A 121,562-nucleotide genomic window follows, 5' to 3' on the forward strand; every position below is an offset into this window, starting at 1 on the left:
CCACGATGCCGTAGAGGGAGACATTGGGCTAATGAATGCCGTTCTCAAACTACCATAGAGGGTACTCCCTTACCAAAAAACGGAAAAGGACCAGGTATTTACCCACGATACCGTGGAGAAAGGCATCAGGCTCCGTTGCCAAAAAACGGACAGCCGGGCCCAATGCTCCGGGGCCCACAACCACAAATATACGGGGCAGTGGAGGAACCCAGCAACACCATCAGAGTAGTGCCCAGGACACATTGTCCATTAAATCCCTCATCAGACAAACCCGAGGGAGCGCAGGGTTGGACATCTGCGCCTCTGCCAGAGCAGTACTAACTCCAGAGATGGGAGTTCAAATCATTCCCACAGGAATAAAAGGACCTCTTCCCCAAGGGACAGTAGGCTTATTATTGGGACGTAGTTCATCTACATTAAAAGGACTTATGATAAGTCCTGGGGTAATTGATCCCGATTATGTAGGTGAAATAAAAATTATAGCTAGTTCTCCAAGAGGTATATCAGTAATTTCACCTGGAGACAAAATAGCACAGTTGTTAATAATACCCAGCCTACATAATAAATTTCCTAGTCATAGTGTAGAAAGAGGTTCCAGGGGATTAGGCTCCACAGGTGTAGATTGGGCTATGTTGTCTTTAAATTTAGATTCTCGCCCAATGTTAAAACTAAATATTCAAGGACACGACTTTAATGGGCTACTGGACACAGGTGCAGACCTTAGCATCATATCTAGTAAGGAATGGCCAAAACATTGGCCATTACAACAAGCCACTCAAACGCTTCGAGGCCTAGGAGTGGCTACTAATCCCCATAGAAGTGCAATGATATTAGATTGGAAGGATCCTGAAGGTTGTGAGGGAACTATACAGCCCTATGTATTGGATCATCTTCCTATAAATTTATGGGGACGAGATGTCCTAGATCAATTAGGTTTGACGTTAACAAATAACATCAATCCTAATGCCCCCACTACTAGGGCTAAACAAGGTTTTAGGAAAAAAAAAAGATTAGGAAAACAAGGACAAGGTATAGCAGCACCAATTCAAATAGATCAAGGAACAGACAGACATGGGTTGGATTTTCAGAAAGGGCCACTGAGACAATCAAAATTACTTGGAAATCAGAAAGACCAGTGTGGGTTCCTCAGTGGCCCCTGACTAAAGAAAAGATACAAGTAGCCCATGATCTGGTCAAACAACAATTAGCGGAAGGACATATACAACCTTCCATATCTCCCCATAATACTCCCATTTTTGTCATTAAAAAGAAATCTGGTAAATGGAGATTATTGCAAGATTTAAGAGCCATTAATAATGAAATGGTTATTATGGGACCTGCTCAATCAGGGATTCCTCAATTGTCTGCTTTGCCAAAAACCTGGCATGTTTTAGCCATAGATATTAAAGATTGTTTTTTTTCAATTCCAATTCATCCCGAGGATAGTCCACGTTTTGCATTTACTATCCCTGCATTAAATCATGAAGGTCCTGATCAGAGATATGAATGGAAAGTACTCCCTCAAGGGATGGCTAACAGTCCAACTATGTGTCAAATATATGTTAATAAAGCAATCCAGCCACTTAGAAATCAAAATCCTGAACTACAAATATTTCACTATATGGATGATGTATTATTGGCACATAAAGATAAAAACATATTGCTGGAATGTTATGCCACACTTACAAACTTATTAAAAAATTATAATCTAGAGATAGCAATAGATAAAGTACAATTAAATTTTCCAATTAATTATTTAGGAGTTCTATTATCCTCAACCATGGTCCGTCCACCAAAAATTCAAATACGAGTAGATCAACTCAAGTCACTTAACGACTTTCAAAAGTTATTGGGAGACATAAATTGGTTAAGGCCTTATCTAGGCATACCAACAGGAGAGTTGGGACCTTTATTTGATATTCTAAAAGGTCCATCAGATCCAAACTCACCTCGCATGTTAACTCCTGAAGCAAGAAAGGCATTGAAAATTATTGAAACATATATGGAAAATATACATTTGGATAGAATTGATACAAGTTTGCCTTTATTATTTATTGTACTACCAACAAAAAATATTCCTACAGGAGTATTTTGGCAAGAAGGTCCATTATTGTGGATACATTTATCTTATTCTCCTAACACTATTCTTACTAGGTATCCTGAGACTGTAGGACAATTAATACTCAAAGGAATAAAAGCAACGAAGGGAGTGTTTGGAATTTCTCCCAATAAAATTATTACTCCATATACTATGGATCAAATTGATGAGTTAGCTAATGAGTTAAATACTTGGGCAATAATCATGTGTAAATCTAATGTTTCATTTGATAATCACTTACCATCTAATCCTTTGTTGTCTTTTTGGTCTAAGCATCCTGTAGTTTTTCCAAAAATGACAAGAAAAACCCCTATCATGAATGCTCCAAATATATTCACTGATGGGTCAAATAATGGTACAGCAGCAGTAGTTACCCCTGATCAAACTTTTACATTTTTAGTACCCAAACAATCAGCTCAAAAGGTAGAGCTTAATGCAGTATTACAAGCCTTTTTAATGTTTAAAGATTCTGTATTTAATTTATTTTCTGATAGTCAGTATGTAGTTAATGCTATAGTATCTCTTGAAGATGCTGGTAAGATTTCCCCTTCTTCTACTGTTTTCTCTTTGTTTTCCACTATACAAAGTCTAATCTGGAACAAAAAAGATCCATTCTTTATAGGACATATTAGAGCACATACAGGATTGCCTGGAGCCCTTAGTTTGGGCAATGATTTAGCAGATAAAACTACACATGACATACATATTTTCTCTACACTAGAAAAAACTACGAATTTTCATAAAAAATTCCATGTTAATGCTAATACTTTACAAAAGCGTTTTAAAATAACTAAGAAACAAGCCAGACATATAATAAAACAATGTCAAAATTGTGTGACCTTTTTACCACAAGTTAATCTTGGAGTCAATCCTAGAGGACTGATACCTAACCATATTTGGCAGATGGACGTCACACACTTGCCAGAATTTGGAAAATTAAAATATTTACATGTTACAATTGATACTTCTTCCGGATTTTTGATGGGCTCCCTTCATGCCGGAAAAAAAACTAAAGATGTTATAGCTCATTGCTTACAAAATTTTGCCACTGTGGGCGTTCCTAAACAGTTAAAAACTGATAACGGTCCTGGCTATACCTCTACCTCTTTTAAACAATTTTGCTCATCATTTGGTATTACTCATATAACAGAAATTCCATACAATCCACAGGGACAAGACATAGTTGAAAGAGCTCATCAAACTATTAAAACGTACTTACTAAAACAAAAAGAGGGAATTGGAAAGGGGTATATATCCCCCAAAGATAAACTTAAAATAACCCTTTTTACTCTAAACTTTTTAAATTTGGATTCATCAGGACTTAGTGCTGCGAAAAGGCATATGTATCCAAAAAATGTGCATAAGCCTAAAGTTCTTTGGAAAGATATTCTAACAGGACAATGGAAAGGTCCAGACCCAGTGATTGTCTGGAGTCGGGGCTCTGTTTGTGTGTTTCCACAGGGAGAACAGCAGCCGATTTGGATTCCAGAAAGACTAACCAAAACGATTTCTACAGATCAAAAAGAAGATAATTTGACTCAAATCCATAACAGCTGATATCCAGAAGGTTAAGCCACATTAACCTCACTCCCCCACTGGCACCAAGGCCAAATTTGGGGGCCAACAGAGGTGAGGCAAAGAACCTCACCCCCCCACTGGTGCATAGACCTATCCACAAGTATGGCTGTATGCTGGACCGGTAGTCAGTGACGGGTATGATCCAGTTGCAATGGTATCAACCTAAGACAGGAGGCTGACGCCTAAAGGTCAGTTACCTAAAGGTCAGTTTTCCAATGACGGGTAAGAGCCATATGTTGAACTGGACAACCTACCAGGCACGGTCCTTAAGCCACATTACTTGTTGTTTAATTAATCAGAAGGGGGGAGATGCTGGGAGCCATCAGCCAAGTAGGTATGACAAATTCCTTGCCAGCTTACTCCCATGCTGTCTAGTGGAAGGACTTCTGAAAGGTGACCTTGCTCAAGGACCAGGGCAGGATCCGTGTTTAGGGTGTTCCCCCTTTAGAATAGGGCAGTTTAGCATAATAGGAGAGTAGGGTGTTTCCCCTTTAGAATAGGGCAGTTTAGCATAATAGGAGAGTAGGGTGTTTCCCCTTTAGAATAGGGCAGTTTAGTATAATAGGAGATTAGGGTGTTCCTCTTTTGGAATAGGGCGTATCCTGCTGCTGAGTTCCTCTTGAGTGCTTAGGGTCAAACAGTATATTTTGGGAGACAGAAGCCCATGCGGAGTGGATTTGGGAGAGAGTGGATTAGGGCAGAGTGGAGATTTGGGAAGAGACCGTGGATTCCCCCAGAGCGTGTTTGTAGACGGCCGGTGTGAGTTCGGGAATAAAGAATTGCTGTTTGAATCTACAAGCTGTGTGGAGACTCGTGATTTGTGCCCAGCCAGAGACTGCGGCACAAGTCCTCTCACCTGAATGGCCATGGGTAAGAGTTGCCCCTCAGGCTGCAGTTTCAGCATGACCAGAGGGGCAGCCAGGTGCTGTTGGTGATTACAGATGACATTGGCCTTGATCCCATCCAGTAGGTAAAAATCAGCTTCAAACAAGGTGCCTCCCTGGGTGGGGGAGAGGGCAAGGGCTTCTCTCAGCATAAGGTGTCTTCTTCCCACCCTGATTCCCCAAATGGAGAAGAAAGAGAAGGAAACTGACTTGTCTTCATCACCTACTTTGTACCAGTAGTGGATTATGTGCATATTATCTCATGAAATTCGTATACATTCTACTTGAATCATTCCCAGTTTTACAGAAAATGAAATAGATAATCAGAGAAGTTGGGTATTTTGTCTGAGTTCACACAGCTTACAAATAGAAGAGCCAGGATTCAAATCTAAGTCTGCCTGACCCTGTAATCCTCTGAATTTTCTCTATCAATTGTCCCATATTGTCCCAGATTAACAATCCTCTGGCCCTGATTGTTCTGCACACTCCCTGAATCCATAGCACCAAGGCTCAGTCCCATTTCCTCATTTTGACTCAGTCCATCAACCATCCCACCTCATACACCCCACCCTTCACAATTGCACCACTCTCATGTGGGAAGAAAAGCCATGGAGCTGTACTTCTCAGGATTGCTCAGGATTTCTGTAGGAGTCCTTCTTGCCAATCAGCCATAAGCCAGGCCCATGGTGAACCCTACTGCAGCACAGTTGATGCTAACACCACTCCCATTTCACTGTTCGATCTCCTTAGGGTTCATACCTTGAGCTCCTTCTGCAACTGAGCCTGCAGTTCCTCCATCCCTGGAGGAAACACTAGGCGTTCAGGAAGCTGAATGGAGCGCCTCAGCAGCATGGGGTTGGCGCCATTGAGAAACTGATACCCAAAGAAGGCATCCTCCTTCCAGGACTGCCGCACTCGCTCTGGGGAATGGCAGTAGAGCATGCTATGAGACCTGAGATCCTGGTCCTCCTGACCCCCACCAAACCATCCTCATTTGACCCCAGCTTATCAGGGGATCTAAACCTCTGGTCTCCCAACCCTGGTTCTTTCATTAACCCAGACTGGGTGGGATCTAGGTGATAAAAGGTCCAGGGAGAAGTACTGGGGTAGGTGGGACTAACCAGCCAGCTTGCTGTAGCCACACCAAAAAATCCGGTTATAGTCATCCACAACATTCCAGTTACTCAGAATATTCACAGATCTTTTGATAGACAGGTCAGCCAGCCTTCAGGGAAGAATAGGGCAAACAGACATTTATTCGTAGACGCAAACACTACAGCCACGGGCACCTATCTTGGACTGGTCAGTCCAGTGCAGTACGTAGGCCTATTGGCCTCCACTAGATCAAGATTCTCACCAGGGCCCCCTTGGTCTCACCCTACAGCCAGTGAAGCTTCAAAGTCAACTCTCTTGTTTTCCAGAAATCGCTCATCTTCAGGGAGGTCAGATAAACTAGTCCCAGCCACATTCAGGACTAAACCAGCCTTCCAGTTACCCCACCTGCGGGGGCAGAAATAAAATCAGGCATTGGTATTCCAGAGAATTAACCACTCATCATGAGTCAGGGGATGGACGACTGTTGGGGTTTTTAGCCCTCATTCCCTCCCAACCTACGACCTGCGGAAGAGATGGGGAGAGCTCGCCCCGACTGGACGAGCCAAGAAAGGAGAGGGTCCCTCGGCGGAGGACAATCAGATGCATCAGGGAGACCAGTCAAAGCAGGAGCTGGTTTATTGAGAAAACACACACAGCTAATATAATGTACAGGAGCCAATCAGGATAAAGGTCAGCAGGGTGGGGAGAGTTCATGTGTATACCCATCTTACAGGGTATATGACAATGGGTGACACAAGCTGTCCACCAGGGCAGAAGGGTTCTGAGCCTATCCTAGAGGTGGTCCGATTTTTTGTCACAACCCACAGTAATGCCTTCTGGCTGATTGCCAGGCACCATCATAGCCATGTACGGCCCCAGGACCAGGAAGCGGGTAGCAGCCAGCAAGTTAGGTTTCCTCTTTTCTGATGCAACATGCCCCACATGTTACATCATGCCCTACAGGGGACTAACTTGTACAACTTTCTTCTCTCTTCCAGTTCCTCTTCCCTGTGCTTCTTGAACAGGCCTTGAGAGTCTTCAACCACTGTGCAGCCTGAAAGTAAAGAGGGCATGGTATGACTTCACTGAGGGCCTGACCCTATCCCTATCTTCTTGGTCCTTCTAGCTGGCCCCTACAGCTTCATGTCCCTCTCCTCTTTCCTTGACACCTGTGCCAGTAACCTTCTGTTTTGACAATTCCCAAACAACTCCTGCCCTCCAGGTTCTAGCTTCCACATCTGCGCACGCACACACACACACACACACACACACACACACACAGACCTTCAGCCTCTCTTGTGCCTTCTCACACACTTGTCCCTGGTGCTTACCAGTGCCCTCAGCAAGGCTCAAGATGTGGTTGCCCTGCACCCAACGGTAACAAGGGAACCTGTACTCAGGCCCTCCACCTCCAGGGCCCTGCACAGAGATCCAGTTGCAGAACCAGTTGTCATCCTTAATGAGGTGCCTTTTGCGCACTTTCACAAACAGCAGGGACCCCAAGTACTCTGAGACTTCCACCTTGAACTCCTGTTCCTGTAGGCGACAATTCAGCATGCATGCTGAGAGGTTCAGAATCAGTGGGACCCACAGGATTGTGTACTTGGGCTGGGTCTTGCTTCCCCTGGACTGCTTTCCCCGGACTTCAGGGAAAGAAGAGCGAGATAAAGGGAGTCCACATTGAGCAGAGGCTCCCAAGACCCTATTCTGAGATGCCAAATAACTCAACCCACAGTGAGAAGGTAAAGGACAAGAGATGGAAAGGTGCTCTCTTTCCTTACTAGTTTCCTCCCTATTTCATTGATTGAATCAAGCGCTGGCAAGGATCAAGGCACTGGGAACCCTGCGCAGCAGGCTGGAGAGCACACTGTTAACGCTGGCAGAGGAGCTGGATCCCGCAGTTACAGTGGTGAGACCCCAGCCAAGGCTGAGGGCGGCCAGGCACCCCGCCCCTCCTGGAGGCAGGTTTCCCAGAAGACTTTATATCCAAGCGGAAGCCTGGAGGTGGAGAGGGCTTAGGCAGCTAGGAGTGAGAGCGAGACAAAAGCAAGGAAAAGGCGTTCCAGCTAGAGTCCACGGAGACAGCAGGCGGAGAAAGGCACCAGCTCCGTGGAACTGGAGCACAGAGCGCCAGACGCGCAAGATCCGATGGTGAGTCTTAAAAGTTAAGCCAATGTTTTGGATTTGGTCCTGAAAACAAGCGGGAGCCATTCAAATGTTTTCAGCAGGGGAATTTTGTTTTAAGGTCGGGAATATACTGGTGGAGAAATTGACTGACTTCAGAAGGGTTAGAAACAGAGGCGGGGAAGCCAGCTAAGAAGGTGAAGGTAACACAAGGTCAAGGGGACACTGGTGATCAGGGTGAGGCAGTTATCAGAACAGTGATGGGGGAGATGCCCAAGAGAGAAAAGACAGGGGAGGGTTAATAGTGGGAAAGAGGGGCATCTCCTTTCTACACATTCCTCTGAAACATCCTTGGGGCCAGCATCCGGATCTGGAAGGCTGGGAGACAGCTGGACGGATGATGGGAATTTGGGAGTCATCAGGTGAAAAAAAGTAACAGAAACGGCAAGAACACTGAGTAAATGTCGGGAAATTGAGAGTTCACAGGTCTTGCCTCCTTTTCCCCACCCTTCCCCCATCCCAAGTCCCCAGGATCAGAGATCTAGCACCAGTAGAGAAAATTTGAGAGAGCAGCTTTTAAAAATAGGAAAACCGGAAAGACTGCTGCTCCGGTGACCGCAGTGTTTGGTGACAATAGAACTCTGTGCAATGAGGGGTGCGGGGGAGCCAAGTCAATTCCAAGGAAGCCAGGAGCAAGGACAGTTATTGAAGCCCTCTAAGAAACCCTCTGGGGCGCTGCACGTGGCAGACCCCCTGGAGCCGTAGGCTCGCACGCTCAGTTGGGATAAAGAGGAGGTGGGCTGGGACGCGCCTGGTCACCGAGACTTCACGCATCTCAGGCCGAGGGCGCAGCCCACCCACCCGACTCCCTGCAGCGTACCTGGTCTCTGGCTGGCCTTAGCAGCATGCCGCCTCCCCGTGCTGGCCGACCAACCACAGTTGCACCTGGTTAGCGGAGCCCGCGTAGAGAGAGGTACCAGTGGATATGCGGACGTGATAGACACCCATCTTGCTCAAAGCCGCTTAATGGGTTCTGAGAACGAAGAAGGGTGGAAGCATTAAATAACAGAGCCTGAGACCCCGCCCTCTCGGAAGTCGGGTCATCAATGGCACGTCTCCAGCCGACCTCGCCAGATTATGATCAGAGGCCCCCAGTTCTATCAGTCTAGAGCTCAGCCCCAGTCCCCAAAAGGCGGGGCCCTATTGGGGGCAGGGCGTACAAACCATTATCTCGATGGGAGGAGGAAGCAGAAGAGGATTTGAGCAGAAAGTCTACAAGAAGGAATCAACAACACCTAATCCGGGAAAACCCAGTGAGAAGAGTGAGCCTAGGGCGGACTTTGGGGCAAATCCGGACGACTGGGAAGTCCTCCTCCACCTAAACAAACATGAACTCCTTGCAAATTGCTTCTCCCAGGCCATAGGACACGCTTAAGGTTGCAGTGGAGAGGTAGTGGGCGAGGAGACATGGTCTTCCGCAGCGTTTGAAGGATTTAATCAATTTTTGTACACTTTGCTTTCTTTGTGCTCATTACTTTGGAGCTTAAAAACGACTGCCTTCCTTGTTATCTGCAGATATAAACCTTCTTGATATTCAACACCTATGTTATCCCCATCTGCCCTCATCCCACAGCATTCCTTCCTCATTGCCTGGTCCTCCACATTGGACTGAAGCCATGTGTTCCCCAGAATGCCCCATGCTCTTCTCTCCAAGGACCTACTCCTAGAACATTCTGTGTATCCCTCCAAACTCTGATTAAACTCCAGTTTTTCAGCAAAGTCTTCCCTGGCAATTCTACCCCTCTCACTGAGTCAGAGCAAATCAACTTTCCCCTCTATGACTTTCCCTCTTGTACATATTCCTATTATTGCACACTTCATAATGCATAGTGGTAATTTATATGTCTATAACTCCCACTAATGTGAGCTCCTCTTAGGCAGGAACCACATTCTCCACACAATTCAATTTTGTCTCCCCTGGCATTAGCACACTGTCTGGGCTTGAGGATGTCAATAAGCATTTTCTGAAACACACTGAGCTGAAAAATCAACTATAAATAAATTCTTCCTTTTGGGGAGATAAGGTAAACAAATAACTATTAGGCAATGTAAATAACACAAATATTAAAATAAACTGGTGCCACCATGCCATGGAATACTGCACACCTAATACTAACATTAAAGAAGTTGATGGAAATATGTTGGTAACGCATATTTTCTGATCCATTTACTTTTTGGCAAAAGTACATTCGCATGATTCAAAATTCAGAATGTACAAAGTGATATTCACTAGGTTCTTCCTCTCTCCTAGTTCCAATCCACCCTGTTCACACTGTTGCTAGTGTCTTCTGTGCACATTCCCAAGCAAATGTATACCTATAATTTTTGTTCTTTTTCTGCACATGGTAGCACATTTTATACACTGTTCTGCACCTTGTTTTTTCCATAGTGCAACATAAATCAGGAAATCATTTCATATTAGCATTAAAACATTAAAAACTTCCTTGTTATTTGTGAAGGTAGCTACAGTTTTGCTGTATTATCATATATTCTACCAGTCCCTTATTGGTAGACTTTAAGTTATCAACAATCTTTTGTAACTTTTGTTGTTGTTGAAAGGAATAAACCTGGTGCATACATCATTTCTTTTGTGTAACCATATCTGTAATACAAAATCCTAGAAATAGAATTTATAAGCCAAAAGCAAGTGTAATTTTGGCAGAAATTGATAAATTTCCTACCATAGAAAGTTGTCCAAATTACCCTTCCACCAGTAGCCAAGATATGACAATGCCTATGTCATTGGCGTGGTAATAACCACTTCTATTGATAGGTAAAAATTGCACCCCCATTTTAATTTAATTTGCATTTTTATGATGGCTACAGTTGAGCATCTTTTCATATTATAGGAGCTATTTATGTTTCCTTTTTTGTGAACTGGCTATTTCATTTTTCTATTGGTTTTTGGTCTTTTTCTTATTTACTTGTAGCAACTATTTATATAAGGAAAATTAACCTTTCCAACTCTATCACTACTAACAGGGTCCAAAAAAACATGATGGTCCTTTTTTTACCTACATCAGCTTCTCTTTTTTTTTAATATCTTTAGACATTGATGAACCTTTATTTTATTCATTTATTTATGTATGGTGCTGAGAATCGAACACAGTGCCTCACACATGTTAGGCAAATGCTCTACCACTGAGCCACCACCCCAGCCCACCTACATCAGCTTCTTAAAGCCCTGATTTTGTTCTACAATATTATTCTCCACTAAAGAAACTTGGACCCTTGGAGGATAGCTGATTCCATGTCTTTTGGCAGGTATAAACAACATAGAATAAGCCCAGAACATACTGCTGTGGTTAAAAGGTAAGGGTTCTCTCAAAAAAGTCACAGACGGTATTAAGAGGTCTTCATGTTCAATTATAAGGGCTCTCACTAGGCACATTGTTATATTTTGAGTAGCAAAAACAAAACAATAAATAGAGTTCATTAAAATAGATATGTGGGGCTGGGGTTGTGGCTCAGCGATACAGCACTAGCCTAGCGTGTGTGAGGCCCTGGGTTCAAGCCTCAGCACCACATAAAAATAAATTTAAAAAAAAGGTACGGGGCTGGGGGTGTAGCTCTGTGGGAGAGCACTGGCCTAGCATGTTCAAGGCCCTGGGTTCGATCCTCAGCCCCACATAAAAATAAATTTAAAAAGGTATTGTGTCCAACTACAACTAAAAAATAAATATTAAAAAATAAAAAAAAAAGATACAATACCTTTGTGTCCCACTACAACTAAAAAAATAAATATTTTTAAAAAATAGATACGTGTGTCAGAATACTTATGATTACAACTAACATAAAAATTCAAAATGATTCAAACAATTGGGAAAAATTAGGAAATAAGAAGTTCATAAGGTAAGTTGGCTGTAGGGTTGTTTGGGTCACTGGTTCAACAATATCACCAAGCAACCCAAGGTATTTTAGGGGGCTTTCTTTTGGGTTTACCCTGATCTTTCCATTCTGTCACTCTATATCAGTTAGTTCCTCTATAGTTTACCTCTTCAATTACATTATGGTGGCACCATGTGACAACTGCTATCGTTCCAATAATCCCATATAGACACAATACCTAGTGAGAAAAGAAGGACCATTTTGTGCTTTCTTTTTAAGAGCCGAAAAAGTTTTCTCAGAAACCATCCAGCTGTTTTCCATCAATCCAAAATGAGCCACAACAAACAAACAAACAAACAAAAAACAGCTCTCTAAAACACAGTGTTGATTTAGGAACAGCAAGGGACTGTTCCTGAATCCTGGATATGCAAGTCATAGCAACTCATAGACATAGCCAGGTGGGCATAGAAAGACAAAGACTGTAATCCCAGAGACTCGGGAGGCTAAGGGAGGAGGACCACAATTTGGAGGCCAGACTGGGCAATTTAGCAAGACCCTGTCTCAAAAAATAAATAAAAAGTGCTGAGGCTATAGCTCAGCGGCAGAGTGCCCCTATGTTCAGTTACCACAAAGAAAGAAAGAAAAGGAGGGTGGGAGATAAATGTTTTTAAAGGCAAATGAGGATGATTACATAAAGCTTTTTGGAACAATAATCCTTGGCTACAAAAAATAATTTTAAAAAAAGTAGTATCAGGGCTGGGGATGTGGCTCAAGCAGTAGCGCACTCACCTGGCATGCGTGCGGCCCGGGTTCAATCCTCAGCACCACATACAAACAAAGATGTTGTGTCCGCTGAAAATTAAAAAAAAAAAAAAAAAAAGTAGTATCAGTCCAAGACTGAATAGGCTACTACTGGACAAACATTTTTTTTTTTTAATGGCCTCAGCAAGAAAGTTGCAGTTCCAGAGTCTCTTGGGATATTCCCTGTTATCAGGCAAATGTGCTCATGGCTTCCTGACTCTCTTTGGTTAGGGTTTGACATAAATGACTCCATTTTGAATCTGACAACATCATATTCCCCTTATCTCTTTTCCCAAAACTGAGTGTCAGGCCTGAAACCATTAAATGGGCAAAGGAGATGAAACCACTGTGATTCTCTTGACATAGTTAGAACTTAGCCCTGACTTAACTGAGCAATTATGAACACCCAAACATATTTGGGGTTCCTCCAATAAGCGAGAAGTTTGGATTAATGATTGGGAGGTAGGTGCCAAAGAGTGTCTGCTACAGTTTATAAAAGGCCTGAATTCATAATTTTCAAAAGAAAAAAGTTGTTATAAACTGTTACCAAAAAATAACATAATGCAAAAGAGTGAATAATTAGGACTTTTGACATTTTATAGGTTTTAATGAAAAAAAAAAAAAGAATGGTGTGTTTCTTCAAAGTTCATCCATTGTAATTAAGAGATGTATGTTTATTTCTATTAGTAAATAGAAAAATATAAAAACAGATAATTGTATGTGAGCCAAATAGATCTGGGAAAAATTGGAACTGTTCCCAAAAGAGGAAAGACTGATCAGCACATGTGGTTACACATGATAACCAGATGGGAAGGAGGTCAAACAGTTAACGAGTGCTGGTGCCTATACTTCATGACCAAGGAGAAGGGGGTCCTGAGTTGACAGGTAGTCAAATTTCCTAAAGAGAAACTTATGGGTAAATGCAATCTGTCTCTCCCAGGAGAAGAATCTATTAGATAGATGCCCCATTAGTCATGAGAATACATTAGCAATGCATGCATATGTTTTATTGTTGTTGTTGTTGTTTCTGGTACTGGGGATTGAACTCAAGGGTGCTCTACCGCTGAGCCACATCCTCAGCCCTTTTTATTTTTTATTTTGAGACAGGGTCTCACTAAGTTGCTTAGAGCCTCACTAAGTTGCTGAGGCTGGTCTTGAACTTGCGATCCTCCTGCCTCAACCTGGATCACTGGGATAACAGATGTGTGCCACTGTACCTGGCTACATATGCTTTTAATACTAATAACAAAACAGGACAATGTGGGCTGGGGTTGTGGCTCAGGGGTAGAGCACTCGAGATCCTGGGTTCAATCCTTAGCACTACATAAAAATAAATAAAATAAAGGTATTGTGTCCAACTACAACTAAAAAATAAATACTTAAAAAAGAGCACATAGATATTAAAAAAAAAAACAGGACAATGAGAATAAGGGGTTCCACAACTCTGGCCAAGTGAATAAAGGAGTGCATCATTTCAAGGGAAAAGACAGATTGCAGAAACAAAGACTTCTGTGAAAGATACAAACACTGAAAGGTTTATTGAGGTAGCTGGAAAAGACAGTTCCTTGGGAGAAACAAGCTTCAGTACCCCAACCATGAATTAATCTGTTAGGAAGTGTGATTTTACAGCTTTAGCAGATCTGAGGATTGAGGATATTAGAGGTCTAACAAGAAACAAGATTTAAGTATCAAGAAGAAAACAATAAAAGAAATATTTTAGCAACCTTAAGGAAGTATCTAAGCCATGTGTAAAGGCATACCCCTGGAGTCTCCAGCTACTCAGGAGGCTGAGGCAAGAGGATCATTTGAGCCTAGGAGTTCAGGGCCAACCTGGGAAACATACCAAGAAACCATCAGGAAAGGAAAGGGAAGGGAAGAAGGAAACTTTATTCCTAGGGAAAAACAAAAACAAGTAAAAACCAATGAAGTCATGAGTTAAATCCATAGGTTGATGTTTTAAAATAGATTTAAGAACAGTTGTAGTAAGTCTTATAATCATTGTATTGGTGTTTATTTTGTGTACCGTTTAAAGTGTACTCAAAAGAATCATCAAATTAAATTTGCAATTGCAGTTTAAACTGTTTAACACAATGCAATGAAGTTTGCAATGTTTAAATATTTTTTTGAAGTTTAGGTTTCCAACTTCTATTTAGAGATGTTTAATAAACTGAGCATTAAATAAGATGAATATTATAGGATGAACAAAATATTCTCAAACTTTAAAAACTTTATCAATGTTGAACATAAACTGTCATCAATAAGCACAAATAAATACCTGAAAGGGTGTTCATCAAAAACTAGCAGTGGTTAGCTTTAGAGAATGGGGATAAGGTGGGGAAAGGACTCTCGTTTCTTATATAATTTGGAATGAATTTGTAAAGTTTTAAAGAAGCATGAAAGGTCTTTCCCAAAAATTTAATCTTGGGCAAAATGTAAGACTATAAAAACTATCATAGAGGCATTAACTATAATCAAACATGGCTGTCAGGAAAGCCCCAAAAGCAAAGTTCAAATTTTCTCTTTCAAATTAAATTCAGAAAAATCAAAATGTCACAAAATTTATCATCTATAGTTATGACACAAACCCAGTAATTTTCTTACAGATTAAAAGTGTAATTGAAGAGTTGGGAAAACATCCAAAAGCCACTCAGTGACTTGTGGGTAACCTCAGTGAGTTTATTTATTTTTTTTTTTTATATTTTTAATATTTATTTTTTAGTTTTCGGCGGACACAACATCTTTGTTTGTATGTGGTGCTGAGGATCGAACCCGGGCCGCACGCATGCCAGGCGAGCGCGCTACCACTTGAGCCACATCCCTAGCCCCACCTCAGTGAGTTTAGATAATGATGCAGTTGTGACCGAGAGAGGTAAAACCTGAGCCAATTCTCCCTTTTTGGCCAGGAATATCTATCAAAGTCATCCTATGTCTGTTCCACCATTGCATGTTAGGGAGAGGAGGGCAGATGACTCCCCTTTAATTTACAGGTCTTTAGGAGGAGAGGAATTATACTTGAGATGCTGCACTTAATGAAACACACTGGGAAATCTTAGCCATACCTGAAGCTGACTTGAATGGTGAAATGCTGGGCTTCTGTAATGATTCTATAATGGGATCAGACTTTGGTGCATCTTGAAAGGGATTGAGTCTGTTTTGCACAAGGGAGGAACATAAGTTGAGAGTCAGAGGGCATTCAGTCTTCAAAATGGCCCCCAGGGATCTCTACCACATAACATCCATAGTATTAGAGATATTATTTTTCTTGTTTTATAGATAGTCTCCTCTAAAATTCTATCAGGGTTGGTCTGAATATGGCAAAAATGATGGAAGTCACTTCCAAGGCTAGGTCTTTAAAACATTGTTTTCCTTCTCCCTACCTCCCCTCTCTTTCTGTCTCTCTCATGAGGAAGAACTCAGCTGCCATGTCATGAGGACACTCCGGAAATTCTGTGGAGCCAGGCACAGTGGCACACACATGAAATCTCAACAACTTGGGAGGCTGAGGCAGGAGGATTGCAAGTTCAAGTCCAGCCTCAGCAATTTAGTGAGGCCCTCTCAAAAAAATAAAAAGAGCTGGGGATGTAGCTGAGTGGCAGAATGCCCTTGGGTTAAATCCCCAGTACCCAAAGAAGGAAAGGAAGGAAAAAAGGAAAGAAGGAAGAAAATAAGGAATAGGAAGAGAGGCAGAGAAAGAAAGAAAGGAAAAGAAACTCTGTGGAGACGTCTACATGGCAAGGAAATGAACATTTCTGCCACGAGACAGCCAAGAACTGAGGCCTCCACCAACAACCGTGTGAGCATGTTATCTTGGAAGCAGATCCTCCAGCCTTTTTCAGACCTCCAGATAACTGCAGTTCCAGCCAGCATCTTAACTGAAGCCTCACCAGAGACCCGATCTACAACCACTTGACTCTTCAAACTGTGGGAGGTGATGTTTGTTGTCTAATGCCTCTGAGTTTTTAGGTAATGGTAATTCAGCAACAGATAATTAATAGGGACCATGTACTTATTTTCTGAATTCTCAAACTCACAAGCTTCTGTAAAGCCAAAAATATTCACAATGAACTGACCACTTTCAAAATTAATCCTCATACAGATATTCCTCCCCAATTAATAGCAGCTACCAGCTACATGACCATTTACTTGACTGTAAAGTAAAATTTCAAGTTTTGAAAAAGATGCTTTCTTGGAGCTGGAAATGTGGCTTCGTGGTAAATCGCTTGCCTAGCATGCACAAAGCCCTGGGTTTAATCCCCAGTTAGTGCTAACTAACTTCTTAAGTATCTCACTTCTTATGAGACTAGAATCTTCCAGGAAACATATAGGATGTGGTTAAAATTAATCAGTCTTTAATCTTTCTTCTACTGAGACAGGATTCCCAGGAGGCTGACTCCAGTACATGAGGTAAACATCGGAACCTCTGGTTAAATATACTTGCAATATCCAGGCACGGTGGTGCACACCTATAATCCCAGTGGCTCGGGAGACTGAGAAGGAGGATCACAAGTTCAAAGCCAGCCCCAGCAATGGGGAAACACTAAGAAACTCAGTGAGACTCTGTCTCTAAATAAAATACAAAATAGGGCTGACGTGGCTCAATGGTCATGTGCCCCTGAGTTCAATCTCCAGGACCCCCACACACCAAAAAAAAAGAACACTTGCAACCAAAAACTCAATATGTTTTCAAGGAGTACAGAACTGAGATGAATAAGAGGGTTTGGGATTGTGGCCAGAGTATGCCACAGAAATGTAGGCCTGAGGGAAAGAAGAAAAAGACTAATAAAAAGTTACAAGAGCCAGTGTCAGAAATTGTAAATGACCTTGGAGTTGTGAATGCCTCCGACTCTGTAATTGCCCAAAAGTTCTTAGAGGGTATTCAGTGATGACTTTTCAGAAATTGGACATCAGATTTCAAATAAACACATTCTCACATGTCAGAATAAAGACCACTCTGCTCATATGCACTAAGGCTGGAGGAGCTTCAGAATGAACAAAACACCCGCATGCTATGGAATACCGTTTGGAAAAATAGGATTTGTTAGAGTGAGCAACTTACAGAGAAAGCTCAAATTGGAAAACTCAGGCTTCAAAATGACCTTAAGGCCTTCCTGAATTCACATAAGAGAAGGAGAGGACATTCATTCTCTCAGAAAATAGGACAAAACACTAGGGTTGGCCTTAAAGGAACCTCATCAAATTCAGGAAATGAAATTGATATGTATCTGATTCCACTCCTAAAGACAAATTCTCAACAATTGAGATCTCAGGGAGGGGAATAGAGATGAGTGGGTTTCCCACTTCTTGTAGAAGTTTCCTGAAAACAAGCTGATTGGGGTCTGCAGTGTGGGGAAGCTATGTGATTGATTTGGGGAGAATATTTGGCTTTCTGTGGTTGGTCTTAAGTGGAAGCAGGGACAAAAATTATAGTGTTATTGACCTAGTCTTAACCATTTTGAGCCAATTGCTGCAGAAGTTGTGGTTTGGTTTCTGCCACAGTGTTATTTGACTTCCCTGGATGGTTGCTAGAAAGGTTGTAGGACAGAGTTCTATATTTATATATAATCTGGCCATTGTTCTTTTATGTTTAGTCTCTCATTGGAAATGTATGAGAGTGCCAGTTACTCTGCACTCCTGTCGGTACTTGGTATCATCATCTTGTAAGTGAAAGGTGGTTTCTGGGCAGGGGTTGGAGATGTGCAGTTCACCATGCAAATAGATGTGTAATGATATGCCATTGTCATTTTAACTTACATTTTGCTAATGACTAATTATACTGAGAGTCTGTGTTAGTCAGACTTCCATTCCTGTGACAAAATACTTGAGAAAAACAACTAAGAGGAGAAAATATTTATTTTGACTCATAGTTTCAGAGATTTCAGTCCATAATCACTTGGCTCCATTGATTGGTCTGTGGTGAGGCAGAACATTATGGCAGGGAGGATGTGGTGGAGCAAAGTGGTTCACCTCACTGACATCAGGAATCAGAGAGACAGAGAGAAAGGGGCCAGAGAAATGATATACCCTTAAGAACACACCTAATTCCTCCAATGAGGCCTCACCTTCAAAAGTTTCCATCATCTAATAATACCATCAAATTATGAATCCATCAATGGATTGATCCACTGGTGCATTAAAACCTTCATGATCCCATCATTTCCCCAAAGTCCCACCTCTGTACATTGCTGCATTGGAGGCCAATCCTTCAACACATGAAACTTTGGGGGACATTCTCAAAAAATAAAAAGGACTGGTGATATAGCTCAGTGGTGAAGTACCCCTGGGTTAAATCCCCAGTATTAAAAGTAAATTATTAACAAAAATTTCTGTTTGGCCTTAGCAACTTAGAGAGACCCTAAGAAACTCATAGAGACCTTGTCTCTAAACAAAATACAAAAAAATGCCTGGGGATGTTGCTCAGTGGTTAAGCACCCCTGGGTTCAATCCCTGGTCCCCTCCCCCACAGAAAATCTGCTGGGTTCTTTTTTATTGTGATTACATTGAATATATTGATATATTTGTAAAGAACTGACTTCTACCAAAATTGAGTTTTCCAATCTATGAATAAGATTTATCTCTCCATTTATTTAGTCTTTGATTTCTTTCATTGGTATTTTAGTTTCCAGCATACAGATCATGCACATATTTTATCTGATTTGTACCAAGTTTTTCTTTCTTTAGTGAAGTTGTAAATAGTACTCTTTTATTCCACATCCCAGTTATTCATTGCTACTGTATAGAATTGCATTTGATTTTTGTATATTGATCAAGTATTCTGTAATCTCAAAAAATCTCACTTATTAGTTCTAGGAGCTTTTTTTTTCTTTGAGTTTTCTATGTAAATAATTATATTACTCCATTTTCTGCTACTACAATAAAATATTTGAGGCTGGGAACTTTTTTTTAAAGAGAGAGAGAGAGAGAATTTTTTTAATATTTATTTTTTTAGTTTTTGGTGGACACAACATCTTTATTTTATTTTTATGTGGTGCTGAGGATCGATCCCAGTGCCTTGCACATGCCAGGCGAGCGCGCTACCACTTGAGCCACATCCCCAGCCTGAGACTGGGAACTTTATATAGAAAAGAGATTTATTTAGCTCACAGATTTTTGAGGTTCAAGAGCATGGCACCACCATCTGCTCAACACTGGAGAAGCCCCACAAGGCTGCATCACCTGGTAGATGGCATCATGATGGGAGTGCATGTAAGAGGGAGAGATCATTTGTAAGGCAGAAAGCCTGAGAGCAGGGAAGGGCCAGTCTTGCTCTTTCACAACAAGGCTGTGATAAGACAATCTCATAGAACTACCTTAATTTAGGGCTGCATCCTCATTGACCCAAAGACCTCCCAACTAGGCCTCACCTCTTAAAAGATCCACCACCTCCCAATGTCACCACACAGAGAACCAAGCCCCCAACATGTAAACACTTAAGGGGGTGGAAATACATCCAAACCCTACCAACAATCATAGCAAATATAATGGGAAAAATTTTATTTCTTCCTTTCCAATTTGAATAGCTTTTATTCCTTTTCCTTACAACGATGCACTGGCTAGGACTTCCCATATGGTGTCACATAGGAATGGTGAGAATGAACAGCTTTTTCCTGTTTCCATTGTTAGGAACAAAGTATCCAATATTTCACAATTAAGTATAATTTTAGCTATAGCTTTTCAACATCAGGTTGAGGAAGTTCCCTTTCCTCTTTACTCTGTTAAGATAGTGAATTATATTGATTGATTTTCAAATGTAGAATCATCCTTGTATTCCCAAGATGCATTCCACTGTCTTAAGCAATAAATAAATCATTGCTTTGAACCATGTAACTCTGGACAGTGGCCACTTCTGGGAATCCTTCAGTGAATGCCATGGAAGAGCCTATTTGCATGCAATTTGTGACTCCTGTTGATAGGGAGAATTCTGTATTTTTTCCATGGAATTTACTAGTTCAAAAACCTTGGATTCAAATCTCAGCTGCCCAGAAGTAGAAGAAATGGGTGTAAACTGATAAGCCCCAGCCAAGCTGTTTTGCTCAACTTCATCCTGTTTACCTCAAGAAGCCTTTCTACACCGAAACCCTTTGGTGTTCATATCTACGTAAATAAACCTGCAGACCCTCCTTCTTTGTTAAGCCAGACTCCCTCAGAGCTGCTTGCCCACTATGTTCCGCTTCCATTCATAATTGAGTCTTTATTTCCATAATTTCTAATTTTCTCAACCTGACTCACGGCCTGAGTTTGGTGAACTGTTCATTCACTGTGTAGGACGCACTCCACTTAGATATGATTTTTATACACTTTATATACTGGTGATTTCAATTTAATAACATAGCATTAGAGATATTCCCCTCTATGTTCATGAAAGATCTTAGTTTGAAGTTTTTGTTTCTTATCATTTTATTTTTTATACCAGGGTGTTGCAGAAAGTTCAGTCCCTGTCCTTGATGAAAATCTAATAATGAGGAGACGGTTTTGAGAAAAAGGAAAAAGACACTTTATTGTTTTCCTAGCAAAGGAGAAACATGGGGGCTTCTGTCCCAAAGGCTGTGATTCTGACATTAGCAAGAACAGGGCGGGTTTAAAGAGGTGATTCAGAGAAAATGAGATTAGCGAGGAGAGATCAGGAAGGAGATCAGAGAGGAGAAGATCAGGGAAAAGTTTAGGGAAAAGAAGATCAGAAGGGGCTAGGGATATAGCTCAGTTGGTAGAGTGCTTACCTTGCATGTACAAGGCCCTAGGCTCAATCCCCAGAACCATCAAAAAAGATCAGGAAGGAAGATAGGGAAAAGAAGATCAAGGAGAATAAGTTTGGGGGGAAAAAAACAAAACACATAAGTCAAGTGAGCCACATCCCCAGCCCTATTTTATATTTTATTTAGAGACCAGCACCTTGCTTTTACTGAGGCTGGCTTTGAACTTGAGTCCTCCTGCCTCAGCCTCTTTAGCCATTGGGATTACAGACGAGTGTCACCGCATCCAGCTCTTTCTTATAATATCTTTCCCTGCTTTGGTAATAGGATAAGACTAAACTTTAAAAACAAAATCGTAAAAAGAAGGGGAAGTGTTATTTCCTGTTTTCCAAAGGAGGTTGTATGGGATCCGTATTATTTCTTCCCTGAATGTTTAATAGTGAAAGCATCTAGACCTGAAGTTTCCATGATTAGAAGTTTTCTACGTATAATTCAATTTCTTTGCTAGATATAGAAGTTATAATGTCTAGGGCCAGGCATTGTGGCTCACATCTCTAATCCTAGAATTCAGAGGCTGAGGCAGGAGAATCATGAGTTCAAACACAGTCTCAATTTAGTGAGGCCCTGAGTAACTCAGCAAGACCCTATCTCTATAAAATATTTTTTAAAAGGGCTGGGATGTGGCTCAGTGGTTAAGCATCCCTGGGTTCAATCCCTGGTACCAAAAATAAATAAATAAATCAAAAGTTACCTATGTCTTCTTGAGTTTGGCAGGTTAAGTCTTTCAAGTAGCTCATTTCATCTAAGTTCTCAAATACATAGATATTAAATTAATCATAATAATCCCTTATTATCATTTTAATATGATTGGAATCCATAGGGATATCTACATTTATATTCCTGATATTGGCAATTTGTCACTTGTCTCTTTTTTTTTTTCTTGGTCATGACTAGAGATCTATCAATTTTATGATCTTTTTAAAGAACCAATTCTTAGTTTTTCTGCTTTTTCCTATTATTTTTCTGTTCTCGGTTGCACTAATTTCTGCTCCTTAAAATCTCTCTTTTTTTTTTTTTTTGCTTGATTTTGATTTCCTTTGTGTTTTCCCCCCTAAAGATGCAAGCTTAGACTATGATTTGAGGGTTTTCATCTCTTCTAATACATTTAATGCTACAATTTTCCAAAAAGTAGTGGTATAGGCTGGCCTATACCAACTCATAAGAGTCAGATCCATGCATATCTTCCCAACTTCGTGTTCGGTCATGTCACGTCGGTGCCTTGAATCTGTATGCAATGAGGGTATTTACATCCCAGAAGGTGGAAGATACTGCCAATCAAGTCTATTTTCCGAAGAAAACCTCTTATTAAATATTTGCCAGCAACTAATAAGTACTTTCTTAGCTGTATGCCACAAATTGATTTTTTTCATTTTTATTCAATTTATGTTTTCTTATTTCATTGTGATTTCTTTCTTGTTCCTTGAATTACTTAGAAGCCTATTGTTTGATTTCCATATATTTTAGAGATTTTTTAGAAATATTTCTGTTGCTGATTTCTAGTTTAATCCCATTATGGTCAGACACATACTTTGTATGACTTCAACTATTTTAAAATTTGATGAGTTTTGTTTCGTGGCCCAGAATATGATTTGTATTGGTGAATTTTTCTGTGCACTTGAAAAGTGTTTATTTGGATACTGTTTGAGTGGAGTGTATTCTGAGTATTAATTAAATCAAGTTGCTTAAAAATGTTGTTCAAGTCTTCTGTATCCTTGCTGATTTTCTGTTTGTTCTACTGATGATAGGGAGAGTAGATTGAAGTTTCAAAATATAATTATAGGGCTGGAGTTGTAGCTCGGTGATGGAGCACTTACCTAACACAAGTAAGGCACTAGGTTTGAACCTCAGCACCACATAAAAATAAATAAAATAAAGGTATTGTGTCCATCAATATCTAAAAAACTTTTTAAAAATATATATATAATTGTAGATTTGTCTACTTATTCCTTAGTTATGTTAGCTTTTCTTAGTTTATTTTTAATCTTTATTTTAGGCACCTATACTTTAAACACTTGTTATGGCTTTTTGTTGAAGTGACCTGTTTTTTATTCTGTCACATCTCTTATTTTACTGATAACACTTCTTGATGTAAAGTCTAGTTTGTCTAATAATAATATGGTTACTGTAGTTTTTTTCTACTAGTATTTTTATTATCTTTTTCAACTCTTTTATTTATAATCTATTTATAGCATAATATTTGAAGTGGATTTATTATATACAGCATATAGTTGGCTCTTGGTTTTTTAATCCAATCCAATAGTTCCCATGTGTTTAACCCATTTACATTTAATATGACTATTAATATGCTTGGATTCATGTTTACTATTTTATTATGTTCTCTGAATTTTACATTCCTGGCCTTCTTTTAGATTATTTAGATATATTTTAGTATTTCTTTCTTTCTTTTTCTTTTTTTTTTTCCAGTACCAGGAATTGCCAGGACCTTATACATGCTAGGCAATCATTTTGAAAAACCACTGAAAATTTTCAAAAGTTAGGGCTTAAGAGAAATTTCAGTGCTGATATTTACCACCTTAAAAAAAATGGATGATACTGGGTATGGAGGAACCCACATGTAATTCCAGCAACTCAGGACTAAAGCAGGAGCTTCATAAGGTACAAGTCAGCTCAGCAACTTAGAGAGACCCTATCTCAAAATAAAAAATAAAAAAGGGCTAGGGATGTGACTCAGTGGTTAAGCACCCCTGGATTCAATCCCCAGTACCAAATAAGAAAAAAATAAATTAATTATTTAATAAAATTAAAAATTGATGCTATGCCAGGTATAGTAACACATGCCTATGTGTGTATATATACAGTTTTTTGTCATCCTTAATCACTTTAGATTACTAATTATGCCAAAATTAAGAGATGGTTTCTGGGAAGGGACAAATCCAAGGTGTTTTCAGGAAACATGCTTTAAAGATTAAGCCAAATGTATAACTGTAAAATAGTTTTATTAAAACCTGAGAAAGATTTACATTAGTACTTTAAACAAACAAACCTTCTAAGAATCTTAAGGGCATGCTTGGCAAAACATCTCTGTTAAACAATAGGATTTTAAGGATATTAAGGGCAAGGAGTCCAATATTCTATGATTTTGTCTGATAGATTGGATTAAAATTGAAACATCAAACATACACACAAGGTTTTTTTTAATTAATGAGCTTGATCTGAAAGAAACAGAAAAATCATACTTCACCACATAATTGTCATCACTGTAAAATTGTCACAACCTATTTTTTCAGTCCAAAAATTGGACCTTTCATCTTGTAATTGGTATAATTCTATTGTCATGCCACTTAAAAGGTAAATAGAGCAGCAATGTATTCACGAGTGGCACATAGATGTGCATTAGTCCTCTTGTGCACTTTGAGCCAAGAGCTAGAATTCTCAGCACCCACATTGTCAGTATATTCCAGAAAACCAACTTGGCATGGTTTGTTTTAGAGTGCTCCAGTACTGATGGTAAACATATCGCAGGTGAGTGGCACTAAGGTCTAAGTGTCAGATGAGGAAACCAATGATAACAGTACAGAATCTTTGGACACAGAAGATTAAATTTTTAAATCCATGTTTCACAACACTGTAGTAAATTTTCTCAAGTGTAATATTTTTAGCATAATACATAAATCAGTAACAACTAATGTGTTACCTGTATTTTTCAGATGACAAAATGTTAGCTAAACTGTCATCAAGAAATGATGTACATTGATTTTGACTACTCAAAACATATTTAACATATATTCACAAGTATTCCATATATGCTAATCTTGCACCAAAGACAGTTTAATAATAAATTATTTTTTTAGGAATACAACACACACACACACACACACACATACACACATACACAAAGCTTCACATAATGGTCACACCATACTTTTTTGGAAAAAAAATTGGCATAAAAATCTGCAACAAATATGTGGTGAAATACAGAACTACAAACAAAAATTTTTTTTTGGACCTGAAAACTTCTATAGGCAAGAATCAAGCTAAGAAATCTATTTGCCTACAAACATAGGCTACTATTTATGGAAAAGGGAGGATGACTTAGAAGAGGAAACAAGATCCTAGAGGATGAAGCCAGGAGCTACAGAGACCTCACAAGCAACAGATAAGCCCCAATCAAAGACCTGTCCCTGAGAAACACACCTAGGAGGCCTCATCTAACCTGGATGGGACCCTGAACTTTAAGCTGATGCTATTATGGAACATGACCTGAGGGAAGGATTGAGTGGACTTAACTGTGAAATGAATGTGATTCATTGTGGTTGGAGGGTGGACTGTGACAGATCGTGCTCCCTTAATTTAGCCACAATAATATACAATACCCTGCATTCTCTTCTATGACACTGATGTCAGGTGCCACCTCCTCTAGGATAAGAAAGGTGCAGCTTTTCGAGTGGGTGTCATAAGATAGAGTTGAATTACACCCACCTGTTGTTGTAATCCTATCCCTTTGCCCTTTTGAGATAGAATGTTCCTTGGATTAGCTCTCTTCATTAATAAACCCAGGTTCAAGGTGTGCTCCTCCTTTCTTGCCTGCCTTGCCTCACTTGTGGGAGCTGTGGCTAGGAGCAGTCACTGAATCCAAAGAAAAAGGTACTTTCTGTGTCTGTGTGTTTATTTAGTCAGCCCAAATTCACTTGGAGTGACCCTGATTTAGTTGCGTGTCTCCGCACACTGATGTTCCTCTCATGGAGGAGCAGGTTCTATTTGCTCTTCTTCATGCACCTAAGTGGACCTTTGTGATGCCTCAACCAGGGGGTTACGAGGAAGCACTGCTATGTGATTTCCGAGACCAGGTTATGTGAGTCTTTGTTGCCTTGTGATGCTTTCTCTGGAACCTAGTGGCCATACTGTGAGAAAACCTGGATCTCATGGAGAAACCATACATAGATGTTCAGCTGACAGCCCTAACTCAAGATCCCAATAGAAAATATCATCCAGCTGATAGTGAGTTAGGAGGCTTTTGAAATGACTCTGGCCTAAGCCACTGAATACAACCACGTGAGATTCCTCAAGTGAGACTAATTTAACTGAGCCCCCATCCACCACCAGCACTGTACAAAATAATAATAATATGATTGATAATATCTTATGTCACAAACTTGGGAATGGTTCATTACACAGCCAGTAGATAACTGGAACAGATATGCAGAAGCCAAAACAGAAAGTAGAAGACCTGCAGAAAGAAACCAACCCACAGCTTGTCACAAAAAGTGTTGACAGAAACCACAGATCCCTTGCTTCACCAGAGATAGCAAGGCATATGGTTGCACACAGGGCATAGGCCTACCTGGTGCTCTTCCATTTTGTGACGTCAAGAGATCTATAGAGCCCTGAGGTGAATCAAGTGTGGCAAAAAACAGGACAGGAGATACTACTAGTTCCCCAGTCACCCTTATTTTTCCAGCCCCCAACCAACAAACATCAACTGGAGATGTATATTGGAGCAGAGAAGACAAAAAGATAAGAAAATTGTAAAAAGAAAATTACCTGACCCTGTATTTTATAATAGTGAACAATCTAGTTTAAAAATCAGCACACATTTCAAAGAAAACATTCAGGTGTCAGGCCAAAAAAGACATAGATATTTTTAAAAATCAGTGGGTAAGCTAGACTTAGTGGCAGGTGCCTGTGATTCCAACTCCTGGGGAGGATGAGGCAGGAGGATCATTTAAGACTACAAGTGAAGGTCAGACTGGGTAACATAGCAAGATCCCATCTTAAAAAAAAAAAAATCAATGGGCAAAAATCTACTCACTGACATGAAGACTTCTTTTAGGGCTATGTGATTATTGCTTAGCCACCCTCAAAGAGAGAGAGAGAGAGAGAGAGAGAGAGAGAGAAGATAGCGAGCACTGGGTGTGGTAGCACACACTTGGGAGGTTGAGGCAGGATGGATCACAAGTTCAAGTCTAGCGTCAATAATTTAGGGAAGTCCTAAGCAACTTAGTGAGATACTATATCAAAAGAAAAAAGAAAAAAGGGTTGGGGATTCAATTCCCAGTTCAAAATTTAAAAATAAATAAAAATTTTAAAAATGAAAAGGGCTGGGGATGCAGCTCAGTAGTAAAGCACCCTTGGGTAAAATCCCCAGTGCCAAATAAATAAATAAAAATAAAAATTCCTCATTCAGAATCCAAAAAAGGTAAGAAAGATCAAAATGCCACAGAAGTCTATCCTTCATAGTCTGACTTGGGCAGAAATGTGTCCAGTGGATGCAGAGAGTACTTTTTGGAAGGAAAGAAGTGACAATTTGTCATTTGATTATTCTTCAGAATCCTGCAGCTCTTCAATAAGCTTGAAGGTTTAGCTAATTATGAAAAACTTCTGATGCTCACTACTAACCCTGGTTTCTCAAAGCCCTACATTCTTTTTCAATCAATAATCACATTAGATTTTGCAAGGAACTATATTGTAAAAGCAAAGACATCATTGGTTGCAAAGATGATGGCTTCAGTATTGGGATAAATATTCTGTCCATCATCTGGGCGGGACTGAGGAAAATGAATTTCAGAATTCTCATTAAGTCCCAAATCTTTCTATGAGAAATGTCTAGGAAATGATTATAAAAGAAAATACTTCAAATAAAATCCATGAATAATTTTAAAGCCAAAGAAGCAATGAATAGATTAGATAAACCAATCCATTAGGTTTACAGAGATTAATGAAAATACCACAAAATAAAGAATGCAGCAAATGGGGCAAATTTATTTTATTCTATCTTCATCTTCTGGATTTTGCCTTGAAACAGAATGGTTCAACATAGTTCAATTTATTAGATTTCTGTCTGATTTTATCTAATGCTTTATGAAATTCATATGTATAGATAGATATATGTGTGTGTTCACTCCTAGTCAGAATGTAATCCAAGTCATTGAAAATAAGACTTACTGAATTATTGATAATATTGGCTCAAACTACAAATGTGATGTTATTAAGACTTGGTCATTTAGATGTAATAATATAATCTTAAACTTGGCTGTAATATCATTGGAAAATAAAGTTGCTAAGAGAATTGGATCAGTGACTTGGAAGGAGATACTGTTGTTGTTGTTTTTTTTTTAATTTCAGAATCTGAAAAAGAGAAAATTTTCTAGTGAAATTCCAAATAACGTGAGGTCATTTGAAAAATGATACTTAATCATGAAAACAACTTACAAGGAATTAGATGTTTTTCAGTTCAGCTCAGATTTAATTTCGAGTGTGGATTTAAAAGTGAAAGATGAAGTAAGAAAGTTGAACCATTCAAATCCATTTATTAAATCATGAATGTGTGATCCTGGAATTTTGGAAATACCTCAGTTTCAATATAAGGTAACCTGGGCCATAGATTCCAAAAGGCAAAATTAAAGAGAAGCAGAACTTGTAAATATTCTAACTGAAGTGTGTTTGCCAGGCATGGTGGCCCATGCTAATAATCCCAGAGACTTGTGAGGACAGAAAGATCCCAAATTCAAGGCCAGTCTCAGTAACTTAACCAGGTCCTAAGTAACTTAACGAGACTCTCAGATAAAAAGTAAAAAGGACTAGGATGTAGCTCAGTTGCAAATCACCCCAGGTTCATTCCCAGTACCAAAAATCGAAAAGAAAGAGAGTATGTTAGCAGAAAGAGGAACCTGAAGAATAAGTGTGAGTCAGGTCAAAATTCATCAGAATTTCTAACAGTGCCATTACCTGAAACACCTATGCAAACAGAGATGGTGTGAGATCCTTTGTAACTCTCTGTGGCAAAGAGCTGGGCTCCAGGATGGAGCAAGGGACAGGATTGTGTAGGAGTCCCTATATCCTGCCTCAAACATAGAGCACAAAGACACAAAAGTTTAGCAGCTGCCATTTTTTATTCCCAAGAAAATAAATACATCCATCCACTCCACATTACACCTAAGAAAGCTGGCACTACTTCTCAGTCCAAAGAATTAGTGCAGACATTTCTGATAAAAAAAAATGGATGATTTAATGCATTTTTGCACTCCACCCTAAAGTCCCAATATTGTTACAAAAAAGGAATTGAGGCAGGTGAGTTCTAAGGGATCGAACCAAAGGATTTGAACATGCTAGGTAAGTGCTTTAATACTGAGCTGCATCCCAGGATGGCCTCAAACTTGGGATCCTCTTGCCTCAGCCTTCAAGTAGCTAGGATTACAACTGTGTACCTGGCCTATAAGGAACTTTTTTAAACATATAAACCCACAAGAACAAAGGTAGTAGGAGAGGTAACATATATAGATGAGAGCTTCAACAAATTTATCACCTAGAAGCAGTGAGGTGATAACTACTTTAACATCCTGGAAAAAGATGAACATTAGAACCATGGAGGGGGTAGACTTAGGGTCATAAATCCTCTTTAAAAAGCACATCAGCTGGGTGTAATGGCTCATACCTGTAATCTCAGTGCCACAGGATGCTGAGGCAAGAGGATCACAAATTTGAAGCCACTCTAGGTGATTTGGGGAGACCCTCAGCAATTAGCAAGACCCTATCTCAAGATAAAAATAAAATAAAAAGGTCTGGGGATATAACTCAGTGGTAAAGAACCCCTGGGTTCAATCCTCAAATCAAAAAATTAATTTGAAAATGTAAGCCAATTCCTGACAAAACGTCCTGAAAGGCTTAGAAATGAAACATACCCAGTTCCTTGAAGCACAGGTGCAGAGTAAGACTATATACTGGGAAATTAGCTAAAAATCCTTAAAATAGCAATTATGTCTCCAGAAATCTTTCCTTAATCTGCACAGTTGGCAACAATCTACACCCAAGACTGGGGAAAATTTTAAAGTTTTACTTTCTGGGGACACCAGGCTCCCTGGATGTCTCATCCTGGTTCTCAGGATGTGATTCTATGCTCAAAACATACTGAACAAGGAAATTTCCAGCACCCAGCCCAACCAAGCTTCCTGTGCCAGCAGCCAGGCTTATTCCCTGTGAAAGTTAAGAGTACTCCTGTTTGGGAAAATGAGCATAACCAAGAAAAATTACCTGTAAATACTGGCTTCTGGGATCCTCCCGCAAAATGACCAGGCCCCCATCACCGGCAACAAGGCCCTCTAGTAGAAAAGTCCCATTAACATACCACAGTTTCCAATGGGCATCTCATAGAGCCTGACTTAAAATCTAAAAGACAAATATCACCAGATATTTGAGAAAAGTGTAGAAATATAGGAACCAACAGAAAGGAAACTTAGAGAAAAGAGAGAGAAGAAGCCAAACAAATTTTTCTGAAAAGTTATCATTAACACAAAAAGAAAGGTAAGAGAGGGGGATATTGCAGTCATGAAATAAGAATAGGAACCTATTTATTGGAAAAAAGAGAGAAAAAGCCAGAGAAGAAGGAAGAGTTTTGGGAAATAAAAAATTGGTAGTAGAATCTAAAATTTCAAAAGAAGCCTGGTAGGAAAAGTATATGAAATCTCACAGAAAAAGATAAAGAAATAGAAAACATCAGTAAGGGCAATTAGGGAATACATCTAAAATTCAACATCTAAATAATAGCACTTCCTGAATGACAGAAGAGGAAAAACAAAAAAATGTGAGGAAAACACATGAACAAGAAATTTTTCTAGAACTTAGGGAAGGAATATTAGTGCCAGATTGATTCAGCCCACAAGCTGTCAATAAAACGAACACAATCAGACCTGGAACGAAGCATTCTGTAGTGAAATTTCAGAATGTTGGGGACCAAGAAATAAAACCTAAAAATGCAGGGAGGGGCAAGAAAGAAAGAAGGGGAGGAGGAAATAGGCCATAGACAAAATAAGTCAAAATTGCATCAAACTTCTCAATGATAACACTGAAAACTGTAAGAAATGGAAAAATGTCTACAGGTATTTTGAGGAGAAATAATTCCTGACCACTATACCTGGCTAAATTGTTAACAAATTGTGAAGATAAAGTCATTTTACCTGCTACACACCCTTTCTCAAGAAGCTACTGAAGGATGTGCTCCATGGAAATAAATAAGAGAAAGGCTTGGGATCCAAAAAACAGTAAAGGCAAACGGACATCCCCAAATAACACTTTTATCACAGGTCTAGAGAGCAATGGATCCAGAGTGGGGCTAGAGGTATGTCTCTTAAGAATGAATGAATGAAATCTTACTTTGATTAAATATAAATTACTAAAATGTGTGTAAAAAATTACTGTAGAAATATCACAGCAAAAGATAAGCCATAATATATAGTTTCCCCTTAAATTCTCTGCTGTATAATAGTTTAAGTATTTTCTCCTATGCTCATCTGCAATGTTAATTGATGATGTCACGGCTACAACTTTCCTGCTGCCTGCTGTCAATCCCTAGCTTCTCTACCCATTTCTTTATGTTTGTTTCATTCATTCCACAAAAATGACTGGCTTTCATGTTGTTACAATAGCAATCTTTATGACTTATTCAGCCTGACCCATAAATTCTAAAGTCTTATTGACTGCCAGCCCTTGGTGTTCTGCAGAAACTGAAGGAACGTTAGCAGCTAAATTGGAATTGCACCGCCATCATTGTTGTTGCATTCCAGCAAAGGCTCCAACCTTGATGACTATGTGGCCAGATGACAAGAAAGAGATGCTTGGACAGAGCTAACAAGTCTAGCAGTCCTGCCACAACCTAGGTCTTATCTTGGCTGGACATATATGGCATTCTCATTTAATGGAAATCTTTTTTAAAAGTTACAGATATGTTAGTTGGGGTTATATTTACTTTTAACTGGAGAGAAAAGAAAGTAAACACTAACTTGGGAATCTAATGCTAAGCAGGACTTAGCAGAGATGGCTCATGCTGTAAAGATTCAAATGGGGGTCAGGGAAGTCTTGTCAGATGGGGCAAGGGTACCTATGACTTAGTGACATTAAAAAGCCAAAATTAACAACCAGCCATAAAGGATATTAATAGGACAATTGGGGAAATTCAAATGTGGACAGCATGTTAAGTAATAATATTCTCTCAATTGTTAAAATTCTTGACTTGTACCTGGCAAAGTGACACACATCTGGAACTCTGGAGGCTGAGGCAGCAGGAATCCAAGTTCCAGGCCAGCCTGGGAAACTTAGCAAGACCCTATCTCAGTTAAAAAGAACTGGGAATGCAGCTCAGTGATAAGTACTCCTGGGTTCAATCCCCATACCACAAAAAGGAAAGAAAAATCTTGATTTTTATGGTGATTGTATTAGATGATATCCATAATTTTTGGAAATACTGTAGAAGTATAGTGTATTAGAGTGTAAAAGTATTTGAGGGTAAAGAATCATAATAATGCAACTTACGCTCAAATGGTTCAAAGGAGAAAATACAGATATAAAGAAAAAAGTATGGTGGAATGAATATTTAACTGACCTAAGTTAATGGTATATGGATATCTGTTGTACTGTTATTCTGTTAGCTTTCTAGGATTTGAAGTTAGGGGAAAAGGGAAGTTTTTAAATTTTTTTGAACATTTTTTAGTTGTTGATGGACCTTTATTTATTTTATTTATATGTGGTGCTGAGAATTGAACCTAGTGCCTCACACATGCTAGGCAAGCATTCTACCACTGAGCCACAACCCCAGCCCTAAAATTTCTTAAAAGCTAAATACTTTGTTATATAATGTGAATGTCCTCTCTTTTTTTTGGCTCCAGCCATTTAGGATTGATGGAGCTCCCTAACCTTCTTCTGACTAGAGTGCCTGACCCCAGTATGCTCAGATGACTGTCACTGCTCTCCAATAACCTTCTAACACCCTTAGGTCTTCCTACTGTCCCAGCCAGCAGCTCTCTGTTGGGGCTCCCATTGTACACTAAAATAATTTCTCAAGGACTTCATTTCATTGTATTTATCCATTTGCCTTCCTCCTACACAGGGGACTATGAGATCCTTGGAGATGGTGACTGTTTCCATTTGTTATCTCTAGCATATAGCATGATGTATGGCCTACAGCACTATATGTATTAGGAAATGAATTTGTAAATCAGTGAATGGCTCCCTGGATGTCTCATCAGGGATGAGAGCTGAAGTACAACAAATGAAAGCAAGTTGATGGGCTGAAACAATGAAAGAGCGAGTTCAGATTCTTAGTGTTAGAGACCTAAAAGTGTTGCTTACACACTACTCTACAACATGAGAGCTAGAGAAACACAAGATAGGTTAGGCCTGAAGGACTTGTGGTCAGAAAGGTGGTGGAATCTGGAGTCAAATGGAGTTAAAGTGTCTGGAAACAAAACCAGCCTGAGAAGAGGAAGGCCAAGCACAATCACCAAGGACTGGAAAGGGCATTTCCTCCTCAAATCTGGATCACACAAAGGGACATTCATTTACCTTCCAGCCACCAACACCCTCTTGATACCAAGCATTTTGTTAGGTAAAGAATACCCAATAACAATAAGAGAGGTAAATAGGGAGCCTACATCATGGGAACAAATTTTTACTCCTCACACTTCAGACAGAGCCCTAATATCCAGAATATACAAAGAACTCAAAAAATTAGACAATAAGATAACAAATAACCCAATCAACAAATGGGCCAAGGACCTGAACAGACACTTCTCAGAGGAGGACATACAATCAATCAACAAGTACATGAAAAAATGCTCACCATCTTTAGCAGTCAGAGAAATGCAAATCAAAACCACCCTAAGATACCATCTCACTCCAGTAAGATTGGCAGCCATTATGAAGTCAAACAACAAGTGCTGGCGAGGATGTGGGGAAAAGGGTACTCTGGTACATTGTTGGTGGGACTGCAAACTGGTGCAGCCAATTTGGAAAGCAGTATGGAGATTCCTGGGAAAGCTGGGAATGGAACCACCATTTGACCCAGCCATTGCCCTTCTCGGTCTATTCCCTGAAGACCTTAAAAGAGCATACTACAGAGATACTGCCACATCGATGTTCATAGCAGCACAATTCACAATTGCTAGACTGTGGAACCAACCCAGATGCCCTTCAATAGATGAGTGGATTTAAAAAATGTGGCATTTATACACCATGGAGTATTACGCAGCACTAAAAATGACAAAATCATGGAATTTGCAGGGAAATGGATGGCATTAGAGCAGATTATGCTTAGTGAAGCTAGACAATCCCTAAAAAACAAATACCAAATGTCTTCTTTGATATAATGAGAGCAACTAAGAACAGAGCAGGGAGGAAGAGCAGGAAGAAAAGATCAACATCAATCAGAGACATGAGGTGGGATGGAAAGGGAGAGAAAAGGGAAACTGCATGGAAATGGAGGGAGACCCTCAATGTTATACAAAATTACACATAAGAAGTTGTGAGGGGAAGGGGAAAATAAACAAGGAGGGAAATGAATTACAGTAGATGGGGTAGAGAGAGAAGATGGGAGGGGAGGGGGAATAGTAGAGGATAGGAAAGGTAGCAGAATACAACAGTTACTAATAGGGCATTATGTAAAAATGTGGATGTGTAACCGATGTGATTCTGCAATCTGTATTTGGGGTAAAAATGGGAGTTCATAATCCACTTGAATCTAATATATGTAATATGAGATGGCAAGAGCTTTGTAATACTTTGAACAACCAATAAAAAAAAAAGAGAGAGAGAGAAAAAAAAAGAATACCCAATACTAGGGCTGGGGATGTGGCTCAAGCGGTAGCGTGCTCGCCTGGCATGCGTGCGGCCCGGGTTCGACCCTCAGCATCACAAACAAAGATATTGTGTCTGTCAAAAAAATATTAAAAATTCTCTCTCTCTTAAAAAAAAAATACCCAACACTCAACATCTAGCATCCACAGGATGCTAGATGAGTTACTCTTTCGGGAAATCCACTGGACAGGTGGTAGGGAGGCCACGCCTTCAGGGTTTTAAGACTGATTTCCACAAGGCAGAAACTGAGAAAGAACACCAGGCACAAGGGCTGAAAATTAATGTAACCACATAGTCACAGGCCAGAGAAATGGCACCTTGTGGGCTCTACAGGCTCTGTGCTCTGAAAGATAGCTCAAAGTCTTCTTGGCTTGCAAGGAATGAGGGAGGAGGGTGTGTAGTCCCGTTGGTGCCCTACAGCCCCAGCGGGTTCTCTGTGATGTTTGGGCTGTGAGATGATGCCACCGAATGTTGGACATTCCTCAACAGCAGATATTGACTTGAAGCTCTTATTTTCTGGGACACTGCCCTCTCCAAGTTCCCTTTCCTCTCCTCAAAGGGGCCCTTTTAACCCTAAATGTGCTGTTATCTAGGTTCCACAGACAACATCACTTTACACTCCAATCAACTCCCTGGGTGGCTTTTCGCCTCCCAAATCTCCAGCCCTAGGCCCTCTCTTGAACTTTCAACCTCACATACAGCTGCTTATCACCCCAGAAATACTGTTCCCTCAAAATGTTATTGCCCAGACTGCATTTCTTTGGAGAGACATATAATATACTGCTTCTTCGATGCCTCATACCTGCTTGTGTACCATAAGGACATAAATGCTTGTTTAAATTGTTCTCCCATTTATTCCCCAAACTAATCTTGGCTACAGTCCCTTCCATTTGGGGGATTACCTATGGTTTTCATCTACCTACTCCCCCAAAGTCCCATCTCTATCAGAGTGTAAGTAATAAGGACACTGACTCATCATACTGAGAGTGTCAAGAAAACACAAAGCCTGGCTAAGCAGACAGCTCCTCCAAGGAAGAGAAGGAACAGTGAGACTGCTTGACCCAGCCAGGCTTTGGCAAGGATCCCCCAAACTGATACTCTCATGGCTTATGTGGCAGTCAAACCCAGGATGGCGGGCCAAAGGGCACTCTGACATATCAGGACAGCTCAACTTCACTTTCTCCATCCAGGGCTCCTGCCACAGTCAGCTCCCACCACCCTCCCACTGAGCCCCTGCACACTTAGTCTCTGATCTCTTGGGCTCCAACTCTCTTCACAGGCTGTCAAAGCTGACTGAAAATAGAATAAGACACTTACCTCCTTAAGGGAGGGAATCCCCGCAACTTAGAAGAAAGTTTAAACTCTGAAGCACAGCTTCCGATGCCCTCCACCACCAGATCCTCACAAACCATCCAGCACCTTCTTCACTACACCACCTGCTTCAGCCTTCTTTTGTACTCAGATGGCTATGCATGGAAGTACACTTCTGAATCTCCCTATTTCTTCTGAACCATATCCTCCACCTGCTCACTTAATTGAGGGGCCCAAAGACAAAATAGTCTGATCCTTGTGAAATTTCACCCTGCAGCTTTGTCTTTTCTCCCCCAGTAGCGCTGAGGATTGAATCAAGGGCATCACCCATGCCAGGTAACACCCTGTCACTGAACTTTTTGAAAATCCCTTTCAGATAATTCCAGATATGAGCCTTCCAACTTTGTCTCATAAATATTTAATAAATAGCTTCACAATTGAGCTACTTACAAGGATTTTTGACCAAAGTCTGGAGAACACCCCAAAAAACCCTCTTAATAACCCTGATTTGTTATCCCTAATAATTAGGGTCAACAAATTAGGGTATTAAATATGTGAATAATTTAACTAACCTTTCACTACCCTGGCCACAAGCACATCTGAAAATCTGGTGGAAAGCTTGCTGAAGTCAATATGCTGCCCTTACTTCCTCAACAAATAATCCAGAAATCCAGGACTAGCCGGACAACTCCTGTTCTGAATTATGGACCCATTCCAGTCCTTATCATTTATCTTTTTCCCTAGATCAAGCAAAATACACCTTAAGAACATACTCTTCCTACCAGATATGGGTACACATCATAGATCTCCAATAATTATATGTGCACAGGCAGACCAATGGAATAGAACACACGGGGAAAAAACACCCAAATACATGTAGAAACTATAATAAAGGCATTTCATATCTTGGAAAAGATGACATTTTTACAAAATGAGGTTTGGTTAAAATAGCAATGCTGGATTTGGTTTTGTTGTTATTGTTTGGGGGCTTTTTGGTATCAGGGACTGAATCCAGGGGTGCTCTATCACTGAGCCACATCCCCAGCACCCCCGCTTTTATTTGTGGTACTGGGGATGGAACCCAGGGCCTTGTGCATGTGAGGCAAGCATTCTACCAACTGAGTTATATTCCCCAGGTCCCCCCACTTTTTTTTTTTTTTTTTTTTTTTGAGACAGGGTCTTGCTAAATTGCTTAGGGCCTCACTAAATTACCAAGACTGGCTTTGAACTTGCGATCCTCCTGTCTCAGCCTCCCAAATCACTGGGAGGAGTACAGGTGTGCACCCAGTGCAATGTTGAATCTGTACCTCATGCTTTACACTAGAATAAATTCCAAATGGAAGAAAACTTTAAAATTAAAAACTGAGAGCAGGGTACACTGATGCATACCTATAATCCCAGTGACTCAGGACACTGAGGCAGAAAGATTGCAGTTAAAGGCCAGCCTGGGCAACTTAGCAAGAACCTGCCTTAAAATAGAAAAAAAAGGAAACTAGGTGCCCTTCAATAGATGATGGATAAAAGAAAATGTGGTATATACACACAATGGAATACTACTCAGGCATAAAAATGAAATTATGGCATTTGCCAGTAAATGGATGAAAATAGAGACTATCATGCTAAGTGAAATAAACCAATCTTGAAAAAAACTAAGGGCCAAATGTTCTGATATGTAGATACTAACACACAATAAGGCGGGGAGGAGTGGCAAGAGAAGGGAAGAATAGAAGTTCATTGTACTAAAGAAAAGGGAATGAAGGGAAGGGTGGGGGAATGGGAATAGGAAAGATCACAGAATGAACCAGATTTGACTTTCCTATGTTCATATATGAATACATGATCAGTGTAACTCCATATCATGTACAACCACAAGAATGGGAAGTTATACCCCATGTATGCATAATATGTCAAAATACACTCTATTATTGTGTATTTTTAAAAAGAACAACTAAAAAATGAAAAAAGGGATTGGGCATATAGCTCAGTGGTAAAGAACCCCTGGATTCAATTTTTGTACAAAAACTCCTAAAACTTAAAACCATAAAAATTAGTACTACAAAGGCATGGCATCATAAAAATCTTAAGAGGAAAAAAATGTGAGACTTTCCCAATCTCACTCTAGACTTCTTAAAAATATTACCTGAAGAGATAGGGGTGTTGCTTAGTAGTAGAACATCTAGCTCTACTACTCTCTTAGCATGTTTGAGGTCCTAGATTCAATTCCTGGCACTGCCAGGAAAAAAAAAAAAAATAGGAAAAGAAAATCAAGCCAAACCCAATAGCCCTAAAACACATAAATTCAATAAAATAAAATAAAAATAAGCTGAAAAAATTTCAGCATGGAAAACAGTATAAACCATTAAAAGACAAACTGCAAAAAAAGCAACCTTATTACAAAGAGCTAAATTTCCTAATCCAGAGTTATGATGCAAGAAAAAACAGAAAACTTATTAGGCAAAGGATGTGGACATCTCACAGAAAAGGAAATTTAGAATATCTTAAACATGTTTAAAAAAAAAAAAGTTCAAAACATGTTGATTTGCCATTGAACAGACTGGCAAAGGATCACATGATTCAATACAATTTGGCAAAGATCTGGGGAAACATATTCTTGATGGAAGCAAAAATTGGTACAAATCCAAGGAAGGACTCAGCAATTCTGCTTCTAGGAATTTATCTAACACATATTCAAATGAAAAATGATACGTACACATATCAGGCATATACATGTACATGTCTGTTTTGTGGCAGTAAAAGATAATCAACCTAAATATCCACAGGCCAGGGACTGGTTTCTCAAATTATTATATAATTAAATTCTAAGCATCTGTCAAAAAGAGAAATGGGGAACTCCCTATGAACTGAAATGGAATAAGTTTGTCCATACAACCTTCAAAGACTATCTAGAATCCAACCATTTTTTACCACCTTGGTTGAATGAGCTCCTGACTGGGGTCTCTGCTACCACCCGTACTCCCTTTCATCTGTTCCCCGAGAATGTCCAATGAATCCTGCTAACATACAAATCACATTGTCAATTCTCTGCTTAAAACCCTTCGGCAACCCAGGGTATGGTGCACACCTATAATCTGAGCCAGCCTTGTCAACTTAACACTATCTCAAAATAAATATTTTTAAAAAGGACTGGGAGTTATGGCTCAGTGGTAAAAGCACTATTGGATTCAATCCCCAGAAGCGGGGTAAGACATGTTAGAAAACACACATACCCTCACAAACCTAAGCCCCCTTTCCTTATTTTCCTAAAGTATTTGTCACAATCTAAAAGAGGACACATCCCTAGCCCCTTTTTCAGTATTTTATTTAGAGACAAGGTATTACTGAGTAGCTTGGGGCCTCGATAAATTGCTGAGGTTGATTTTGAAATTGTGATCATCCCTACTTCAGCCTCCTGAGCTGCTAGGATTACAGATGAATGCCACCACACCTGGTCACATTTAGAAAACAAATCCCATAAAGACTTTCCATTTCCAAGCTTCATCATCAGCTTGGAAAATAGCACCTATCAGTGTATCAACATCTAATGGCTGGTTTTAATATTGTACTAAAATCATGTAACCAGGAGGGAGGGAGGGGACTGGGTAAGGGTACCTCAACAGTCCTCCCCTCTGTACCATATTTGCAAACTCTTGTGTATCTTAACATCTCAAATATACTTATATTAATATGTGCCTAGGGCATAATGGTACTAAATAAATATTTCCTGAATAACTCCCCACAACAGTGAAATTAAGTGCTCTACTAAATTGTGGATATTATCATTTGTGTAAAAAAAATAGGATGTATATTTGTGTGTATACACATAAATATATCCACAAATGTATAATATCTCTGGAAGAATATGTGAATACTGATTGTACTGGCTGCTTTAAGGAGAAAATCTGGGTGGCTACGTAACAAGCTTTTGGTAGCTCTTGAATTCGGAACCATGTAAATATATTATCTATTTAGAATACAGTTCAAATTGAGAAATATCTGTGCTAGCCTCTTCCCAGGGTCAATATCAACTTCACCTATCTACAATTTCCAGACATCAGGTTCGGTTCTTTTCTGAAAAATCACTATTGCCAGAGGTCTTATACTTCTGTACCTCTGTCCTTGCAGTGAGCCTTGGACTTTAAACAGCCTTCTCCACATAATGAGAACTCTTGAACTTGACTCAGAAGGAAGGGGGAAAAAAAAAAAAACAGCTGTAAGACATTTTAGGGACAATAAGGAAGATTTATCACAACATATATAATACAGATGTTCCTCCTCTTACGTTGACATTCCAATAACCCATAAGTTTGAAATGTTTTTGAAAATTGCATTTAACACACCCAACCTACTGACCATGTGTAGCCTAGCCTACCTTAAATGTGCTCAGAACACTTCTTTGCCCACTGTTAGGCAAAATCATCTGACAAAATATTTTATAATAAAGTATTAAACATCTCATGTAATTTGTTGAATACTGTAAACTGAGAGTGAAAAAAAGGAATGCAATCCTTATTATCTTAAACAGTCAGTTTAAAACAAATAATAGCCCACATCAATGTAAAGCCCTCCCCCCCCAAAAAAAAAACCTAAAGTCAACTATCGTCGTCACAAGGGATTATCTGTATTACTGAATTAGTTACTTGTGTTAAATTTGATGATTGTATCATGATAGTGTTCTTAATCTTTAGAATGTTGAAGAATTGAGGGGGAAAGGTGCATGATATCTGCAACTAACTTTCACAGTCTCACAGAGAGGAATGTGTACCTCCAGATTTCTGTCTACATGTAGTCGGTTACATGGGCTAAATATTAACAAGTGGTGAGTCCAGGGAATAGCCTATATATTATATTATTACAACTATTCTGGGGATTTGGAATTTTTCAAAACAAGTTTGGGGAAAATTTTTTTAAACCATACTAGTTCAAAAAAATTAGTTTAAATGCTTTCAAGGTATCCACAGAAAGAAGAAATGACTCTCTTTTCTGCATTCCTAAAGTCTTTACTTGTGTTCATACATCAATAGACTGAATGAAGACATCATGGGGCCCCATCTCAAGCCTATAACTCTTGGTACCTCACAAACAGCTTCAGGCTCATGGTTCCTAAACAAGACCTAGAATAAATATTAATTACTTAAATGCACCACACACTAATTGGAGAATACCCAGATATCAAGAGTGGGCAGCTGCTGGGTATGCTTATGAAATTCCTGCCCATGAGGTGTTGGGAGAACAGGGAGATTGTCAAAGGACTGGCCCCAGGACAAAGTTCACTCCCCAGCCCCACTGACAATGCCCCTTTAATATGGGGTACCCAAAGTTCACAGTGCACAGAATTTAATGACAAAACTTTCAATCAACTTCAGTCTGAGCCAGACACAGTGGTGCACACATGTAATCAAGCCTCAGTGGTCTGAGGCAGGAGGATCTAAGTTCAAGGCCAGCCTCAGCAAAACTGAAAAAAAAAAAAAAAGGGCTAGGGATGTGGCTCAGTGGTTAAGCTCCCCTGAGCTCAATCCCCAGTGTCCCGCACTAACACAAAAAATCCGTTTGCTTTCAGAGCAAGAGATTGCATGTGCACAGGCACAGGTTCACTCAGCAGGCTGCTTACTCCCTTAAATTCTTACATTATTTCCTACCTCTACATTACAAACTCAAAGGCAGGGCTCCATCTTTTAATTCCTTGCAGTCTTAGCCATACAAGCATCCTTGCATATACTTAGTATTATATGAGAGCAGAGAGCAAAAATTCTAAAATTCTGACTCTTAAATTTGCTGAGTGATAGGACCTCCATTTCTTCTATAAATCAGTGTTTCCTCCTCTATACAATAAAGACAACATGACAGTTGCAGAACTCTGGGCTCCTGGCCGGGGATATGTTGTGGCAAGAGCCAGAAGCCACATCAATATCTAAGGATATAACTTTATTGGAAACAAAGTGTTGGGATGTGGAAGAGAGCTAGGAGTCAGGTTCCGTGGTAGGTGGTGGCTTCTCATCATCAGGGGGGCAATCGATGAAGTCAGCCAGCATGGCAGCTGTGTCATCCTGCTCCTTTTAGGAACAAAGACATAAGATTTGAAACAGATACATAGGTATACATAGAAAAGTGGCAAACCTCTTCCCTAATAAAAGCAGCTGCACCCCATTTCCCCACCAGCCCCGCCTTTCTAGCCAGAGTGCTTCTCCACCTGGCTCTCACCTTTTCCTGGAGACCTGCAGCCTCTGCCTCTGTCTCCATCTCTTCTTCTGCAGCTGTCTCTGGTGGGGGTGGCACGTTGTCACCCCCACCCTCAGTCCCCTCTTCCAGCAGGGTTGGAGGAGCAGAGGGTTCTTCATCAACAAGCTCCTGAGGAGGTGGCCCTGCCTCTGGGCTTCCCCCTTCCCTCTCTTCCTCGACCTGAGAAGGGAGCACCTCGGGGGCTAGGGTAGGGGCTGTTTCAGTCCCATGCTGCTCCTCTGATCCTGGTTCCTCCACTTCCAGCAGCAGCCCAGGCTCTGGTTCTGGCTCAGGCTGCTCTTTGGGAGACTCTGGAGGAGGGAGAGCTGGGGGCAGGGTTGGGGGTGGAGGTCCACCTTCTTCTACCTCCCCTCCTGCTGAGCCAAACTCCAAATCTTCAACCTCTTCCAACTCTTCTTCCTCCTCCTCTTCCTCTTCCTCCTCTTCTTCCTCTAATTCACCTTCTTCCTCCTCAAATTCTTCTTCAAACTCTTCTTCCTCCTCTTCTTCCTCTTCAAAATACTCTTCTTCCTCCTCTTCTTCTTCCTCAAATTCTTCTTCCTCCTCCTCCTCCTCCTCTTCTTCTTCCTCCTCCTCTTCCTCTTCCTCCTCCTCTTCATCACTGCTATTGATATTAATAACTGTCAAATCTTCTTCCAGAGCTGGGGGTCCTCCCCCTCCAGGAGTCCCCTCAGGGACCAGCTGCGGTGGCGGGAGTGTCACAGGACCAGGTACAGGTGGGGGCGGGGGCGGAGGGAGAGGCCCGGGGGCTGCAGGAAGCTCTTCAGGCTCCTCCTTGGCTGGCACAGGAGGGGATGCTGTTGGGGGCCCAGTAGGGGCAACAGGGGGAGGAGTGGTACCAGAGGGTGGTGGGGGTGGCAGGGGCGGAAGCCCCTCAGGCACAATCACCACGCTGTCATCAGAGTCGCTTTCTAAGGAGATCTCAACATCAGATGCCTCCTCCTTATCATAGTGGACAAAGGCTGGTCTGGGCACTCTCCCCCCAAAAGTTTCATCTGGTGGGATGGTGGGTGGAGGAGTCCCACTAGGAGCAAGGACAGGGTCCTCATTGGAGCCTGCACGATGGTTCTCAGGGCCAGGAAGGAGCCGGGGGGGTACAGATACCAGGCCTGGGACAGAGAGGCCTAAGTGGTTGGCTGTGGCTGGAGGTCCAGGGCGTGCTGAAGGCACAGGGCCTGCAGAGGGTATGGGGCCTGCTGAGGGCATGGGGCCTGCGGAAGGCATTGGGCCTACTGAGGGCATAGAACCTGAAGAGGTCAATGGGCCTGCTGAGGGCATGGGACCTACAGAAGGCATGGGACCTACAGAAGGCATAGGGCCTGGGGGCTGGAAAGGCGGAGCTCTGAATGGAGACGGGGCCTCAGGAGGGGGCACAGGGGCAGGTGTGGGGCAGGTGGGTCCCATGGCCTGTAGAGGAGGAACTCGGGGGTGAGTCAGAGCAGCACAGGTCACCAGTGCTTCCGAACAGAAAGAGGAGACCTAAGGAAGGAAGAAAAGGCCACTGTGACCCTCAGGAATACATGGTCTCATGGGCCAGCATAACAAGAGAATCCAATAATCAAAGAGGGTCTCGGGCCCAGTGAGCAGTTACCTCAAGACTGTCCTCTCGCTGACCAAGGGAGAAAGCTTGCAGGGCACAGGCAAGAGGAGGTGGGCAGCGAGGAGAAGGCGCCAGCAATAGCGCCAGCAGCAGGCGGTAGAGCTCACGGCGGCAACAGGAGCTGGTATATGGGGAGCTGCCCAGGACCTCACCCTGCTGGACACCCATGACCAGAGGCAGAATCAGATCATGCAGTCTCTGAAAAGGACACAGAGCACACCTAGAAACTTGGCCAAGACTGCCCAGACCGTCTCCAGGGCTTCCTCCCAGGATTCAATGGACCCACCTTAGGGGCACCCCCCATACACATCAAAGAGCAACAGCCCCCACCCCCAGGCTCCGTGGAGAACATGTTCCACTAACCCTGTGAGTCTCCTCCTTGATGAGAGGCCCACACATGAGGATGGTCCGGCTGAGGCCTGGTAAAAAGAATAGTATGTGACCTGTAGGCAGGCTACCGACAAGATAAAGACTGAGGGCTTCTGAAGCACACAGCCCAACAATAGCATCCCGCTGCCACTGAGTACCTGGGCAAGGCATTTATTTCCTTCCCTTGGTCTGCTTTCTCGTGTATAAAATGGGGACCATAAAAGCCCCTCTAGGATATAAGGCTATTGATAATACTTAAATGAGATAATGGAGGTACACCATTATAAATGTGCCCTTAGGTACGTGGACAGTTGACTCCCTGCTTCACATGGGGTGGGGGAGAGTGAAATACATGGGAGCCAAAGGAAAGTCACCCATTAACTGCATAGCATCCAATTACTAACTTCTGTGGATAGATTAGTGGCTGCACTGGAGGCAAGGAAGCTCCACCAGGCATCCTGCCTTATAGGGGAATGTGAGTTCCAAAGGCAGGGATTTCCCCCAAGCACTAGAATTGTATCTATTATATGGCTATAAAGTGTCTGTTAAGTAAATGAAAGGAGAGAAATGAGACTCTGGAAGGGCAAGATTAACTATCAGAACCCCAATCTAATAGCAGGACCCAAGATGCCACCTGCAGCCCTCATAGCTGCATGGCTGCTTCTGCTCCTTCTGCAGGCTATGGCTCCAAGCCTTCCCAGAGCCACACAGGTTCAGGCATCACCAACCTCTCAGCGCAGCTGCACAGACATCGCTGTTGGCATTATTCTCTCCTTTCCGGTGGCTGGGTGGGGCCATAGCCTCCCCTACATCCAGCTTTATCTTCTTGGGGGCACTAGGTTTCCCAGTTTGCAAACCCCCATCAGGGCTCCCCCGAGGGCTGCGTAGCTGATTGTAGAGGAAAACACTAATCAGGTTATACAGAGGCAAACAGAAAGGCAGGACAGAGGTAGGAGACAGTGTAGTGAAGAGGCACATTTGGACAAAGGGCACAGGAGATAAGTTCTCACTCACCTTAAGGGCATCAGACGGTGGAGAGATATCACTGAGTAGATGAGTGAGCAGGGCCTCTCCAGAGGCTCCTCCCTGAAGCACCCCTGCTGAGGCCCCACAAACCTGCACCCACAGCTCTAAGATAGCATATACTTTGGTCCGAATAGTGCTATAGTATGAGCAAAGAGGGTAGGTTATAAATGGAAATTGGTTGTGCCAGAGCCCCAGGACCACCTGCATGCTTCTCACCCTCTCCCCTTTATCCCCTCCTGGATGATCACCTGTAAGGCCTCTCCTGGCCAGGAGAGAGAGTATCCCTACCAATGCTCCAGGCGTTGAGGACCTGGGGGAGCAGGCGACTGATCAGAGCCCCAAAGCGTAAGAGCCGGCCTCCACACCTAAGGGCAGAGATGGAATGGTGATGCTCATTTCCAGCAGGCCCAAGATCCTTCTCCACACCCAGCTAAATCCCACTCACGCAAGAATGAGTGCAGAGAGCAGGTCCAAGGCTTCAAGGTGGATAGACGGCAGTAATAGCAACCTCAGGGGACCATCTCCAAGCAAGCTCTAGAGAAAAAAAATCAGCAAACGTAAGGAGTGGGAAAAGAAAGCAAGAGCCAGAGAAAGACAGAGCAGAAGAGTGTGACTTTATACATTATGTACAAATAATTAGGAACCTACTCCTTGGCCACAGCTCACACAAAAACAAACTCCAATGCTCTAATAAGACCCTGAAATGGAGGGTAACGAGAGGATGGCTGAGCTTCTCAGTAACGACTCAGTTGATCCCCAAAGTCACCCTCCAATAAGGAGGCACTGGCTATGTGAGAAAATCTACTTTGACACTGGCACTTGTGTCAGGGAAGCACAGTGAGTTATGGTATTTGGACAGATATAAGGAGCCATCTGGGACAGCTTCAGAGATGAGTCTGTTTGGGAAGCTTCAAGTCACAGTGCTTTCCTAGTTGCCCAAAGTCCTGAACAAGGGCTATGTATAAAGGACAAAGTCCACTCACAATATTCTTGCCACTGACACTGAGAGTCCGGCAGATGAGATCCAGGACTTCCTGCACAGGCACGGAAACAGGAGCCCCAAACTCAGAGCTAAAGAAAATAAGAACAGGGAGACCCTCAGAGCAGGCTCCCCAGCATGGCTCCACACCCACCTCAATCTCCCTTCTTCACGTTGAAGTTAACTCTCCCATTCCAAGACCCTGCTCCTTCCAATACCTACACACCTGAGCATAAGCCCCAGACAGCGGGCCAGTCCTGAAAACCTCTGCCGAAGGCGCAGGAGGACATGGGCATCACCATCTTCTGAAGGGGAAAGCAGCGTCTCCACTCCAGGGCCTTCATTCTGAACAGGAGCTGAGCAGCAAACAATCACCTCATATACTATCTTCTTTCCATTCCTTCCTTTTTCATCGGTGGTACATGACTAGCTATGTTCATCCATTTTGCCTAGCAACCAACTGCCCCACCTCTCTGGACCTCCCTCCTGTTCCCTCCTGTCAAGCTCCCCAGTCCTTATTGACCATCAGCCCTGGTCCCTACCCGTTTCTGCGCCTTCATAGAGGGCCCCCAACAGGCTGTGCAGTGAGGCCAGCAGGCTGTGCAACTCCTGCTCCCAGCTCTCAGTATGCTTCAGGCCCTGGGAAAAGCCAGCCCCTAAGGAAGGCAGCCTGGAATAACACTCACAGGCCAGCTGCAAGAGGAAGGGCAGAAAGCTGGTCAGATGGAACTAGCTCAGCTGTGGAGCCCCCACCCCTCTAAAACCCAAGAGCTGGAAATCAAAGGAAGCTCAAGGGACAGTCAGGCTTTCGGGTCCAGATGGGCATAGGAAAGTAGAAGTCGAGACTAGTGATGTTAACCATGGGGAAGTGGAAACAACCCAAAAGCTATAAAAGAAAAGCTAATAATAAACCATAAGAGGCTCAGATCCCCGAGTTCTGTACCTCTCTCCCCACTTCCTTTACCTGCTGGAGTTGAGGGCTCAAGGCATCCACTCGAGACAGGAAAAACGAGGCCAATTTGCCCTGGAAGGGAAAAGAAGGAAGAGGTTGTGAGGCAGCTCCATGAGCCAGAGATGCACACCCATCCATTCCCAGTGGCAGACTCTCCACCCATTCTTTCCTACAGATGCAGAAAGCACACTGCCTACACAGGGCAGTGAAGCCTGGTATCATACATTCTTTCATAGCAGGAAAACACCCTGCATGTCATATCTGCTCCTTAGCCTCCTGTCTGGGGAGAAAAGAACCTGGGTCCTGCACTACAGACAACTGGACTCCGTCCTGCCAGTTTTTACAAAATTACAATCATCTCCCTCAACCAAGGACACAGTCCTAAGAAACAATCTCTACATTCCAACCTTCTACTAACTCAGACACAGAAACCAGAGTCCAAAGCTAGGAATCAAGGCACTCCCTAGAGGTTATGAGGGACAGGCCAGTGGAGCAGAACAAAGGCAGCAAATTTGAGCAGTAACATGACAGTCAGCAAATATCATCTCTGCTTGCTATGAGAAAACTCTGGCACAGGAGTGTTTAATCTGAGGGCCACAATTTATTTGGAAATAAAATCAGAGGCCTTGAACATAGAAGGTGAAAAAATTACATCATTATTTTCACTAACTATAAGTGAAATGTAGTGTTCCCTTCAATTGGAAATGTAAACAAATGGCAGTGTTAGCAGTACCTTTGACTGTCACCAACAGAACATATTTTTATTTCATATTATAATGGTATCGTATCTTGAAATATCATCCACATGCATGACAAATTTAAAATTACAGTAGTTAGAAGACCTGCTTCTAGATTTATAATGAATTCTTTTAATTTTATGTTGCCTTAGTATCCATTGTGAATACAAACTGAACTTATACCAGAAGCAGGGCCAGTGTCCAATTCTCCACCTTCTCCCAATTGCTCAATGCAAGTGATCCTGGTATGTGTCTTGTTCTCTTGGTAGCCAGCCCCCAGATCTAGCCTACTGGACTCAAGGCCCCGCTGACCTTCACACCATGAATGGGCTGGGAAGATATGCCAGAGTGACTACTTCGCTGTCACCTCCTAGAACCCATGCTTCATTCCTTTAAACACATCAATTAAAACTTCCAAGGGAAATCTGTCTGAATAATGCCCTAGAGTCAGAAGTGAGAGTGCGTGTGTTTTGGTCTGTTTCCTCATGTTCCCTAACCTCTTGTGTAAGTAGCCTCCAGGTATGCCATGTATTCTATAAGGTCCCTGGTAGTACCTATAAGTAATAAAATCTTTCTTCTCTCTAGGTTTCTCCTAATCACTGAAGGAAAACTCTCATCTTAAGACAACTTATATTAAAACAAGACCTTGCTATTTAATGTATTAATAAACTAGAACATACTACTCTATTTTAAAAACTATTTTAAGAGACTAGCTTTCCTTAAAATTCTATGCATTTTATTTTACGAATTCAAAATATTACTCCAATAAAAACATTACACTGCTGGGTGCAGTGTACACATGCTAATAATCTCAGAGACCCTGGAGGCTGAAGTATTAGGATTGTTAAGTTTGAGGCCAGCCTCAGCAACTAAGGCCCTAAGCAACTTAATAAAACCCTGTCTCAAAATAAAAAAGTAAGAAGTTGAGGATGTAGCTCAGTGGTAAAGTGCTTCGTTCAATCCCCAGTACCAAACAATCAAACATTATTCTCAGAAGGGTTCATGGAAAAAAAAAAAAAAAGAATACAACAATTGAAATATAAACAGGAAGAAGATAACATTTCTACTTTCAGAGAGATGTAAGAGTTAATCAGGTAGACACAATAGCCAAAGCTGGACAGGAGGGAATGATGCTGAGGCTAGAGAATAGAACTGAGCTTGGTTTAGAAAAAAAGGCTATAATCCAGATCATGAGGCCAGAGAGAGAAAAATGCCAAGGAAAGCTACAAAATCACAAAATGCCAAGAGAGAAGCAGACTGAAGTCTTGAATTCTGGATTGGGAAGTACTAACTTTATCCTGGACTCTGTGGCACCTTATGTACAAAGGTGCACTTCCAGAAGACAAATAAGCCGTAGCACCAGGCACAAGGCCTAGCACTAGGGAGGATACTAGGAATAGAAGCCTGCCAGTGTGTGGTTCAGAAACCAAGTTCCCAAGGGTTCTCTACATGTGGCAGGAGCCACATATAGTTTCCCATATTACACTTCAAGATTCTCACTAACCATGAGACAAGCACTGTTACAGCTAATCCCAGGTAGGGGAGGATCCAGGACCATTTCCCTTAGGATTCAGAGAGCATTTATATGTCTTATGTGGTACCCAAGGTCTCCTGACTCACTTGCTTCTTCAAGGAAGACAGGTCTTCAAGAAATTAAGAAATACCAAAGCCTAAACTATTAGTAGCACTTGGCCTTTTGGGCCAACTTATTACTCATGCTTTTTTTTTTTGAGACTCTGGCTCAAATGGCTGGACTGAGGCCAACAGAAGTCTTCTTGTGTGTCTGTAACAAAACAAACAACAGTGCAGTGACATGGCGCCAACCACAAGGTCTGCCCTGGCTAATCCATAAAGCAAGCCAACATTGTTCCAAGCTCACCTGAACATTTCACTTAAAACATGCATGAAGCCGGGTGCAGTGGCATATACATCTAATCTCAACAGTTCAAGAGGCTGAGGCAGGAGGATTTCGAGGTTAAAGCCAGCCTCAGCAACTTATTGAGACCTTAAGCAACTCAGTGAGACCCTGTCTCTAAAACATACACAACAGGGCTGGGGTTGTGGCTCAGTAGTCAAATGTCCCTGAGTTCAATCCCTAATACCACACACACACACACAAAAAAAAAAAAAAAAAAGAAAAGAAAAGAAAAAGAAACAATATACATGTAACACACACACACACACACACACACACACACAGTCCTAGGTGTATCACAAGGGTAGGGTTTGTCTCCCCCCTCATTCCAAGTAACTACTAATTAACTTGGCAAGGAGGAAGAAGTGAGGTAAAGCCTCAGCAGAGACTGACTTCAGGAACTCAGAATGTTTGAGATTCTTCATTTGGGAGGTATACCCCTGAAATGGAAGATTGCAACTGCCGTGGGAGCATCTGGGAGACAAGACAAAAAATTGATAAATATTTCAAAATGGCAACTATCAGTTTCCTAAGTACTGGTCTGCAAGATTTTACAAATATAGACTGCCCCTAATGCCTGTGCACAAAACAGATTCTTATCTGAATAGATAAAGCAATAGACGAAGCCAAAATCCTCAACAGAGGAAAGGATGTTTTCCAGATGACACTATTTTTAGAGAAATAAAGGCAGGCCAGGTACAGTGGCACACACCTGTAATCCCAGTAACTCAGGAGGCTATAGCAGGAGGATCGCATATTCAAAGCCAGCTTCAGCAAAAGTGAGTCACTAAGCAATTCAGTGAGACTCTGTCTCTATATAAAATACAAAATAGGGCTGGGGATGTGGCTCAATGGTCGAGAGTCCCTGAGTTCAATCCACAGTAGCAAATAAATAAATAAATACACAAAGGTAGGCATACCCTGCAACCACATATGAATGCTTTGTTGTTTGTTTGGAAAGAGTACACAAAACACAGGCCATAACTCTAAAAACTATACTGTCTAAAAAAGGCTTTGAATTACACATCAACCTCCCAACTACTCACATTGAAAACTTAAGAGGCAACCATAGAGGAACCACTTAGCATTCTAACCTCTGTGACTATTCAAATTTCCACTCTTCAGGTAACACTCAATTTCCATTCTGCTTTTACATGGGGATGCAATTAAATGTAAATACCAAAGAAAGCTGAATCAAAACAGAGATTTGTAGTATAATCTCACAAATTTTGGTTAGGGACAAAATGCTAACCTATATAATCTGAGAACGAACAAAACATCTTGCAAGACAGGCAGTTAGTAAAATGTCAGTAAATAAATCTTTAGTAATTGTTGGTAAAATCCATGAGTTACTCCAAATACTTTGCTTCTTTACCAAAATCCTGTCCTGTCCACTCAAAGTTTCTATTAGCTGTGGTTAAGAGCATTCATATGAAAACAAAGAATCAACAAGGACATGACCCATCCTCATGCTCACTAAGAAACAACACATGTTCTAGGGCTTTTCAGATACTGCAAATAACCAGTTTCAGAGGTCTCCCTCTTAACCATGGGGAGCGCATTTCAAGAATCCCAAACAGATGCCTGAAACCAGATAGCTGAAAACCTATATACTATGTTTTTGTTTTACTATACATACATACCCATTGTAAAGTGTGAGTTATAAATTGGTCACAGTAAAAGAATAACAACTAATAATAAAACAGAACAATTTTAACAACATATTGTAATACAAGTTATGTGAATGTGAATTCTCACATATGCTCATGCTCTTGATACTTTAATAGCCATCTCAGTTATCAGACTATTTCAGCATCATAATGCTTGTGTTCAAATAACCCTTATTTTACTTTATCAAGGCCCCATAGAGAGAGAGGAGTATTACTGGCAATTCAGACATGCCAAAGAGAAGCCATAAAGTTCCTCCTTTAAGTAAAAAGGTACTCCACTTACATACACAAAAAAAAGGACACTGAGGTTGCTAAGACCTAAAGTATGAACAAATCTTCTATCTGTGAAATTGGAAAAAGAGAGAAAGTCATGCTAGTTTGTTCCCAGCATGAGGCCAATTATCATTAAATCTATCAGTTTATATATAATAACAGAAAACATTTGACCTACAAGGCAACACCTACTGGTTTTTAGATATAGCTCACACCCAATTACACAGATGTGCCAATTACAAATGACCCTTAACTGTTGCTGTTTTAATAGAATTTGTAAACTGTTACTGCTTTAACAGAATTTGTAAACTATTCATATCTGTAGCAGCTCCTTGAAAATCAAAACTGGACCCCAGCCCGACGCACGGAGGAGGCAGAGGAGATGGCCCTGGCAACCAATGCATGGAGGAGGACACTGACCACATACATGTGGAGGAGGAGACTGACTGCACTGCAGCCCCCCATCTACCAATGCATGGCCCTCCCAGTTCGCTTCCATCTAGAGACAACAGCCAGGACAAGAAAGACTATAACCAAGGTTCCTGCAGGCCTAGTTAAAACCAGAGGCGAGGTATTGGTAACCTGCAGGGACACTACAAGATTACAGAATAAAAATTATAATACCTCAGATCTGCATTGCCAGAGAGGAAGACACATGAACAACATGAAAAAACAAGGGAAGAAACTGCCCCCAAACAAACCAAGATGCTACAATACTAGAATCCATTGACAACACAGTAAATGAAATGTCAAGAGAAGGAATTCAGAATGTACATAATTAAAATGATCTGCAAAGCACAGAATAAGATGAGAGTGATTATAGGCAACAATTGATCATTCCAACAAAGAGATAAGAGGGCAAATACAGGTAGCAAAAGATTACTTCAAGAAAGAGACAAACTCTTAAAAAAGAAAGAAAGAAAGAAAGAAAAGAAATCCTTAAAATGAAGGAAACAATAAACCAAATAAAAACTTTAATAGAAAACATCATTAACAGACTAGACCACTTGGAAGACAGAACCTCAGGCAATGAAGACAAAATATATAATCTTGAAAATAAAGTTGACCACACAATGAAGATGGTAAGAATCCATGAACAGAATATTCAAGAATTATGGGATAACATGAAAAGAACAAATCTAAGAATTATCAGGATAGAGGAAGGCACACATATACAAACCAAAGGAATGCACAATCTTTTCAATGAAATAATATCAGAAAAATTCCCAAATATGAAGAATGAATTGGATAATCAAATATAAGAGGCTTACAGGACACTAAATGTACAAAACTATTTACAGATCTACACCGTGGCACATTATAATGTAAATGCCAAGCGTACAGAATAAGGATAGGATTTTAAAAGCCACAAGAGAAAAGTTTCAGATTACATACAGGGGGAAACCAATTCAGATCTCAGCAGATTTCTCAACCCAGACCATCAAAGCTAGGAGATCCTGGAACAACATACACCAAGCTCTGAAAACAAAATTAATTCTTCCCCTGGCCTCTTCCCTCATCTGTGCCATGTATAGTCATTTTGTATGGATCATGACAAGTGGTGTGGAGTGGGGTGACAAAGGGAATTTAGGCAGGAATACAAAAAGAAACTTTGGAAGAGTTGTCCTAGGAAAGCAATACATCAAGAAGGCCTCCTACAGGAACAAAGATAGGATGTAGAAAAATGGGCAAGGCGTTCTATAGATTCAGAGAAAGCAAGGCAGAAAGAGAAACAAGGCAAGAACACGATGGCACATGTATCTAATTCCAGCTGCTTGGGAGATGAGGCAGGAGGATTGCATGTTCAAGGGCCTGGGCAATTTAGGGAGACCCTGTCTCAAAATAGAAAATAAAAAGGGCTGAGGATGTACCTCAGTGGTAGAGTGACCATGGGTTCAATCCCTGGTTTGAGAAGGAAGGAAGGAAGAAAGGAAGGAAGGAAGGAAGGCAGGGGGGAAGGAGGGAAGAAGAAAGGAAAGGAGGAGGAAAGAAAGAAAGGAAGGAGGAAAGGGAGTAAATGGGTGGTTGGTGGTTAGTTGTGGGAAGGAGTTCATGGGTACAGCCTAGGTCTTAACATCAGACAAATAAATAAAGGTACTGATCCCTGCTGATCTTAGGCCAGTTGCTTAATTCTAATTTCTTGATCTGTGAAGATTAAACAAGTGCTCCAAGGTAATATCATTATAGTTGTTGAGACAGGTGCTTAGAAATCTCAGAAATGGGATCTGAGGTTAAGAGTGCTATCAAGGCTTATATTGGTGGGGAGAAGAGTTTCCATGAATACTTACTTTGAGAGAACCACAAGCCCGAGGGAAATAGGTCATACAAGCCTTCATTCCTTCTAATGCTGATTGCTCACACTGTAGGAAAAACAGAAAGTCAGGAAGGAGGAAGAGATCAAGAGCCCAATGGCCCCACGCACATCCCCAACCCACTGCACTCTACTACCCTAGAAGGTCCTTTCTCCACACACTCACTTTTTTCTTGCTCCTCCCTCATCCCACTTCTTCATCCTATTCCTTAATTACTTCTCACCATATTCTTTAATCCAAACAGTGTAAATAAGGGCAAAGACTCCTAGGGGTAAAGCAGTGGGGAAATGTCTCACCTCTGGTCTAAGGCCCAGCAGGGAAGTGAGAAGTCCAGGAAGGTGGTTGATGGAGATGTCCCGAAACAGTGTAGGAAGTTGGGCTGCATACCGGAGTAGGTCCCTCAGGACAGCCACAGCCAACTCCATGGTGGGTGGAGGGTCCTGGGACTAAAAACAACAACACCCATGCTGCCAACCTCACCCCCACTGTCACCAAGAGGAGGAACAGGAGGTATAACAACCCAGGGCTTTTGAGAAACATCACAATCAGTGTCAACAGTATCATCAAATCTACTACGGTAGGGAAAAAGGGCCACAGAGAATATACAGATCCAAAAAGAACATATTTGTCTTCAGAAAGAACTTGTGCTTAATATTTTAATATTAAAAGTATCTGGAATCCCAGGAATATCTGTTAGGAAGGGAAAAATGTAAGGAAGCCACTCCTCAAGATCCAATTCACCTGAAGATTTCAAGAGTTGTTTGAGCTGGGCTGATGGCACACACCTGTAATCCCAGCAACTTGCAGGGCTAAGGCAGGAGGATCACAAATTTAAGGCCAGCCTTAGCAACTTAGCAAGACTCTGTCTTATAATTTAAAAAGGGTTGAGGATGTGGCTCAGTAGTAAAGTTCCTTTGGGTTCAGTAACAAAGAGTTGTTTGAATCTCCCATACTACTCTTCAAAAAAAAAAAAAAAAAAAAAAAGACAACCATTGGATTTAGAAAGAAAATTAACACTATTTAAGGACAAAGCATTTAACACAGATTTCCTTCTACACCAGGGGAGACCATGAGCCAACAAAATAAATTTAAAAACTTCTTAAGAAAGTAAGACGAGGTGGGCCTGCCTACCAACCACAGGCTCTCAACGCTGTCCAGCAATCCTACTGCATTGGCTAATTTCCTCAGCTACTCAAACCTTTTCCTTGAACTTCCAAACCCAACTTCTCTCACCACTACCACCTTGAGGTGGCCTTGCCTACATCTTAGAAAACTAAAGCCCATAGATGGGAACCACCTTAGTTTCCTGTTCCCAAATCTGAAACCCTTATCATCCTTCTCCTCTGCTAAAGCCTGCCTGCCTCCTCCTGTCCACTATGTTTTAAAATACTATCCCATCCCTTCTTTCCAAAACTTTACACATCAACCAGCTCTCTCTTCTGTCCCTCGAATGGATTCTACCCACTGACATTTACATATGCTCAAGCACTCCCAACTTCAAAACTCCTCAAGCTGGGTGCAATGACACACACCTCTTAATTCCAGACTCCGGAGGTTAAGACAGAAGGATCACAAGTTCAAGTCCAGCTTCAGAAATTTAGCAAGGCCCTCAGCAACTCAATGAGATCCTGACCCAAAGATGAAAATAGAAAGGACTGGGGATATAGCTCAGCAGTAGAGTGGATCAGGGTTCAATTCGCAGTATAAAAAATGAATCAAAACTACACATACATACACATATTATTCTTCCTTGATCCCATCTAGTGTTCCACTTGTCAAATCCCATTAACTGCCCAATTTCTCTCCCTTATCATTAGAGCTAAAATCTTGAAAGGCTCACCTATTTTCCCTACTTCTACTTCCATTCTCCTTCTCCCACTTATCTTCATCCCAAGCTAGCCTGGTTTCAGTGTCTATAGCTCCATCAAAAACACTTACACTACAATCTTACAACTTTTGGATTTATTAATATGATAAGCAATTTCAGATCTGTGTCTTATTCCATCTCACAGGAGTATTAACAGAAATGACTCTTGCCCCTTCCCTCAAGAGTCCTTCCCTTGGAATCCATCCAACCCACAATCCTGCTTGCTACTCTCTCTTCTGTTGGATTTCATCCAACCTACCACCCTAGTTACCTCCTTTCTACTGTTATCTTGGTCTCCTTTGTGAAGTTGATTCTCCTCTACCTGACCATTACCTGTGGTACGCCTTGAAACTCAGTTGGTACAAAACTCATCTTGATATCTCATTCTCAATGTTAACTGCTATCTAAATGTTGAATGCTCCTTCCCTTATGAAACATACCAACTAGCTGGGTGTGGTGGCGCACACCTATAATCCCAGTGGCTTAGGAGGTTGAGGCAGAAGAATGGAAAGTTCAAAGCCAGCCTCAGCAACTTAGCAAGGCCCTAAGCAACTCAGCAAGACCCTGTCTCAAAATAAAATATAAAAAAGGGCTGGGGATGTGACTCAGGGGTTAAGCACCTCTGGGTTCAATCCCTGGTACCAAAAAAAAAAAAAAAAAAAAACCAACTAAAGCCCCAACCCTCTGAACCCTTCAAGGCTATATGGAGACACTTCCAGTCATGACAGATGAGATGCTTACCAAGAAGGATTCTATATAACACCCAAGGACACATCTATGGTGTTTTCTCCCATTCCTTCTGAACCTGGCTGTCTTCCAATGTTCTCAAGTCCGTGAATCATTCTGGGCATGTCTTCTCCCTAATGCTAATCAATCATCAGGACTCCCTGTTTTGCCTCTGTATCTCTCTATATATCTATTTCTCGTTAATTCTACTGCCACCACCCTCATTCAAGCTACTGCAAATGTTCTAGATTACTTCAGTAGTCTTCCACATGGTATTCCTGTTTTCATTTTCTCCTTTCTAATCCTTTCTCCACACAGCAGCCAGGGTGCTATTTTTAAATAAAAACTTGACCATCACCATTACCACTATTTCCTCACTCCCACTGCTATGGTTTTAATGTTCTCCAAAATTCATGTGCTGTAAACTTTTCAACACAATAACGTAGGAAGGTAAGACCTTTAGGTGGTGATTAAGTTATGAGGGTAAAATGGGTTAATGTCATTATCACAGGATTGGGTTTATTGTAAAAGCAAGTTCTGGGCATGCACACTCATGCCCACAACCCCACACACCTAATACCCAACCTCCCATATGATGCCACCCACCATGTTATGTTGCCCTCACTAAATGCTGCCTCTCAATCCTGCACTTCCCAGCTTCCAGAACTGTGACCCAGATTAATCTCTATCTACAGTACTTTGTTATTTTGTCTGTTAGTATTTGGGATACTAAGATATCAACTTAAAACTCTGGATGAATTCCACTGCTCTCAGAATAAAAATAAAAACCCTTAATATGACTATCAAGGCCATACATATTTTGGTCACAATCTATCTTCCCATTTGTGTCTCATCAACTCCAGCCACACCAGCATGCTTTCAATTCTTCAAATGGCAACTTCTCTTCTGTCAGGGTTTATGCACTCTTACAACATTTTTTCAGCCCAATTAACTACTACTGATCAGTTCAGGAAAGCCCTTCCTAAACCTCTGACCCCAATCCCTACCTCTGTAGTTGGGATCAGATTCTACATCCATAGCACCTACCTCAGTTTATCACGTCACATTCAACTGTATCATTATTCAGTTAAAGTGTTTTCCATTAGAACAGAAAATAGCAAACTAGGGTCTGTGGATGCCTGTTTCTTCATGGCCCACAAGCTAAAAATGGTTTTCACATTTCTAAAGTGATGGAAAACAAACAACAGACGACAGAAACATGTGGTTCACCAGCCTAAAACATTTACTATCTGCAAACACTTACTTCATTGAGAAAATTTCCCAACCTCTGTACTAGACTCTAGGCACCATGAAAGAAGAGTCCAAGTACACCTTACTACTGTCTGCCCAGAGCTTAGCACACAGTTTGCTGTAAAACTAAGTATAGACATCATCAAAGCATGGAAAAGGAGAGAAGAGAAATTAAAACATTAAAAGAGGAACAAAGGAAGCCAGGAGCAGTGGTGCACACCTGTAATCCCAGCGTCTTGGGAGGCTAAGGTAGGAGGATCATGGATTCAAAGCCAGCCTCAGCAACAGCAAGGCACTAAGAAACTCAGTGAGACCCTGTCTCTAAATAAAATATAAAAAAGGGCTGGGGATGTGGCTCAGTGGTTAAACCCCTCTGGATTCAATCTCCAGTACTAAAAAAAAAAAAAAAAAAAAAAAAAGAGGGGTGGGGGACACAAAGGAGTAGACCAAAACAAACCCAGAAAAAGGAATATTAGCGATTTAGCGATGACATTCATTACAAAAGCTAACTAAGGAGTGAAGCTGTCAAAGGTTACAGTGTGTGATAGATCAGATGAATTAAAATAAGCCAGCAGATAAAAATATTAAAAAAAAAGTTTGAAAGGATGTTTCTATTTCAAGTTTAATCTCCCTATTTTCAGGAAATTGCTTCTCTAATCATTCTGTCCTCAGAACTAAATGTCCCAGGCGCGCGCGCACGCGCGCGCGCACACACACACACACACACACAAAATACCAGACCCAGGAGAAGGATCAGGTGGGAAAAGGAGAGGGCAGTAGGCAGCTGAATCCTTACCTGCAACACCTGCTGAATGCTACGAAGCCAGGACACACAGTGCTGCTGGAACATCTCTGTAGGGCTCTCCCCCACCAGCAGGGACAGCAGACACAGGCCCTCGAACCTTACAAGCAAGAAGGGTGTGACACAGTGGGTGGGGGCTATTGACTGCACTTTTATTCTCATGGGCTCTAATAAAAGACTTCAACCCCAGATCCATTGTGCTTTCCACCTCCTGAAATGCTTGGAGGACCTAAGGTAAGGTGGAGCCAGCAAGGAAAGAAAGGAGGCCCAGGTAAAGAATAGAAACTTGGGAACTGGAAAGGGTAGATTCAACTCAAGAGAGCTCACAATCAGAAACAAACTTCCCACCCTTCTGGAAATGGAGAAATCTTTTGAATCCACAGGATGGTGATAATAGATGGACAGGTGTATATACAGTTCACTCCCTAAGGGAACATACCACTGAAGAGGAAGAGGGGGAAGCCAGGTGTGGTGGTCCACACACCTATAATCCCGGCAACTTGGGAGGCTCTCAAAGTCAAGGTCAGCCTCAGCAATTTAGTAAAGCCCTAAGCAATTTAGCAAGAACCTTTCAAAACAAAAAAATCAAAAAGGCCCAAGAGCCAGGCATGGTGGTACATGGCCTATAATTTCAACAGCTCAGGAGGCTGAGGCAGGAAGATTAGTTCAAAGCTAGCCTCTGCAATTTAGTGATACCCTAAGCTGTCTCAAAATAAAAAAGGGCTGAGGATATGGCTCAGTGGTTTAGCACCCCTCGCTTCAATTCTTAATATCAAGGGGGAGAAAAAAGTGTTAAAAGACTTACCGAGTTTTGATGGAACCTAGACGTGCATTACTGAGACTCACCAATGCTCCAAGGGCTGAAAGATTCTAGAAAAAAGAAGTCAGGTAATAGGACATTAAACACAAGCAGAATTCTCCAAGCTTTCCCTGTCCCAGCACCTCCAAAATCCTTTCTGAAGTTATAGTTCCTTGAGGCCAAAAGATCATCCCTCTAGAGGCCTTTCACCTGTGTCCTCTTCTCCTGTGGGTAACACTCATATCAGCCTCTGAGCTCTTCCTCAACTTCTAATTTACCTGATCCATTCCACCATACCACACCCAATAAATCAGAGCTATCCAAGAAGAGTCAAACTCATTCCTCCATTAGTCTTCAACAATGGGTCAGGTTCACCTCGGATCCCTGGAAAGCACTCAGCATAGAGATATCCAGAAACCATAGCTGAAGGGACACTGAACTCATTCCCCATCCTTCTGCCTTCATACCCAAGCAAATCCTCTCCCGTTCCTGATTTCCATACAGCTGTAAAGAGGACATCACAGATCTACTCAGCCAGAGTCTTCCTTCCAAGGCTCCCCTTCCTCTCATACTATGGAAGCCCATGAAAGAGGTTTCCTCATTGGCCCTCCCACAGACAACTTCTCTACTGGCAGAAGGACCAGACCCCCCTCATGGCACCTGTATCTTCCTAATGGTATACAACACTCATTGTTTCTGTTTTTCTTCATACTGGGTATTAAACCCAGAGGTACATTACCACTGAGCTACATCCCCAGCCCTTTTTATTTTTTTTTTTTTTTTGAGACAAGGTCTCCCTAAATTGCTGAGGCTGGCTTTGAATTTACAATCCTCCTGCCTCAGTCTTTCAAGTTGCTGGGATTACAGGAATGTGCCCCCAGGCCCAGCATCACTCATTCTCTGCACACATCATGCATCTTTCTGAACACACATCATGTACTGGGTCAGGTGAAGGAACATATAGCTCAATAAATGTTTATTCAAACTTGACTTTGTCTTATATGCTGGATAGTTTACTTTCTAGTTAGAGACAGAAAATAAAGAACTGATAAAATAAAAACAGGTTGAGCATTCCTAACTCAAATATCTAAAATTCAAAACATTTTGAGTGCTGGCATGACACAAGTGGAAAATTCCACACCTGACCTTATGTGATGGGGCCAGTTTAAACAGGTATACAGTAGCTTATGCAGTGCCCCCAAGGGAAAAAAAGAGGACCCTCTCAGCCCCCTTCAGCTGTGATTCTCTTTCCCACAGTTCAAATTTCCCCCGCATAAGCCTACCCACAAAATGTTGTAAAATGGAGGCATGAAGGCCAGACCAGCCAATGACAGGTTCCTCACAATGCCCCACATGGATTACATGCAATACTCAGTGTTTTATTTTGCTGCTTATTCTCTGCTCTCTAATGTAAAGATATTGTTGAAAATTTTAAAAAAGCAGATACCCCTATAGGTAACCGTAATAAGAAAAAAGCATGTGTATTTACTTACAGCACACATAGGTGTTCATGATAACAGTGATGATGAAGATGATGTTAATATTGGGGAAAATGTACCTACAGATGACATGGTGAAAATGGGTGAAGGATTTACTGAAGGACTAAAGCAATATGCATTTGTGACTGAATAAGAAATCATGTCCATTTGTAAAATCAAAGAGAGACTTCTAAAACAAAAAATGTTAATGGGGCAGATGATTAGAGGAAACATTTCAAAAAGTCACCCAAAAAAATGCATTCTCATTCCTACAGGACCCACTTCCTAGTCTTGCAGCTGTTTCACACGTTTGTTTTCACTTAAAAAAAAAAAAAAAACTAAAACAGTACACAGTAACCTTTCAATGAAAACACATGTAGGTGCCATCATTTGCAGATACTGGTATTCAATAACTGATGCAGGGCTTTTCTTGCTTTCTTTCTTTTTTCCTGTGGGTACCAGGGACTGAACTCCAGGGCACTCAACCACTGAGCCACATTCCCAACCATTTTTTGTATTTTATTTAGAGACAGGGTTTCACTGAGTTGCTCAGTGCCTCGCTGTTGCTGAGGCTGGCTTTGAACTTGTGATACTCCTGCCTCAGCTTCCTGAGCTGCTGGGATTACAGGCACGTGACACCACACCTGACTCGATGCCGGGATTTTGATGATGTTCCTGTGCTGCTTCTTTATCATTTACTGTATTAATGGTGTGTCATATCATATTTTTCACTGCAAAGTACTTAAGTATTAGTAAGTATAAGAAATGATTGCTTAGCATATAAATTCATTGCCACAAATGATGGTGATACCAAACAACCACAGATTGTCCACATAGGTGACTGAGAGCGTCAGCTTCACTTCTTTACAGTTCAATGTACCCAAACTTTGTTTTATGCACAAAATTAACTAAAATATTACATAATCTGGCTGCAGTGGCACACACTTGTAATGCCAGCACAAAGTGGGAGGCTGAGGCAGGAAGAACTAGGTTTAAGACCAGCCTCAGCAATTTAGCAAGACCCTGTCTCAAAAAAAAACTGGGGATGTAGCTTAGTGGTAAAGCACCCCAGGGTTCAATCTCCAGTACCAAAAATAATAACAATAAAATGTTCCAGTACATATATGTCAGATGGTGCTAAATGTTTTAAGAAAGAATAAAGTAGAGTAAAGAAGGAAAGCAGTGCTCTGAGTAGGAAGGGAGATAGTACTTAAGTAGTAAAATGGGCACAAAAGTCCTCTTTTGAAAGTTTGTGTAGGCAGAGATCTAAAGAGAAATGAGAACAAGACACACCCTCATATGCTACTGATAAAAATGCAAGATGGTCATTTTGGAAAAAACAATCTGGCAGTTCCTCAAAACAATATGCATAAGCCAGGTGCTGTGCAATCCTAGATATTTGGGAGGCTGAGATAGGAGGATCAGGAAGCCAAGGTTAGCCTCAACAACTTAATGAGATCTTGTCTCAAAAGAAAAAATAAAAAGGCTGGAAATGTAGCTCAGTGGTACAGTGATACAGTATCTCTGGGTTCAATCCCCAGAACAATAACAACAACAACAAAAATGGGGTTATATGCAGAGTGAATACATGACCCAGAAATTCCACTCCTAGGTTGTTTTATGCACAAAATTAACTAAAATATTATATATAATGAAAACATGTGCTCACAATACCTTGTATATAGTTCAAAACAGTATTATTCTAATAATGAAAAAGTAGAAATAATTCAAATATCCATCAATTTCACAAGGCCCTGTCTAAAAAATAAAAAGGGCTGGGATGTAGCTCAGCAGGAGAGTGTCCCTAGGTTCAATCCCCAGTACCAGTGACCACACACACACACACACACACAAAATTACAGAAGTAGACTAATGGTCACCTATGGCTGGAAGCAGTCAGAGAGGGGTTGATGGGAAATAGGGACTATCAATGGCACAACGTTCCTATATAGAGTGATGAAAACGTTCAAAACACAGTGATGGTTGCACAACCCTGCAAACACAATAAAAAGAAAAAAAAAAAAAAACACTGTTTTGGGGCTGGGGATATAGCTCAGTTGGAATAGGGCCTGCCTGGCATGCACAAGGCCCCGAGTTCAATTCCTAGCACGCACGCACGCACGCACGCACGCACGCACGCACACACACACACACACAAATTACTGTACCCTTTAAATGAGTAAACTATACAGTTTATGAATCATATTTTAATAAAAACTTTTTTTAAAGGAGAGAATTAAGCAGAGAAGTGACATTATCTGACTTTTGATTAAAATAAGTAAATAAACAAAGACAGACATACCAGATTATACTGGTGCATACCTATAACCTATAAGCTACTCCAGAAGTTAAAGCAGGAGGATCACAAATACAAGGCCAACCTGCAAAACTTGGTGAGACACTGTCTCAAAATTAAAAAATTTCAAAAAAATAAAAATGGCCGGGATGTAGCTTAGTGGTAGAGCTCTTGCGTAGCATGTATGAGGCCCTGGTTTGATCCCAGTATTATGTCTTTGTAACCTGGTAAGAGTGTGGATAAAAAGCTGTCAAAATCCAATTAAATTCTGAAGGTAGAGCTAATGGGATTTGATATGAATATGCATACTGGATATGGATGGGAGATACTGAGAGAAGTCAAAGATAACCTCAAAGTTTATCACTTGATAATTAGAGGTGCCATTTACTAAGGGGAATGATTCAGGAGAAGTAGGTCTTGGAGGTAAGAATCATGAATTCAGTTACAGGTATGTTAAATCTGTGGTATTTATTTAGCATCAAAATGGAAACGCCAAACAGGCACTGGGTAGACAAGTCTGGAGTTACAAGAATTCCTGGTTAAGATGTGAATTTGGGAGTTTTTGGTCATGACATTGGATCAGTTCACCAACGGAATAAATATAGCAGAAATAAATAAACGGAATAAATAAAGCAAAGAAGCAGAGTGAGGATTGGGTCCCTGGGAACTTTAACCTTTATAGAGGTCAAAGAAATAAGGAAGAACTAGTCTTTACTGGAAAAGACTGGAAAGGAGTAAACAGTATGGTAGGAGGAGAATTGAGAGAGTGCTATCCCAGAAGCCAAATAAAGAAAGTCTTTTAAGAAGGAAGGATTCAGACACACAGTGGCACACACCTATAATCCCAGCAGCTGGGGAGGATGAGAGAGGTAAGAGGATCCCAAGTTCAAAGCCAGCATCAGCAATTTAGCAAGACCCTGTCTCAAAATAAAAAATAAAAAAGGGCTAGGGATGTGGCTCAGTGGCTAAGTATACCCAGGTTCAATCCCTGTTACCCCCACCAAAACAAAGGAAGGAACAATTGACTATACTGAATGATACAGATGGGTCAAAGGACTCAAATTTGACACATGAACTTACTCTCTTAATGGTCACTAGGATTACCTTCAAGAGTTACCAGATCACCCCAAAAAAGTGTTTTGGCAAAGTGGCTGAACAGATTAGCCCAATGAAATAATCATCATAGTAATAATCTATTCTGGGAAGGAACTTTAAGGGATGGCAAAACAGATGAAAGGTTAAGACACAGGACATTTAAATCATCTTCCAAGATATCTATTAATTACAAATAGAAAAATCATAAGTTTATAGTTGAGAAACCTAGAAAATACATCTTAACCCAAAGATGAAAATTAATATATCAACATGGAAAAAAATAGACAGTATGTGCCTCCTGATGTGGATGCTCCAAGAATGACACATCACAACTTCTGCAGAACTCCTGCTGAAAATGCACAATCTCAATCTAAGGAAAACCCAGAAAAACCAAATGGAAGGGCATCTTACAAAACAACTATCCTGTACTGTTTTGTTTTTCTTTTTAGTACTAGAGACTAAACCCAGGGGCACTTTACCACATTGAAATACATCTCTAATCCTTTTGATTTTAAGATAGGGTCTCACCAAGTTATCCAGTTTGGCCTCAAACTTGCAATCCTCCTACCTCAGACTCCTGAATTCCTGGAATTAAGGACAGAAGCCACCATCATCAAGTTGATTTTGACCTTTTTAAAGAGTATGGGGCCAGGTGTGGTGGTGCACACCTGTAATCCCAGCTACTTAGGAGGCTGAGGCAAGATGATTGCAAATTTGAAGCCAGACTGGGCAACTTAGTAAGACTATAAATTTTTAAAAAATTTAATGAAAGGGCTGAAGTAAAGATTCAGTGGTAAGGGGCTGGGGATGTGGCTCAAGTGGTAGCGTGCTCGCCTGGCATGCATGCGGCCCGGGTTCGATTCTCAGCACCACGTACAAACAAAGATGTTGTGTCCACCGATAACTAAAAAAAAAAAAATATTAAAATTCTCTCTCTCTCTCTCTCTCTCTCTCTCTCTCTCTCTCCTCTCTCACTCTCTCTTTAAAAAAAAAAAAAAAGATTCAGTGGTAAAAGAACCCTGGGTTCAATTACAGTACTGCAAATAAATAAATTAAATGAATTAAATGTTGATTTGTGGGTAAAGGATATATAGGATTTCTTTTAATCTTTCAACTTTTCTGTGAACTTTAATGTTTAAAAAAAAGAAGAATGGAAGCAATCAAGTACAGAGAATTATTTTGAGGAGTTTTGCCATAAAATAAAATATAAAAATGGGACAGTAATTGGAGGGTAATTTTTTTTTAAAGCAGCTTTGAGTTATATACTGATGAAAATAATCCACCAGAGAATAGGGGAAGTTGATGATGGTGGAGTAGAGATCTGTTGAAACAAGGTTCTTGTGTAAGTGGTAAGGGAAAGTGTCTAGTACACATGCAGAGGAACTGGCCTTATGTAAGAGTATGGACAGCTCATCACTAGTAACAGGGGGGAAGGCAAAGCATTTGTCATAGGTAAGCTGGTAAATATGGTGGTGGGAGTCTATGGAAATTCCCATCCATCCATTTCTCCTTTCTCCATGATGTCATCAAGTAAGAGTGAAAATGTATAAAATTAGTAGGAAAAAAACAAAAAATATTAGGAGAGGTTTGAAGAAGGTACAAAATAGTTGTCTAGGAAAGTGGGACTATAACAGGTTTGCTGGGCAACACTAAAAGTCCACTTCTGAGGACAATGGCCATGAATTTAAAGTGGAATCATAAAGCAAGGACTCATGGTTTTCTCTAGTTATACTGAGCTGTGAAGATGCAGGAACAAAATAAGTTAGAATTGGATTTAACACCAAATAAATGCAAGTCAAGAAGAGCAAAGGAATTGATCACAATGAATCACCAAATTTAAACTGTGTATGAAGGGAAGAGAAAACTTAGAAAATGATAAGTTGATAAATTTACTTCTTTCAATTAGTGATAAATGCTAGGAAAGAAACAAACAGGATAAAATGAAAGAGAATAACTGAAATAAAAGGGGCTACTTTACAACAGTGGTCAGGAAAGATTCCTCTGAAATGGTGACATTTGAGATCTAAGTTTAAAAAAGTTCACTTTGCCAGGAATTTCCCAGCAAAGAGTAAAAAAAAAAAAAAAAAATTAATAAGCAACGGCCTCTGTGTGTCCTAGAAATTAGATAAGCCTCGGTGGCTGGAACACAATTAAGACAAGCAGAGTGTCCTATGAGATGAGTTCAAGAGGTAAACATGCCATGTACAGCCTCATGCAATGGTAAGTTACTGTAGAGTTTCAAGCAAAAGAATGCTGTAATCTTACTGATATTTAGTTACTGGCTAGAACAGAACACTACTAAGCCCTAGGGATACAAGGCAGAAAAGAAAAACTACTGTCCTTCAAAGAGCATATAGTTACAGGAGAAATATCTGGGATTTGCTTGGGAGGGGGCAGAGCTGAGAATGAATGAAACAAAATTGCTAAAATGTTCACTGTTAAATTTGACCTCTCAGGGTGGAATGATTAGAAAAATTATCTGTGTATGTCTGAATATTTCCATAAGATTTTTCTTTCAGTTATAAACAAAAATAAAACAAATCTAAGCCTAGCTGTGCTGTGCAGAGAAGAGAGGTTGAATATACTATATAAATGAAAGAAACAATGTAATAAACATCTCTTAATCATAGGTGGTTAGGAACAAGCAAAGAACTGAAAAGATTTGAGGCAAGAGCCAAGGCAGTTCATGGAGGGATTTCAAGAGAAGAATAAAGGCCCTGAAATGAAATTAAAAAAAAAAAAAAAGAAAGAAAGAAAGAAAGCAAGCCCAGGTACTGAAAGATTTTTAAAAGCAGCAAACAGAAACAGAACTTACTTTAGAAAGCTCACTCATTGCTGGGCATGGTGACCCATACTATAATTCCACCTACTCAGGATGGCAGGTTTGAGGCCAGTCTGACAACTTACTGAGACCAGCCTCAAAATAAAATTTAAGCCGGGTACAGAGGCACATGCCTGTAATCCCAGCAGCTCAGGAGGCTGAGGCAGGAGGATAGAGAGTTCAAAGCCAGCCTCAGCAAAGTGAGGTGCTAAGCAACTCAGTGAGATCCTGTCTCTAAATAAAATACAAAACAAGGCTGAGGATGTGGCCCAGTGGTCAAGTGTCCCTAAGTTCAATCCCCAGTACCCAAAAAGAAATGGCTTGGGATATAACTCAGTGCTTGCCTAATAATGTGTTAGGTCCTGGATTCAATTCCCAGTACACCAAAAAAGAAAAAACAAGCAAGAAAATTCACTCCAACTACTGTTCAGGTAGTAAGAAGACAAGGAGAAGATTTTTGCTATAATCTGAACTAGAAATTGTGCACTGTTCTGGGGTAGTACCATTTTGAAACTGTTAAATTTGTGGTACCACGGGAAAGTCAAGTCGGTGACTAAGCTTAAATGGGTTGATCAAACAATGTATCTCTCTTCTCAAGTTCCAGGCCCTTTTACTTACCTTCATTTCTGTTCTTACCTAAATTAGAAATTCTTAGGGAAAGACCCATGTCTAATTTATCTACCTAGAGATAAGAACAGTATGTTACATATAACCCATACCCAATAAATATTTGCTGAATGAAAATCTATGTGGAAGCAGCAGGATTTGATAGAGTGCTTATGGTAAGGTGTGTGAGGAAGAAAGTATTCAATATGACACTTGACTCTCTACTCACACTTTCCCTCCACCTCTGAGCCTCTGGACAATAACCTTTTCAGTTCTTTCCTACCCCAGGGCCTTCCCACTTGAGTTTTCCTCTAAAAACCCTCTCCCATTTTCTTTCCTTACCCAACCCCTACTCATCCTTAAGGTCTCATTTTGCATTCCAGTTCCCTTGGAAAATCTCGACAATTCTCCGGATTAGGTTAAAGGTTCCCTGCTAGGATTCAATTTTCATCGCGTTTCATTGCTCATCGCCATCATGTCTGTAAATGGAGAGCCTAGTACAGCCTTGGGCTTTCAGTAAGACCACGTAAATATTTATGCGTTGAATATGTCCGTTAACTCTGTGGAAACAATCCCCAAAACAAGTATCTCCATAAGAAAACGGGACAGGAGATCATTCAATTATTCAGTGACCAGGCCTGGAACTGAATCCATTCCGGAGTGCCTACCAATAGCCTAGCAACAGAAAAATGAGGCCTAATTTTTCCCCTAGAGTCACGGCGGATAAAGGGGAAAGACGTGAATCTCGTCTGAAATGATGGCTGGATTCGCTTTCTGCCGTTCTCCCCTCAACCTCCCTACTGCAGCTTCGGTGCAGCGTAATCCTGGCCCTTGGGTGCCTCGCCAACCTTCCCACAGAGCCGCGAGCACGAGAGCTCAGACTTACCTGGGCCCCGCCCACCGTCCCATGCAACCGCAATAGGCACATGAGCCCGGGCAAATGTGGAACCGAACAGACTGGGGGATGCACAGGAGCAACGGTAGACCCCGTTCGCGGCTGAAGCAAACCGGAAACGCTCTCCAGCAGCAGCAGACGAAGACGCGGGCCCGAGTTCATCGCCGAGAGACCCCCGGTTCCCCCGGGAACCCCAGCCGGGGAGCCCGCTGAGGGCCCACTAAGAACGGCTGCCGCCATCTTCCCCGGGCTCTACTGGTGGCGTGGCGCGATGACGCAAACACACCGCGACGGACGCGCCTTGAGAAGGGGGCTTACGGAGGGGGTTGTGATCCTGCGCACTGGCTGGAGGTGGACTCCCGGGCTCAGGCTGAGTGGGAGCATGCGCGGGGTGGAGGGGCCGGGGGCTGAGGCAGCGGGAATGTAGCATCTCCGGTGTTCGGGGATGGCCTATAAGGCCCGCCCGGGGCGGGACGGAGGCGGGCTTGTGGTCCTTAGTAAACACGTGGTCCGGACAAAAGGCGCTGAAATCCGAAAATTTTCCTTTAAACAGTTTTAGACACCTTCGTTCTGGGATTTGGTATTACCTATTTAAGAAACCGCTTGTCTGAAATCACATTTTTAACCACACTTTCAAGTACGGAAATGATGTAATATACGTGACTTTGAAAAACAAATTAAAACTATACGGAGGGCATCAACTATAAAAAAAACCTTCTCTTTTCCAAAGGCACTCCCCCAGTAACGTGTGTATTTTCCTAATATTAATTCATGCACAAACACATAAATGAATAGTTTATCTTACAACAAGAGGGTGTGCACTTGGCTTTTTAAGTTCATATATCGTGAGCGTCTTTAAGCTGCGTAGGATGAATGAAATACACGTGCTACGATCTAATAGTTCCCATTGATGAATTTTTGCACCAATTTTTCACCAATACATTATAAATGAACACCCCAATACCTCATTCTGTATTGAGTGATGGTTAGATTCAAATACAAGAGTCATCCTTTTTTCTGCTAGACCTCTATCCAATTCTTCAAATCCTGATATTCTGCTTCTGAAATACATTAACCCAAGAGGGCTAATTTTTTTCATTTCTCCATCTCTGGTGTAACTCTGGTCTAACTCACCATTTTCCCTCACCTGGCTTCTTATAAGGTCTTACAAAGGTTTATTCATTGTTTTCTGCCTCCCTTTTGCTTCCTAGTCCCTCCACACAATAACCAGAGGATTTTGATTTTTGGGGTTTTAGTGGTTCTTTGTGTGTGTGTGTGGGGGGTTGTGTTTGCTACTAGGGATTGAACCCAGGGAGCTTAACCACTGAGCCACATCCCCAGTCCTTTTTGTTTTTTTTATTTTGAGACAGTCTCACTAAGTTGCTTAGCACCTTGCTAAGTTGCTGAGGCTGACTTTGAACTCGAGATCCTCCTGCCTCAGCCTCTGGAACTGATGGGATTATAGGTGTGCACCACTGCAGCAGGTTCCCATGTATATAAGCTTTTGTCACTTCCACCTTAAAGCCCTTCTGTGGCTTTCAATCAAGATGCTGAAGATGTAGCTTAGTTGGTAGGTCCTTGGATCTCCAGCACTGCGCAAAACAAAAAACAAAAGTAATGAGAATGAAATACTGTCTCTCAGGAGATATCTTGAGCCCAGGAGTTTTTGTTTTGCTGTTGTTATTGTTCTGTTTGTTGGCAGTACTGGGATTGAACTCAGGGCACTTTTCCACTGAGCTACATCCCTTTTTCATTATTTTTCATTTTTGAGAGAGTCTCATTAAGTTGCCCAGGCTGGCCTTGAATTTATGATCCTCCTGCCTCAGCCTCACCAAAGGCTGGGATTACAGGCATGCATCACCATGCCTGGTGAGCTCAAGAGTCTGAGACCAGCTTTGGCAACATAGAGAGACTCTGTCTCAAAAAAAGAAAAAAGAAAAAATGCCAGGAGCGATGTTGCTCACCTGAACTCTCAGCTATGCAGGAGGCACTGAGATAGGGGATCCCAAGTTTGAGGCCAGACTAAGTGACTTAGTGAGACCCTCTTAAAATAAAAATAAAAAGGGCTGGGGTATAGTTCAGTGGTAAACTACCTCTGGGTTCATGCCCCAGTACAAAAAAAAAGAAAAAAAGAAAAGGCCAATCTGGGTGTTGAAAAAATCTAATTAGTGAAATAGAATAACTTTTCATAGAATAACTTTTGGTGTTTAGTAGACATTTATATTTCTTCTTCATTACCTTTCATGTCCTTAACCTATTTTCATTCTGTAGAAATTCTTTGTAGATATGGGAAATTATTGCAAGGCATTTCTACCAATTTGTCCTTTTATTTTTTTAGTTCATTTGAGGAGATTATAGGAAAAGAGATAAAAGGAGAAATACTTTATCTCCATAAGTCATCCTTTATTCTCCCTCAAGTCCAATCTCACTCAAGAAATGACTCCAGTATGGCCCTCTTCTCTCTTCCACTCTACCAACCATCATTTTCTTTTGACTAGTTTATGTACTGCAGTCTTGTCCAACTCCTTCCACCCTCCAGATTGCCCAGAATTATCTTACAAAAAGAGAAATCTCTTCATGTCACTCCTCTTGCTAAAATAATAATAGTAATAATAAATAAATAAATAAATAAAGAAAGAAAGAAAGAAAGAAAGAAAGTGTTTCCAGGGAAAGACCTCAGTCCACTTTCTTCATCTACTATACCAAACAACGTGTTTCAGCCTTTCCCCTTTCTCTTTCCTGCCATCTAACCCTGTGAACACTTCAGAAGAGGATGTGATTTGACTTTTTCCCTCTTTGGAATGCCCTTTCTCTACATCTGCCCATCTTTCAAATTTCCTTCCTATGGACAGTCTTCACTCTCTCCACCCCCATGCTGGCCAAGCGCTTTTAGTTGTTTTGTCATACCTCTATTATAGCATTCATAGGATCATAAAACCTGTTTGTGTGTGTCCTCAAGTATACAAGGAAAACAGGGGCCAGGGTACCCTATAGAAACTAGCATAAAATAGGGATGGATGTATCGATGGATGAGTTGGTGGATGTTAGCTGGGATGGGTTGGCAGAGGAGGTGGAAATTCGGAGAAATTTTAAGAAGGAACCGTGTATATTGAAGACATACACCAGGGGGAGCTGAGACACCACAATAAAACGGGAAGGCGGGCCAAAGGCTTTAAGCTCTGGGGTGAGAGGCACTCACTAAAGCAAGCATCACGCAACTAAGAACCGCTCACCCACGTGTGCATTACCCAGTCCTCCTTCGCAGACTGTGTTTGAGCTCATCCCACCTCCCCCGCCCCCCGCGTCGCCTCCACAGCCACTGAGAAAGCAAACAAAGGGGAGGGCACCCCTGCAGGGCTCTGGCTACCAAGAGCCAATCAGTGGGCTCTAGTACCAGGGAAGGCTGGTGCCTTCGTTTAAAGGGGCCCAATCGGTTTCTAAGGGATTGAGGAGGGGCGGAGAGATGGGCGGGAAGAGCGGTAGCAAAAACAGCGCGCGCAAGAAGGCTCCCCCAGGGAGGCCGAGGGCTGAGGCGTGGGGCGGGACCTAGGGGCGGCCCTGTCTGAGTGGAGAGCGCAGGCAGCGCTGCGGCGCTCGCGATCTGGCTGACGCGTCTGGCCCTAGTTCCCCAGGACCTGAGGGGAGGGGGAAGAGGAGAAGGAGCCGTGGGCGCGCGTGCGCAGTGGCGCGGGGAGGAGCTGGGACCTGGCAGCGGGCGAGAAGGCTGCGAGCAAGCCGCGAACCCGGCGGGCGGCGGGCGCGCGCACCATGGGGGAGAAACCCGGGACCAGGTAAGGGAGGTGGGGCCACGCGGCGGGGCACGGCCGGTGGCGGCTCGCCGTAAGTGCTGGTATGGTCCCCAGACAAGGACAACGGGGGAAGAATCTTGGGCCGGACCCCTGGGTCCCTAGGGGGCAGCCATCCGGGGCCGCACGCCTAGGTCCTCGAGGATAATGGGGGGGGGGCGGTGTGCGACTCATGTCTGGGCCCCTGTAGAAAGCGAGGCCTGTCGTCGTGCGACCAATGGATTCTCCTGTGCAGGCTGCGATGCAGGGGCGGAGGAAGAAGGAGCAGGTGGCCGGCCCCAAGAGGTTGTGTACTAGGAGACTGATGCTGGGAGGGGATCCTCCCTAGACTCAGGCTTAACCAATGGAAAGCCTCCTGTCCAATACCCCACAGGCAGTCGGGCTGCCCCCACCTGTCCCAAAGGCCCAGTGGCTCTGCTTCCAAACTTCTGCCCTTCTCCGTGTTGCTAGGAGCAACAGCTTCATATTGAGGGAGCAGAGTGCTTAGAGACCCTCTATGAGATTAGGCCGAATCCCTTTTCTGGGGATGGGGGAATATCAGCCCTGGGCACAGCATCCACTCCCCGGATGTTTTCTGTGCAATTGAGGCTCCTTCCTTCCACTGACACCCCGAGTTCTCGTTTTTTTTTTTTTTTTTTTTTTTTGGTCTCTAGCAAAATCCACTTCCTGTTGTGACCAACACCCCAAGGGGGCAGAGGGTGTATGCCTTAGTCCCAGGGGAGTAGGAGCAAAAGAAAAAAAGGTTGGGGTTGTATGCCTCAAAGCAGAGGGGATCAGGAATGGGAGCTTGGTCACTAGTTCTGCAAAACCATATAAATCCCACCACTCCTCTTACCCATATAATATGAGAATTCAGGTTTCTGAGCATCAAGAGGACCAGTGTCCGATAGAGATAATCAGAGGGTAGACTGACATCCTGGGTTAGGGGTTAAACACCCCACAGAAAGGGGAAGTCACAGACTTAAGGGAGGCCCCCTGATTTCCGTTGTGTGGTTCATGGAGGGGGACGGGTGGACCAAAGTGGACTGCTGACTTGGCATGATTCCCTCCACCCTCATCAAATTCTGGGCCATAGGAAATGGAGAGAATAGCAGGAAGTGCAAAGGGGCATCTGCTTCAGCTACCCTCCCCCTGACTCCAGACACCTCCCTGGTCATTCCCATACTCTGCTTCCTTGACCAGCTTTACTATGTGCATGCTCTGCTTCCTAGCATGGCAAGAGGTGGCTGGGATAAGATCCAAAAGGCAAGTGTCTTGTAGTTGCTCCAGAACTATTGACCCAGAGCCACATTCCAGTTGGCCAACTGACTGTGGCTGTTGCAGCCCTTTGCCAGGGCTCCTAGTGGGAGGAAACACTGGGACAAAGAGGAAAACCAGAAGCTGAGGGCAGGGAGAGTCTGGATGATGCCATAGCAAGTTGGAAAATAAGGTAGGGTCCTTATTCTAGCTGCCACTGTGTCCATGTTTACACTCCTTTATGATTGGGGATATCTGGGACGCTCCATACCCTTTGCCATATGACCTTTGGACAGCTTGGCTTCCGGAAAAAGGGACAAGGAAGTTGTAACAGAAACTTGTGGTGGCAGAATTTCAATTTCTATTATCTGGGGACCCTTCCTAGGGATTGCTGCTGATAACAAATTATTGATGCTAGTTACAAAGCATAGTGAAACAGTTTGGTGATTAAAAGCAGGGACTTGGAGCCAAGTTGCCTCAGTTTGTGGAGGCTCACCATTTACATTCTGTGACCTTAGACAAAATTCTTGATCTCTCCGTACCCCAATTTCTTCACCTGTAAAATAAAAATATTAGGACTTTCATCATTGGATTAAGAGCATTAAATAACATATTTGGAACAGTGCTAGGCATGGAGTATTCACCCAATAAATGTTAGCTAGCATCATGAATTTCATCATATGGCTGCTACTAAACTAGGGATGCCTAAATGAACAAGGCTTTGGAACTCACAGTGTAAGGAGACAGAAAGATGGTACACAGCTAAATTCCCTTGTGTGCTGTCACTTGTCATGCAAGTAAAATATGAACAAGGTGTGATAGGATTCACAAAAAAGGAGTAGGCTGGGGTCTAAGCTGGGTCTGCATCCTAAAAGAGGTGTTATGTGAGCTAAGCTTTGAAAGATGAATAGACTTTTTAAGCTGCTGAGATCAGAGATGGGGACAGTTGGTGGTTAATAGAAAATAACTCCTGTGGTAGAAACCATTTGAGGGACAAAGTCCAGAGCCATTGCTCTTCCATGTACCCCAACTGTCATTGGAGCTAGAGGGCAAATGGAAAAATGGTTAGTTCTGACTCAGGACACTGCTGCAGCTTGCCCATTCAGGTCCCCTCTGGGGCAGGTACTCTGGAAGAGACTGGATGGTTCCCGGGGCAACCAATGACCATCACTGTGGATGGAAGGGGACTAGTGAGGGTGGACCAAGGACAAGAGAAGGAGTATTTGCCCCAGTAACGAGCTTCAAGGGGCTGCCATGTGAGAAATGTAGGGGATTTATCAGAAAGTGGGAGGGGTAGAGCTGGGCAAAGTCTCCAGCCAGGGTTAAGGGTGAGCTCTGCTTCTCAGGCTGGGGAGGGATAAAGTCCTGGCATGGGGGTCCCTGCTGAGTCTGAGGGAGGCAGTGGGGTTTCCCTTTCTGTTTTGTTAGGGTCTTCAAGAAGTCGAGCCCTAACTGCAAGGTGAGTCACCCAAAGTACTTATCCTTTGACCCTCCCTGGGCCCTACCAAAGCCCAGCCTGCCCCTAGACAACCCCCAACACTAGCTCCCCACTTCCTGTGACAGCTAAGAGCTGACTTCCTTTGCCTCTTGAAGCCCCTTGCTTCAGAGGCTGCTCAGCCTAAGCCAGCCACAGGGCTGGGTGGGGACAGGCCCAAGTCCTTATAGCAACACTAAAGAAAAGGAGCCAGAAGCAAGCCCAGTTCCTGTAACCCTTTAGGAGCCAACCCATTGAGCCTGGGGTTGGGAAAAGTTAACAACCCCCCAGGCTATGGCCTGTTTATCCCAGAGCACCTTGAGAGGACCTCTTGATTTGAGCCTTCTTGCCAAATCACTAGCACTGTTCTCTGACCCGCTGATTGGGCTATCTCTTCCAAACACATACACCTGACTGGTGAACAGAGATGAGAAGAGAGATAAAAGAGCAGCTAAAAAGCCTAAGAAGTTTGGTTCGATAGTCTGGGAAACCCACCACCCTCACCTTCCTAAACTACTGGGAGAAACTCCTTGATAGCCCAGCCTGGGCCTGGGGCAGGGCAGCCACTTTTGAGGGCTTTGATGCCTTGTCACCATCCTCCCCAATCCTCCCTGTGACTCCTTGACATCCTCAGCTCACCGTGTACTTGGGCAAGCGGGACTTTGTAGATCACCTGGACAAAGTGGACCCTGTAGGTAAGTTTGTCCAGAAGGGGACAGCTTACTCCCCCAAAGGGGAGGAGATTCCTAAGCCCGGGAATGGGGAAGAAGTCCCTTCAAGAAATAAACCTGTGTCCTTTTCCTAGACGGTGTGGTGCTTGTGGATCCTGACTACTTGAAAGACCGCAAAGGTACCAGCCCCAAATCCAGGGGGCCTGAGGGGAGGTAGGGAGGAGAGAATGAGATGGACTGGCATTGGTAGGTGCCACAGAGAGATGGAGGGCTGAGGCAGAAGCCGGGAGTAGGACTGAAGGAATTCTTATGCTACCAAAAAAAGGAGCTATGGCTGCTTAGGTACTGGGAGGCGTTGGGGAAAGGGGTTCTCCTGACCACCCCACCTTGCCCTCCCTTACCAGTGTTTGTGACCCTCACCTGCGCCTTCCGCTATGGCCGCGAAGACCTGGATGTGCTGGGCTTGTCCTTCCGCAAAGACCTGTTCATCGCCACCTACCAGGCCTTCCCCCCAATGCCCAACCCACCCCGGCCCCCCACCCGCCTGCAGGACCGGCTGCTGAGGAAGCTGGGCCAGCATGCCCACCCCTTTTTTTTCACAGTGAGAATGCCCTCAACTCTTCTGCTGGGCAAGGGGTCTGGGATCATGGTGGGGCAAAAGGGGTGAGGCATCTATTTTGAGCAGATCTAGAAGAAACAAGTGAGGCAAGTGCCCTAGATTCACCGCCTTTTAAGGAAGCAACTTCTATGGTTTAACCATTCCCCACTTCCTGGAGCCCCAGGAAACCTTAGTATAGGCCTCCTCCCTGGGGCCTCTTTCTTATCCCCAGGTGCCCTTTGTCCAACGTCTTAAATTGAGATTGGGGTGAAGACATGAGGCTTTCTGGAGGCACTGAAGTTTCCCCTTTCCTCTGCTACAGATACCCCAGAATCTACCCTGCTCAGTCACACTGCAGCCAGGACCAGAGGACACAGGGAAGGTATGGAAGGAATGGCTCTGAGGACACGTGGGCAAAACAAAGTTGAGCAAGACCCAGAGCATAACTGAGCACAGGGTGAAACTGCAGGGGTGGAGTTGAAGATAGGGAGATGTCCCCCACCCCATAGACGTGTGTGTGTGTGTGTGTGTGTGTGTGTGTGTGTGTGTGTATGTTTGTTTTCACTGCACATGTGACACTGCCTCCTGCTCTTGACCTGCATGCACATGGGTACAGGGGTTGCCCATACACTACCATAAACGAGCCTCTGCAGGCTTGGAGGCAGCGGGGGAGATAGTCCCTGCACTCCTCACAGCAATGGGGCAAGAGTCCCTGCCCAAGACAAGAAACATGGAGGAAGGAAAGGGAGTGGTGGAGATGAGGGCAGGAGTCTTGGGTAAGATGTGGCCTTTCCTCCCCCTCCCAAGGCCTGCGGGGTAGACTTTGAGATTCGCGCCTTCTGTGCCAAATCACTAGAAGAGAAAAGCCACAAAAGGTGAGGGAAGCAACCTCCTCTGTGGTTTAACTATTCCTTCCCCACTTCCTGGAGCCCCAGGCCCTGTGGGAGGTGGGAGGGAGATTTGGGTGTCTAGAGATTGATCCCTCTTCCTCCCCCCACCCAACCCAAGGAACTCTGTGCGACTGGTGATCCGAAAGGTACAGTTTGCCCCAGAGAAACCCGGCCCACAGCCTTCAGCTGAAACCACACGCCACTTCCTCATGTCTGATCGGTCCCTGCACCTTGAGGCTTCTTTGGACAAGGAGGTGGGATGCTAGAGAGTGATGCAAGTGCCAAGGCAAAACTGACCCTGGGGGCAGGGTTGAAGCCGTTGCCTCTGCTGGGTGTGAAGTTGCTATGGGCTAGGGCTCAGGGGAGGGGGCACACCGAGAACGGGACCAGTGAAAAACAGGTGCAATTCATGTAACGCCCGCCCCCCCCCCTTCAAAAGCTATACTACCACGGGGAGCCCCTCAGTGTCAATGTCCACGTCACCAACAACTCCACCAAGACCGTCAAGAAGATCAGAGTCTCTGGTAGGAGACAGGGTTGGAAGGGTATCTTGGGGGAGGGAGTCCCCGCATAAGTGACTTCTGTTAAGATTTCAGTCCAGGTCATATCCCAGTGTGGGAGACCTGCCAGGGCACAATGAATTTAGAGAATGTTATCTAGACCTCGGTATTTGCTTCAGGGAGGACCCTATGTTAGGGATAGTAGGTAGGGGTGTGCTGGGGTTTGGGGCCCACCCCACATGGTCTGGAATGGTGGCGCAGTGGTACGTCTACGCTCCATCCAGAGCTGTTCCACCCCCACCCCACAGTGAGACAATATGCCGACATATGCCTCTTCAGCACTGCCCAGTACAAGTGCCCCGTGGCTCAACTTGAACAAGAGTAAGTATCACAACAGGCCTGTGGGTCCCAATCTTAGGGAGGAGTAGGCCCAGGGGAATATGAAGTGAAGGGCAGAATTTATTTCCTGAACCATCTCACTCCTAAGGTGGTTCTCTACACAGTAAGGTGGCTCTGAGCTGTTCATTTTCTTGAACAGACTGAGCCAAAACCTACCCTATGTAATGTGTGCCTAAAGGGACAAAAAGAGGTAGGCTGCCCCATCACCCAGCCTAGTCTCTCCAAGATTCTTGTCCCTTTGTTTCTACCCCAAGTGACCAGGTATCTCCCAGTTCCACGTTCTGTAAGGTGTACACCATAACCCCACTGCTCAGTGACAACCGAGAGAAGCGTGGTCTTGCCCTGGATGGGAAGCTCAAGCATGAGGACACCAACCTGGCTTCCAGCACCATGTGAGGCGGGGCTGAGTGCCTATGGGGCAGGAGACGGGGCTGGTTGTGTATCAGGCTCTGTCCCAGGTACCAGGAAGGTATCAGTGAACAGGAGACCAAAAACAATTTTTTTTTTCCCTAGGAGAGAACAGATGATCAGATAAAGGGTAAAATATACATGGCATGTTAAGGGACAAGAGTTAAGGAGAAAAAGCAAGCACAGACTGGAAACCTAGAGAGGGGCAGGTCTGAATTGATTTTAAATAGGGTAGCCAGAGGTGCATTTTGAGGAAGGAGGTGTTGTGAATATGCAGACCAAGTGTGCTCCAGGCAGAGAGAGCTCTAAGCCCTAAGACTCAGAGATGGGACAGGCCCAGTGTATCTAAGGAATTGTTAAGTGCCCTGTGCCCTTGGGCAGGAGCAGCCCCATTGGTCCAGAGCTTCACAAAGAGCTGGATCAAACCCCAACTGGGCATACAGTGCACACTGCACACAGGAGGCCTGGAGGCCAGCATAGTGAGAAAGAACCAAAAGGAGAGGAGTAGGTGAGGCGAACAGAATCTGTAAGGTTCTCGGGTTAGAAAGACTGAGCTTTTGTTGCCAGGGATGAGGGCCCAGGAGAGTTCTGAGCAGGGGAATCCGCGATGTCCTTTGCCAGTGCTGCTGGAGTCCCGGGGTATTGTGTGACTTTGTAGTCCAGCTCAGAATCCTGATGGAAGCCACAGGGTTGTGTGAGGTGACAAGGCAATGAATGGGCCACCTGATCCAATATCTCCCCACAATTACAGAGTGAAGGAGGGTGCCAACAAGGAGGTGCTGGGAATCCTGGTGTCCTACAGGGTCAAGGTGAAGCTGGTAGTATCTCGAGGCGGGTGAGTATGGCAGAACCTGGTAGGGGTCACAGTGGTTCTCTCTGGTTCCACATCATTGTCCTCTTCATACATCCTCTTTCTCCCAGGGATGTCTCTGTGGAGCTGCCTTTTGTTCTTATGCACCCCAAGCCCCATGACCACATCACCCTGCCCAGACCTCAGTCAGGTGAGCACTCTGCCCACCCTGCACCCCCAGCAAGGCCAGTGGAGAAACCTTGATCCTTCCAGCACCTGCCCACCCACCCACTCTCTCTTCTCCCCTCAGCTGCTCCCGAAACAGATGTCCCTGTGGATACTAACCTCATTGAATTTGATACCAAGTAAGAAACCTAGAGCTGTACCTTCCTACTTTGACCTTCTTTGCAGATTCCCAAATCTACCCTTATACCTCCTGGGGTTATTTGTTTTCCTTGGGGGGTAAGAGGGTGGTTGAATATTGGATGACTCAGCCTTGTAAGACTCCCTATTTCTGTCCTTTTCTATCCCTTCTGGTTCCATTGTTGTTTAAACACCTCTGCCCCTGGGAGGGGATAGGGAGCAGAGGGGGAAACAGAAAGAAGGGTCACAAGTCTTCACCTCATCCCTCTCCTTTCTACCACCAAGCTATGCCACAGATGACGACATTGTGTTTGAGGACTTTGCCCGACTTCGGCTGAAGGGGATGAAGGACGACGATTATGATGACCAATTCTGCTAGGAAGGGGGGCTGGAAGAAGGGAGTGGATGGTGCTGGGAGAGGTAGGGACAAGATCAAGATCCCCGCTATGGAGGCGGGGGGTGTCCCTGCTTCTTTTCCTTCCCCTCCATCCAGCAGTTTCCTCACCCAACCCCTTTTCTCACTCCCTCTTTACCCCAGATACGCACTGGACCCATCACTTGTTTAAAGTGGGCATTAATCTTTTGACTACAGCTCTGCTTCCCCAGTTGCCCAGTGGGTGGCAAGCTGTGTTCATACATGAATTTTTTGGAGGGGGACAATGAAAACAAGGAGTGAGAGTAGGGAAAGGGGAAGAACTCCCATATTCAACTTCACACCAACACACCTGCCCCCTCCAGTCACTCTCTGCCTCCCATTCCTCCAAGATAAGACCCTGCAGAGGCAAAGCTGTTTCTTTGTTTCTGAGCATAAACAAGAAAATAAACCTTTTAATAGGCATGAGTGTGTGTGTTTTCCCTGTAGTGTTCAGTGCGTAGTGTGCGTATCCACAATTCTTTTCTGTATCCTCAGGGCACCTGACACCAGGCTATCAATAAATGTTTATTGAATGATTGTGTGTTCCTGTGTTCCAAAGTAAACACTGAAACTTGATTTGGTCACTCCACACTCAAGTTTAATAAGGCCACAAAGTAAACTGTCATTTACAGGGGAAATAATAATTAACTTCCCCACAGACTAGATGCTCCCTCCCAGGAGCTGAGCAGGGTAGGGTGGGCTCTTCCCTGTTATGCCTGATGACATAGGACAGCATTGTGACCTGTGGTGACCCAGCTGGTTTCATTCCCACTTCTCCTTATGGTTACTCAAGTAGTCCGTTCCTGGGGCTCAGTGGGACCACATCTGCAAACTTCACCAGACAGAAGCCACATGAGTGACGTCTTTCTAACACAGAAGCTGAAGCTTTGATCAGCCGAGAGAGTCATGCAGCTGTGTGCCTAAAGATACATTCTAGTGCTGCTCCTGTGATGCCTGGGATATGCATCAGAGATTCCTTGAGGCTTGGCCTAAGCTCCAGGCTAGGCTGAGGAAATAAGCAACACTCCAGAACATTTCTCACCTCCATCATCCACTGCCACACCTGTAATTGACCTTTATCTCCTATAGCTCCTTCATTCATTCCATAAACTCTTTAGTTTTGGTGGGGGAGTATTGGAGATTGAACCCAGGGGTGCCCTTGAGGGTCTCACTAAATTGTTTAGGGCCTTGCTAAATTGCTCAGGCTGGCTTTGAAACCATGATCTTCCTGCCTCAGCCTCCTGAACTACTGAAATTACAGGTGTGTGCCATCACGCCCAGCTCATAAACTCATCTTGATTTAATTATCTGTATGTGCCAGGCATGATATAGGGACATAGCAGTAGCCAAAACAAATATTAAGTCATTCCCCATCTATTACGGTATCTGTGTCCCAAGGATAAGTACAGGAACTGTGAAACACATGACAGGGAGTCTGATATAGCTGGGGTTTGGGGATGATTTCCCTGGAGGAAGTGACTTTTAAGCAAAGATAAGGAGACCACACAGAGATGGCAACCCCAAGTGAAGACTGAAAGGAACAGAGCGCCTTTTGGGGACTTAGAGACCCTGGACTGGAACAACCAGTCAGAGGCAATGGGTGTAACAGGTTCACTTGATGCTTTAACTATATCCTTGTGGCTTTGAAACTTAAGTGTTTTTTTTTTTCTTTTTCCTCAGTTTTCTTTTCCCTAAACTCCTCCCTGATCTTTTCTCTGATATTCTTTTCCTCCCTGATCTCTCCTCCCTAATCTCATTTTCTCTGAATTACTTCTATAAAAGCCCCCAGTTCCTGCAGATGGGCAGAATCTTTGGGACAGGAGTCCCCTGTGTTTCTCCTTTACTAGCAAAGCAATAAACCATCTTTTTCCTTTTTCTCAAAACCGTGTCCTCTGGGGCAGGGGATGAGGCTCAAGTGGTAGCGTGCTTGCCTGACATGCATGTGGCCCGGGCACCACATACAAAGATGTTGTGTCCGCCGAAAACTAAAAAAATAGATATTAAAAAAAAAAAAAAATTCTCTCTCTCTCTTTAAAAAAAAAAAACAAAACAAAACTGTGTCCTCATTGGCAATGGGGACAAGGATGGAGCTTTCAGCTCCAAGTCTATGGGCTTGGAGGACAAGTCTATGGGCTCTTAGTCTATGTCAAAGCTTATACGTGTAGAGTTAAATCATTATTTATCCACAGGCTTTAAGTGCTGCCAAAATGTCAATGACCTTGCTTACCCCACCACAGGATCAAGCTTCCCTCTGACTGCCATGACCCTGCTCCTTGACCTCCAAGTCCATGGATCTCCAAAAGCTTCGAGTGAATGAGAACCCTTTAGAGGCACAATAACAATCCAGAATCTGGCTCTACCACCTTGGATTCTGAGCCAGGAGCCCCCAAGAAGAATCCATGAATCCAGATGTATAGTTAATACACTTTGAGAACATGAGGTTTTTTAAAGCTTTTTATGTTTTTAATGCTTTTTACGAAGTAATACATGCAGTATGGTTTTTAAAAAGTCAAACATTATTTAACAGTAAACAATGAAAAGAAGGCTCCCTCCTGTCCATTTCCCATCCTTCCATTTCTTTTTCCTAGAGACAACCACTATTGCTAGTCCTTGATTATCCTTTCAAAGATATACTTCATATTCAGTCACACATGTGGGTTTATGTATTCATTAGCTTATATAACACACAAAGACTAGCATATTATGAACTCTTCTATACCTTTTTACTTAATAGTGTATCTAAAATAGCATTCTTCCACAATACATATAGATCCACCCCATTCTTTTAAAGAATGATTTCCTCATTGTTTAGATATCATTTATTTTTACCAGTTAACTATTAGTGGACATGCTGAATGACCACTATTTTGCCAACTCAAACAGTATTAAAATAATTGCCCTTGTTGATTTGTGGTTTTTGTTTTGCTTGTGGTACTGGGGATTGAACTCATGGCCTCAGTCATGGGAGGCAAGCACTTCCCACTGAGTTACATCCCCAGTCCTTTATTTTATTTCGAGACAAGGTCTCAAGTTTCTAAGTTCCCCAGGCTGGCCTCAAACTTATGATCATCCAGTCTCAGATGTCTGAGTAGCAGGGATTACAGGTGTACATCACTACAGCCAGCTTATAGATATGTTATTTTTGCCTATGCTAATTGTTATGCATAAATAACAATTCTTAAAAGTAGAATTGCCAGGTCACAGAGGGTGAGCATTTTTTATTACTGTCAATCTAGCAAGTAAAATATAATATTACTGGAGTTTTCACTTACATTTCTTTGATTATGAGTGAAGATAAACCCAACTTACTGCACTGATTTTTTTTCTTAATGACAAAAGTTCTTCATGAACAAATCAGCTATTTGTAGTATACTTTGCAAATATTTTCCCAAGTTTTTTATATCTTTTGCATTTGTATCTAGTTTTTTATTTTAAAATACAGAATTCAATGATATTTAATACATTCACTATGTTGTGCATTCTTCACCTTTATCTAATTCCAAACATTTTGCTTCTAGTTTTATTCATTCATTCATTCATTCCAGAACATGAACCCAGGGGTGCTTAACCACTGAGCCACATCTTCAGCCCTTTTTATTGTGTATTTTGAGGCAGGTTCTCACTAAATTGCTTAGGGCCTTGCTAAGCAGCTGAGGCTGGTTTTGAATTTGCCATTCTCTTGCCTCAGCCTTCCAAGTCACTGAGATTACAGATGTGTGCCACTGCTTCTAGTATTCTGTTGTTGTTTTTGGTGGTGCTGGGGATTGAACCCAGGGCTTTGTGCATGCAAGGTAAGCACTCTACCAAATGAACTATATCCCCACCCCTGCTTCTGGTATTTTTAATACACAAAGTTTTAAGACAGTCAGCTATAATCACTTTTTAATGGCTTTTTTAATTTTTTTTATTCTTTTTAGTTATTCATGACAGTAGAATGTACTTACTTTGACTAATTTATTGGCTCTTTTAGTTTTTTATTATGAAAGCTCATGATTCCTTCTGCTTTCTCACAACTCGACACTTCCTCTTCTTTCCAACCTACATTCAAGATCATTAGATCAACCACTATCTTATCAGCATACTCAATTTCTTCTCCTTTCACAATTCTGCTTTCAAACCCCACCCTTGAATCTGTCCCACTATCTCAGCCTCTTTGCACTAACAGGGAGCTAACTGGAGAAATCATACAACCACACTTATCATTCAACAAATATTTTTGAATACCTCCTAGGTGCCAACACTATGCTAGGCCCCAGGTATAAATTTAGGGCCACTATAAATTTATGGTCTCTAACCTAAGCTGAGATCTTGATACCTGATACCCTCTGTCCCTTCTCCAAGTCCCTGGTCACCTCCCTCTCCTGCTCCCATCCAACTATTCTCTACCTTCCTTATAAGGATTTCTGCTTTTCACAGACATTAGGCAGTGAGGATGAATGACTTCAACTTCCCACTCTACAAACACTGACATCTACACCAACTCTCCTACACCACCAAGGTTAAGATGCTTTTTTGGTTCAAAGCTAATCATTCCACCTGTGCTCACAGCTCTCACTTCCCTCCTCCTCAGAGACCTTAATTCATTGAACCAACCCTTCTCTTCAACTCCCTTTACTAGCTCTTCCTTCACAGTAAATAATCCCACACAATTCTTTCCACTGAAAGGAAGAAGAAAGGAGAAAGAGAAAGGAGGGAGGGAAGAAAACAAACTCCTCCACGCTTAGCTCTTTTTTACAGTAAAATACATCTCTATTTTCACTCTCGTTTTTTTTTTTTTTAACTTATCTTTTTTTGTACCTGGGATTGAATCCAGGGATGCTTAACCACTGAGCCACATCCCTAGCCCTTTTTTAATATTTTAGAGACAGGGTCTTGCTAAGTTGCTTGGGGACTCACTAAGTTGCTGAGGGCAGCTTTGAACTTGTAATCCTCCTACCTCAGCCTACCTAGTCCCTGGGGTTACAGGTATGCACTACCATGCCCAGCTTGTCTCTGAGTTGTCCTCAGAGACAACTACTTTCACTATCTTTAGATGTTTCTGTTGACATTTATCTCCACATCTCAAACACTTTTGACTTCTTGATTTTTGTTTTAAGCATTTATGGCTTCCCACCATAGAAGATAAAGACTAAACCCAATCACCAGGGAACAACTTTCATCTTGCCCCAACTCCAATTCTCTCAAGGAAATTATATCCTCAGTTTGGATCAGACCAATATTCTGTATTTAATTATGGCAATGCAAAGGTTATTTATGGTTGAGTCATGTGGTATATTATGATTACCTTTCTGTTCTTATGCAACTATTTCCCCTAAATAACTGACATTTTGAAATTTGCTTATTATCAGAATTTATCACTAATTCAGCAGTATACACTTCCAAAAAAAGTCTACATTTTGAACAATTCCAAAATTCATCTCCTTCATCTCCTTGAAGCAATCTCTCCAGGATCCTTCCGATGAACTAGCTGTTCTTTCCACCTGCTGTCCTGGAATTGCCTGGGCTGTAGCCCTTGTGTTGGTGGTATAGTGGTGAGCATAGCTGCCTTCCTGAGCCCAGGGGTTCCCAGTTACCTCTCAAGAATTAAGGCTTACTTCCTGGATCCTAGATCTTCCTCTTCTGGTTTAACTCTAATAACTTCCTAAGAGGGATTGGGGTTGTGGCTCAGTGGTAGAGCACTCACATAGCACGTGCAGGGCCCTGGGTTCAATCCTCAGCATCCTATAAAAATAAATAAAGGCGTTGTGTCCAACTACAACTAAAAAATAATTTTTAAAAAAATAATAATTTCCTGAGAAAGGATGCATATAGGAGAAAAATTTTGAGAGCTTGTGCATATCAAAATGCCTTTATTCTGCCTATGTAATTGAGAATAGACTTGTGAGTCTATTCTCTTAAAAATCTATTATTTCATAGAAAGGAACAATAGCTGGCCACCTAGGTAAGAACTGATTTTCCTGAACCTCAGAGACCATCTGACTAAGTTTTCTTCAATGGATGTAGGTAGCAGTGATATGGGTTACTTCCCTGAGACAGGTGAGCCTCCTCTGCATTTTCTCTCCCGGCTGCTGCCAGCTGCAACCCAGGAATGGAAACAACTATTTTGACAATGCAAAAAACACATGCTCTGGAGTATATTTCTCAAATTTTCTATGCGTACAAATCACCAGGGGATCATAAAACAAACACTGGCCAGGTGCAGTGACACAGGCCTGCAATACCAGCAGCTCAGGAGGCTGAGGCAGGAGGATCATAAGTTCAAAGCTGCCCTCAGCAACTCAGCAAGGCCCTATGCAACTCAGCAAGACCCTGTCTCAAAATAAAATATAAAAAAGGGCTGAGGATGTGGCTCAGTGGTTATGCCCCTGGGTTCAATCCCTGGCACCAAACATGCGGCGCACACACACACACCCCCAAAAAAACCCCACAAACTTGATTCAGTAGGTCTGGGTTGGGGATTGAGATTCTGTATTTCGTTAGAAGTTTCTAGGTTATGCCAATGAGGCTGGACTGCAGACCACACTTTTGAGGATAAGACCCTAAAGGATGGCCCAGGTACACTGAAAGCCTTGGTCCTGTATGATTTGTGGAGCACTGAATTATCCACACCCAACTATTTTATGAGAAAAAAATTAAGTGTGCTGAGTCATGGGAAAAAATACAGTCACTGGATCCCTCCCCCTTCCCCAGTACAGGAGATAGAACCCAAGGGTGATCTACCATTGAACTACATCTCCAGCCTTTTTAAATTTTTTTTATCTTGAGACAAGAGTCTAAGTGACCCAGGACAGCCTCAAACTTGCAATCCTCCTGCTTCAGCCTCCATAGTCCCTGAAATTACTGGTAATTACCACCTTAGTTTCATTCTTGATGATCTTCTGCAAGCTGTGGAGAATGATCTTTCCAAAAAAGGTAAATCTGGTCATAAAACACTTACTAAAATTCCTTCAAAGGTCCCCATATGTTTTCAGAATAAAGTCCAAATTACTTAGCTTACAAGTCTTTTCCTAACCTGGCTCCCGGATCCTGTCTCCCCAATGTCACACCTAACCACCACCACACTCCACTCAAAATAAACCCCTTGCCGGATTTCAAATGTGCTAGGCCTTTTCACATGCTCTTGCCTATGGTGCTTCCTTTTCCACTCCCACTTCTCATCTAGTTAGCCCTTCGGGATTCAGTTCAAGCAGCATTTCCTCTTGGACTCCTCGTGATACACCCTGGGCATATCTCTAACAAAACATCTATCCAACTGTCACATGAGAGTCCGCCTCATTCTTCTTTAACTCCCCTGATCCTACAACATAGGTAACCAGAAAAGCAAAAAGAAAAAAGGTGGAAGGTGCCCGCAACAGAGAATAAATACTTCAATAGTCTGTACTGCGGCTGGACTCACAGTCAGAGAAAAGCCCTGGGTAGAATAATGTAACACTCACCAAGTCAAGTTTTCCTCGGGCGTGGTTGGCAGACAAAGGGCCCATGGCCATCCAGTCTGAAGGAATACCCTAGAAATTCAATCACCTAGCACCCAGGAGACAGTTAATAAATTCTTATTTTACAATTAAGTATGCTCCACAAAACAGTGGCATGAAGGTGGACAGGTCTGAATGTTCTCAGACCAGGACCTATTTCAACATTACCCCTTACACAGGTGGTCCGCGGTGAAGGCGCAGACGGGGCCAGACGCAGGACGCCCCGGGAGTGACACTAGTTCCCAGGTGGACCGAGTGCGCGCTGGGAATCCTGGGAATTGTAGTGTTCGCTAGAGAGTTCCCTCTACGCAGGCGCAAGCCGACAGCCACTTCCGAGCCCTAAGCGTTGCACTAAGCAGAAGGACGGAATCCCGTGGAGGTTTCCCAGAGGCACGATGGCTACCTACAGCCTGGCGAACGAGCGATTACGCGCCCTGGAAGACATCGAACGGGAAATCGGCGCCATCCTCCAGAATGCAGGTTCGGAACGCGACGAGCGAAAGGCAGAGAGCCGAAAGCGAACCGGAGCTGCGCACACAAGCGCCGACCCGAGCCTATGCGCGTGGTGGGGTGGGATCCTAAGCGCTTGCGCGGTAAATAGGGTGGGAACGTCCTTAGGGCGGGGCTATAGTGCCAGTCTCCGATTAGCCGCACCCATTCCAGTGAGCCCCGCCCTCTCCCCGCCCCGACAGGGACAGTGATCCTGGAACTGTCCAAGGAAAAAACCAATGAGCGGCTTCTAGACCGGCAGGCGGCAGCCTTCACCGCTTCGGTGCAGCACGTGGAGGCGGAGCTGTCGGCTCAGATCCGCTACCTCACCCAGGTAAGTATGTCTAGGATGTGTTGTGCACCTACCCCTTCTCCGCCTTAGCCTTAGCCGTAGAAATCCTCTAGTAGAGCATTAGCTGGGCAAAATCAGGCCTCCCAAACTGGCGAGTTGACACCTTCTTTCCAGGACTTGTTTCCTCCTCTAAGAGAAAAGAATTAAAGGGGTTCCTTATGACAGCTATCACCATTTTCTAACGTATATGTGTGCCAGGTATTTATTATTATCTTATAATACGACAACTCTAAAAAGTAGTTATTTTCACCACCATTTCACGGATGAACTTATCAGAAGTTAAGTGATTTGTCACCCACCTCCCAGGCTGCTTAGCAGACCAAACTCAGGAAAGAAATGAGACAAGAAACCTGATGCTTGGTTGGGGGTTAGGTAAGGGAAGTAGGGCTACACTGATCAGTCTTATCTGTCCTGTAGGTGGCCACTGGGCAGCCCCATGAGGGCTCCAGCTACTCTTCAAGGAAAGACTGTCAAATGGCTCTGAAGCGAGTAGACTATGCCCGTCTCAAGCTCAGTGATGTGGCCCGAACCTGTGAGCAGATGCTGGAGAACTAAGCCAAGGAGTGGATCCAGAGTGTGGAGGGAGACTATGACCTGCACTTTGGATCAGAACTTAGAAGCATGCAGGATGGGAAGCAGGAACTGAAACATATATGCCCTGCTGGTCAAAGAAGACTTAAGACAAGGACCAGGAGGTGGAAATGGAGAAACTAAAACCCCATCTTACCCACAGCTGTGGCCTGACTCCTCCAGCAGGGTGTTCCTGCTTTGGATTTAGCAAGTTCAGGAGATGGACATTCAGTTGCCCAATCCACTTCCTCATGTCCATCATGCCCCTGCCCCAAGCTCCCAATGAAGATATGTTCTTCCTCATTGGAAGATACAAAACAAGAACTAAGGATTTTATTAATAAAAGCAATAACAATTTTTTAAAGGATATCAGATTCTTAATTGGGGTTAGGGTGAGTGATGTGAGGGATTGCCTGAACTGCATCAGCACAAAGCCACTGAGGATGGAAAGTGGGAGAGCCCAGACCTTTGGTGTGGGGTTGGAGAGGAACCACTGGTATAATGTGCAGGATACTTGTGACTAGGAGGAACCATCAGCAGCAAAACTGAAGACAGGTGTCACGGTAAGGGGCAAGGGCCTAAAGCAAATGTCTATAGAGAAAAGAGTCAACAATTCTAAAAAAAAAAAAAATTTCAGTGCTAGGAATTGACCCAGGAATATTCTACCACTGAGCTATCTCCCCAGTCCTTTTTATTTTATTTAGAGACGGTCTTGCTTAGTTGCCCAGACTGCCGTCAAACTTAAGATCCTCCTGTGTCACCTTCCCAAGTCACTGGGATTATAGGTGTGCACCACCACCCAGATCCTAAAAATAATTTTTATTTATTTTTTATGTTTCTTTTTAAATTTGTTCTTTTTAGTTATATATGACAATAGAATTTATTTTGACATATTATACATGCATTCTTTCAGTTGTACATGATATGGAGTTACACTGGTCGTGTATTCATATAAAACATAGGGAAGTAATATCTGATTCATTCTACTGTCTTTGTCTAATCCAAAGTACTTCTATTCTTCCCTCCCCATGCCCCTTATTGTGTATTAGCATCCGTATATAAGAGACAACATTCAGCTTTTGGTTTTTCGGTATTGGCTTATTTCATTTAGCATGATCATTTCTAGATTCATCCATTTGCCAGAAAACATTTCAGTCTTTATGGCTGAATGATATTCGTGTGTGTGTGTGTGTGTGTGTGTGTGTGTGTATCACAATACTTTTATTTTTTGTCCATTTATCTGTTGAAGGGTACCTAGGTTGGTTCCAAAGCTTAGCTACTGTGAATTGAGTTACTATAAACATTGATGTGGCACATCATTATAATATGCTAAAAATAATTTTTTATAGTTAAGAAGCACATATAGATTTTGTCTAAGCTACCATTATATAGGATAAAAGGCAGATTTTATTTTCTTTTAGATTTTTTTTTTTTTTTTTTGGCATAGATAGGGATTTAAACCAGGGCCTCACACATGCTAAGCAAGCACTCGACCACTGAGGTACATCCTCAGCATCCAGATTTTATAATATTGATTTTTTTTTAAGGGGGACAAAGTTTGCCTGGTACAGTGGCGCACATCTGTAATCCCAGCAGTTTAGAAGGCTGAGACAGGAGGATCACAAGTTCAAAGTCAGTGTCAGCAACTTAGCAAGGCCTTAAGCAACTTAGTGAGACTCTGTCTGTACATAAAGTTTAAAAGAGCGGGGAATGTGGCTCATTGGTTAAGCACCCCTAGGTTCAATCCCCCCACAAAAAAAGGGGGGTGGGGAACAACATGCCTCTAGTCTGAGTTGCTCAGAGGCTGAGGCAGGAGGATCCAAGTTCGAGGCCAGCCAATTTACAGAGTTCCTGACTCAAAAATTTTAAAATGCTGGGGATGTAGCTCAGTGGTAGAGCACTTGCCTAGCATGTTTGAAGCCCTGGGTTCAGACCCCAGTATGAGGGTAGGAGGCTAAAAAAGTTCATTGATTGGTTAGTCATATTAAACATTGAATATAGTACCTTATATGTGTCAGAAGTTGTATTAATTACATAAAATATAAAATAAACCAACTTTAGGCTCACAAGTTGTAGATGGACACATACTTTCATTTTATTTATTTTTATGTGCTGAGGATCAAATCCAGAGCCTCACACAGTCTAGGGAGGTACTCTACCACTGAGCTACAACCCCAGACCACACAAGCTTCATTTCTTGGCTTAGGCATTGAAGACTGTTGTCACAGGTGTATAATGCAAACCTGAAAAGGATAAAGAAATAGAGATGAGCTCTGAGATCAAAGGGAGTTGGAGAAGTGGATAATAATTTGAACTGGGGAGTCAGACAATCTTAAGACATCTAGGGCCTGGTATATAGTAAGTACTCAATAGAGGATTTGTGAATTTATTGAATGGTCCTCACCCTTTTCCACAAGTTCATTTCCCACTAGCCTAGTCCAGCTGCCATCTCCTTGATGTTGCTCCAAGCATTGCCTGACTTTAAAGTCCAAGTACTTGTCCCTGAGCCCATGGTGACTTCCCTCCCTCTCTACTCCATAGTCTCTGGCTGACTCTTCCTGTGTTCTGTAGCACAGAAAATGTTAATATTTGTGTGCCAGGGTCAGGTTTCCAGCTACCTGAGAACTACCAGGGGCAAGAGTCCTGCCAGGAAGGAATCCTGGATCCCTGGGGGAGGGGTTCACAAGCCCAGTTTACCTGGAGAGCACTGCAGAGACTGTTCCCTCCTCCTTTTGCACAACACATAAAGGAGGACTCCAGTGAGAATGAAGACAATGGCCAGGAGGGACAGCACTGCCACCATGACTGATTTGTTAATTGCAGTGCCTTCCATTTCTTCCTTCTGCCTCTGTTTCTCTCCATCCTTAAACCCAATTCCCAGATTATAACCCACAGTGAAAGTGGTGGTTTCCTTTAGGTGAGTGAGCTCTTTGTCCAAAGGCAGCACTCCTGATGGAAGCTTGAATTGCTGGGTAGACTGCTGAGTAGGTGGCAGGTACATCTGGGCAGGAGTGCTCATATCTGGAGGTGCCAACTCTGTGGGCTCAGGAATTGGAGTGCTGGGAAAAAGTAAGTGCTCCTGGTTGACCCGACTCTTCCCATGTTCATATCCACACTCTGAAGAGGAAAGAAGTGAGGAGCAGGGATATCAGGGAATAGGTGATATCAGACAGAGGTACAGGAAAGAAAAAGTGGTAAATTTCCTCATTCATCCCCCAAATCATGGCTGACACCCCTATAACAACCAAAAAAAAAAAAAAAGATTAAAGCTGGGTGTGATGGCATACACCTGCCATCCCAGCAATTCAGGAGGCTGAGGAAGGAGGATTACAAATTTGAGGCCAGCATCAGCAATTTAGCAACCCTCAGTGACTTAGGGAGACCATGTCTCAACATAAAAAATTAAAAGAACTGGGGATGTATCTCAATGATAGAGCACTCCTGAGTTTAACCCCAATGTATCCCCAAAAGAAATTAGATATTAACAAGAGAAAAGTATAACAAATGTATTTAATCATTTTTACAGGGCATGGGAGCCTTCAGAAAGAAGACCCAGATTCAGGGAAAACTATTTTTGTCCTTAGATTGAATGAAGGATGGACTAAAGTTATATAGAAGTATGTACGAAAAAGGTATGATCTAGTGGTGATAAATGGGGTTGGAGGAGACCAGCAAAGCTTGCCTATTCCGATTCTTCTTGGCCTCCCAGTATAGGGCAGGACCCTTATGGAATGAGAATATTATGACTTATTTTCAGATGAGGTAGGTCATAGAATTCCTTTCGGGTACACAGAAAGATGGTGGAAGGTCAGAGTGAGCTTGCTTTGGCAGTTTCTCAATTGCTAAGGGGCCATGGTTTGGGGTATGGTGTCCCAAGCCTCAACAAAGAGAAGGATAGTAGGTCAAGGACAACATCAAGGGGACAACTGAAGGCCAAGAGAGGGAGGGAGACGGCAACAGCTGAGAAAGGCAGGGGACAAGGAAGTTAGCAAACCCCAAGATAGAACTACTGAGACAAGTGCATGTTCTGAACTGGATAATCAGGAGGCTTGGATTGTACCCTGAGCTGTGCCACAAAATAGCTGTTTGACCTTGCCCCTCATCTCTAAACTCTCTGGGACTAACTTCTTTCAGCTGTCAAATGAGTATAATTGTAGTACCAAGGACCAGGGTAGCTGTGAGGATTAAAGAAATAACAGGTCTATGTAGTCTGAAGGACTATACTTCACAACTTTAGGTAGGACATCAAAGAACAGTTTGTATTTTAAGAGTTGTGTATTTATTTCAAGAGCAAAATACAATCAGCACATCAAATATGTGACTTCAGCCAGGTGCAGTGGTGCACACCTATAATCCCAGCAATTCAGGAGGCTTAGGCAGGAGGATCATGATTTCAAAGCCAGCATCATATATATATGAAATATTTTTATTTCATATATATATATATATGAAATAAAAATATTTATTTCATATATATATATATATATATATATATATGAAATAAAAATATATAGTGACTTCACAGGTGACATTTTTTAGGACAAATTGTTAAATAACTTTTTTTGCAAAACCAACTTGTGTACATTTATGATTTATTCACTTCACTATATGCAAAATATACCCCCAAAAAAGAGCAGTGAAATTTTGAACTCTACTTAATAATATACATGCTTAAACATTTTGGGATGAAATATAACCATGCCTACAACTTAGGTTGAAATGCATCACAAAGTCAGCCACTGTGAGACACAAATTGAGGCAGGATCACAAGTTCAAGGTCAAACTCAGCAATTTAGCAAGACCCTCAGCAACTTAGGGAGCCCTGCCCAAAATAAAAAAATAAAAAGGACTGGGGATGTAACTCAGTGGTAGTGCCCTGGGTTCACTCTCCAGTACCAGAAAAAGAGAGAGAGAGAGAGAGAGAAAGAAAGAGAGAGAGAAGAAATCCATCAAAAAATAAGATGGATCTAAAGAAAAATGAGGAAGTGCCCCTGGGTTCAAGAAAGAAATAGAGAAAGGCAGGCAGGCAGGCATCAAAAAATAAGATGGATCTAAAGAAAAATGAAATTGCAGAAAATGGATGGAAGACTTGAGAACATTATGTTAAGCAAAACAAACCAAACTAAAAAGGTCAAGGGCCATGTTTTCCGTCATCTGTGGAAGAGGAAAAAGGGAATGAAGGGGGGGGGGTGTCTCATGAAAATCAAAGGAAGATCAGTACAACAGAAGAAAGGGACCAGGGGGATGGAGAAGGGAAGGGCAAGTGAAACTGGCCAAATTATATTATTATATTGTGTACATGTATGAATATGTAACAACAAATCCCCCACCATTATATACAACTATAATGCACCAATAAAAATGTAGAACAATTTTTTTTAAAAAAATAAGATGGGTTAATGATAGAGAAGGATATGCAATAAGCTAATACAGTAAAATGATGTAATCTCAATATTGTGAATATCACATATGGTAAATATTTGCTTTATGTGAGATATAGGTATATATAAATCAAATATTGCAGTCTAGGTGATGGACATATCATTGTTCATTGTACAATTCTTTAAATTTTTATGTATGTCTAAATTTTCATAATTAAATATTGGAAAATGGAAATAGTGCCTTCAAGTGATTTCAAGGAAAATACAACAGTGATTATTTTATATATGAAAACGTTTTATATGATAGTGATTTCAAGAAAAATATTAAGTACAAAATATCACATGAGGTAGAATTGGCAAAAAAAAAAAAAAAAATCATGAAGGAGCTGATAAATGATGTTTGGTAGGTATGAACTTAAGCGAAAGTACTTTGGCCAGAATCAGAAGCTTCAAGGATGTAGTGTCTCTGCTTAAGGGCGGAGGCGAAGGAATTTATAAGGTGGAAAGCTGCCGTTCCCAAAGTTGAGGAGGAAAGGCAAAGTTCTCACCTCCGCGATCAAAGCAGCTCATTAATTCACGAACCCTTGGGTCTTTGATGCTTCCACATACGTTCTGTCTAATTAGCTCAAACCTGCAAGAAACAGAACCTGGTCTCAGCAGCAGCAGCTTCCCCACCTTCCCTCATTCCAGAGACATAACGTCACCCAAAGAAAGTTGTTTCTGCGGAGACTGGAAATCCCCAGTGAAGTGAAACAGAAAAAAGATGGTGCAGAGAGTTAGAAGGAACAGAACTCGGAGATGGGGCAGGATTCACCCCGAGGGGGTTCGCATTTGACCAGAGAGGATTCCTGGAGACAACTGGCAGGGACGGACAGTTAGGCGCTGCCAGCTGGATGAGGGAGATTACCTGATGTAGGGTGGACAGTCACGATAGGCTCTCAGGTATTTTCGGTAATGATCCATGATTTGCAAGGATAGTTGGTTATTAGAGATTATTTTATTACAGTAACAGCTTCCTGCGACACTGCCCTCGTTGCCATCTCCTGAACGGGATAGAGGTGATCGTACCTGTTCTCAGGTCAAGAATCTCCCACCGCTGATACTTAACCTACTTAGTCTCCAACTCATTGTCCCATGCAGCCTCTCCTCCTAGGCCTTGGGGGTCTGACCCGCAGCCTCAACCCACACACACATCACACACCGCACCCCTCCAAAACGTCCATAATCCCACCAGGACCCCATTGTCTCCAGCCTCCGTTCCCAGTCCCAAGCAACTTCCCCTGTCCCAATTGCCTTGGGAGCCCTGCAACACCCCAGTTCTGCACTCAACACCGCGGCCCTAGTGTCCCCTTCCCTAGAGCATTCTCTTCCCGGGACTCCAGGCTCCGGACTACGAACCCGCTCCAGACTAACCTGGCAGAATCAGCAGCACTAGCAGAAATAGGAGCTCGGGGAGCAGGAGTCCCGAGCTCGGTCTCATCTCCGGGATCGGGGGGAGTTTAGCTCATAAGGCCGCCTCTCCCTGACTCCGGATCGGAGAGTGTGACGTCCAGCTAATGTCTCGATGACTTTCGCTTCCTTCCCCCGCCCGCCTCAGGTTCTGGAGAAGACTGCGGGGGCCGTAGGTGCCAAGTCTCGGCTGGGGAGAGGGCGCGAGGCGGAGGCGGCCTTCCGCCCAGCGCTCGCGCCGTCCCGAACCGACCTTTGGTCAGTATTTCCGAGCCCGTGCCGCGTCTGCCACCCGCGACAGGGAAATCCCCAAAGCGGAGCTCCTTAGCCCCGTGCCTAACCCAGAGTGGACTGAGGGGGCGGTCAGGAATGTCCGACGAAACCGAAAGAAAACTCAGACTTCGGGGTGAGACGAGTCTGGGTAGGCGGGCAGTTACTATACGGGATGATCGAGTTCGGTTCAGGGATGCCAGCCCCTCTGGCCGCCACAGGCCAGTCCCCGGACCTGTGAAATGGATGAATGGCTAGACTCCCACCTGCTCCAGCATGCTTTCACTTCCCCGGCTCCTCCGCTCGGTCGCGGCTCCGTCGCGGCGGGATCCACTCTGCGGTGCGCAGAGGTGAAGCGGTCATAGGACTCAGGCTCAGCAGCGCACGCACTGGCTAGGGCAGCCACCCGCCAAGACACCCAGTTCGGGGGGGCGTGGCCACCCGAGGGACTGGCCGTGGGCTCGGGCAGCCCTGACGTCACGACCGCCCCCGACCCGAGGTATTTACCTTCGAAAAGTAGTGGCGGCTGCAGGTACCGGAGGAGTAGGGCGACCGGGTAGGGCTAGGTCTACTGGGGCTCACGCCAAAGTCCAAGGGATGCCTCAGCTCCTATTCCCTCTTCCCATACCCCATAGATCAGTGGGTCTTCCTTCCTCACAAGCCCTTCCCTAAAGGATTAACTCTACCTCATCTCTACCTCTAATTAAAACCTTACTTTAGAGAATTTGAGTACCCAAATTTTGAGCTCAAAATACCATCTCATCCCTGAGTACTCATCTTCAACGCTAATTGGAAAGCTCACTTTCCAATCCAGCTCCTCCTCCACCATTCTCACCCCAATCTCCCATCCTCATTCCCAAAAACCCTACTCTCAGCTCCTAATATTCATCCATAGATCCACCCTAAGTGACCTTCAAAACCCCATTCTCGCCCATTTAGTGAACCTGCCCCAAACTTTCTCAACACTACCCTATTACTTCCTATGCTTAGTCTGGGCCCAGGCCCTGTGCCCCTGAAGACATGGAGTTTGTGTCTGGATACCGCGATGAGTTCCTTGATTTCGCTGCTCTCCTCTTTGGCTGGTTCCGCAAGTTTGTGGCAGAAAGGGGGGCTGTAGGCGCCAGCCTTGAGGGCCGCTGGCGACAGCTGGAGGCTCAAATCAGAAGGCTGCCCCAGGACCCCGCCCTTTGGGTGCTCCATGTCTTGCCCAACCGTAGTGTGGGCATCAGCCTGGGGCAAGGGGCAGAGCCAGGCCCTGGACCAGGCCTGGGGGCTGCCCGGCTCCTGGGAGATGAGCCTCCACTCCACCTTCAAGACCTGAGTCCCTTTGTCAGCTTTGTCAGCCTAGAGGATGGGGAGGAAGGGGAAGAGGAGGGGGAAGAAGATGAAGAACGAGAGAATGGAGAGGAGGAGGGTGCAGGCACAGAGAAGGTGGAACCACAGGAGGATGGGGAACCGGCCACTACCAGTAGGGAATCCCCTCAGGAAGCCAAGCCTCCAGGGGAGCCAGAGGAGGCTGAACAGGAGGCAAGTGGTGAGGATGGCTGCCGAGATTACAAAGTGGAGGATGAAACGGGACCTGAGAAGAGAAAGGAACGCAGGAGTGGTAAGAACCCAGGGCCAGCCTGCCCTATGTCCTGCCCAGCCATCCTCCCCTTATGAGGCCATCCCCTCTCACTCACACTCAGCTAGGGGTCACAAACTGGTGGCCTTTGGATCATCTGGCCCAAAAAAGTGTTTTCATCAACCACAGTGGGGTTTTTTTGTTTGTTTGGTTGGTTTTTCAAATCAACATTTAAACATTGAAAGTGATGAAAATCCAAAAGTATGATCTGGGCACCAGGGTGCATGCCTATAATTCCAGCAACTCGGGAGGCTGAGGCAGGAGGACTGCAAGTTTGAGGGTGTCAGCATCTTAATGAGGTCCTGTCTCAAAATAAAAAATAAAAAGGGCTGAATATGTATCTCAGTAGTAAAGCACCCTATGTTTGATCCCCAGAACCAAAAAAGAAGAAAACCCCAAATCCCCAGAAGTCTAGATTTATACTTCCTTAAGAAAAATCTAAAATTCTGACAGTGTGCCTACATTTCTGCATGTGGCAAATTCTGGTACTGTGTAGTAACAGTTGCCTTAAATGAGGCAGGGCCTCTCTACCTAGGCTCCTTTACTCACTGAACTTACTTGCCTAACCCCCACAGCCTTTGAGTTTGATACTCCTGTCCCTGTACATCTTTGTTCCCTATTGTCTCTCCCAAATTTTCTCTCTTTCCCCAGAGACTGCCCCCCTGCACCTTTCCTGCCTCTTACTGGTGACGGATGAGCATGGCACCATCTTGGGCATTGATCTGCTAGTGGATGGAGTCCAAGGGAATGCAGGCCGGGGTTCAGGAACTGAGAACCTAGCTCCTCGGGCCTATGCTCTTCTCTGCCACAGCATGGCCTGCCCCATGGGCTCTGGGGACCCCCGAAAGCCCCGACAGCTTACAGTGGGAGATGCTCAGCTGCATAGGTACAGAAATCTGGTATTAGAGGATGGGGAGGTCTAGGGCCTGGACACTGGAGGCCCCTTACCCCATCCTGATGCCTATCTCCACTTCAGAGAACTGGAGAACCTGGTCCCAAGGCTGGGTGTGAAGTTAGCAAAGACCCCAATGCGGACATGGGGTCCTCGGCCAGGCTTCACCTTTGCCTCCCTTCGGGCTCGAACCTGCCATGTTTGTCACAGGCACAGCTTTGAAGTGAAGCTGTCACCCTGGTGAGTAGCCCACAAAGATGGAGTCTGAAAAAAACAGGAAAAAAAAAAAAAGCAAGCCAGGTCAGTTGGAGATAGCCGACAGACAGGGAGGGTCAGGGAAATACAAAGACAGAGATGGAAAAAACAAACAGGAATTACAGGTAAGTTAGAGGGTATAAGACAAAAAGGTCAAATGACATATGGGCAGCTGTGGGGCAGACGGCCAGCAGACAGGACTTAGAGAGATTAACACCAGGTGCCTACCACCCCATGTCCCCCAGTCCCCAGTGCAGTGCCGTATTGTACTGTGGAGAGACTTGTCTCCGGGCTGATTGGCGGCGATGTCCAGATGATGTGAGCCACCGATTTTGGTGCCCAAGGCTTGCAGCTTTCATGGAGCGGGCAGGGGAACTGGCAACTCTGCCTTTCACCTACACTGCAGGTACCATAAGGAGTTCAGAGTGGGCTGGGTGAACACTGGGTGAGATAGGGCCTGGGTACCTGGAAACAAGGTTCTGGAACAGAAAATTAAGTGCCTTTGGCTGAAGTCTGGGTCCCTGGAATAAAGTTTGGGAACTGAGTATTTGGGGCTAGAGAAAGGATCTGTGAAATGGAAAACCACGTGCCTGGGTCCCAGTGAGAGCTCAGGGGACTTTCGGGTAGGTTTCAAATGCTTGCTTCTCAGCTCCACCACCAACTGTCAGTGCGACCTTAAACATATCATGTTACTTCTTGGAAGCTTAGTTTCCTTATCTGTAAAAGAGGAATACTAACAAATGTAAAATGCCACAGAATTGTTACAAGGATGGTGTGGGCTCTGTGCCTGGTATACTGTAGACTCTCAGAAATGATAGTTCCCTCCCTGACTAGAAACAGACTCAGACCCAGATTCCTTGGGGGAAGTTGAGCAGAGCTAAGGTCTTGGGGCCTCAACACCAGGCTCTCAATACTTCTCCTCTTTCTCTAGAGGTGACTAGCGAAACCTTTAACAAGGAAGCCTTCCTGGCCTCCCGGGGACTCACTCGCGGCTACTGGACTCACCTCAGCATGCTGATTCCAGGACCTGGCACCCCCAGGCACCCCCGGGGCAGCACACCATCCCTTGGCCTTCTTCTCAGTGGTGCGTGGGGACTGTCCTCAGCTTAGAAGGGAGGATTAGGAAGAAAAAGTTGACCAGGTCCCAGATAATTCCTTCATATACACACCAAACCCCTACCAACACCAACAGTGCCATTTCAACCCCCTCTGAAGCCTTCAAAGGAGTCACCCTGCCTATCCCATCCAGTAGCCTTGACCCTGAAAAAGGCTCTCATCCCTCCTAGTACAGTTCTAGGCCCTCTCTCAGAGGACACAGCTCTTCTGGAAGCAATAGAAGATGGGTCAGGTGAAGGTTCCTCTTCTTTTCACCCTCTCAGGAGATCCCTACCAGCTTCTCCAGGGGGATGGTCCTGCCCTGATGCCTCCAGTGCCCTCAGATCCACCCAAGGCCCTCTTTGGTGAGCAGGAAGGGCCCTGAAGGAGCCAGAGGTGGGGACAGGGAAGGCTAAAGGCCTGGGTGTCTGAGAAAAAGGTTGCTATTAGACCAGAAAGGTTGGGGTTCAGGCTTGGAGCTGGGTCCTCCAGTAATCCACTCTCCCCCAGGCTCCTGGCAGGATTACTACACATGGCGGGGCCTCAGCCTCGACTCCCCCATGGCTGTGCTTCTCACCTACCCGCTGACCGTGTACTACGTCATCACCCACCTAGTGCCCCAGTCCTGTAAGGAGTACAGGGTAGGATGGGGGGATGTAGGGGCAGGAGGGGTCAGTGAGAAAGACCATATCCTTAAAAACTGGCCTCTCCTTAGTCCCTGAGCTCAATATACAGAACAAGCAGTCGCTGAAGATCCATGTGGTAGAGGCAGGGAAAGAGTTTGACCTTGTAATGGTGTTTTGGGTAAGTCTTTCCTGACCTGGAGACTGGCATTGGCTGTGGGGTGGACACAGGATGGGAGCTAGACCTATCTTATCTTTGTTCTTCAGGAGCTTTTGGTCTTACTTCCCCATGTGGCCCTGGAGCTGCAGTTTGTGGGTGATGCCTTGCCACCTGAGAATGACCAGCAACATTTTACCCTGCAAAGGGTGAGGGCTTGAAGGAGGCCCTGATCCTTCTATTGGCCTCCCGATGTTTGTCTTCCTCTCCCCATTCTTCTGTCTTAACTGGTGCATCCACCTGAATTCTGGTGGCTTCTCTGCCCTACCCTTGGCTCCACAGGATGGCCCTGAGGTATCTGTCCGTCCTAATTCTGGAGTATCAGCACGGCTCAACTCTGGGACTAAAGAGAAAGGGGGTCGCAGGGACCTGCAGATCAAGGTGTCAGCCAGACCCTATCATCTGCTCCAGGGGCCCAAGCCTGACCTTGTTATTGGTAAGAGCCTGGGGCTAAGGGAGAGAAGTATGGGGAAGGAAGAAGAGAAGGAGACCATGGAAGCCAGAATCTCTCTGCTCTCCCTGGGCAGGATTTAATTCCGGCTTTGGTCTCAAGGACACGTGGCTGAGCTCTCTGCCCAGATTACAGGTAGGGTATCTCACTTTCTTCCCAAAACCCTCCTTCCTTTTCTGAAAGCCTCTGTACTCTCCTCTCCCACATCAACTGCTCCCCAAACGTGGAGAGCACCCACGGGTCCTGGACCCTCTGAGCTCTGTGACTGCCTCCTGCCTCTGTTGCATCCTGGTGTGTCATAGGGTCTCAGTTTTCAACTGTCATCCTGGGGGCTTGGGATGTATCTGGAGGGAGGAGCCTCTCAGGGAGTCTCTAAGGCTCTGCCCCATCTCAGTCTCTCCGAGTGCCTGCTTTCTTCACTGAGAGCAGCGAGTATGGCTGTGTGATGGACGACCAGACCATGGCAGTGGCCACGGGAGGGGGCACCAGTCCTCCACAGCCCAACCCCTTCCGCTCCCCCTTTCGCCTCAGAGCAGCCGACAACTGCATGCCTTGGTAAGGGCCCACTTTCCCTCTGGACCCATAACCTCTCTTACTCTCTGCACCTAAAAGGTCTCCATTCTCCTGGGACCTTACTCTCCTCAGCCCTATAGCCCCCCTTTTCTGTCCCCACTATTCACCACCACCCCACCCCCGCTGTTCCAGATAATCTCCAATACACCCCTTTGGATCCCAGTTCACGAACTCTCCCCAACTCCTTTTCCTACGATGCAAAAGGCCCTGCTTGCCCCCTAGCGAGCTGAGCCCTATTTAGCCCGGCTCCCCCCGAACGCCGGGCCCACAAGTCCCGCCCCTAGGAGCCCAGGCCCCGCCCCTGACAGCGCCCACGCGCCTCCCACAGGTACTGCAACGCCTTCATCTTCCACCTGATCTACAAGCCACCCCAAGGCGGCGGGGCCCGCTCGGCGCCCGGCCCCGCGCCCCCAGCCCCAACTCCCGTAGCTCCTCCTGCCCCCGCCCGTAGGCGTCGAGGAGAAAAGAAGGCTGGACGCGGAGTCCGCCGGCGGAGATGAGTGCAAAGATGGTAGCAGTCCACTCCCCCCTTCCCAAACACACATCCTAGAAGAAAACAAAAATACATAGGGGAGGATTGGTTGGCCGAACCTGAAAAGGTAAATAAAATTACTTGTTTGAAATCACTGAGTCACAGACCCTTTGATTACATGTTTTTAATTGGGCCATTAAACTAGGAAAGGAGAGAAGGATTTGGGAATGACTGATTTTGTCCCAAACCTTTTTTCACTTGTCTGATCTCACACTCAGCTTTGGGAATGCTGATCTTCCTTGACAATCCCAAACCTCTCCCAATTTTTATGTAGGTAAATCGTTTTCCAGCCGGGATAACCCCCAGGCATCTGCCTCAAAGCAAGGAAAGACCAAGAAGCAGAAATTGGGTTCTCATTCGTGGATAGGGAAGCAGATAACATCTTAGGGACACACAGATCCTTTGGTTTGGATTCAGTGAAAGACCCTAGCCACCCAGCTCCACCTTCTCTCATCCTTCATTTCCCGTACATCTAATAATATCAATTTTTGCTCGGTTGATCTCCTAAAATCACTCAAATCCATCTACTTACGACCAGTTCCACTGCAAGCTTCATCATATCTCATTTCCACATTACTACCAAAGTATCCTTTTAAAACACATTTGAGGGTTGGGGCTGTAGCTCAGTGGCAGAGCGCTTGCCTAGCATGTGTGAGACACTGGGTTTGATCCTCAGCACCACAGAAAAATAAACAAAGGCATTCTGTCTGTTTACAACTACAAAAAAAAAAAAAAAAAAAAAAGAAAAGAAAACTAAAAATCGAGGGGCTGGGGTTGTGGCTTAGTGGTAACGCTTTTGCCTAGCACATGTAAAGCGCTGGGTTCAGTCCTCAGCATCATATAAAAATAAATAAATGAAATAAAAGTATTGTGTCCATCTATAACTAATATATATATATATATATATATATATATATATATATATATATATAAAAGAAAAACTCATTTGAGGCTGGTACATGCCTATAATCCCCTCTGCCTGGGAGGCAGAAGCAGGTGGATTGCAAGTTCAAAGCCAGCAATTGAGTTCAACCTCAGCAATTTAATGAGGCCCTAAACAATTTAGACACACTCTGTCTCAAAATAAAAAGGGCTAGGGATGTGGCTCAATGGTTAAGTGCCCCTGGGTTCAAGCCCTGTACCAAAAAAAAAAAGGAAAACCACACACACATATTTGAGGGCCCGGAGGTGTAAAAAAATGATAATGGTAGAGCACTTGCCAAGCATATGTGAGGCCCTGGGTTCAATTCCCAGCACCACAAAAATAAAACACATTTGAATTTGGTCCTCTCCTAAGTCCCTTCAGTGACTTCCCTCTTTCTTAAAATCAAGATGGAGGCCTAGCATGGTAGTGCATGCCTGTAATCCCAGACAGGGAGGCTGAGGCAGGAGGATCACAAGTTCAAAGACAGCCTCAGCAATTTACCAAGGCCCTAAGCAACTCAGTGAAACCCTGTCTCTAAATAAAATACAGAAAAGGGCTGGGGATGTGGCGCAGTGGTTGAGTGCTCCTGAGTTAATACCCTGTAGCCAAGGAGTTCCTTGACTGTAGACAGTAATGATTTTCAAGCTACTGAATACAGAAAAGAAAAGACAACGAACCTGGCAGACACCACCTTAACCAAGTGACTAAGATTTTTTTACAGAGTTACAAAAATTGTGCTGTGAATGGATAATTATGATTGTAATGCACTCCACTATTGTCATGTATGTAAGAAATAAATATAAAAAAAGAAAAATTTTTTAATAAATCCTGTTGACATTATGTGCCTCTTGACATGATGTGATGTGAAAGCCACCTCACCTCTGCAGTATTCTTCCCCAAATCCACAATTTCAGGCTAATCATGGCACACATCCAACAAATCCAAATTGTGAACAGTCTACAAAATACTTGACACCGTTCTTCAAAAGTGTTAAAGCCATGAAAGGCAAGGAAGGCCAAAACACTGTTACCGAGATTAGAAGAGACTAAGAAGATGTGACATTGGATTGGTCTGAAGCAGAAAAAAAGGACCTTTGGTGGAAAAATCATAGAAATCTGAATAAAGTCTGTAGTTCAGCTAGTAGTGTTGTATCAATTCTGATTTCTTAGTTTCAATTAACATGCTGTAGTTGTGTAAGATGTAACATTAGAGGAAGGTTGTTGAGAGCCACAGCCGAAGGGGCTCCAGCAAACTTTCAGACTGCCAGCTGATGATTGGCTCACAGCGGCCCCAGCAACACCTAGCTGATTGGCTCCTCTGTGGAGATGCTCATTGAGCTGTTTCCCTGCCCTTTCAGACTACCAGCTGATGATTGGCTCACAGCGGCCCCAGCAACAACTAGCTGATTGGCTCCTCTGCGGTGATGCTCATTGGGCTGTTTCCCTGCCCTTTCAGACCACGGAGCTGCTCATTGGGGGACTTTTTGGGCTCCGCCCATGCGACCCAGCCAATCGGCCTCAAGAGCAGGAGGATTGTGGGAGGAAGAGGTTGTTGGGGTGTGTGGCTTGTGGGAAGCCGGTGGTGGCAGTTGGGCTCTGAGGGTTTTTTCCTGAGGAGCTGTTTTGTTTATCTTGTGTGGTTCTAAAAATAAAGTTAGTTTCTTTTGACAAGTGGCTCCTGAATTGTGCCCAGCCAGACTGCGGCAGAAGGTGGTGAAGGGCTTATGGAAACATTCTCTTTGGGATCCATCTATTCACCTAAAATCATTTCAAAATAGAAAGTTAAAAAGTGAAGTTCTTTAATATTGCATAAAAGATGCTCTCTTCCTATGAAGTATTCTCTAAGTTTCCTAATATACACAAAGCCCAGTGTCTGATAATAATAAATATCTGTATAACCATTACCTAGCTTTAAGAATTATCAACATTTTCCCCATTTTATTATTCCTACCTCCAGATTTTTTCCAGAATATTTTAAAGCATACACCAGACACTAGTCGTCTCATTTATATGCATCTATAACTAATAATGGCTTTTTAAAAAATGTAACCACCATGTACAGTAATTCCTTAGTATCTTATAATGCCCAGTTCATATTAAAATTTCTTCAGTTATCTCAAAGGTGCCTTTCATAGTTGGTTTGTTCCAACAAGGAAATAAATGAGAGCCCCACATGACTTCTGGTAGTTATGTTTCTTAGGTCTTCTTCCTTTTGTTTTTGAGGTTGTTGTTGTTTGTTTTGGTTGCTGTTGTTTTGGTTTTTGTTTGTTTTATTTTGTTTTTTGGTACTGGGGATTGAACCCAGAAGCACTTTCCTTCTGAGTCACATCCATGTCCCCAGTCCTTTTTATTTATTTATTTATATTTTATTTCGAGATGGGTCTCCCTAAGTTGCTGAGAGGCTTGTTAAGTTGCTGAGTATGATCTTGAATTTATAATCCTCTTGCTTCAGCCCCTCTAGTCGCTGGGATTATAGAACATGCACCATGGAGCCAGCAGAACCTCTTATTCTGTAACAGATCACCCTCCTTTTTCTTTCTTTCCCATTTTCACGCCACTGGGAACCCAGATCATTTGTCTCATAAATTGTTCTTCATTCGGGAGCTAACTGATTACTTTCTCCTCCAGGTGTTTTTTAATTTGTTCACTAATCTTCTTTAGTTTCCACAAAGTGGTAGTTAGATCTAGATGACAAGCTTCTTTTGATGTGGTCCTTGCCAATCTGATCTCATGCTACTTCTTGCTCCTCTCTGCCCTCCAGCCAAACACCTCTAAATAAAGATGCCCCACTCTCTCATTATGGAACTTACCATTGTCTTGTCCAACTAATTACTAGACCGTCTTCTTTCCTTAGGAAAGGAGGCATTGCCTAACCCACACTTGAGATTAGACAAACTCCCTACCTCAAACTCTCACAGCACCGTGAATTTCCCCCCTGGTATTTCATCGTTCTCACTCTTATAATTCCTTATCTACCTTTTCAATTGTAAACACGGAAAGCATGAGTGCTACATCTATCCCTCAGGGTCTGGCTTTGCATGTGGTAGGAGATCGTTAATTGCTTGTCTAATTACTTTCCCCCCATAATCACTGGGATTATGATTTAGGATGCATGCACTATTTCCATCTTTCCTCCTTATCGCTCTTCTCCAGCTTCAGCCCGTACAGCCAGAAAGGGGAAGCCTAGCTCCCTAGCGGATTGAAGGGAAACAACTTTTCACCACTCCCTTGGCCAGAAAACAATCTTTTCCTAGCCAGACAGGCGTGGTGGTATACACCTGTAATTCCAAGTACCCAGGAGACTGAGGCAGGAAGATTGCAAATTCAAGCCCAGACTCAGCAATTTAGTGAGACTCTAAATTCATGGGAAAAAAAAATTTTTCTAAATTTTTACCATGTACTGCACAAAAGTATAAAAAGATGGCTATCTCTGAGTGGTGGGATTGCTAAAGATTTACGTATTCATTTTGTGTGGATATGCTCATTTTTTTAAATCTATTAACACAAAGTCCTTTTGTAATAAAAATGTTTATGTACAAATTACTCCTTTAATAATTCATTTACCAACTTTATTCCCCTCACACACACACACAAACCCGCACTCCCCTACTGGGGATGGAACTCAGGAACTGAGCTACATCCCTAGCCATTATGACAGAGTCTCATTAAATTGTCCAAACTGACCTCAAACTTGTGATTTTTCTGCCTCAGCCTCCTAAATACTGGGATTATGATTTAGAATGCATGAACTATTGCACCCCAAATTTACCAAATATTGATTGAGTGTGCAGAAAGCTTTGTGTTGGACCTTAGATATTTAATGGGGAAAAAAGACAGAAAATGATCCCTGCTTCCAAAAAGATTATAATCTGTGTTAGTGATTAGTAAATCGTGGCCTCTAGCCAAAACCAGCCAACCGTCTGTTTTTGTATGACTTTTTTTTTTTTTTTTTGGTACTACAGATTAAACCCAGGGGCACTTAACCATTGTTCCACATCCCAACGCTTTTCTGTACTTAGAGACAGAGTTGCTTAAGGCCTCCCTAAGGCCTCCCTGAGTGCTGGCTTTGAACGCAAAATTTTCCTGCCTCAGACTCCCAAGGTGCTTGGACTATTGGCGTGTGCCACCTCACCCAGCTATGTTTTTGAATGACTTTGAGTAAGAGATCAAAAGAATAATATTTCATAATGTGAAAATTATATGAAATTCAAGTTGTAGTGTTTACAAATGTATATTAAAACAACTGCAACCATATCTTTACATTTTGTCTGTAGCCACTTTCAGGATACAAATGGTGCTAATATTGAAACAGAAATCTTATGGCTCATAAAGTCTAAAATATCTACTAACAGGCCCTTTACAGGCAAGAGATTATGGTGCTTTGATGTTGGAGAGAAGAGAGACCCTAAAGCTAATGAAACATAGATAGAAACAACAGGTCATGATCAATGGATAGACATTAGAGAGAGGGAAAGGTCAGGGAGAAAGGGGAAGTAATAAAGGATGGCTCTCTGGTTCCTAGCTAGGGGAACTTGATAGAAGAAAGTGCCATCTGTTCACAGTAGGGACACAAGAGGTACAGAGTTGGAGTAATTGGAAAGATTTTAGAGAGAAACATAATGAATTTGGGTGGAACTTTTAAAGTCTGAAATGCTTGTAGGACATTCTGGTAAGATTCTGGAAGTCTGATTTGTTTGTTTTGTTTTATTTTGAGGTACTGGGGATTGAACCCAGGGGTGTTCTACCACTGAGCTACATACCCAACCCCCCTACACACCCCTTTTTTTGTGTGCCAGGAATTCAGCCATATTCTTATCCCTTTTTATTTTTTATTTGGAGACAGGGTCTCACTAAGTTGCTTAGGGCCTTGCTAAGTTATTGAGTCTGATTTTGAACTTGCCATCCTCCTGCCTCAGCCTCCTGAGTTGCTGGGATTACAGTCATGAGCCACTGCAACCAGCTCAGATATTTTAAAATATGCAGTTGTTGTCAGTTACAGTTACTGTACTATGTATGCTACAGAACATTAGAAATTATTTCTCTTATCCAGTGTACCCCTGTGCCCATTAACCATCCCCAAAGAACATTTAAATGATACTTAATTCTAACACCCAAAGATAATCACTGTTGTCATCTTGGTGTATTTACAGACTCTTAATCAGAATGCAGAATGCAGAAATTTCTACAAAATTTTAATAGTGATATACATAATACTAAATTGTTATTTTTTTTTCCTGGGAATTATTGAACCCAGGTGTGCTTTACCTCTCAACAAAATACCCAGCCCTTTTAACTTTTTATTTTGAGGGACAGGGTTTTGCTAAATTGTGGCCTCACTAAATTGTAGAGGCTGGTCTCAAACTTAACATCCTCCTGTCTTAGCCTCCTGAATCACTGGAATTAAAAGGGTGTGCCACCACACCTGGCTGCTAACTTGCTTTTATGACATAACAATATGTTATGAACAATTTTTTTGTCATTAGGCAGTCTATTCTCATGGATAGTTGTATACTTGCTAACCAGCCCTACTTTTGGAGATTCAGACAGTTCCTAATTTGTCTCAATATTAAATGAAAAAGGAAGTAGAAAGTGGCCCAGTTTGCAACTTAACTGGGACCATATATGGTATGGCCTGCCTGATGGGTGAAGAGTTGATTTGCCTGAAATGCTCTACATGGAGTTTCTGGTCAAGGATGAAAGAAGGAAGTTTGTAGGTTAAAAGTGTGGGACGGAGATGGGGAGGGCATCATGGGTCAGAGGGGGATGCTGGTCCCAACTCAGCCTCTTGGGTTTAGTTAGATCTGAGCCCTACAAGGGAGGAACCATGGGCAGAGGCTGGAGGAGATATTTTTAAAAACTCCCGTAAAGCCAGGAAGGTCCTTCTCCTTCTTGGGGAACACAGTGTGGTTTCGACAGGCACTGACAAGTCTAAGGAATCCAAAGGAGTGGCTCGGGCACACAGACAACAGACAAGTTTGGAAACTTTGGCCTTCTCACTGGAAGCATTGGTGAGACAAGAAACAGCAAGCTATATAGATGGTTATCATGAATAGCCCCAGTTGGTACCCACATGCTGGGGTGGGGGAGCACTTTGTTTAGTTTCTAAATGTTTGGAAGTTTTTCCTGATATTATGTTGATTTGTAGTTTGAGTCCATTTTGATCAGAGAACATTCTCTGTATGATTTCTATTTTTAAAACTGGTTAATGTTGAGTTTATGGCCCACGATAGATGGTCTATCTTTGTACATGTTCCATGAGTACGTGAAAAGAATGTGTATTCTTCTATTATTGGGTGGGGTGATTTTTCAGTACTGATTGCATCCTGTTGTTTGAGGGCATTGTTGAATTCCTCTGTTTCCTTGTCAGTTTGGGTCTCATTGCTCAATCCGTGGCTGACAGGTATGCCACGGATTATGAATTTAAGCAAAACTTGTTTGATCCCAGGTTTCAGTAGTTATTAGCTGGGCAGGTATGGAGAGATTCAGAATTAGACTCCCTAGAGAAACTCTTCAGAGATCTGAACTCTGCTGGCCTAGCATGGAAAACACAAATAGCACATATTCTAGTCTGTGCCACACTATGTTCTAAGCATTCTCTCCTCCCCCAGGGATGCTTGACCACTGAGCCACATGCCCAGCCCTTTTTATTTTTTTTATTTTAAAACAAGGTCTCTTTAAATTGCTGAGGCTGGCCTCAAACTTGGGATCCTAAGCCTCTCTAGTTACTGGGATTACAGGCATGTGCTGCCACACCTGGCTGTGCTAAGCACTTTCATACATCAATTTAATCTTCACAAAAAAAGCTACATCAGATGGTATTGTCTTCATTTTAGAGATGAGGAAATTGAGATACAAGGAGGTTTGGTAACTTAATCAAGTCAAATAGGGTAGCCTGGGAACAAACTTAGGCAATATGGCTCCAGATATGAGCTTTAACCTCTCCGTCATACTGCTTCATGGAGAATGACACAATTTGCTACAGTTTGGATCTTGAATATTTCCCCGAATCCAGGGTATTGAAGGCTTGGTCTCCAGGTGGTGCTATTGCAAGGTGGTGGAACCCTTAGAAAGGGGGGGCTAGTAAGAGGTCTTGAGATCAATGAAACATACCCACGAAGGAGTTTGTGAGTCCCAGTCCCCTCTACATTTTCTTTTATTTTCCGGGCCACGAGGTGAGCAGTTTTGCTCCCTACATGCTCCTGCCATAATGTGTCACCTTGTCCTCAGCCTGAAAAACAATGGGTCTGCCTGATCTTGATCTGAAACATCCAAACTCTGAACCAATATAAAACTTTTCTTTTTCTAAGTTAATTATCTTGGTGTTTTGTGATATCGACAGAAAGGTGATTATCACATCGACCTTGGGCAAATTACAGGCTCCTCTGTGTTTACCTCTTCACCATAAAATAGGGCTAGCAACAGTACCTACTCCATAGAGTTAATAAATGAATTAATATTTATTAATTTCCAAGGAAATTAATAAATGTAAATGCTTAGAAGAGCCCTCAAGATAGTAGGTATTCAAACAATAAGTGTCATATGATGTTTTTTTTAATACTTTTTTTTTTTTTAGTTGTAGATGGACACACAATACCTTTATTTGTATGTGGTGCTGAGAATCGAACCCAGTGCTTCACACGTGCTAGGCAAGTGCTCTACCACTGAGCCACAACCCCAGCCCTCATATGATGTTTTGTTGTATTTGTTTTTATTGCAAACTAAGAGACCAATTCTAAGACAGAGCCTACAACTAGAACTAATTTCCCACATTTGGCAAGGAACACACCTTTCTTTACATCCCTATTAACTATAGGTACAGAAGTCCACACTTGCCAGGGCATCCACTATCACTTAGATTGATCTCCAAACAACTCTTCATCCTCTCTTCAATACAATTTTCTACCTTTTCCCCACCCTTAAATTCTTTCACTGGACTCTACCTGGAACTTAAGCTAAATCATCAACAAAATTCCCCAAGTCATCATCCCCATTTTCCCTTTGCCATCTTGCTCTCATAGACACTTGATGCTCCCTCAGAGACGCTACTCCCTTGCAACACTCCAAAGTAGTAGTAGCTCTTTTGTTTTTCTGTCATGCTCCACATACCTGGAGGTGAGGCGCAGGTATCTTTCTTGCTTCCTCTTCTTCTTGCCTCCAAAACCTTTCTACTCCTTCCCAAACCAAAGCATCTTTGAAGCACATGGAAACAGACTATACCGCTCATGATCCTTCCCTGTTGTGGTCATCTGCCCACATCTACCAACTTCTCCAAAGATAGTTAGCTTACAATAACTTTTCCACCATTGATCATGTCCTTGTTGATGGGGTTTCAAATCCACCTAGGTAATCTGACACTTTAAATTTGCAGTTCCTTTCCCTTTGCATTCTATTACCAACTTTTCCTCCCTGCCACCTCAGCCACACCTCCCTTGGTCAAACCCCTGACCCTGTCATTATCAGTAACTGCAGCATTTCCAGTCTCCCCATTACAAGTATTCTACCAGTATCCATCTTTCTAGCCCCTTCTCTGGTACCCTCACACCAGCAATCCTTCAGCCCTTCAGAGTCCTTAGTCCATTAATCATGCCATGTTTTTACTCTCTGTCACTTTCTTCATGTCTTTGCATCTCACTTCACCAAGTTTAGATCCAGCTGTCCATTGCTACAATCATTCCTTTTCATACACTCTTTGTTTTGAAAAAAAAATTGCTGCTGGATATTGAACTCATGGTCTCATGCATGCTAACCAAGAATTACCATTGAGCTACATTCCCAGCCCTTTTTACTTTATTTTGAGATAAGATCTCACTAAGTTGCTGAGATTGACCTCAAACATGTGATCCTCGTGCCTCAGCCTCCCAAGGCACTGTGGTTACAGGCATGTACTGCTTTACTAGGTTCTGCATACATTTTTCTTCTTCTTTATTTATTTATTTTTTCCTGTTTTGGTTCTGGGACTGAACCCAGGGGTGTTCAACCACTGAGCTACATCCCCAGTCCTTTTTTTGTGTTTAACTTAGAGACAGGGACTCACTGAATTACTTAGGGGCTCGCTAAGCTGTTGAGGCTGGCTTTAAACTCACAATCTTTCTGCCATAGCCTCTGAGCTGCTGGGATTACAGGTGAGTGCCACCACACCTGATTCTACATAAACTCTTAATTCCCATGTCCTTCTCACACTATCTCGCTTGCAAAATTGCAAGTTTGGTTAAACCAAATTCCATCAATGATGAGACTTTTTCTAAACTACATGACTGGAGAGAAATAACTGTGGTGACTGATTTCACTTTGAGTTTATAATCACAAATCATAGGTAGGCTCTCAGCACTGCCCAACAATTGTACTTGGTTTCCCTTCTCAGTTCTCTCTTCTACCCTCTGAAATAATGACTGAATACCCTATCTCTCCACAAATGACCACACCTCCCCATCCTCAGCGGGTGAACTTAATTTTTAATGCACACAGAAAAGAGAAGCAACCAGAACTTCCTCCTATTTCCACCAGTGCTTTCTATTGTGTCTCTTGCCTGCATGTTCCTTTTTTTCTCTGTAGACTTTCTTTTTCTTTTTCAGACTCTGTTGAATGCAATCTTCAAATGTTAGATAATGCTTTCTTCTTCATTCACATCTTTTTGTTTTGTTTTGGTACCAGGGATTGAACCCAGTGGCACTTAACCACTGAGTCACATCCCGAGTCCATTAAATTTTTTTTTTTTTTAAATTTTGAGACAGGGTCTCACTAAGTTGCTTAGGGCCTTGCTAAGTCCATTCACATCTTGACCACTTCAGTGAAAACCCCCTTGTTAACAATCTTGCCAAATCCAGTGGTCAGTACTTAGGACCACTTCACAGAATTGTGTCCTTCCTTGAAATCTTCCAAGACCTCACATGTCCTTGGTTTTCCTCCCACCTGGCCAGTGGGTCCTCTTGCTGGCTTCTGCCAGTGTGCCTGTCCCCTAAGCTCTTCTCTCTGAGTGTGTTCATTCCCCTACCCGTGCCCTGCCTGTCTGCCTGTCTACCTCCTGCTTTCTTGTGTTTAAAGTGGTACCACTTATCCCATCACTGGATCCAAATCTTAGGGAGATATAGATATAGATATAGATATAGATATAGATATAGATATAGATATAGATATAGATATAGATATAAATAGATATACTTTTTTTTAAAGGAGGTGGGGATGGGACTGGGACTGTAGCTGAGTGGCAGAGCACTTGCCCAGCACATGTGAGGCACTGAGTTTGATCCTTAGTACCACATAAAAATAAAACAAAATAAAGCATTATGTCCATCTACAACCACACACACACACACACACACACACACACACACATACACACAGAGAGAGAGAGAGAGAGAGAGAGAGAGAGAGAGAGAAACTGGGGATAACTCAGTGGTAGACTACTTGCCTAGAATAGCTGAAGCCCTGGGTTCAATCCCCAATAGATAAATAAATTAATTAATCCCTTCCTTCTAACTTTGTGGTTGGAGAATGCAGCTAGTACAAATTTGGGTTTGGGGACTTTTGTACTTCTATCAGAGCCTAATGTTTGACCAATATTTATAAATGTTTTATTGGCATTGAAAAATATATGTTCTCCATTTATGAGATAAAAAGGTCAATAAATATTGCTTGAGTGAAAACTCTGAGAGGATGCAAACTTTATGTTCACTGCTAATGTATTTACTGCTGATGTATTACTGATATCAAGCAAAGGGCCTGAAGTCCATCATAGGTATTCAATAAATATTTGTTGAATGTGTGGTTAACTAATCAACTTTATTATCATTTGGATTCTCTAAACCTTTGTACCATAGTATATTTTTCTTACTTTGCATGCCAAAGACTGGTGACGTAGGTTAGTTTCCTGCTACCATTATATTTCTAACAGTTTCCCAGTCTATTTTTATTTTGGCTTTAAATAGTTTGATACAATATGATTTAGTTTCTGAAGGTTTATGATCATTATATAATCACTCAGATAATAAATATATCCCATATCAGTATAAAATGTCTACTTAACAAAACACTATCTATAAGATATGGTTTAGGGCTGGGGATGTAGCTCAGTGGTAAAGAATTTGCCTAGCATACGTGAGGCACTGGGTTCGATCTTCAACACTACATATAAATAAATAAATGTATAAAATAAAGGTATTGTGTCCATCTACAACTAAAACTAAATATAAATTTTAAAAAGATATAGTTTAATATTATTATGCATTTATTATTTTGAATAAGAAATATATAATAATAAAATTCAAAAGGTACAAAAGTGAAAAGTAATCTTCCCTCTTTTCTCTTCTCCGATCACCTAATTCCCCTTCCCGTGAGACAACACTGCAATAGAATTTTGCTGATTAGCTCAATTTAAAAACATTTAAATTTTTTTTTAGTAATTTAGGATTTTATTTTGTTAAAGCATGACCAATATTGGATGTTATATTTTCATTTTGAACATTGTAATATAAATATAAAACACAAAACATCCAAAGTTAACACTGATACACCATACTTGGATTTAGATACTGAGTATTTTATACTTTATAGAAAGAAATTTTCAAAGTATTGTCAGTGCTTTTAGTATATACTATTATTCCTACCAAAATCTTAATGAAATTTAAAGCTTTGATATTAAAAGTAGTTATTTCTTTTCTTGAATATTCTAAAACATGCCAGTTTTGGATTAACCTTCAAATTTTAAGGATGTAAAAGATATTCAAATAGAATACTCAAGAATATGTTTTAACATGATAATTCTGTTTACAATTATGACAAAAATACCTTCAATTTTCAAACAAAAAAATCCCTAAGCAAACAAAAGGTATTTGGGGTCAAGTTATTTCTTAGTACAAATAATATATCATATGTCAATCAATTTAAAATTTTTACTTTTCCATATAGGAACTTAAAGTATTTGGCCCATATACTTGGTATAATTTATCATCTTATTTTATGCTTTCTGCTTTTTATTTTTCCTTGATGTTTTATCTTCTACTTTATTGACCCTAATCCAATATGGCTGTCATCCTTATAAAAAGAAGACATCTGGACACAAATATATACAGAGGGAAGACCATGTGAAGGGACAAATAAATCAGCCACCTACAAATCAAGGCGGGGAGCCTCAAAGGAAGCCAACCCTGCTGACTCCTTGATCCCAGACTTCCAGCCTTCAGAACTGTGAGAAAATAAATTTCTGTTACGTCACTCAGGCCATGTACTTTGTAATAGCAGCCCTCTCAAACTAATACACTTTCCAAAATAACTCAAAGACAAGGGGGACCTATGTGGTCTTCTCACAAGGTATACCCCCAAAGACCCTCTAGGGAGGAATCTAAGGAGGGGGAGGGGACAGAGCATAATGTGTTCCCATCTGTGCTGCCATCTGCTAGCAGCTCTTCCTTGTCGCTCAGTGGTTCCTAATGAAGATGTTGCAATGCCTGTAAGTAAATATTGCCTTCCCTGAAGTGAATATATACTATGTCTAAGGAGTTAAGCAGACTTGACTGCATCGTTTCCATGATTTCTCTTGCCAGGAAGGAGAAGACACTGCATGGAGTTCTACTTTAGTGACCTTGTTCCTGGAACTGCACCCAAGATGGGGATCCGCTAAGATGACGATCCACTTGCAGATGAGTCATAGCTAGCAGATCCCTAATGCTCCATCTCTGTCCACTGTTCCTAATCCCTGCTGAGTTGAGGACTTTTCTCAAAATGCCATCCTTCCTTTAGAATCTATTCCCCATACTCTCTTTGGTCTTGCAAATATTACAGTCAAATATGTGGTGTTTTTTTTTTTTTTCCTGGTATCTCAGAGTCTACTCACTAGAAATAATAGTGAAGGAAGAGAGTGGATGGTGAGCTCTGATTCCCTGGTCTCTGAAGGTCTCAGTTGTGGGAGGGAAGAAGAAAGAAACACTGAGGGGTTGTTTGCAGGGTTTCCACTGAAAATCTGAATTTGAACGCTTTACCATTTTGAACATTGTAATATAAATTATCTCCCTTCTAAAGACTCCATCTGATCCTCACGTGGACGTTAGTTCTCAGGAACTGGTGACCCAGGTCTTGCCATGCTCAGAGAACATTCAGTTCCCATCCCCAGCCAAATCACATTACAAAACATTCTAGATGGGAATCCTTAGATCCTCTGAATAGTATCACTTTCATTCTTGAGTCTACCTTCATTTCCTTCGCTTTCATGATTTTAACTCCCCTACTTCAGGAAACAAAAACACTATCTGTTTGGTTGTTCAAGTCCCAAGTTTAGAGATATCTTTGACATCCTTTTCTCTTCCCACCTCCAGCTTCAACCCATCAGTGATCCATGCTCTCCCTATGCATCTCCCTGGCCCACAGCTACATCCTTCTCAGCTACACTGCTGTAATAGCTTTTTTTTTTTTCAGTTGTAGATGGACATAATACTTTTATGTGGTGCTGCAGATCAAACCCAGTGCCTCACACATGCTAGGCAAGCACTCCATCACTGAGCTACAACCCCAGACCAATGTAATAGCCTCCTATCACACCTGGTCTCCCGACTCCTGCTCTTCCTTTTCACAATCTGTTCTCCAGATACCACCAAAATAGTCTTAAAAAAAAAAAAAAAGGAACAAGTGTAGTGGCATATGCTTATAATCCCAGCAGCTGGGGAGACTAAGGCAGGAGGATCACAAATTCAAAGCCAGACTCAGCACTTAGTGAGGCACTAAGCAACTTAGCAAGACCCTATCTCTAAATAAAATATAAAAAAAGGGCTGGGGATGCGGTTCAGTGATTGAGTGCCCCTGGGTTTAATCTCTGGTACCAAAAATAAATAAATAAGGCCTAGAATGTAACTCAGTGGTAGAGTGGATGCCTAGCTTACACAGGCCCTGGGTACAACCCCCAGCTTCAATAAACAAATAAGTGAGTAAATAAATAAAATCATGTCACAGCTCTATTTATTTTAGGTGCAACAATTTTTTTCCTTTATTTCTTCCCCTTATGAAAGGAAATTCAAGTTCTGCAGCTATACTTTTCTGCCCTCAAGTCTCCAACCAAACAAGTGACCACAGACACCAAATCTAAGGCTAACAGCACAGACCTCAGACACTTGCCTCCAGTTCTGAGGTCCAAATGGATATTTATATCAGTAAGTCAGCATTAAAAAGAAAAGCACCACTCAAAACCGGGGGTGGAGGGCAGCTAGACCTGAAGCTTTTGGATAGACCAGAGGCAGGCTTCTGAGTAATGAGTCTCAAGACAAGAGGCCACCTAAGCTTGGTTGGATGGAGCCCCACAATAATGATGGCCACCTCTGTTTGTATAGAGGGCTGTTGAGAGTAAGTCAGCTCAGTTGTCTGAACAAAAGTGGAACACACAAGTCTTTCAAAAGAAGCAATCAAAGCATATCAGGGTTACAGCTCCCCTTTATGTGCCCAAGTGGTTGCTGAGTCAGTAGTTGGTGGAGGCTTCCAAGGACAGGAAACAGTGGGTACTTGTAGGCCATGTAAGCCTCTCAGGAGACTTCCAGGAGGGAAAGCTCATTCTTGGGGTCAGTTGACCATGACTTCACCCAGGGCCTCCAATACCTCTCACTTAAGAGTCCTCAAAGTCCCCATCAATTTGGTTAACACTTTGCTCCTCCACCACCCACAGTTGGCAGTTGGTTTCTGTGATGAGTTAGGTATCATGGCTGATGACAATCACACCCTTGTACTCATTGATGGCCTCCCTCAGAGCACCAATAGACTCTATGTCCAAGTTATTGGTTGGCTTGTCCAAGGTGAAGACATCAGGCTCCCAACAGGCCAGCTCTGCAAACACAACTTGGGTTTTCTGCCCACCAAAGACTTTGCAGATCTGGATGATGTGTGAATGATTCTCAAGGCCAAAGCAGCCCAGGCACTTGCCACATTCTGGTAGGGCAGGTTGACACTATTTAAACGTATTTAAAACCCTCCAAAGACTTCTAACCTTCTCACAAGGCTCTATACGGAAATCAGCCCCTGCCTGTCTCTCTGATTTCATCTTGGATCCTTCTTCCTTCTTTTTGATTAGAATCACAAGATTCTAATGTTTTCAAAGTTCAGTCACTTTTGGTTCCGCATGGCGAGTTCTTTTCCCGCTAAGTTCCTTTCCCTGAGTGGAGGTGACAGCATTGTGGTGAAGGGTATCAACGCTGGAGCCAAGCTGCCTGGCTCAGACTCCAGACCTTCCCAATTTCTTTATCGACAAAATGAGAACAATGATAATAACTCCAATTTGTCTCATAGGTTTCTTATGAGAATTATGGGAGTTAATACATGTAAGATAATTAGGACAGACTCTGCCTGGCTTACTGGTCAACCATTATTATGTTAGTTATTATTATATCCTGCAAGTCCATTGAAAATGTTTATAAAGCCCAGGACAGCAGCACAAATAGAGGCCCACATATCAAGTAAATATACATCAAACTATTTCCACACTGCTTATGTGGAATTGTCCTCACAATCCAGAGGCTGAAGGAGCCACACTCTTTTCTATACCAGTAGAAGTCCAAGAGTAATCCAGAATTGCAGGCGCAGAGTGGGCAGAAGCTGGCTCTAGGGACCCACCAACCACTACACACACCTACAGACTAAGCTTCAGGTCTACTTCAATGCATATATTTCTTTCCCATAATTTCATGGATTCATTTGGTTTCTGAACTTTCAAAACCTTTGTCCCAGGGCCAAAAACAGGACTGGAGGAGGGGGGTCTTTGTGTTTTAGTATATGTGATATGTAGAGCCTTCTACATTCGTACTACCCACAATGTGGTCCTTGGAACAGCAGCATCAGCATCATCTGGGAACGTGTTAGCAATGCAGGCTGTCTGGTTCCACCAAAAATCTACTGAATCAGCATCATCTGCATTTCAACAAAATCCCCCAGAGATGTGTATCAAGTCAAAGTTTGAACTAAGCAGTCAGGTAGGGGCCCCTCTCGCTCAAGTCCAAGTGTAGTTCTGATTCTCTGACCACTAAGTAGAGTAGCCATACCCCAGTCACCCTCTATCTTAACACTCTGTTTACTTCCTTCATATAATTTAGCATAGTCTCTCATTTCTAGTTTATTGTCTGTCTCCCAAAACTATAGTATGTCAAGACAAGTGCTGTATCTGAACTTGGCCTGAACAGAGAATGTGCTTGATACTGAATTTTACTGTATCTAAGATACCTTCAATTGTAACACACCATTATTCTATGTACCCCTGGGAAAAAAATGCTGCCAGTAAAACTACAACACAATTATTTCTTTTTTATATATATTTATTTTTTAGTTTTAGGTGAACACATTATCTTTATTTTACACTTATATGTTGCTGAGGATCGAACCCAATGCCTTGTGCATGCTAGGTGAGCACTCTGCCACTGAGTCACAACCCCAGCCCTATTTCTTAATATTTAAATTTTTAAATCTTTTTTTTTTAAGTGAGAGAGAGTGAGAAAGAGGGAGAGAGAGAGAATTTTAATATTTATTTTTTAGTATTTGGTGGACACAACATCTTTGTATATGGTGCTGAGGATGGAACCCGGGCCGCACGCATGCCAGGCGAGCGTGCTACCGCTTGAGCCACATCCCCAGCCCCTAAATTTTTAAATCTTAATGCCAATTAAAACTCTTTCAGGCCATTAAAAAAAAAACATCTGGTGCATACAATGTTTTTCCACACAAATATTGTTCTCTGTGCCTGCAAGAACATTGACCAGGGCTGGGTGCAGAGGTGCATGCCTATAGTCCCAGTGACTCAGGAGGATCACAAGTTCAAAGCCAGCCTCCGCCACATAGCAAGGCTCTAAGCAACTTAGTGAGACCCTTTCTCAAAATAAAGAATAAAAAAGGGCTGGGGATGTAGCTTATTGGTAAAATGCCCCTGAATTGAATCCCCAGAACCTACTTACTCCTGGAAAAAAAAAAAAAAAAAAAAAAACATTGGCCAGGGGATGTGGATGTGGCTCAGTGGTAGAGCACTGGCCTAGCATGCATGAAGCCCTGGGTTCAATCCCCAGTATCTCAAATAAAAAAATAAAAAATAAAAAGTAAAAGAAGGAAAGAAAAGGCCAAACAGCATTTTTGTTTGTTTGATGCTAGGATTGAACCAGAGTATTCTACCTGTGCTATACCTCCAGCCCAGTGATTCTTTACAGTTTGATTTTTTTTAACTTCCTTTTTTCCTTCTTCCATTTTTTTTTTAATACTGAGGATTGAACTCAACTTGCTTAAGTTGGCCTCACACTTGTAAACCTACTGAGTCACTAGAATTACAAGTGTGTGCCATCACACCCAGCTCCAGCATTTCTCAAGAATGTTCTTCCAAGTTGCTGGCATGTTCTTGTCTTACCAATAGTGTGCACAGAATTGAAAAATTGAAACCTTCAAGCCAGGTGTGGTGGCATATCTGGTAATCTTAGCAACTCAGGAGGCTGAGGCAGGAGAGTTGCAAGTTTGAGTCTAGTCACGACAACTGGGAGACCCTGTTTCAAAAATAAAAAGGGTTGAGGATGTAACTCGGTAAAGTGCCCCAGGGTTCAATCCCCAATATTGAAAATAAAATTTTTGACAACTTCACTAATATCTTTTTGTGTGTGTGTGTGTACTAGGGTTTGAACCCAGGGACACTTTACCACTAAACTACATACACTGTCTTTCAGCTCCTTTTGTTTTGTTTTGTTTTGAGTCCAGGGTATCCCTAAATTGCCAAGACTGACAGCAAACTTATAGTTCTTCTATCTCCACTTCTGAGTTGCTGGTATTACAGGCATACATTGCCAAGTCTGGCTATTAATATCAGATTTTTATCTCTACTTTGTTTCCATTCTTTTCTAAATACATCATTAGCTTTTTCTTTCTATTTTAAAACACAAAATTCTGAGCACTATGGTGCAAGCCTGTAATTACACACACACACACACACACACACACAAACTTCAGTAAGAGACACAGTGGTATTTGCATGTAATCCCGGCTACTCAGGAGGCTATACTTGAGACCATGATTCAAGGTCAACCTATGCAATATAGT

At 42.8% G+C, this 121,562-nt stretch overlaps 6 protein-coding genes and 1 long non-coding RNA gene across 10 annotated transcripts in view; 3 read left to right on the top strand and 4 right to left on the bottom strand.

The window, feature by feature from the left end:
• The window catches only part of LOC143410227 (polyunsaturated fatty acid lipoxygenase ALOX15), a 15,130-nt gene extending 6,343 nt beyond the window's left edge, over positions 1–8,787 (bottom strand). The window contains 8 exon segments of the mRNA XM_077110600.1: positions 4,533–4,676; positions 5,320–5,480; positions 5,682–5,785; positions 5,938–6,060; positions 6,628–6,709; positions 6,987–7,191; positions 8,660–8,691; positions 8,694–8,787. Of these exon segments, the coding sequence (XP_076966715.1) occupies positions 4,533–4,676; positions 5,320–5,480; positions 5,682–5,785; positions 5,938–6,060; positions 6,628–6,709; positions 6,987–7,191; positions 8,660–8,691; positions 8,694–8,787 (945 nt within the window).
• A 31,600-nt stretch (positions 8,788–40,387) lies between these two features.
• Pelp1 (proline, glutamate and leucine rich protein 1) lies at positions 40,388–69,236 on the bottom strand. Its single transcript, XM_076869348.1, has 17 exons — positions 68,805–69,236; positions 59,629–59,693; positions 58,818–58,923; positions 54,474–54,623; positions 54,154–54,225; positions 47,283–47,342; positions 46,861–47,011; positions 46,545–46,674; positions 46,323–46,410; positions 45,785–45,873; positions 45,588–45,704; positions 45,328–45,475; positions 45,042–45,201; positions 44,308–44,363; positions 43,936–44,142; positions 42,306–43,823; positions 40,388–42,157 (listed from the first exon to the last, which is right to left on the bottom strand). The coding sequence occupies exons 1-17, from the start codon at positions 69,051–69,053 to the stop codon at positions 42,065–42,067; spliced, it is 3,459 nt and encodes a 1,152-aa protein (XP_076725463.1). The 5' UTR covers positions 69,054–69,236; the 3' UTR covers positions 40,388–42,064.
• A 3,272-nt stretch (positions 69,237–72,508) lies between these two features.
• Arrb2 (arrestin beta 2) lies at positions 72,509–80,786 on the top strand. The gene is made up of 15 exons (XM_076871719.1): positions 72,509–72,604; positions 75,284–75,314; positions 75,964–76,024; positions 76,135–76,179; positions 76,405–76,601; positions 76,921–76,980; positions 77,406–77,473; positions 77,607–77,742; positions 77,928–78,012; positions 78,297–78,369; positions 78,642–78,779; positions 79,547–79,630; positions 79,717–79,796; positions 79,896–79,950; positions 80,234–80,786. Exons 1-15 carry the CDS (start codon positions 72,582–72,584, stop codon positions 80,325–80,327), a joined length of 1,230 nt encoding a protein of 409 aa, XP_076727834.1. The 5' UTR covers positions 72,509–72,581; the 3' UTR covers positions 80,328–80,786.
• Positions 74,231–88,385, bottom strand: LOC143410919 (uncharacterized). The gene is made up of 3 exons (XR_013092734.1): positions 87,800–88,385; positions 78,763–78,896; positions 74,231–74,411 (listed from the first exon to the last, which is right to left on the bottom strand). It is a non-coding gene; the product is annotated as an uncharacterized LOC143410919 (long non-coding RNA).
• Positions 88,147–89,589, top strand: Med11 (mediator complex subunit 11). Its single transcript, XM_076871720.1, has 3 exons — positions 88,147–88,315; positions 88,528–88,658; positions 89,094–89,589. Exons 1-3 carry the CDS (start codon positions 88,231–88,233, stop codon positions 89,229–89,231), a joined length of 354 nt encoding a protein of 117 aa, XP_076727835.1. The 5' UTR covers positions 88,147–88,230; the 3' UTR covers positions 89,232–89,589.
• Positions 89,590–91,316: 1,727 nt separating this feature from the next.
• Cxcl16 (C-X-C motif chemokine ligand 16) lies at positions 91,317–96,741 on the bottom strand. Of its 2 annotated transcripts, none has more exons than XM_076870278.1 (5): positions 96,613–96,741; positions 95,535–95,670; positions 95,176–95,258; positions 91,944–92,363; positions 91,317–91,489 (listed from the first exon to the last, which is right to left on the bottom strand). In XM_076870278.1, exons 2-5 carry the CDS (start codon positions 95,588–95,590, stop codon positions 91,449–91,451), a joined length of 600 nt encoding a protein of 199 aa, XP_076726393.1. In that variant the 5' UTR covers positions 95,591–95,670; positions 96,613–96,741; the 3' UTR covers positions 91,317–91,448. The 2 variants fall into 2 exon arrangements, with proteins under 2 accessions (XP_076726393.1, XP_076726392.1); XM_076870277.1 differs by lacking the exon at positions 96,613–96,741 and adding an exon at positions 96,041–96,606.
• A 625-nt stretch (positions 96,742–97,366) lies between these two features.
• On the top strand, positions 97,367–102,581 carry Zmynd15 (zinc finger MYND-type containing 15). Of its 3 annotated transcripts, none has more exons than XM_076870782.1 (13): positions 97,367–97,952; positions 98,622–98,856; positions 98,947–99,102; positions 99,363–99,523; positions 100,049–100,201; positions 100,497–100,577; positions 100,723–100,839; positions 100,928–101,016; positions 101,103–101,201; positions 101,335–101,488; positions 101,556–101,638; positions 101,898–102,058; positions 102,405–102,581. In XM_076870782.1, exons 1-13 carry the CDS (start codon positions 97,367–97,369, stop codon positions 102,574–102,576), a joined length of 2,247 nt encoding a protein of 748 aa, XP_076726897.1. In that variant the 3' UTR covers positions 102,577–102,581. The 3 variants fall into 3 exon arrangements, with proteins under 3 accessions (XP_076726897.1, XP_076726898.1, XP_076726899.1); XM_076870783.1 differs by having other exon boundaries at positions 101,580–101,638; XM_076870784.1 differs by lacking the exon at positions 100,723–100,839 and having other exon boundaries at positions 101,580–101,638.
• Positions 102,582–121,562: the final 18,981 nt, after the last annotated feature.

This window comes from Callospermophilus lateralis, chromosome 11, assembly GCF_048772815.1.
Source record: "Callospermophilus lateralis isolate mCalLat2 chromosome 11, mCalLat2.hap1, whole genome shotgun sequence".
Classification (NCBI taxonomy): domain Eukaryota; kingdom Metazoa; phylum Chordata; class Mammalia; order Rodentia; family Sciuridae; genus Callospermophilus; species Callospermophilus lateralis.

Bases quoted from the DNA above. Each gene is read 5' to 3' on its own strand.
- Pelp1 (XM_076869348.1), bottom strand. From the start codon at position 69,053: ATGGCGGCAGCCGTTCTTAGTGGGCCCTCAGCGGGCTCCCCGGCTGGG. The intron at 44,364-45,041 runs GTTGGTGATGCC...TCTTTTTACCAG, and splicing joins CTGTGCAGCTGCGCTGAGAG to GCCTCAGCCGGACCATCCTC. The intron at 44,143-44,307 runs GTTAGTGGAACA...TGTCCTTTTCAG, and splicing joins TCAAGGAGGAGACTCACAGG to AGACTGCATGATCTGATTCT.
- Arrb2 (XM_076871719.1), top strand. From the start codon at position 72,582: ATGGGGGAGAAACCCGGGACCAG. The intron at 75,315-75,963 runs GTGAGTCACCCA...TGACATCCTCAG, and splicing joins AGTCGAGCCCTAACTGCAAG to CTCACCGTGTACTTGGGCAA. The intron at 78,780-79,546 runs GTGAGGCGGGGC...CCACAATTACAG, and splicing joins AACCTGGCTTCCAGCACCAT to AGTGAAGGAGGGTGCCAACA.
- Med11 (XM_076871720.1), top strand. From the start codon at position 88,231: ATGGCTACCTACAGCCTGGCGAACGAGCGATTACGCGCCCTGGAAGAC. The intron at 88,316-88,527 runs GTTCGGAACGCG...CCGCCCCGACAG, and splicing joins CGCCATCCTCCAGAATGCAG to GGACAGTGATCCTGGAACTG. The intron at 88,659-89,093 runs GTAAGTATGTCT...TCTGTCCTGTAG, and splicing joins AGATCCGCTACCTCACCCAG to GTGGCCACTGGGCAGCCCCA.
- Cxcl16 (XM_076870277.1), bottom strand. From the start codon at position 96,107: ATGAGACCGAGCTCGGGACTCCTGCTCCCCGAGCTCCTATTTCTGCTA. The intron at 92,364-95,175 runs GTGAGAACTTTG...TTTCCTCTTCAG, and splicing joins GAGCTGCTTTGATCGCGGAG to AGTGTGGATATGAACATGGG. The intron at 91,490-91,943 runs GTAAACTGGGCT...TATCCTTTTCAG, and splicing joins GTCTCTGCAGTGCTCTCCAG to GTTTGCATTATACACCTGTG.
- Zmynd15 (XM_076870782.1), top strand. From the start codon at position 97,367: ATGGAGTTTGTGTCTGGATACCGCGATGAGTTCCTTGATTTCGCTGCT. The intron at 98,857-98,946 runs GTACAGAAATCT...TCTCCACTTCAG, and splicing joins GGAGATGCTCAGCTGCATAG to AGAACTGGAGAACCTGGTCC. The intron at 100,202-100,496 runs GTGCGTGGGGAC...TCACCCTCTCAG, and splicing joins CCTTGGCCTTCTTCTCAGTG to GAGATCCCTACCAGCTTCTC.